The sequence below is a fragment of the Rutidosis leptorrhynchoides genome, chromosome 2, assembly GCF_046630445.1.
Source record: "Rutidosis leptorrhynchoides isolate AG116_Rl617_1_P2 chromosome 2, CSIRO_AGI_Rlap_v1, whole genome shotgun sequence".
NCBI lineage: Eukaryota > Viridiplantae > Streptophyta > Magnoliopsida > Asterales > Asteraceae > Rutidosis > Rutidosis leptorrhynchoides.
In genome coordinates, this window is record NC_092334.1 from 235,497,483 (window position 1) to 235,641,661 (window position 144,179).

Sequence of the window (144,179 nt, forward strand, 5' to 3'; positions counted from 1 at the left end):
TTGACAAATCAAATCGTGCTATTACATTCTTTCTTGTTTAGAACATTAAGTTCATTCGAAACTCCATACTTACAAATTCTGGACCATTACTCGTTCTACTAGAGGTTGAGAAGATAATAAAAAGGCAAAGAGCTCCAAAATATAAGAGAAAATATAAAGCTCAATAACAACACGGAGATTACAAATCATGGATATTAATACGAATAGCAATATAAAGACACGGTAGAATTAAGAATAGTATCATCCCAAGGTAATAGTAGAAGTAACCAAATCTTTCTGGTGGAAGATTGAAAAGAAGGATGACAGAAATGATAATTAGGAAAATATCAAGGATTAGAATGGGATTAAGCATTTTCACGATCTTTTGGATGTATGAACTAAGAAAGAAAGTATAGGAATGGTGAGAATAATGGAACGGAAGAGTTTAATTTATAATGGAAATATCAGACAGGGTAATCGAGGTAGATGATATCGCATATTTCATACGCGTTTTCCTTAGCGATATCGTGCATATTTTGCTCCTTTTGGATACGATTTGGTGTTATTTCGATAAGTGTTGTGAAAGTTCGAGTTCTAAGACCAAGGAGATGAATTTTGAAGATACTTGATGGTTTTAATGATTTTCTATGGAAAAGAGTGAAAGAGGTTGGTTCGATTCAAGTTTGGACGAATATTAGTGAGTTTTTAGCTCGGAATCAGCAAAAGATGAAAGGACCCGTTCATATGCATTATAAACGATTCACAATAATTGATTACATCGCGAGGTATTTGACCTCTATATGATACATTTTACAAACATTGCATTCGTTTTTAAAAGACAAACTTTCTTTACATCTAAAGTTGACGGCATGCATACCATTTCATAATACATCCAACTATAATTGACTTAATAATAATCTTGATGAACTCAATGACTCAAATGCAACGTCTTTCGAAATATGCCATGAATGACTCCAAGTAATATCCTTAAAATGAGCGAATGCACAGCGGAAGATTTCTTTCATACCTGAGAATAAACATGCTTTAAAGTGTCAACCAAAAGGTTGGTGAGTTCATTAGTTTATCATAATCATTCATTTCCATCAATTTAATAGACCACAAGAATTTTATTTCCAGTTCTCATAAATATACGTCCCATGCATAGAGACAAAAATCATTCATATGGTGAACACCTGGTAACCGACATTAACAAGATGCATATAAGAATATCCCCTATCATTTCGGGAAATTTTTCGGACATGATAAAAACAACATCGAAGTACTAAAGCATCCGGTACTTTGAATGGGGTTCATTAGGCCCAATAGATCTATCTTTAGGATTCGCGTCAATTAGTAGATCGGTTTACTAATTCTTAGGTTACCAAGCAAAAGGGGCATATTCGGCTTCGATCATTCACCCATATAATGTAGTTTCAATTACTTGTGTCTATTTCGTAAAATATTTATAAAAATTGCGCATGTTCTCAGCCCAAAAATATAAAGGGTAAAAAGGCAAATGAAACTCACAATACTGTATTTTGTAGTAAAAATACATATGATGTCATTGAACAAGTACAAGGTTGGCCTTGGATTCACGAACCAATATTAATTATATATATTTATATGTTTGATCAATATCTGTCTAACAATTTAGGTTAAGTCGTAGTGTATCACAATCCTAATGCTCGAGACTAAATATGCAAAACTCAACAAAAGTCATATTGACCAAAATGTCTTCCAAAATTTATACATGATTATTATATAGTTTAAATATAGTCGTTTTATATATTTAAATATTTTTAACAGATTTTATTAAAGTAAATAATATAGTTCTTTTATTAATAAATAAAATTTTATATCAAAATTTATATAATACAAATATACTTTTATATATCTTAAGTAATAAAATTTATAAATTTTATTTAATATCATAAAAATAATATGATAGGTATTATTAATGTAATTATATTATACGTAGTAAAATATCTTTGTATCACATATTTATTTGATAAAGTAATATTGATAATAATAATAATAATAAGTAAAAGTTGTATTATTTTGTAATAATTATTATTCTTCTACTAATAAAAAAATAACAATAATTATATTTTCTAAAAATAATAAAATGATAATTTTTATTAATAATAGTACTAAAATGATAATAATAATGATGTTTCATATTAACAATGATATTTTTATTAAAAATAATAATTTTAGTAAAAATGATAGTTTTAATATTAATAATACTTTTAATAATAATAATAGTAAAATAATGAAAAAGATATTTTTCCTTTAAATCAATATCTTACAATATCTTAATTTCATCATGATACGCATACTCATTATTTCCTAATCGCTTCGTTTAATAGCTTTTAGTCGTCTTTTATATCGCGTTCATATTAATAATAATAATAGTAATCATAATAATTAGATGTTACTAATATTAGTTTTAATTATAATAATACTAATAATAATAATATTAATGATAATACTAATAACTATTTGAATGATAATAATAATGATAATAATAATAAGAATAATAATAATAATAATAATAATAATAATAATAATAATAATAATAATAATAATTATTATTATTATTATTATTATTATTATTATTATTATTATTATAACCTTAACGATAATAATGATAATAATAATAATAATAATAATATCTTTTATTAATAACGACAATGATAATAATAATAATAATAATAATAATAATAATAATAATAATAATAATAATAATAATAATAATAATAATAATAATAATAATAATAATAATAATAATAATAATTGGATAATAACGACGATAATAATAATCATTTTTACAAAAATTCAATTGACTATAACTTCTAAACCGTTCATCGAAACCATTCGATATCTAAATGAAAAGTTCTCAATTTTTCGCTAGCTTTCTAATGACATGCTTATCATATACCTTATCTTAATAGCATATGTATTTAATTCAAGATTCTACAACGACAATAACGAACGTATAAGCATGCATAATCCTATATACTCGAGCACTAGTCAGGGATACACTAATAATATATAAAAGTTAAGTTATGAGGGCTCATGTATCGATATTGAGATTCAATATTGCAGGAAAAGTACGTAGACGCAACGTGGATGATAAACACTAGTTTGACTCACGAGCAATACTCCCAAACCATACCCATAACCTCCATAGCTATAACCCATAATTTTCTTAGCTCTATCCCGCTCGAAAAACAATTTCGAAATCACTCGGACAGCACTCCGTCGTAATATTTTATGTATACTAATAATATTTTGAAATAATACGGAGTGTATATATATATATATATATATATATATATATATATATATATATATATATATATATATCGATTGAGAGAGTATAGAGAAAAATATTTTCAAATTTTTATGAAATAATGAAACCTATTGAATTCTATTTATAATAGATTTTTGAATTATGAACGTGAATTATTAAAGTATGAATTATTAAAGTGAATTATTAAAGTATGAATTATTAAAGTGAATTATTAAAGTATGAATTATTAAAGTTAAAGTAAAGTAAAAATAAAGTAAAGGTAAAGTTTAAGTATAGTAAAAGTATAAAACTATGTACGTATAATACGCGTATAAATATATATAATATTAATTTAAATCGTTATATATATTTATTAAAATAAAATATAAATATCGTTATCTTTATCATACTGGTTAAGTAATGAGTTGTCAAAAGTGGTTCTAGATATTTATAAAAGTTATATACGTTTTAATAATAAAGTTCTTTTTTAAACTGAATACGTTTTTGTACGTTTGAAACTAAATCAAATAAATATGATAATTTTGTTTTCCAAAACTAAATATATTTAAGAATCATTTTGTTTAAAGGTTAAAATAATGGAAATTGTTATATCATGTTTAGAAAAGTAGAATCATATATATTCATAATAGGTTTCAAGTTTTTAAATTACAGTCTGTTGATGAAGCATGAGATAAAGTCCAAAGGTTAAATAAACGTATGAAATCATCTTAATGAAAAATGTTGAGTTACTTAACTTGTCGATATCCAACATCTAAGTTATTTACACTCCACGTTCTTACTTATAAATCACTTTAACATTTTCCGAATGTTGTCAAAAAGAATAGATTTCTTAAATCACAGTGGACCTCATAATATGGGCCCGTAATCATATCACAATGTATCTGATAAATCAATCATTTGATATTATCTTCTAATTCCATCGATAAACATATTGAAACAAATACGTTCGTGTAAAGTATTATACGTTTAATACTTTATTAATATTCTCAAGTTATAATATATATATATATATATATATATATATATATATATATATATATATACATATATACATATTAACGGTTCGTGAATCGTCGGAATTTGGTCGAGGTTATAATGAATGTATGAACACAGTTTAAATTCTTGAGAATTAACTTAACAAACTTTGCTTATCGTGTCAGAATAATATAAAGATAAAGTTTAAATTTGGTTGGAAATTTCCGGGTTGTCACAGTACCTACCCGTTAAAGAAATTTCATCTCGAAATTTGAATGGGATGGTCATGGCTGACAATAAGTATGTTTTCATGACGTATATGAGTTTGTTTTCATGACGTATACGAGTTGGAAATTAGAGTTTTATTATCATCAAGTAATATAGATAAAGTAATTTGATTTTTGTGAAGAGTACGAGTGAAGTTATCACAAAAGAATGAAATGAGTAAATACACGTTCTTTTTAACCAATGACATAGTCACGGTTGATTTTCGAAATTCAAGGAATTTAGAGAAAATCTTCGTAATAAGATTTGGTTCTTCGGTAATTAAGGAAGTTAGGATCCGCTTTGATTAAATGCGATAATCTGTTTTGATTGCTCTGTCGGATATTTTACTATGTATCCACCCTCTTCGTTTCCTTATTCTCAAAGCTCACACCTTCTATTCTTCCTTCCTCAATTCTTATTTTAAAACATTCGTTAATATGCTCCATCCCGTTCTGATCCTTGATATACTCCTAATTTTCATATCTGTCATTCTTCTCTTTCATCTACCACCGGAGAATTTTATTTATTTTTACTATTACCTTGGGGTTATAGTAATTTTAATTCTCCCCTGTCTTTACGTGGCGATACGTATTGATATGCACAGTTTGTAATTTATGTATTGTTGTCGAGCTTTATATTTTCTTTTATATTCAAGAGTTATATACTTTTGTCTCCTCTTCCCGACTTCAAGTCAAGCGAATAATGGTCCAGAATTCATAGGTATGGATTTTGAAATAAACATAGTTAATGTTCTAAGAAAGGAATTGTAATGGCACGATCTTGATTTGTCAAATTACCAGAATACCTCGGAAAAGGCCGAATCATCAAGAAAAATATTTTCTTGATATATTTAGAGTTTAAGTAGAATACAAGAGTCGTGTAACATGGCACGTGATGATGTTATGATCTGTGAATCATCACGTTTCATTTAGAAACTCAGCATGACTTACTATAATATAATCACGTTGATCAAGTGTCATTATATTATACTAACTCATGCTTTAGTTCCCAACACTACTTCAAAAACATTCATAATTTAAACTCGAAGGCTTACAGAATATAGAAACTAAACAGTTTCCTTTTTGATGTAATATAGATAGCGCGAATAGATAAATGATTTCAGATAAGAATAGTTATGGAAATATCTTTAGAAATATGGAGGATATTTATAATGAAAGATTAGAATATCTAAGATCAGAGGATGATGAAGAATATTGTCCGCAAGAGTTTTAAAGTAAGGAGTAAGATATTTGCTAAAGACTTCAGTAGACACTTAATCATTTGGATTCTTTGAAGGCAGGTTTAGTCTTTGTGATTTGTCCACAGCCTCCTTCATAGTTTGTTCAATCCGTTTTCCAGTTCCAAACCTTCTCTTTTTCTGAGCTTTTGCCAACACACTACCTTTTATCATCAACTTTTTACTGTTAAGGTCGTTTATAGTTTTTGCTGCTTCATCAGCGTTTCGAGAACTAGTTCGCAGTTCAGGGTGTTTTTCAGAAACTTCACATTTGCAGTATGTAAGTCCAGGAGATAGACGTTATATGTATACCTGTTGCCGTCGACATGCTGTGAGATTTTAAAATATTGATTGCTATTTCCCAATGATTCGTATGGCAATTCTCGTTACAAGATGCAGATAGGTAAATGATGGGGTTTTGATAATTATAATGATTTTTTGGAAAATCAAAAATTAGTGAAGTTGTTGGTAAGTTTATTACTAATGTGATGGAACATAAATGGTTCCCCGGTAACGATGGCGAAAGGGCAACGTATATATCAAGGTTATAATAAGGTTGTTTCGACTGAAAAATCGAAGTAGACTTGCTGGAGCTGTGACAAAACTGACTACTTTGGAATGGAATTGAAAAGTCATTTTAGCTAAGAAATGCCAAAGGATCTGACACGGATAAGTGTTAAACTATGACTTTGGTTTTATAAGTTTTTCAGGTACATAACTGTGGGTAACATGTGGTTCGATCATCATTTCGATTGTTCATTATTTGAAGTGTCTTCAGGAATTTCGGAGGGTTTGAACACAGATTGTAATCGTTAATATACATATGATGTTCTAGCATAGTTTTAAAGTCAAAGTATAACTTGGAAAGATATAGGAATCTAAGAGTGATGATACTAGTTATATTTCGAATTGAATTCTGCGATTTCAAGATCAACATATGTAATTGAATTTGAATGAGTATGGTTGTTTTGATTTTTATAAAAGAATGTGTATTGTTGAGAAAAATAGTGTGTATAGTTGTTGATTGCTGAATCAGATTCGAAGAATGTACCATATTAATTGTGAATTTATATATCTCTCGGGTATTACCTACCCGTTAAAAAAAATTCACAATTAATATTTTGTACAAAAGAATTTTATTACAGTCTTTACGAAAATATATATGTGTATATTTTCTTTAGATGTAACATAGATTTAATGAGTTAATATTAAATTAGACTTATCTGATTTATGGTTGAAACTAGAATTGAGTAATCCCTAAAACTTTAGAAATTTGATAAGTATTTCTTCAATAATATTATGAATCAATACTTCGTTATTTGTTGATACATGATGCTGGTTTTTGTGAAATTCTTGTGAACTTCGCCAGGTACGAATGATGTTATTTGGAAAGTTTTGAGTACATCGATGATGAAAGTGTAAAATCAAACATATATTTAAATAATACACTTGGTTTATTATGAGTTGGAATTTATTAAATTGAGACAGAAATTGTAGCAAACGATGGTTAAGTTGCAGACAAAGGACGTACCTCATTGCATATTAGTAATATGAATTAACCGAGTAGTTAAGATTCACACATAATAACTTAGTATGGGAAGATTTATTTTGATCTCAAAATTTATATATATATAAAATATACATATAATTTCTTCAGAGGGAGTGAGTTAATACTTCATAACTCGTTGATACAATATACACGTTATTGATTCGTAATGATGTCCACAGTGATTCTTGAACTGACGGAGTTTGTGATGTTATAGGTGCTGGTGATTCTGATGATACTGACGGAACTGACTGTGATGGTGATGCTACGGTACTGTTGATGATGTTGGTAAAACAAGTCTATCTTATAAATCACACATCGTTCTTGTCAGGGTTTCTACTCTTCCTTCTATCATTTCGATTCACTCATTTGATTTATGGTTAGGGTTTGAATAGATAATCTCTAAGACTTTAGAGATTACATAATCGCCGCGGAGTGTTTCTCCAATGAAGTTATGAATCAACACTTCATCGTTTGTTGTTGTTGGTATTCCTTGGTATCTACATGACGTATGACATTGGTGCTCGTGGGACAGATTGTAAAGTTGAGGTTTACGACGTGACTGTGGTTGGGGCTGGTAATGGTACTGTTGGCGTTGATGATGGTAGTACTGGTTATGCTGCTGGTGCTGCTGCTGCTGGTGTTTGTAACCTTTGCACCATATTCTCCAAAGCCACTACCCGAGCGCGAAGCTCGTTGACTTCTTCTATTACACCGGGGTGATTGTCGATTCGAATGAGCGGATAAATAAAATCTAGAATTTGATGTAGTATATAATCGTGACGAGATACTCTGGAAATGAGAGAGAAAATGGTGTTTCGGACATGTTCGCCGGTAAGTGCTTCAGGTTTTTCACCAAGAGGGCAATGAGGTGGATGGAAAGGATCGCCTTCTTTTTGTCTCCAATGATTGAGGAGGCTACGAACCCATCCCCAATTCATCCAAAACAGATGATGGCTGATTGGTTGATCCATTCCAGTCACACTGCTTTCGGAGCTTGAGTGGGATTCCATATCGGAATTTGAGGGACTTAAACTAATGATGAATTCCATTTCATTCGATTGAATAAAGGATTTTTCGATATGAAATGATTTTCCAGCTATCGGGTGGTATTCTAATTACATAGAATATCTATATATATAGCGCAAAAGATTTCATAAATTACGGAGGAATTTACGGGATATGTCAGACAAAGTTACAGTAATAGATATGCTAAGATATGAATTTTGTCTATACACTATTCATGCAATCAATGCAGTAAGACTTGTCTAGACTAAGAATGATAAGCAGGCAATTTCCGACAAAAATGATAAGCAAAACTTTTGACATGCAGACACGGTCAAAGTCCGGACTCACTAATGCATCCTAACAACTATCAGTTAGACACACTAATGCAGACCTGGTTCGCTAAGACCACCGCTCTTATACCAATTGAAAGGACCCGTTCATATACATTATAAACGATTCACAATAGTTGATTACATCGCGAGGTATTTGACCTCTATATGATACATTTTACAAACATTGCATTCGTTTTTAAAAGAAAAACTTTCTTTACATCTAAAGTTGACGGCATGCATACCATTTCATAATACATCCAACAATAATTGACTTAATAATAATCTTGATGAACTCAATGACTCGAATGCAACGTCTTTCGAAATATGCCATGAATGACTCCAAGTAATATCCTTAAAATGAGCTAATGCACATCGGAAGATTTCTTTAATACCTGAGAATAAATATGCTTTAAAGTGTCAACCAAAAGATTGGTGAGTTCATTAGTTTATCATAATCATTCATTTCCATCAATTTAATAGACCACAAGAATTTCATTTCCAGTTTTCATAAATATACGTCCCATGCATAGAGACAAAAATCATTCATATGGTGAACACCTGGTAACCGACATTAACAAGATACATATAAGAATATCCCCTATCATTCCGAGAAATCCTTCGGACATGATAAAAACAACATCGAAGTACTAAAGCATCCGGTACTTTGGATGGGGCTCGTTAGGCCTAATAGATCTATCTTTAGGATTCGCGTCAATTAGTAGATCAGTTTATTAATTCTTAGGTTACCAAGCAAAAGGGGCATATTCGGCTTCGATCATTCACCCATATAATGTAGTTTCAATTACTTGTGTCTATTTCGTAAAACATTTATAAAAATTGTGCATGTATTCTCAGCCCAAAAATATAAAGGGTAAAAAGGAAAATGAAACTCACAATACTGTATTTTGTAGTAAAAATACATATGACGTCATTGAACAAGTGCAAGGTTGGCCTTGGATTCACGAACCTATATTAATTATATATATTTATATGTTTGATCAATATCTATCGTAGTGTATCACAATCCTAATGCTCGAGACTAAATATGCAAAAGTCAACAAAAGTCATATTGACCAAAATGTCTTCCAAAATTTATACATGATTATTATATAGTTTAAATATAGTCGTTTTATATATTTAAATATTTTTAACAGATTTTATTAAAGTAAATAATATAGTTCTTTTATTAATAAATAAAATTTTATATCAAAATTTATATAATAAAAATATACTTTTATATATCTTAAGTAATAAAATTTATAAAGTTCATTTAATATCATAAAAATAATATGATAGGTATTATTAATGTAATTATATTATACGTAGTAAAATATCTTTGTATCACATATTTATTTGATAAAATAATATTGATAATAATAATAATAAGTAAAAGTTGTATTATTTTGTAATAATTATTATTCTTCTACTAATAAAAAAAATAACAATAATTATATTTTCTAAAAATGATAAAATGATAATTTTTATTAATAATAGTACTAAAATGATAATAATAATGATGTTTCATATTAACAATGATATTTTTATTAAAAATAATAATTTTAGTAAAAATGATAGTTTTAATATTAATAATACTTTTAATAATAATAATAGTAAAATAATGAAAACGATATTTTTTCTTTAAATCAATATCTTACAATATCTTAATTTCATCATGATACGCATACTCATTATTTCCTAATCGCTTCGTTTAATAGCTTTTAGTCGTCTTTTATATCGCGTTCATATTAATAATAATAATAGTAATCATAATAATTAGATGTTACTAATATTAGTTTTAATTATAATAATACTAATAATAATAATATTAATGATAATACTAATAACTATTTGAATGATAATAATAATAATAATAATAATAATAATAATAATAATAATAATAATAATAATAATAATACTAATTATAACCTTAACGATAATAACGATAATAATAATAGTAAAAATAACAATAATATCTTTTATTAATAAAGACAATGATAATAATAATAATAATAATAATAATAATAATAATAATAATAATAATAATAATAATAATAATAATAATTAGCTTATAACGACGATAAAAATTGACGATAATACTAATCATTTTTACAAAAATTCAATTGACTATAACTTCTAAACCGTTCATCGAAACCATTCTATATCTAAATGAAAAGTTCTCAATTTTTCGCTAGCTTTCCAACGACATGCATATCATATACCTTATCTTAATAGCATATGTATTTAATTCAAGATTTGACATAACCTATCTAACGACAATAATGAACGTATAAGCATGCATAATCCTATATACTCGAGCACTAGTCAGAGATACACTAATAATATATAAAAGTTAAGTTATGAGGGCTCACGTATCAATATTGAGATTCAATATTGCAGGAAAAGTACGTAGACGCAACGGGGATGATAAACACTAGTTTGACTCACGAGCAATACTCCCATACCCATAACCTCCATAGCTATAACCCATAATTTCCTTAGCTCTATCCCGCTCAAAAAACAATTTTGAAATCACTCGGACAGCACTCCGTCGTAATATTTTATGTATACTAATAATATCTTGAAATAATACGGAGTATATATATATATATATATATATATATATATATATATATATATATATATATATATATATATATATATATATATATATATATATATGTAAATCGATTGAGAGAGTTTAAAGAAAAATATTTTCAAGTTTCTATGAAATAATGAAACCTATTGAATTCTATTTATAATAGATTTTTGAATTATTAAAGTGAATTATTATAGTATGAATTATTAAAGTGAATTATTAAAGTATGAATTATTAAAGTGAATTATTAAAGTGAATTATTAAAGTATGAATTATTAAATTGAATTATTAAGGTGAATTATTAAAGTTAAAGTAAAGTAAAAATAAAGTAAATGTAAAGTTTAAGTATAGTAAAAGTACAAAACTATGTACGTATAATACGCGTATAAATATATATAATATTAATTTAAATCGTTATATACATTTAATAAAATAAAATATAAATATCATTATCTTTATCATACCGGTTAAGTAATGAGTTGTCAAAAGTGGTTCTAGATATTTATAAAAGTTATATACGTTTTAATAATAAAGTTCTTTTTAAACTGAAAACGTTTTTGTACGTTTAAAACTAAATCAAATAAATATGATAATTTTGTTTTCCAAAACTAAATATATTTAAGAATCATTTTGTTTAAAGGTTAAAATAATGGAAATTGTTATATCATAAAACGTTTTAGAAAAGTAGAATCATATATATTCATAATAGGTTTCAAGTTTTTAAATTACAGTCTGTTGATGAAGCATGGGATAAAGTCCAAAGGTTAAATAAACGTATGAAATCATCTTAATGAAAAATATCGAGTTACTTAACTTGTCGATATCCAACATCTAAGTTATTTACACTCCATGTTCTTACTTATAAATCACTTTACCATTTTCCGAATGTTGTCAAAAAGAATAGATTTCTTAAATCACAGTGGACCTCATAATATGGCCCCGTAATCATATCATAATGTATCTGATAAATCAATCATTTGATATTATCTTCTAATTCCATCGATAAACATATTGAAACAAATACGTTCGTGTAAAGTATTATACGTTTAATACTTTATTAATATTCTCAAGTTATAATATATATATATATATATATATATATATATATATATATATATATATATACATACATACATACATACATACATATACATATATACATATATACATATCTATTAACGGTTCGTGAATTGTCGGAATTTGGTCGAGGTTATAATGAATGTATGAACACAGTTTAAAATTCTTGAGAATTAACTTAACAAACTTTGCTTATCGTGTCGGAATAATATAAAGATAAAGTTTAAATTTGGTTGGAAATTTCCAGGTTGTCACAAAAGAGAACTGGAGCGCCGCTCAGAAAGGTGGAGCGCCGCTCCAGTAGGCTGGAAAATCAAGTCGAGAGCTTTCAAAAGGCCAGAAATCAGGAGTACATCATATGGAGCGCCGCTCCATATGTGGAGCGCCGCTCCACCTTCAGCCGGGGTCAGATTTTACCTATTTAAAGCCCGAATTTTTACCCTAATTATTCATTATTGCATCCAGACAAATTCCATTAGCTTTTTGACGAAAAAGGGTGATTTTTGGGAACCCCAAGATCATTCTAACACATCAATCATTCCAGAAACGCGTCTCGATCCGTTCATCATTCAAGAACACAATTTTCATTAGGTTTAATTCTTATCATCATTATGAATACTCTTAATTGTTTATTTGTGATTTTGATTTTAGCCATGGTTGGCTAAGCACTTAAATGTTTGTCTAGATTGAATATTCGTATGTGTTTGGATGATACTTTAATGTTTGATTTGATTAATGCATGATAATTAAGAGTTTTGATTAAGAACCATTCTTGTGGTGTTGATTATTGTTACTAGGTTGATTAGTGATCTTGTTTGAACAAAGGAAACCCTGTTTCAATTTAGTATACTAGTTTTCAATTGATTTTTCTTAACCAATTGGGTGCTTACTGGACCAAGGGGGTAAACCGGGTAACATAGATTGAAAAAAATAGGGGTGAACTGTGTGGAGCGAACGCGTAACTAATTCAATCTTAATCTTATAATTAGTTAATTACTAAGTCACGGAAGAAAGAGGTCTTTGGTGAAAGGGAACCCTAAGCCAATAAATCCAAGTTTGACGTGTTTGCTAAAAGAGAACTCTGGGTAAACCGACTCTGTAGTTGTATGTATTGATAAATTGAACTAGAGCTTAATAACAAATCATCCGACACTGCGAATAGGAGATCTAGGCGAACATTCTTTTATCTATTGAATTCAAATATCTTTACTTTTCGTTGAGCCTGCATTTATTTCCTATAAACTTAAAAACACAAAAATATTATTTTTTTACTTTTAATCAATCTTTGATTTGGCTAATCGTTAAACAGCCACAAAACAAATTATCTCGTACTTTCGATTTTCATAGATTAACTTAGTTTATTTATTAGTTGCAATCTTAATTCTCACGTTTAAACTGTCCTTGGAACGATATCGGAATTACCAACTTTATACTATTGCACGATCGGGTACACTGCACGTTAGTATGTAGTAATCTTTAAACTGGCATTTTCCAAGATAAATTATATACTAGATTTCACATGTCAAGTTTTTTGGCACCGCTGCCGGGGACAGTTATGTCAAAAATTAAGATTTTTATCTAATTGTTCTTAGTTTAGTTTAGTTATAGTTTATTATTTCTTTTCGTTTATTCTCAGTTGAATCGGTGCGTTTAATTAGTTGTTAGATGTGATTTCACAGATAACAGGTAGTGCATGCCACATACGCGTTCTTCTAATTCTCCGATTCTTCAACCGTTTGACGAACCCGAAAGAGAGTTATTCAGAGCGTTAAGTCAAGAGCAACAGTCTACAGTGGATTCATCTTTTTCTTTGAGTGCTAATATAATTAATTTGCGTAGTAGTTCTGAGACTGTGGTGCCCGATACACCACCTGAAATTAGAGAAGAAGAAGAAGAATCTTACGTTTCATTTGATCTTTTCGAGACTGAAGAGATGGTTGAACAACCAGAACAACCAAATCATCCTCAGACTATGGCAGAAAAGTTAAAGGCCACCCGAGCTGGCCAAGGCAATTCGATTACTCAACCGAATATCACTCAGCCTTTTCAAATTACAGGTCCGATTCTGATTTTGATTTCTTCTGACTGCCATCTTCATGGCAAGGATAGTGAGGATGCTAACGAGCATATTTGAATTTTCAATGATGTTTGCAACTTGTTCAAGATGCATGAGGTTGCTGATACTTCGATCAAGACAAGGCTTTTTCCCTGGACTCTTAAGGGAGAAGCTAAGAGATGGTTAGATAAGCAGCCAGAGGGAGCGATTACTTCTTGGGATGTTTTGGTGGATATGTTTTTAGCAAAGTTTTTCCCTGCGTCTCGAGCTGCTAGACTTCAAGCAGATATTTCACAATTCAGACAAAAGAGCAGTGAGACGTTGTTTGATGCTTGGGACCGTTATTCTAATTTGTTACGCTTGTGTCCGCAACACGGGTTGAATGATTTACAAAAGGTCCAGATTTTCTATAAGGGGTGTGACATACTAACTCGTCAGAGTATAGATCAAGCAGTAGGTGGAACTTTAATGGATAAGACCGAAGAAGAGGCACTAGAGATTATTGAAAAGCAAGCTGCTTACACTCACGAATGGCATCAAGATTATGAGTCAACTCACTCAGCGTCAGTTAAGAGAACCAAAACCACTGGTATGTATGATGATTATGGGTCTATTAATGCTAAGTTAGACGAATTTGGTAGACACTTGGAGAAGTTGGAGAAGGACATGCATGGTATTAAGGTTGGTTGTGAATTTTGCAGGGGATTACGCTTAGGAAAAGATTGTGATGCGGGTTTGACTATGAACCAGAAAGAAGAGATCGCTTATATTAGTCAACAGAACAACAATCAGTTTCAGGGACGTGTACAGTTTAATAGGAATTTCAACAATCCCTATAATCCTCAAGGTAATCAAGGTTCGAGGTTCCAGCCAGGATCTAGTGGAGGATATCAACAACAAGCTCCCGGGTATTTTCAAAAGCCCCAAGCCGAAGAGAAAAAGTCCAACCTTGAAGCTATGATCGAAAAGCTTGTGATGTTTCAAACTCAGCTTGTTACTACTGTTACTCAAAACAATGAGAAGAATGATTAAATGTTTCGAAATCAACAAGCAGCTATTCAGAATTTGGAGAAACAAATTGGTCAACTTGCTAATCAGAATAATGAGAGGAAACCGGGGGAGTTACCGAGTAAGACAATTTATAACCCGAAGAATGGGCACGTTAATGCTATCACCACCCGAAGTGGTTTAGCATATGATCCACCGAGGAAGCCCGATGAGTATGATTTGCGAGTGTCGTTGGTTAAGGATAGTGAGCCAGTTGTTGTTAGTGAACCGGAGGGGGGAAAGGAGCCAGAACAGGTGATTGAGAAAGTTGTGAGGGTATCGGAAACTGTTACTGCCAAACCGGTAGTTAAAGAGTATCAACCACCGCTCCCATTCCTGAAGAAGTAGAGATTGGAGAAGCTGGAGGCAGATAAGTCCAAGTTCATGGACTTGATTAAAAAAGTTAATATAAATTTGCCTTTTATTGATGTGATTGCAGGTATGCCCAAGTATGCAAGGTTTCTTAAGGACTTGCTAACTAACAGGAAGAAGCTGGAGAACGTGTCTTCAGTCAGGTTGAATGTCGCATGCTCAGCGGTAGTTTCAAACAAGCTTCCCGAGAAGCTTGAGGATCCTGGGAGTTTCACCATCCCTTGTTTACTGGGTAATTTGGATTGTATGAGGGCGTTGGCAGATTTGGGGGCTAGCATAAATTTAATGCCCTATTCTATTTATTTAAAGCTAGACCCCGGGGAGTTGAAACCCACGCGTATGGCTATTCAGCTAGCTGACCGCTCTATTAAATTCCCTCATGGAATTATCGAGAATATGCTAGTTAAGACCGGTTCGTTGGTATTTTCGGCCGATTTCGTGGTTTTGGATATGGAAGTGGATGAGAGGATTCCACTGATTTTGGGTCGACCATTTTTAAATGCGGCTAGATGTATCATTGATGTTTATGGCCAACAGTTGACCCTTAGGATAGATAATTTGCATGCAACTTTCTTAATCGACCATGCTTTAAAATACCCTACCTACACTGATGATACATGTTATTTTCTTAACACTGTGAATGTCTAGTCTGAGTTTTTGCAGGAATTCCCAGAGTTACAGGGTTCAGGAGAATGTTCATTGGTTGAAATTGATGAAGAGTTGCAGGTTGAGGAGGTGGATATTTTGACCACCTTGATGGAAAACGGCTATGAGACGACTGAGGAGGAGTTCAAAGAACTCGAACGTGATGTGGATTACTAGAGTAAGTCTTCAATTGAAGAACCTCCCGAGTTAGAATTGAAGCCACTTTTAGATCATTTGGAATACGCTTATTTGCAGGAGGACTCTAAGCTCCCGATAATTATTTCTTCTTCTCTTACTACAGGTCAGAAAACTGAGCTTGTAACCATGCTGCAGGCCCATAAACCGGCCATTGCATGGAAAATTCACGACATTAAGGGTATTAGTCCCTCCTATTGCACAAACAAAATCTTAATGGAGGATAACTCCAAACCTGTGGTGCAACGACAAAGGAGGTTGAACCCGCACATGCAAGATGTCGTGAAGAAAGAGATCATTAAGCTCCTCAATGCAGGTCTGATTTACCGGATCTCTGACAGTCCTTGGATTAGCCCGGTACACTGTGTACCTAAGAAAGGGGGTATGACCGTTACCACCAATGATAAAAATGAGTTAATTTCCACTCGGACTGTCACGGGGTGGCGTGTTTGTATTGACTACCAGAAGTTGAATGATGCCACACGCAAAGTCCACTTCCCGTTACCTTTCATGGATCAAATTCTAGAGAGGTTAGCGGGAAACAGCTTTTATTGTTTTCTTGATGGTTTTTCGGGCTATTTTTAAATTCCGATCTCGCCCGAGGACCAGGAGAAAACTACTTTCACGTGCCCGTATGGCACATTCTCATACCGACGCATGCCCTTTGGCCTTTGCAATGCTCCGGCCACTTTTTAAAGGTGCATGATGGCCATATTCCATGATATGATAGAGGATTGCATGGAGGTGTTCATGGATGACTTTTCGGTCTTCGGTGACACTTTTGATTCATGCCTTCTTAATTTAGAATGGATGTTGGAAAGGTGTGAGAAGTCTAATCTTGTGCTCAATTGGGAAAAGTGCCATTTCATGGTTCAAGGGGGCATAGTTCTCGGGCACAAGATTTCTAAGAACGGTATTGAGGTAGATCTCGCGAAGGTAACATCTATTAAGAACCTTCCACCTCCCACCGATGTTAAGGGTGTTCGGAGTTTTCTCGGGCACGCTGGTTTTTACCGGCGGTTCATTAAGGATTTTTCTAAAATTGCTAACCCGATGAACAAACTCCTCGAAAAGGACACACCTTGGATTTTCTTCGACGAGTGCCAAAAGGCATTCGATCTTCTTAAGGAGAAACTCATCAATGCACCCATCATAATTGCTCCGAATTGGTCTCTTCCATTCGAGCTTATGTGCGATACGTCTGATTTTGCTGTTGGCTCTGTTTTGGGCCAAAGGGTCGAGAAACATTTCCGACCCATTTACTATGCAAGCAAGACCTTGTAAGGAGCATAATTGAATTATACTACCACTGAAAAAGAGCTCCTGGCGGTGGTCTTTTTATTTGATAAGTTCCGGTCCTAATTAGTCTTATCTAAGACTATTGTTTTTACGGACCATTCTGCTCTTAAGTACCTATTTTCGAAACTGGATGTAAAACCTCGACTGCTTAGATGGATCTTTCTTTTGCAATAATTCGATATCGAGATCCGGGATAAGAATGGTGCTGAAAATCTAGCGGCTGACCATTTGTCTAGACTCGAGAATCCAAATCTCGAAGTCCTTCACGAGTCAAGTATCCATGATGATTTTCTCGATGAATATCTCATGGCGATGGACAAGGTGGACGAGCCATGGTACGTGGACATTGCTAATTATCTCGTTGGGGGATTCTTGTAAAAAGGGTGGTCACATCAAAAGAGGAAAAATTCTTCATTGACCTTAAGTACTATTTCTGGGAGGACCCCTATCTTTTTCTTTGTTGTCCCAATGAGGTTATCCGTCGGTGTGTTTCCGGTGAAGAGTGTATGCGTATTTTGATCGAGTGCCATAGTGGGCCTACCAGTGGGCATTTTGGACCCCAAATCACGAGGCGTAAAGTCTATGCTGCCGAGTTCTTTTGGCCGACAATTTTCAAGGATGCCCACCGGATTTGCAAATCGTGCGATTCTTGTCAAAGGGCCGGTAAAGTCACCAAACGGGACGAGATGCCTCAACAAAGCATCCAAGTTTGCGAAGTATTTGACGTTTGGGGGATTGACTTTATGGGGCCATTTCCGAAATCTCAGAATTATAGTTACATACTCGTTGCCATTGACTACGTGTCTAAATGGGCCGAAGCACAAGCTTTAGCCACAAATGATGCACGAGTTGTGATTTCCTTCCTTCAGCATTTATTCTCTCGATTTGGAACTCCTAAAGCTTTAATTAGCGATAGGGGTACTCATTTTTGTAACGCCCAAATGGAGAAAGTATTGAAGCGATATGGAGTTCTCCATAAAGTTTCTACTTCATACCATTCCCAAACGAGCGGACAAGTTGAGAATACCAATCGAGCTCTTAAAGGAATTCTTGAGAAAACTGTGGGGTCGAATCCGAAGGAGTGGGCAAATAAGCTCGATGAAGCTTTGTGGGCGTTTCGAACCGCCTACAAAACACCGATTGGTACCACTCCTTATCGGTTGGTTTATGGAAAAGCATGCCATCTCCCGTTGGAGATTGAGCATAAAGTGATGTGGGCACTTAAAAAGTGCAATTTAGATTTGAAGGAAGCCAGACGCCTAAGGGCGGGGCAATTGAATGAGCTTGGTGAATTACGCCTTGATGCGTATGAAAATTTGTTGATTTATAAAGAGAAAACCAAGCAATGGCATGATAGAAGGTTAAAGGATCCGAAAGAGTTTAATGAGGGCGATCGAGTGCTCTTGTTTAACTCTAGATTGAAGCTTTTACTGGGAAAACTTAAGTCCCGGTGGATGGGATCATTTGAGGTTGTTAAGGTGTACCCATACGGTGCGATTGAGTTGAAAAATGCGAGTGGTACTACCTTTAAGGTTAACAGACATCGAGTGAAGAAATATTTCGATGGTTCGTTGGAGATTGATGACGGGGTTCACGTTGAACCCGCTCCTAACGTCACTTGAAGTGGTAACGAGTCTTGTGAATGACTCGGTAATAAACTTCACATTGTTGTAGAGTTTGTATGTTTTTGTGCTTGTTTGATGATATGTGCAATATGATCATGCTCGGATTTTTGTTTGGGTTGTTTGTTGGTTTTAGGTTGAGTAAATGGGTTAAAATGGCTTAAAAATGCGAAATTTTGGATTATCAGCACTTGGAGCGCCGCTCCAAACCATTGAGCGCCGCTCAGATGGTACGTACCTGATGTACCAGATGTTTAAAAACCCTCGACATGGATTTCATGCCTACTGGAGCGCCGCGCGAGTTTTTGGAGCGCCGCGTAACTAATCGGAGCGCCGCGCGATTTCTGGAGCGCCGCTCCATTTGACTGTCGGGCAGGGGCTATTTGTTTTTTAATATATAAAAAAAACAAGATTTACAACCCCACAAAGGGGAGACGGGTTTACAGCCTTTTTACACCCAAACAACTATTTCTATTTCACTTTCTTTATCTTTTCTTCACCTACAAACACCAAGATCTAAAAACCCTAAATTCTTAAACTTCAATTTCTTGTCTAATTACTTCCTCATCTTGCAAGAATGGCTCCCACTAAGGTCTGAATTTGTTTTCTATCTTGCTAATTTCATCTAATTGTGTGTATTTACTTGTTTAATCTTTGATTTACATGATGAATTAGTGTAGGGTTTGTTTAATTGGGGTTTTGTGTTCTAATTAGTAATGGGTTTTGTTAGATTATATTGTATGTTTCGAATTCATGATTAATTTTGTGTTTTTAGAAGTTATACTTGAACCTAGGGTTTGTGTGTTTGAGAATCCGAATTTGTATGCGATAAAGGAGTTACTTGCTTGAAATTGTTCTTGTTCTTGAGTTGATGATATGTTTTTGCACTAGTGTGGGGTTGTGTTCATATGGGCGGGTCATGTTGGTTTGATTGACTTGTGCTATATTGGGTTTGATTATTTATGATGCCATGCTAGAAGAGACATAACTTGTGTTTTGTGATGAGATGAGTAGTTTGATAGTAGTTATTTGAATTGGTAAAAAGTTAGCAAACATGATGAACTGTATTGGATTTGAGAAAGTTAAAAGTGTTATGAGTAGTCATGTTTGACATGTTTTGGTATGGTTGTTGTGTGATATGTTTTAAGAGATAATTTGATATGCATAGATTTGAGCTCTTGGCATGTTTACATGTGTTACTCGGTTAACTTGGTGATTGTCTTTAAAGTGACTTAGCATGTAACATGTTTTGGTTGTGCTGGAACTTTGGTGCTTATTATTTTGACTAACACTAACTTTTGAGTTTGGTGTTTTGGTTTCTTTATTTGTTTCATGTGTGTAGAGATCGCGAGACAACACCGAACAACCAAGACAACCACCAAATAATCCGGAGCTATGGTTGTCACAAATCTATAATGATGAGGATTTGGAAGAACGATTCACGATTAATAGCGCCCGTCCGATCGAACGAACTTATTATTTAGATTGGACGCAACTCATAGCTTTGGGTAACAATATTGTTAGGAGATTGCGTGGGTTTTTGTGGGTAACATATGCGGGTGAAGAATTGAGGCCATACGAATGGTTATTTGAAATTAATGAGGATATCTTTGAGCCATTAACTATAGAGTTCTTTTCCATTGTTAGTTGTAGACCGCGAGCCTCTCCGACTGAGGCAGATTTCTTGACATTCAGGTTAGGAGGGTTGGAGCGCAGTTCGAGTAAGATTGGGGTAGCTCGGGCGTTGGATTTATATCCCGAGTTAAATGACAACGGTTTAAAGTGGTTCTTGGTACAGGGGAAGGTGTTTGGGCAGGAACCGTTTAGTGAAAGTGATTATTGGCCAACAGTGGCGAAAGGTGATGCGGGTCCTTTTAGTTCAAGTAGGAGTGTTTAGTCAATGCTTCGACTTCCGGAGGACCGGATGATATTTAAGATGATTGCTCACATGTTTATGGCTAGAGGAAATGCGAATAAGATTCAGCGAAGAGATCTTTGGATTCTTCAACAGATTAAATTGCGAGAGCGGATTGACGTCCCTTGTATGTTAGGAGCATGGTTTCAAGAGATTGGAACAGATAAACGTACAGAACGCCCATTGTTAAGTGGGCACTTGGTGACTAGATTTTCTCGGGTGTTTTCAGTCTCGACTAATAGGTGTAGTATGTTGGGGGTTGAGGCGATGCCCACTAATATTCTGTTTTTCTCAAAAGCTGAGTTTATCCGAAGAGGTCCACAAGGTTGGGTTTTGGTGGGTGATGAGCAATAACAACCAGGAGACGGGGCTGGACGTGGTCGTGGACGTGGTGTTAGTCGATCCACGTTTGAGGCAGGTAGCTCGAGTGCTGCGAACGTACAGGTTGGTGAAGAGAGTTGGAATTCGTTGGTTAACAGTGTAGACAGTTGATGATGTAGCGTGAGGGTACGAAATAGTATTATTTTTAATACAAAATACTACAAAATATGACACAAGTTTTATTAATTTACGGATGGGATATACCTAAACCTTGCTACAACATTATAGGCAGTGTACCTAATTGTAGAGTAGTGTAGTTTTTAGTAAGTCCGGTTCGTTCCACAGGGAGCTAGTGATTACGTACTATATTTTTATAAAACTATATTTATATATATATATATATATATATATATATATATATATATATATATATATATATATATATATATATATATATATATATATATATATATATATATATAAGTAGTAATATTATTATAAAAGGGGGTTTTTTACCGTTTAATGACCGGATTGTCGATTTTATATTTTTAAGCGTAAAGATAAATGACAATAATTAAAGTGCGTAAAATATATAAATGACGATAAATAAAATAACAATAAATAAAATTGCGATAGAATATGAAATAAAAAGATTATGCTTATTTAAACTTCCGTAATCATGATGTTTAACGTTTTGATTTTAATTAATTGTTACTCGGGTTAATTGTCCTTTGTCATGGTTTATTTCATACCTATCTGGTTTTTATCCATAATAGTCCATCGGTCATAAATATATAGTGCGAGTGTCCTCGTCAAATTACCCTTATACCCGAAGTCAAATATTCCAACTAATTAAGGATTTAAACTGTGACGCAGTTATCACTTCTGTCAACAATTACACCAGTTATCACTGTATGTAATCTACCCCTGTTTTGATTAGATATGAATATTAATTTACCCACTTGATCAGTTTGAATAATCAATTACCCAACCCGAATAATTAATTAAATGATTATAATATATTCCATATGAACGTCACTAAATAGGAAAACCATAATCATTATTAATTATTAGGATAATTAATTTGAAGATAGGTTCGACATACTCCAATGAGTTGTCACTCAATTAGACAATACCCCCCATCTATTAATAGTCAATAGTCCAATTTCCACAAGTGTCGGTCTTTTGCCCAAACCTTAATTATGGTACAAAATCCAATAACCCCGTCTTAATATTTAGTCAAACATCACGATTACTTCGGCTTAAATAAGCATAATAATAACTTAGTTACGAGACATTAATTTAAAAAGGAAGAACATAACTTACAGTGATTATTAATCGTGTAGCGTTACACGGACAGAGTTTCGACTTTAAAACCCGTAAAACATTCCTTACAATAACCCAATTATTATTAAACTTAAACTAAAATTAAAATTATAATTATAAATATATATATTACATGTAAAGAGAAAGAAAGAAGAAAAGGTGTACATAAATCGATCAAATGAATTGCCTTTTATAGGCAAATATTGAATTGAAATTTTCACTTATGACCCCTTAACTATGCTCAATTAACAACTTTTTATTATTTATTATTTTTCTTATTATGAATTATTTAAATATTATATTATATTCTTGTGCATATTTGACTTGTACTTTCAGCTCCGTTGCGTCGAGCGTTGATAGTTGGCTAGGGTACCGGTTCCGGATTTTCGAACGTCCTTTCGTATAATTTAATATCTTGTACTTTGCGTTTTGTAACTTGTACTCTTGTCATTTTTAGACGTTTCTCATCAATAAATTGAACCTTTTGAATTGTATCTTGTACATTTGAGCTTTTTGGACGTTTGTGTCTTCAAATCTTCGTTTTCACCTTTTATCTTCGCACTTATTTATTTAAACAATTACAATGAAAATATAATACAATTACATATGAAAACCTATTATTTAGAAGGGATATTGCTATGAAATATATGTTCCTTTTTAGCCTTATCAAATATCCCCACACTTGAGCATTGCTTGTCCTCAAGCAATACAGAACTTGAAATAAAAACATACATGAATCACTTTTTTATTCATCACACTTTGTACATTAGTGATTTTGATATGGTGGTATAAACAATGATAGTAACGATAGAACCATGGTTAAAGGTGGGTGTGTCATCCACAGTTGCCTCGGGTTTAGGTCAACGACACTTGCAATCAAATAGCTGATTTACTTTCGGTTTCCAAAGCAAAGTGCACATTTGAAAGGTGGTTTACAGTCCCACATGACTATGAAAATGTAGATCCTTAAGGAAATTGGATCTTTATGAAAACATTTGATCTTTTTGAAAATTTAATCTAGCTTTTACCCTAGATAAGTTTTTCGGAATAACCCTTCACCGGTGTTTGCAAAATATTTTTGTGTGTTGTGTGGGTTTCAGATTTGAAAATTTTAGCTCAACACTTGTGGTTTTGTGTTACCCACTTGCTAACCTTGTATTGGGAAAGCAACACGTCCAGTTTACTTGTTCCGTATATTACCTTTCGGTAAACTACCGTCCGGTTGTAAAGGAAAGCGATGAACAAGAAACTGTTAAGGCAATGTCTAATGACATGCATATGATTATGGTCTTAAAACGTGTCGGATGCTAGTACTATCCTTTGTAGGAGCAATAGTAAAGATCATCCTATAATTTTTTGGTCTGGCACAAGGTCCTGTCTCCGACCATGCTATGCAACCACCGTTTCTTATGGTTGACACTCGATTTGGTTCAGGTGACCTAATGAATTCTGATGAATTCTCAGGATTTTACGTTCAATGGTAATGAACGCATTGAAAATAGGTTTTCAGAAAACAAATCGGTTTTATTTTTGATCAAAATATTTTCTCGTTCAAGCTCGAGTTTAGATATCATTGAATTCCATGAGTTTGTAATTCTCAATCTTTAAGGTCAATCTCTAGGATTGAGTAATATCAGTCTTAAAAGCTGATTTTTGATCTTTAAGGAGATTATCCTTTCTGGGGATTTGATTCATTAGTCTTATCAAGCTAATTTGCACGGTGCCCCCCATTGTGCGAGATAAATCCTTCTCATGGTTAGGATAAATCTTAACACATGGCGACCCTGTTTGATGCTGAGGTCCGTGGATTTCCTGCTGATTTTAGAGATGACTTTTCTAGATTTTTTGTCAACCTACAGCTGGTCTGGACGACAACTTCATGACCTAAATCAAGAAGCGCGTTTCTTTTTCGGAAGACTTTACTTCCTTTTAATGATTGAATTGATTCATCGTGTAGATCCATCTTTCTTACAGTAAATCGGGTAAACCAGTTAATTTAGTCCAAAGTAAAAGCACCTGCAATAACTTTACAAAAACATGTGATAGATAGTTTTTAATTGAATAACTTGGTACATTCTCCCCACACTTGGCTTTTTTCATGCGTCTTTTTATATCTTAATAAATAAATTCAAGCGTTTTAGTTGTTTCTCAATTTATGTCCTTTTCGAGGTAACAATAATTTCGGCATTAACACCTAGTTTTATCATTCATAAATATGTATAAACATGATTTTGAATTCATTTAGTTAAAAAATTTTAAAATTTTCATAATATTTAGAAAATAAGCCAAGTATAAACCCGAGAGAATTTATAACCCTTCCCCACACTTGAGATCATGCAATGCCCTCATTTGCATGAAATCAGACTATAATTATAAATTCATGAGGGTGATTAGTGTAGGAAAGTGATTAAAAATACCCAGTTTGTAATTACAAAGCTCGTCAAATGATAGATGGCGCGCCTCATCGTTCATTCCTTCATTTATTATATCACATTTGTTGTTTTGCATCTTGTCGTCAAAATCAGTAGCTTTTGCTGAACTTAATGTTAGTCTTTGAAAGTGCGTTATTTTACCCTGTTGTTTACATGATAAAATACAAACATATATACATATTTTTAAAGTTGGGTATATTACCCCACGTTCAAAAATTTATAAAATCAAAATTTTTTTTTTTTTTTGCATACTTTAAATCAATAAAATTAAAAATAATGATGACAAAATTTTTCGCCCCGTCCTCAGGTAAAGTAATTTCGGCTCAACGACCTAGTCTTCAACTCACGACGAATTTTAGAAATCATTTTTTTTAAACTTAATGAAATAAAGTAAATTTTTGTTTTTAAATTCACACAAAACTTAAAAAGAAAACATATTAATTTCATATAAAACCTAAAAAACAAAAAAATTCAGAATGGGGGGAGAAAACTAGTTCTTTAGTGTCTGCTAGTGAAAAAGACCAATCGGATTCCATTCTCGGAACTACACGAGAACAGAACAACTAACTCCAAACAGCATTTTCTTCTTAGAATATTTGAATCTCCTCACACTTAGGTAGATGTGGTGTCGAAATTGTGATTAACTTCATCGTCAATTTCTCTTGGACCATAATCAACTTGCATATCTGTGACTTTTGCTTTAAGCCAGTGACCAGCTTTTTCCGTATTATCCACAAATTCAACTAGCTTCGCCTTTTCTTTAGGCGACAGATTGGATACAAACCGGTTATATAACTTAAAGTTCCCCTTACTTTTAGCATCAATAACCCGTTTAAAAAGTTTCTTCATTGAACTGTTAATAACGGAGTCATTTAATTTCGTATCAACTATGGGGTTCTTTATTATCAAGTCATCATTAGGTGTTACTTCATTTTCCCCACACTTAGGCGTTCTATTATTGTTAAGCATTACCGTTGGAGTTGGTAAAACAACATGGTTCTTACCAATCGTTTTTGTCGGTTCAACGGTTTTGGTTTTTGGATATTTAGACTTTCGAATCATAAAGGTGATCGATTTCTCATCATTACTAAGTGTCATTCTACCCTTTCTTACATCAAATAACGCCCCGGTAGACGCTAAGAATGGTTAACCTAAAATTAGAGGAACGTTTGAGTCCTCTTCTATGTCAATGACAATGAATTCGACTAGAAAGGTTAAATTACCTACTTGAACGGGTAGGTTGCCAGCAATTCCAACTGGGTGCTTAATGGTTTGATCAAGGAGTCGAACACTCATATCCGTTGGAGTTAACTCACCTACACCTAATCTCTTATATAATGAAAGAGGCATAACACTCACACTTGAACCTAAATCTGCTAGTGCATCATACATGACACAGTCACTAAGTAGACAAGGAACAATAAATTCACCCGGATCACCTACCCTAGGTGGAGGATTTGGTGGAACTGTCTTCACCGGGTTTACTTCTACTGTTTTTGTTTCTTGCACTTTTTTATTCTTCTTGTTCTTCTTTCCAGAGGTATCACAAACTTTATTACCTATTACTTGCTCATACTCAACTCCTTTTCTTGGAAACGGGATGGGTGGTCTGTATGGTGCCACCACTGGCTTTACATACTCGGGTGGTGGTGGTGGTGTAACTTCTTCATTGTTACTTACATCTAAAACCTCCCCATCTTCTGATGATGGTTTTTCAGAATTTGTTGAAACCATATTAACATTTTCATTCCGAGGATTTACTTCAGTATTACTCGGTAGCTTTCCTTGTTTCCTTTCACTCATCAATCTAACAAGAGTACCTACTTGTTTTTCTAGATTCAAAATAGAAGCTTGTTGAATTCTAAATGACTGATCAAACCTCTCATTCGTTTGAGTTTGAGTTTCAATAAATTGTGTTTGAGATTCAACTAGCTTAAATACCACTTCTTCCAGATTTGACTTTTTTTCTTCGGTTTGTTGTGGTGGTTTATACAAGCCAGGTCTTTGTTGATTGAAAGTGTTGTTTTGAGTTGGTTGGTTATTCGGACCTTGTTGGTTATACGAGTTATTGTCGGGTCCTTTTGGATTGTAAAGAATGTTTTGATTTCGATTGAAGTTTGGCCTTGGCGGTTGATAATTATTCTGATAACTATTTTCCAGCCTTTGGTTCATGTAGACAACATTCTCACGTTGTTCCATCGTTTGTTCAATGTGACAGTCTTTCATTAAGTGTGGTCCACCGCATTGCTCACAACTGATTCGTATTGCGTGAATATCTTTATTCATCTTTTCCATTCGTCTCTCGAAAGCATCTATTTTTGCGGAAACGGAATCAAAGTTATGGCTAGAATCGGCTCTAGCCGCTTTAGATGAACGATATATATCTTTCTCTTGGTGCCACTCATGAGAGTGGGAGGCTGTGTTATCAATAATTTTGTAAGCTTCAGTTGCGGTTTTCTTCATAATGGAACCACCAGCTGTTATGTCGATGTCTTTTCGTGTAGCAACGTTGACACATTGGTAGAATATTTGTACTATTTGATAAGTGTCTAAACCGTGTTGAGGACATCCTCTCAACAACTTTCCAAATCTTGTCCAAGCCTCATATAGAGTTTCATTTGACTTTTGTGTAAACGTAACAATTTCTCCTTGAAGTCTCACGGCTTTAGATGCCGGAAAGAATCTTTTAAGAAATTTCTCAACTAAAACATCCCATGTGTCAATCGCCCCTTCAGGTAACGATTCTAACCAATCTTTGGCTTCTCCCTTTAAAGTCCAGGGAAACAACATGAGATAGATCTGTTCATCCTCAACTTCTCGGATTTTGAATAGTGTACAGATCCTATTAAACGTACGAAGATGTTCGTTTGGATCTTCCTTCGGCGCACCACTATATTGGCACTGATTAGTTACCATGTGTAGGATTTGTCCTTTGATTTCATAATCTGGCGCATTAATGTCTGGCTTAATAACGGCGTGACCTTGGCCCGTGCGTGTGGCTCTCATTCGGCCTTCCATACTTAGAGGTTCCAGATTTTCCATAATTGAATTTGTTGAATACGAATCACTAGAAGATTCTGATTTAATGGTTTGTGGTTCAGGAGGAATGATTAGTGGTTCTGGATCTTGGAATTGTCCCTGAATATTCTCCGGATTCTCAATTGTGAGGTCGGGTTCAAAAGATGGATTATCGGAAATTTGAGTTGGAGTTCTTGGTCGACTAGATGATGATTCTAAAGAAAAATCAACGGCGACAATATTGGCTAGATGTCTTGATCGAGTTATAGGTGGTGAACGTATGAAAGGTGGTGAACGTTTTACTCGGTGCATTCACTGAATATCCTATTAGTTTTTAAAAGGAAAGAAAAATTATATAAGTTATCCAATTAATAGACTTTTCTGTTTTTGCCCACGTTTCGAATAGCCAAAAGATGCAGCAGAGGGGCAGGATTCATTTGGTCTCAATATAATTGAGTATTGTTTGGCTCCAATAACCCGGTCTACGTACAAATCCAACTATTACTACGAACCAGAAAATTTTGATGTCTATCAATTTAACCACTTAAAATAAATTTTCGTAATTTTAAGAAATTTAGATAAGAAGTAGAATAAAAGTCTTATCCTAAAACTAGAATAGCGAGAAATAAGAAAGAAAAAAAAACGCGTCGAAAAAGGTCGAAAAATAAAAGGTCGAAAAATAGGCGTCGAAAAATAAAAAAAAGAAAGTAGCGCGAAAAACGGCGTCGCAAAATTCTAAAGCACATAAATCTTAGTCTAAGAAATAAGCACTTAAGGGATTTTACGGCAAACCTAAAAATTCTAGAAATAAAAATAACTATGGCAAAACTAAACTTAATACTAAAAATTGTAACTAGAGTCTAAAAATCTAAAGGTAATAAAAAAAAGCTTTTTTTTTTAATTTTTTTTATATTTCATTTTTTAAGGATTTTAAAATTTTTTTTTATAAATTTTTTATATATATATATTTTTTTTTAAACTTTTTTTTTTAAAAAAAAATTTCTTTAAAAAAAACGATTTTTTTTACAATTTTTTTTTAAAACGAATTTTTTTTCTTTAAAAAAAACAATTTTTTTTACACAATTTTTTTTAAAAAGGATTAATAATTTTTTTATTATTATTGTTTTTTTCAAAACTTTTTTTTAACTCATTTACTATTCATGAATAGTAAATGAAAAGAAATTAATTAATTTACTATTCACATGAAAGTGACATGATAGAAATTATTAATTGCAAGTTATATAATATACCCCTGAAATATTTAATAAATACGACTTTTTAAAACTTTTAAAACTTTTACGATTCAAAATAGTAAAGGAAAGAAATTAATTAATTTACTATTCACATGAAAGCGACATTATAGAAATTATTAATTATAAGTTACATAATATACCCCTGAAATATTTAATAAATACGAATTTTTAAAACTTTTACGTATCAAATTTGATTCTAAAATATTATTATATTATTATATTTTATTTCAATATTATTATATTATTATATTTATTAAATTATTATATTTAAATTAATATATCTTTAATCAATCAAAAAAAAAACTTAAATACCCCGTGAAAACACAAAAAGTGTCCCCGAAATTACTTTTTTTTATAACTATATTTTTACAGATATAAATTAAAAATATAGCGTTTTAACGCTCCCCGGCAGCGGCGCCAAAAACTTGATGATGTAGCGTGAGGGTACGAAATAGTATTATTTTTAATACAAAATACTACAAAATATGACACAAGTTTTATTAATTTACGGATGGGATATACCTAAACCTTGCTACAACATTATAGGCAGTGTACCTAATCGTAGAGTAGTGTAGTTTTTAGTAAGTCCGGTTCGTTCCACAGGGAGCTAGTGATTACGTACCCCTGTTTTGATTCGATATGAATATTAATTTACCCACTTGATCAGTTTGAATAATCAATTACCCAACCCGAATAATTAATTAAATGATTATAATAGATTTCATATGAACGTCACTAAATAGGACAACCATAATCATTATTAATTATTGTAGTGACCCGAACTTTTCCATGTTTATATATATTAATTGAGATTGATATTTACATGATTAAATGTTTCCAACATGTTAAGCAATCAAACTTGTTAAGGCTTGATTAATTGAAATATGTTTCATATAGACAATTGACCACCCAAGTTGACTAGTGATTCACGAACGTTAAAACTTGTAAAAACTATATGATGACATATATATATATATATATATATATATATATATATATATATATATATATATATATATATATATATATATATATATATATATATATATATATATATATATATATATATATATAGTTAACATGATACTATGATAAGTAAACATATCATTAAGTATATTAACAATGAACTACATATGTAAAAACAAGACTACTAACTTAATGATTTTTAAACGAGACATATATGTAACGATTATCGTTGTAAAGACATTTAATGTATATATATCATATTAAGAGATATTCATACATGATAATATCATGATAATATAATAATTTAAAATCTCATTTGATATTATAAACATTGGGTTAACAACATTTAACAAGATCGTTAACCTAAAGGTTTCAAAACAACGCTTACATGTAACGACTAACGATGACTTAACGACTCAGTTAAAATGTATATACATGTAGTGTTTTAATATGTATTTATACACTTTTGAAAGACTTCAATACACTTATCAAAATACTTCTACTTAACAAAAATGCTTACAATTACATCCTCGTTCAGTTTCATCAACAATTCTACTCGTATACACCCGTATTCGTACTCGTACAATACACAGCTTTTAGATGCATGTACTATTGGTATATACACTCCAATGATCAGCTCTTAGTAGCCCATGTGAGTCACCTAACACATGTGGGAACCATCATTTGGCAACTAGCATGAAATATCTCATAAAATTACAAAAATATGTGTAATCATTCATGACTTATTTACATGAAAACAAAATTACATATCATTTATATCTAATCCATACACCAACGACCAAAAACACCTACAAACACTTTCATTCTTCAATTTTCTTCATCTAATTGATCTCTCTCAAGTTCTATCTTCAAGTTCTAAGTGTTCTTCATATATTCTACAAGTTCTAGTTACATAAAATCAAGAATACTTTCAAGTTTGCTAGCTCACTTCCAATCTTGTAAGGTGATCATCCAACCTCAAGAAATCTTTGTTTCTTACAGTAGGTTATCATTCTAATACAAGGTAATAATCATATTCAAACTTTGGTTCAATTTCTATAACTATAACAATCTTATTTCAAGTGATGATCTTACTTGAACTTGTTTTCGTGTCATGATTCTGCTTCAAGAACTTCGAGCCATCCAAGGATCCGTTGAAGCTAGATCCATTATTCTCTTTTCTAGTAGGTTTATCCAAGGAACTTAAGGTAGTAATGATGTTCATAACATCATTCGATTCATATATATAAAGCTATCTTATTCGAAGGTTTAAACTTGTAATCACTAGAACATAGTTTAGTTAATTCTAAACTTGTTCGCAAACAAAAGTTAATCCTTCTAACTTGACTTTTAAAATCAACTAAACACATGTTCTATATCTATATGATATGCTAACTTAATGATTTAAAACCTGGAAACATGAAAAACACCGTAAAACCGGATTTACGCCGTCGTAGTAACACCGCGGGCTGTTTTGGGTTAGTTAATTAAAAACTATGATAAACTTTGATTTAAAATTTGTTATTCTGAGAAAATGATTTTTATTATGAACATGAAACTATATCTAAAAATTATGGTTAAACTCAAAGTGGAAGTATGTTTTCTAAAATGGTCATCTAGACGTCGTTCTTTCGACTGAAATGACTACCTTTACAAAAACGACTTGTAACTTATTTTTTCCGACTATAAACCTATTCTTTTTCTATTTAGATTCATAAAATAGAGTTCAATATGAAACCATAGCAATTTGATTAACTCAAAACGGATTTAAAATGAAGAAGTTATGGGTAAAACAATATTGGATAATTTTTCTCATTTTAGCTACGTGAAAATTGGTAACAAATCTATTCCAACCATAACTTAATCAACTTATATTGTATATTATGTAATCTTGAGATACCATAGACACGTATACAATGTTTCGACCTATCATGTCGACACATCTATATATATTTCGGAACAACCATAGACACTATATATGTGAATGTTGGAGTTAGCTATACAGGGTTGAGGTTGATTCCAAAATATATATAGTTTGAGTTGTGATCAATACTGAGATACGTATACACTGGGTTGTGAATTTATTCAAGATAATATTTATCGATTTATTTCTGTACATCTAACTGTGGACAACTAGTTGTAGGTTACTAACGAGGACAGCTGACTTAATAAACTTAAAACATCAAAATATATTAAAAGTGTTGTAAATATATTTTGAACATACTTTGATATATATGTATATATTGTTATAGGTTCGTGAATCAACCAGTGGCCAAGTCTTACTTCCCGACGAAGTAAAAATCTGTGAAAGTGAGTTATAGTCCCACTTTTAAAATCTAATATTTTTGGGATGAGAATACATGCAGGTTTTATAAATGATTTACAAAATAGACACAAGTACGTGAAACTACATTCCATGGTTGAATTATCGAAATCGAATATGCCCCTTTTTATTAAGTCTGGTAATCTAAGAATTAGGGAACAGACACCCTAATTGACGCGAATCCTAAAGATAGATCTATTGGGCCTAACAAACCCCATCCAAAGTACCGGATGCTTTAGTACTTCGAAATTTATATCATATCCGAAGGGTGTCCCGGAATGATGGGGATATTCTTATATATGCATCTTGTTAATGTCGATTACCAGGTGTTCACCATATGAATGATTTTTATCTCTATGTATGGGATGTATTGAAATATGACATCTTGTGGTCTATTATTATGATTTGATATATATAGGTTAAACCTATAACTCACCAACATTTTTGTTGACGTTTTAAGCATGTTTATTCTCAGGTGATTATTAAGAGCTTCCGCTGTCGCATACTTAAATAAGGACGAGATTTGGAGTCCATGCTTGTATGATATTGTGTAAAAACTGCATTCAAGAAACTTATTTTGTTGTAACATATTTGTATCGTAAACCATTATGTAATGGTCGTGTGTAAACAGGATATTTTAGATTATCATTATTTGATAATCTACGTAAAGCTTTTTAAACCTTTATTGATGAAATAAAGGTTATGGTTTGTTTTAAAATGAATGTAGTCTTTTAAAAACGTCTCATATAGAGGTCAAAACCTCGCAACGAAATCAATTAATATGGAACGTTTTTAATCAATAAGAACGGGACATTTCAGTTGGTATCTGAGCGTTGGTCTTAGAGAACCAGAATTTTGCATTAGTGTGTCTTATCGATTTTGTTAGGATGCATTAGTGAGTCTGGACTTCGACCGTGTTTACTTGAAAAATGATTGCTTAACAAATTTTGTTGGAAACTATATATTTTTAACATGTGAATATTATGTGATATATTAATCTCTTAACGCGTTTGATATTATGTGATAGATGTCTACCTCTAGAACAAGTCCCATTGACTCACCTAATAATAATGAAGAGTCAAATGTAAATTGGAATGATTCGTGGACTGATTCACAAGTTCCCGAAGAGGAACCGGAAGAAGAGTCGGAACCGGAAGAAGAATCGGAACCGGAAGAAGAATCGGAACCGGATGAAGAAATAGAACCGGTGGGGGAAATAATAAAACGGTTAAGTAAAAGAAAATCCTCAACCAACCGACCAAGGTTAATTATGGTCAATGGTGTTTCCGCCAAGGAAGCAAAATATTGGGAGGATTACCAATTCTCCGATGAATCGGATTCCGACGAGAATTCCGATGATGTTATAGAAATTACCCCAACTGAATTTAAAAAGTGAAAAGAAAATAGTAAGGGAAAGGGCATAAAAATAGAGAAATCTAATTCCAACCCCGATGAACTTTATATGTATCGTCAACCCCCGAAGTCCTTAAGTTGTAACAATGACCCGGGAACCTCTAAACCACCAGGTTTTTCTAAACCAATGTGGAAAACGACGGCTCGTATTAGGGGAACATCATATATCCCTAGAAACTTGGCAAAACGAACCAAAACCGAAGAAGAAGAAACAAGCGAGTCGGAATAAGATAGTTGTATTCGTGTGGTGTAATATATGTAATATAGTGTGCTTATGCTTTATGATATATGTAAAAGTTGCTTGTATTAATAAGTATTTTTTTTATGAATCTAACTCTTGTCTATTTTACAGTATAAAAACACAAAATGGATAGACAACCCAATATTTTAAGAGACCTACCCGGAGACATGATTGATGAAATCTTGTCTAGAGTCGGTCAGAATTCTTCGGCACAACTATTTAAGGCGAGATCAGTTTGTAAGACATTCGAAGAACGTTCCAAGAATGCCTTGGTTTATAAAAGGCTTTCGTTCGAAAGATGGGGGATATCACATTGGGAAATCCATAAGTTACGATGTGTTTACTTTGACGCATATATTGCGGGGAACCCAAATGCTATTTTACGCAATGGGTTAAGAAATTATTTTGACTCAATATATCTGAATATTGGACTTCGTGATTTAGAAAAAGCGGCTAACATGCAACATAAAGAAGCATGTTATGCTCACGGATTAGTAATGTTCGTTTCTCACCAAAGTGAGAACAAGAACATCGGGCTACAACTATTAAACAAAACGTTCCCACAAGTGACGGAGTCGGTAATTGGGGTAAGAAATGAGGTTTTTAGATTGTTACGGGACTGTTGGACATTACGTAACCCTCATCCCTTTGACGACGTTACAACACGCTGTCTTATCAACGGCCATAACGGTTATGTTCCACAAGACCAAGGATGGGAAGTAATCCTAGTAAAACCAGAATGCATGACTTGTTTCTGGACGTATGAATTACGTGTCTTTATTGCCTTTGCTGAACGACTTGTGTACTAGCTAGAATTATCTTCACAACCATCTTGTATCAAATTTATTGTGTGCTATATTTCATGCTATATGTAAAAAAAAGCGGTATTGTAAGTTTGTAAAATATTGTGTAAAAGTTTGAACGCGAAATATTATTATAATCAGTTTTTCATATAGAATTGTAGTAGTTGAATTGTATATTAGCTACTAAGTATGAACTTAACGGGTAGGTACTACTCGAATTTAAACTTATAAAACGCTAATATGAAGAAAAAGCTTTTATAAATGAGTTCATATTATGCTACGAAATACTATTAACTACTCTTAATATTCTGTATGATTAACTTATTCCATTTGACTATTTTGAAGGAAATGGCACCGACTACTCGACACACCGTGAATATGAATGAAGAGGAATTCCGTACTTTTCTAGCTTCAAACATAGCCGCAGTACAGGCTGCGCTACATACCAACAATAACCTTGGATCTAGCACTACAGGAAATCGTGTAGGATGCACCTACAAAGAATTCACTGCCAGCAAACCTTTGGAATTTGATGGAACCGAAGGACCGGTCGGATTGAAACGGTAGACTGAGAAGGTCGAATCGGTGTTTGCCATAAGTAAGTGTACTGAAGAGGACAAAGTGAAGTACGCTACGCATACCTTCACAGGTTCTGCGTTAACATGGTGGAATACCTATCTAGAGCAAGTGGGATAAGACGATGCGTACGCACTACCGTGGTCAGCATGCAAGCACTTGATGAATGAGAAGTACCGTCCCAGAACCGAGGTCAATAAGCTCAAGACAGAACTTAGAGGGTTACAAACCCAAGGATTTGATATTACCACGTACGAAAGACGATTCACAGAATTGTGACTATTGTGTCCGGGAGCATTCGAAGATGAGGAAGAGAAGATCGACGCGTTTGTGAAAGGATTACCGGAAAGAATCCAAGAAGATATAAGTTCACACGAGCCCGCCTCCATACAACAGGCATGTAGAATGGCTCACAAACTAGTGAACCAGATTGAAGAAAGAATTAAAGAACAGACTGCTGAAGAGGCCAATGTGAAGCAAGTCAAAAGAAAGTGGGAGGAAAACGGTGATAAGAATCACCAATACAACAACAACAGCAATTACAATAATAATCGCAACAATTATCCCAACAATCGCAACATCAATCGCAACTACAAAAAACGGCCCAACAACAACACCAACAACAACAACAACAACAACAACAACAGCAGTAACTACAACAATCATCCCAACAATAATAATAACCGAAACAACAACAACAATCAGAAGCAGCTATGCCAAAGGTGTGAAAAGTATCACTCGGGGTTCTGCACCAAATTTTGCAACAAGTGTAAAAGAAATGGTCATAGCGCAGCGAAGTGTGAGGTCTACGGACCAGGGGTTAATAGAACGAAAGGAACAAATGGTGTCGGAACGAGTAATGGCGGAGCAAGTAGTGTCGGAGCAAGTTATGCCAATGTAGTTTGTTATAAATGTGGAAAACCGGGCCACATTATTAGAAATTGCCCGAACCAGGAGAACACGAATGGACAAGGCCGCGGAAGAGTTTTCAATATTAATGCGGCAGAGGCACAGGAAGACCCGGAGCTTGTTACGGGTACGTTTCTTATTGACAATAAATCTGCTTACGTTTTATTTGATTCGGGTGCGGATAGAAGCTATATGAGTAGAGATTTTTGTGCTAAATTAAGTTGTTCATTGACGCCTTTGGATAGTAAATTTTTACTCGAATTAGCAAATAGTAAATTAATTTTAGCAGATAATATATGTCGGAATCGAGAAATTAAACTGGTTAGCGAAACATTTAAGATTGATTTGATACCAGTAGAGTTAGGGAGTTTTGATGTGATAATCGGTATGGACTGGTTGAAAGAAGTGAAAGCAGAGATCGTTTGTTACAAAAATGCAATTCGCATTATACGAGAAAAAGGAAAACCCTTAATGGTGTACGGAGAAAAGGGCAACACGAAGCTACATCTTATTAGTAATTTGAAGGCACAAAAACTAATAAGAAAAGGTTGCTATGCTGTTCTAGCACACGTCGAGAAAGTACAAACTGAAGAAAAGAGCATCAATGATGTTCCCATTGCAAAAGAATTTCCCGATGTATTTCTGAAAGAATTACCGGGATTACCCCCACATCGATCCATTGAATTTCAAATAGATCTTGTACCAGGAGCTGCACCAATAGCTCGTGCTCCTTATAGACTCGCACCCAGTGAGATGAAAGAATTGCAAAGCCAATTACAAGAACTTTTAGAGCGTGGTTTCATTCGACCAAGCACATCACCGTGGGGAGCTCCTGTTTTGTTTGTCAAGAAGAAAGATGGTACATTCAGGTTGTGTATCGACTACCGAGAGTTGAACAAACTTACCATCAAGAACCGCTACCCACTACCGAGAATCGATGACTTATTTGATCAACTACAAGGCTCGTCTGTTTATTCAAAGATTGACTTACGTTCCGGGTATCATCAAATGCGGGTGAAAGAAGATGATATTCCAAAGACTGCTTTCAGAACACGTTACGGTCATTACGAGTTTATGGTCATGCCGTTTGGTTTAACTAATGCACCAGCTATGTTCATGGACCTTATGAACCGAGTGTGTGGACCATACCTTGACAAGTTTGTCATTGTTTTCATTGATGACATACTTATTTACGCAAAGAATGACCAAGAACACGGTGAACATTTGAGAAAGGTGTTAGAAGTATTGAGGAAGGAAGAATTGTACGCTAAGTTTTCAAAGTGTGCATTTTGGTTGGAAGAAGTTCAATTCCTCGGTCACATAGTGAACAAAGAAGGTATTAAGGTGGATCCGGCAAATATAGAAACTGTTGAAAAATGGGAAACCCCGAAAACTCCGAAACACATACGCCAGTTTTTAGGACTAGCTGGTTACTACAGAAGGTTCATCCAAGACTTTTCCAGAATAGCAAAACCCTAGACTGCATTAACGCATAAAGGGAAGAAATTTGAATGGAATGATGAACAAGAGAAAGCGTTTCAGTTATTGAAGAAAAAGCTAACTACGGCACCTATATTATCATTGCCTGAAGGGAATGATGATTTTGTGATTTATTGTGATGCATCAAAGCAAGGTCTCGGTTGTGTATTAATGCAACGAACGAAGGTGATTGCTTATGCGTCTAGACAATTGAAGATTCACGAACAAAATTATACGACGCATGATTTGGAATTAGGCGCGGTTGTTTTTGCATTAAAGACTTGGAGGCACTACTTATATGGGGTCAAAAGTATTATATATACCGACCACAAAAGTCTTCAACACATATTTAATCAGAAACAACTGAATATGAGGCAGCGTAGGTGGATTGAATTGTTGAATGATTACGACTTTGAGATTCGTTACCACCCGGGGAAGGCAAATGTGGTAGCCGATGCCTTGAGCAGGAAAGACAGAGAACCCATTCGAGTAAAATCTATGAATATAATGATTCATAATAACCTTACTACTCAAATAAAGGAGGCGCAACAAGGAGTTTTAAAAGAGGGAAATTTAAAGGATGAAATACCCAAAGGATCGGAGAAGCATCTTAATATTCGGGAAGACGGAACCCGGTATAGGGCTGAAAGGATTTGGGTACCAAAATTTGGAGATATGAGAGAAATGGTACTTAGAGAAGCTCATAAAACCAGATACTCAATACATCCTGGAACGGGGAAGATGTACAAGGATCTCAAGAAACATTTTTGGTGGCCGGGTATGAAAGTCGATGTTGCTAAATACGTAGGAGAATGTTTGACATGTTCTAAGGTCAAAGCTGAGCATCAGAAACCATCAGGTCTACTTCAACAACCCGAAATCCCGGAATGGAAATGGGAAAACATTACCATGGATTTCATCACTAAATTGCCAAGGACTGCAAGTGGTTTTGATACTATTTGGGTAATAGTTGATCGTCTCACCAAATCAGCACACTTCCTGCCAATAAGAGAAGATGACAAGATGGAGAAGTTAGCACGACTGTATTTGAAGGAAGTAGTCTCCAGACATGGAATACCAATCTCTATTATCTCTGATAGGGATGGCAGATTTATTTCAAGATTCTGGCAGACATTACAGCAAGCATTAGGAACTCGTCTAGACATGAGTACTGCCTATCATCCACAAACTGATGGGCAGAGTGAAAGGACGATACAAACGCTTGAAGACATTCTACGAGCATGTGTTATTGATTTCGGAAACAGTTGGGATCGACATCTACCGTTAGCAAAATTTTCCTACAACAACAGCTACCATTCAAGCATTGAGATGGCGCCGTTTGAAGCACTTTATGGTAGAAAGTGCAGGTCTCCGATTTATTGGAGTGAAGTGGGGGATAGACAGATTACGGGTCCGGAGATTATACAAGAAACTACCGAGAAGATCATCCAAATTCAACAACGGTTGAAAACCGCCCAAAGTCGACAAAAGAGCTACGCTGACATTAAAAGAAAAGATATAGAATTTGAAATTGTAGAGATGGTCATGCTTAAAGTTGCACCTTGGAAAGGCGTTGTTCGATTTGGTAAACGAGGGAAATTAAATCCAAGGTATATTGGACCATTCAAGATTATTGATCGTGTCGGACCAGTAGCTTACCGACTTGAGTTACCTCAACAACTCGCGGCTGTACATAACACTTTCCACGTCTCGAATTTGAAGAAATGTTTTGCTAAATAAGATCTCACTATTCCGTTAGATGAAATCCAAATCAACGAAAAACTTCAATTCATCGAAGAACCCGTCTAAATAATGGATCGTGAGGTTAAAAGACTTAAGCAAAACAAGATACCAATTGTTAAGGTTCGATGGAATGCTCGTAGAGGACCCGAGTTCACCTGGGAGTGTGAAGATCAGATGAAAAAGAAATACCCGCATCTATTTCCAGAAGATTCGTCAACACCTTCAACAGCTTAAAATTTCGGGCCGAAATTTATTTAACGGGTAGGTACTGTAGTGACCCGAAATTTTCCATGTTTATATATATTAATTGAGATTGATATTTACATGATTAAATGTTTCCAACATGTTAAGCAATCAAACTTGTTAAGACTTGATTAATTGAAATATGTTTCATATAGACAATTGACCACCCAAGTTGACCGGTGATTCACGAACGTTAAAACTTGTAAAAACTATATGATGACATATATATGGATATATATATATATATAGTTAACATGATACTATGATAAGTAAACATATCATTAAGTATATTAACAATGAACTATATATGTAAAAACAAGACTACTAACTTAATGATTTTTAAACGAGACATATATGTAACGATTATCGTTGTAAAGACATTTAATGTATATATATCATATTAAGAGATATTCATACAAGATAATATCATGATAATATAATAATTTAAAATCTCATTTGATATTATAAACATTGGGTTAACAACATTTAACAAGATCGTTAACCTAAAGGTTTCAAAACAACACTTACATGTAACGACTAAAGATGACTTAACGACTCAGTTAAAATGTATATACATGTAGTGTTTTAATATGTATTTATACACTTTTGAAAGACTTCAATACACTTATCAAAATACTTCTACTTAACAAAAATGCTTACAATTACATCCTCGTTCAGTTTCATCAACAATTCTACTCGTATGCACCCGTATTCGTACTCGTACAATACACAGCTTTTAGATGTATGTACTATTGGTATATACACTCCAATGATCAGCTCTTAGCAGCCCATGTGAGTCACCTAACACATTTGGGAACCATCATTTGGCAACTAGCATGAAGTATCTCATAAAATTACAAAAATATGAGTAATCATTCATGACTTATTTACATGAAAATAAAATTACATATCCTTTATATCTAATCCATACACCAACGACCAAAAACACCTACAAACACTTTCATTCTTCAATTTTCTTCATCTAATTGATCTCTCTCAAGTTCTATCTTCAAGTTCTAAGTGTTCTTCATATATTCTACAAGTTCTAGTTACATAAAATTAAGAATACTTTCAAGTTTGCTAGCTCACTTCCAATCTTGTAAGGTGATCATCCAACCTCAAGAAATCTTTGTTTCTTACAGTAGGTTATCATTCTAATACAAGGTAATAATCATATTCAAACTTTGGTTCAATTTCTATAACTATAACAATCTTATTTCAAGTGATGATCTTACTTGAACTTGTTTTCGTGTCATGATTCTGCTTCAAGAACTTCGAGCCATCCAAGGATCCGTTGAAGCTAGATCCATTCTTCTCTTTTCTAGTAGGTTTATCCAAGGAACTTAAGGTAGTAATGATGTTCATAACATCATTCAATTCATACATATAAAGCTATCTTATTCGAAGGTTTAAACTTGTAATCACTAGAACATAGTTTAGTTAATTCTAAACTTGTTCGCAAACAAAAGTTAATCCTTCTAAACTGACTTTTAAAATCAACTAAATACATGTTCTATATCTATATGATATGCTAACTTAATGATTTAAAACCTGGAAACACGAAAAACACCGTAAAACCGGATTTACGCCGTCGTAGTAACACCGCGGGCTGTTTTGGGTTAGTTAATTAAAAACTATGATAAACTTTGATTTAAAAGTTGTTATTCTGAGAAAATGATTTTTATTATGAACATGAAACTATATCTAAAAATTATGGTTAAACTCAAAGTGGAAGTATGTTTTCTAAAATGGTCATCTAGACGTCGTTCTTTCGACTGAAATGACTACCTTTACAAAAATGACTTGTAACTTATTTTTTCCGACTATAAACCTATACTTTTTCTGTTTAGATTCATAAAATAGAGTTCAATATGAAACCATAGCAATTTGATTCACTCAAAACGGATTTAAAATGAAGAAGTTATGGGTAAAACAAGATTGGATAATTTTTCTCATTTTAGCTACGTGAAAATTGGTAACAAATCTATTCCAACCATAACTTAATCAACTTGTATTGTATATTATGTAATCTTGAGATACCATAGACACGTATACAATATTTCGACCTATCATGTCGACACATCTATATATATTTCGGAACAACCATAGACACTATATATGTGAATGTTGGAGTTAGCTATACAGGGTTGAGGTTGATTCCAAAATATATATAGTTTGAGTTGTGATCAATACTGAGATACGTATACACTGGGTCGTGGATTGATTCAAGATAATATTTATCGATTTATTTCTGTACATCTAACTGTGGACAACTAGTTGTAGGTTACTAACGAGGACAGCTGACTTAATAAACTTAAAACATCAAAATATATTAAAAGTGTTGTAAATATATTTTGTACATACTTTGATATATATGTATATATTGTTATAGGTTCGTGAATCAACCAGTGGCCAAGTCTTACTTCCCGACGAAGTAAAAATCTGTGAAAGTAAGTTATAGTCCCACTTTTAAAATCTAATATTTTTGGGATGAGAATACATGCAGGTTTTATAAATGATTACAAAATAGACACAAGTACGTGAAACTACATTCTATGGTTGAATTATCGAAATCAAATATGCCCCTTTTTATTAAGTCTGGTAATCTAAGAATTAGGGAACAGACACCCTAATTGACGCGAATCCTAAAGATAGATCTATTGGGCCTAACAAACCCCATCCAAAGTACCGGATGCTTTAGTACTTCGAAATTTATATCATATCCGAAGGGTGTCCCAGAATGATGGGGATATTCTTATATATGCATCTTGTTAATGTCGGTTACCAGGTGTTCACCATATGAATGATTTTTATCTCTATGTATGGGATGTGTATTGAAATATGAAATCTTGTGGTCTATTATTATGATTTGATATATATAGGTTAAACCTATAACTCACCAACATTTTTGTTGACGTTTTAAGCATGTTTATTCTCAGGTGATTATTAAGAGCTTCCGCTGTCGCATACTTAAATAAGGATGAGATTTGGAGTCCATGCTTGTATGATATTGTGTAAAAACTGCATTCAAGAAACTTATTTTGTTGTAACATATTTGTATCGTAAACCATTATGTAATGGTCGTGTGTAAACAGGATATTTTAGATTATCATTATTTGATAATCTACGTAAAGATTTTTAAACCTTTATTGATGAAATAAAGGTTATGGTTTGTTTTAAAATGAATGTAGTCTTTGAAAAACGTCTCATATAGAGGTCAAAACCTCGCAACGAAATCAATTAATATGGAACGTTTTTAATCAATAAGAACGGGACATTTCAATTATTAGGATAATTAATTTGAAGATAGGTTCGACAGACTCCAATGAGTTGTCACTCAATTAGACAATACCCCCCATCTATTAATAGTCAATAGTCCAATTTCCACAAGTGTCGGTCTTTTGCCCAAACCTTAATTATGGTACAAAATCCAATAACCCCGTCTTAATATTTAGTCAAACATCACGATTACTTCGGCTTAAATAAGCATAATAATAACTTAGTTACGAGACATTAATTTAAAAAGGAAGAACATAACTTACAGTGATTATTAATCGTGTAGCGTTACACGGACAGGGTTTCGACTTTAAAACCCGTAAAACATTCCTTACAATAACCCAATTATTATTAAACTTAAACTAAAATTAAAATTAAAATTATAAATATATATATTACATGTAAAGAGAAAGAAAGAAGAAAAGGTGTACATATATCGATCAAATGAATTGCCTTTTATAGGCAAATATTGAATTGAAATTTTCACTTATGACCCCTTAACTATGCTCAATTACCAACTTTTTATTATTTATTATTATTTATTATTATTCTTATTATGAATTATTTAAATATTATATTATATTCTTGTGCATAGTTGACTTGTACTTTCAGCTCCGTTGCGTCGAGCGTTGATAGTTGGCTCGGGTACCGGTTCTGGATTTTCGAACGTCCTTTCGTATAATTTAATATCTTGTACTTTGCGTTTTGTAACTTGTACTCTTGTCATTTTTAGACGCTTCTCATCAATAAATTGAACCTTTTGAATTGTATCTTGTACATTTGAGCTTTTTGGACGTTTGTGTCTTCAAATCTTCGTTTTCGCCTTTTGTCTTCGCACTTATTTATTTAAACAATTACAATGAAAATATAATACAATTACATATGAAAACCTATTATTTAGAAGGGATATTGCTATGAAATATATGTTCCTTTTTAGCCTTATCAACGGTATTCTTCTGGAGTATCGGGACAGCAGGTCAGCGTATGATGCTCAGGTTGAGCATAATCAGAGGATGTTAGAGGAGCAGCGCAGGCATAATGAGGATATGAGGGTTTGGCACCAGAATAGTTATGGTGCGATTAACACAGCGCTGGGACAGTTCAGAATGGAGATGGGTCATTTTGGTGAGCGAGTTGACAGGGTAGAGTATGATGTGAGGGGAATTCGGGCCCACAATCAGTGGGAGGTTCATCAGAGACAAATTCAGAGACATATGCATCAGAACCCGGAGGCTTATATTCCGACGCGGACTACCATTCCTGATTATACATCCATTACTCCTCCGAGGCCAGATCCATCATATGACCCGTACCAGGCTTGTCATGATACTTATGGTGTGGATTGGGACCCGTTCAGAGACTTGTGGCTGAGGAATGATTGATTGTTGAGCATGTCATGTTGTATTTGTTTGAAACTATTTCCTTTTCATTTGGTATGTACTTGAATAATTATATTCTCTGATTGTGTACTTTGAAACTTATTTGAGGGACAAGGCGTTTCGGCATCGGGTGGTGCCACCTTGTCATGTTATGTAGTTCGTTTGTTTTTCTTTTCTTAGATTTGTTGGTGAAACGATTTTTCAAGTCTGGCATTAAGTTCAGCAAAACTCCATGATTGATGATATTGGTGTGATGATCGGGAATGGACGATGTTCTTATGCTGGCAGTCAGTTCAGCGCCATCTGTCACTGGCATTCCGCGATCAGTGGTTAAGCTCGATAAATTTTTATATTTTCTTTCTCACATAACCCTTACGATTTTTATCTAATTTTGATCTCAAGTGATGGGGACATTACTTGATCTCAAGTGTGGGGTGGGGGATGTAAAATCTCTCGGGTTGGTTGTTAATGGAATCATCATCATATTAGTTTTGATTTAAAAAGACTTGACGTTTCACGGGTTTTGGTCGTAAATAAAATGAAAAAATTAGGGGTAAAATAAAAAAATAGAAAAGTTAGTTTAAAAATAAATAAAAAAGTAGAAAAAACAATTGAAAATTCGGCCAAAACCTTTATTGTGAAAATTGGCTTGGTATTTTATGGCATATTTCGTGATTTCAAAGAAGCCAAAATTGTCCCACATGTTCATTATCTTAGACATGAAATCCTACGAATTCGGAGAACTCAATAGTAGGCCACCTGTACCAAAACAGGTGTAAACCATGAGAGAGTGGTGATTGCATAGCGTGATTGTGACCGAATCACGTGCCAGATCACAAACTTTTGGTTACTTGGTATAGCAGACTTCCGAAACTATATCATTTTATTATTACATCATTTAATGGTGTGATACTGTGGGAAGAGGAGCCTAGAGCTTCACCAGTGTTGTCCTTTTTAGGAACAATAGCTATGTGCTTGTGTTTGCTTAGACAACACAACCCATAGCCAAAAGCTATGGCACCCAAAGGTTTTTGGGATTTAAACCGAATGTCAATTGAAATAGATTGGCATTCCTGAGTGAGTCAGATCCACTCATTAAGGAAGTAAAGTCTTCCGACCATTTCACTTGGTACGTATACCTCTTAAGCTGTACCATTTCATTACCCATCATTTCACGATGAGGTACTGTTAGAGGTGAAAGTCTTGAACTTTCAAAACATGTTCATTATTTTGAATGTGAAATCCTAAATGAACATAAAAATTCATATGTAGGTCATCTGCACCAAGGCGATTGTCAACCGTATGAACGGTGATTGGTCGTGTGGTCGAAACCGGGCCATGCGCTAGATCGAAAACTTTAACAGGGCGATCCTCATTGTTTCTCCTAACAAGGACAATGTTGCACCCGACCACTTTATTTAACCACACAGGATGTATCCATTCCATCCTAAAGGGAGTCAAGTCTCCCGAACGACACACTTGCTGATTTGTTTCAGAAGTTGTAGTCCAGACCAGTTGTAGGGTGAAGAAAAATCTTGAAAAGTCATTGCTAAAATCGACTGGAAATATACCAGGCCTCAACGTCAAACAGGGAAACTGGTAGTCAAAGCTTATCTCAATGAGGGAGATTTGATAGCCAAATGGGAAGCACACCATGATACACAAAATGTCAGTGATTGATCAGATTTCCAGTGGATAACCTCCGAAAAGGTAAGATATCAGCTTTTAAGCCTGATGAACTTCAATCTCTATGATTGACTTAACGGATTAGATGATTACTTCATGACTATCGATGATATCTGGACGTAATGTGTACCCTCCTAAGCACATTATTTTCTTACCAACATCTCACAATGTTAGGTACCGTGGGAGACATTGGCTTGACCAATTGCGGGGTAGCCCGTGCGTTCTTTTTGGCACATGCGTTCGATTCTCATATCTTTGGTGTTTGACTCCCACTTGATTCCCAGTTCCTTTAAAGACTTACATTATGGTTCGAGATTCTCTGCCTCATTTTATTTGGTACGCTATTCAAGACTTTAATTAGCTACTTTGTTCATATTTGATTGCTTGAGGATTGGGAAGTTAATTTCGGGGGAATGCAAGTGGGAGGTATGGTTGCTATTTACTCCAAATCGTGCCCATGCTAGACGATGATTTGTTGATTGTTCGTTTGGTTCTACATATACTTTTGAAGATGTTACTTTATGGTAGAAGATTATTATCGAGTTTAATTGCTTGAGGACAAGCAAAACTCTAGTGTGGGGTTGTTTGATATCGCATATTTCATACGCGTTTTCCTTAGCGATATCGGACATATTTTGGTCCTTTTGGATACGATTTGGTGTTATTTCGATAAGTGTTGTGAAAGTTCGAGTTCTAAGACCAAGGAGATGAATTTTGAAGATATTTGATGGTTTTAATGATTTTTTATGGAAACGAGTGAAAGAGGTTGGTTCGATTCAAGTTTGGACGAATATTAGTGAGTTTTTAGCTCGAAATCAGCAAAAGAGACCTGGAGCGGCGCTCAGAAAGGTGGAGCGCCGCTCCAGTAGGCTGGAAAATCAAGTCGAGAGCTTTCAAAAGGCCAGAAATCAGGAGTACAGCATATCGAGCGCCGCTCCACCTTCAGCCGGGGTCAGATTTTACCTATTTAAAGCCCGAATTTTTACCCTAATTATTCATTATTGAATCCAGACGAATTCCAGCAGCTTTTTGACGAAAAAGGGTGATTTTTAGGAACCCCGAGATCATTCTAACACATCAATCATTTCGGAAACGCGTCTCGATCCGTTCATCATTCAAGAACACAATTTTCATTAGGTTTAATTCGTATCATCATTATGAATACTCTTAATTGTTTATTTATTGATTTTGGTTTTAGCCATGGTTGGCTAAGCACTTAAATTTTTGTCTAGATTGAATATTCGTATGTGTTTGGATGATACTTTAATGTTTGATTTGATTAATGCATGATAATTATGAGTTTTGATTAAGAACCATTCTTGTGGGTGTTGATTATTTTTACTAGGTTGATTAGTGATCTTGTTTGAACAAAGGGAACCCTGTTTCAATTTAGTACACTAGTTTTCAATTGATTTGTCTTAACCAATTGGGTGCTTACTGGACCAAGGGGGTAAACCGGTTAACATAGATTGAACAAAATAGGGGTGAATTGTGTGGAGCGAACGCGTAACCAATTGAATCTTAATCTTATAATTAGTTAATTACTAAGTCACAAACGAAAGAGGTCTTTGGTGAAAGGGAACCCTAAGCCAATAAATCCAAGTTTGACGTGTTTGCTAAAAGAGAACTCTGGGTAAACTGACTCTGTAGTTGCATGTATTGATAAATTGAACTAGAGCTTAATAACAAATCATCTGACACTGCGAATAGGAAATCTAGGCGAACATTCTTTTATCTATTGAATTCAAATATCTTTACTTTTCGTTGAGTCTGCATTTATTTCCTATAAACTTAAAAACACAAAAATATTGTTTTTTTTACTTTTAATCAATCTTTGATTTGGCTAATCGTTAAATAGCCACAAAATAAATTATCTCGTACTTTCGATTTTCATAGATTAACTTAGCTTATTTTATTAGTTGCAATCTTAATTCTCGCGTTTAAACTGTCCTTGGAACAATTTCGGAATTACCAACTTTATACTATTGCACGATCGGGTACACTGCCCGTTAGTGTGTAGTAATCTTTAAACCGGCATTTTCCAAGATAAATTATACACTAGATTTCACACATCAGCAGATCATCGTATTTAATTATAGAGATCTTAATTTCTTTACTCGCCGAAGAATCAAATCTTTTAGATTTCGAAGATTTTTCTTAAATCCCTTGAATTCCGGAATTCAACCGAGACAACGTCAAAAATTAAGACGAACCTTATTTTCTGAATTCAATCGTGACTACGTCAAAATTTAAATCTCTATCTCAATCTTTGGTGACAGCTTCACTCATACGCTTCGAGTAATCGAATCATTTTATCCACATTACTCTATGGTAATAAAAATTCCATTTTATCAACTCATATTTGTCATGAAGACATTCTTATTGTTAACCATGACAACCACGTTCAAATTTCGGGACGAAATTTCATTAACGGGTAGGTACTGTGACGACCCAAAAATTTCTGACCAAAATTAAACTTGATCTTTATATGATTTCGACATGATAAGCAAAGTCCATAATGTTGAGTCTTAAAATCGTTGAACTATCTACATTGATACACTTCAACCTTTGACCATCATTGACGATTCACGAACTTTTAACTGTAAACAGAAATGTATATATAAATAAATATATATGAAAATAATTATATAAAATAAGTTAAATATATTAATGAACTATTATGCGATTTAGTCCTTATGAAAGATAATTTAAAATAACTAAAACTTGTTATGTTGAATATATAGAGTATATTGAATATAAATGATTTCGAACATAATTTGTCATCGTTAGCAAAGTATTAAATGTATAATATTATACTTTGAGTTTACTTGTTTCGATATATATAATTAACATATTTATCTAAGTAATAAAACTTGATATTTAAAACCTAAGTATATATATATATATATATATATATATATATATATATATATATATATATATATATATATATATATATATATATATATATATATATATATATATATATATATATATATATATAGCAGTTTGAATTTCTATACATAACTAATAAAGATAAATAGTATTACTTTCTTTATGATTAAAGATAAATGTTAATATTAAAAATTATTGATACCATTATTAGTATCATTATAAATTTAATTACTATTAGGGTTATTAAAAGTATTATTAACTTGATTACTAAAATTATCAATTTTTTATTATTTTTATGATATTTACATCATTAATATTATTATTTTCTCTATTATTATTATTATTATTATTATTATTATTATTATTATTATTATTATTATTATTAGTTTTGTTATTATTATTAATATTAATAATAATGTTAAATATTAAAGTTGTATTATAAATAATATTATGCTTCCTTAATATGTAAAATACAAGTATAATTAAATAACCAGATATATAGATATATCATTCAGGTATATATACAGATTTTATATATACAAATGCATAAAATAGATATATAAACTATATAAATAAATACGGATAAATATAAATACAATTATATAATTATATATATATATATACAGATATATTATCAGTTATATAAAAAAAATCAGATATATATAAATATATATAAATTGCAGTTATATATTTATATATATAAATACCTATACAGTTATATATAATTACTAATACATAAATATAACTGAATAAATATGTATTAACACAAAAGTTACGTAATTCTGTTTCCAATCGTTTTCCAAACTGTCTCCTAATTGGTTTTATGTCTCCTAGCTAGTACCAATTGATTCCAAACATTTCTATAATAAACAAGAACAGATTGAAGTCGATTTTATTTTTAATATTTCTTTCTCTGACAGAATATTTTTGTGTTGAGTAATTGAACTACAAAATAATTGGTAATTGAATCAATTTGGTTGTAGCAACGTCATTGGCCCTTTATGTAACTCTCTACTAGTACAATTCAAAAGAAGAACATAGAAATCAATGGTAACTTCGAAGAAACCGTCAAACTGCTCTGTTTCTCTTCCATTATTCAATCAAAACGATTTTGTAAACATTTTTAAAATGTGTTAATGTGGTTTTGTTAGGAATGTTTTAAATGATCTTTCTGCAAAGTTTCAGTTATCAATCCGCGAAATCAAAGAGTAATTTTTGAGTCAAAGTTAATGTTCAAAAAGTCAACTAATCTGTTCATGGTAAAATTCGATAGTTCTATTACGTTTTAGGTTAATTGAGGAGTCAGATAGATTGTAGGAATCAAAAGAAAACTTTTTCATGTTGAAATCATGCTTTGTAACAGTCTCTAGATGCGAGTTTGATTTTGAGTTTCATCGTGTTCTTTCTTTAAATAGCTCGATTTTATTTTTATTTTCTGTTTTAAATCAATTCAGTCACTTATTAAAGGATGTTTCTGTTTCAAATTTTTAATACAAATCGAACTTCAAAGCTAGTTAATACGTTGATTTGAACTTGGGTCGAGTTTGAATGAAGAAGAAGGAACAGAAATATAGGTTAAAAAATAAATGGTTTGAGAGTATAATCAGAAAAACCTGAATGGATGAGTGGTATTGGGGGTTTGTATCTGAGCGAGTGGTCACGGGTTCGAGCCGTGCTGGGACGATTTTTTTTTTAAACAGCCTATTTATTAAGGTAGTTATTTAATTATTCATTATTATTATCATTATATTTATTATTATGATTGTTATATTATTATTGTTATTATTATTATTAATGATTGTTACTAATACAAGTATTAGTATTATTATTATTATTATTATTATTATTATTATTATTATTATTATTATTATTATTATTACTAAAATATGTATTAGTAACCATTTACAATCTATCATAATTAAAATTGCAAATATGATTATTAATTATTGTTATTGTTATGTTAATATTAATATTATGATTGTTATTATTATTATCATTTTAGTTATTATTATGTAATATCACTAAGTATTAATAGTATTATTATTATTATCATGGATAAATGTATGATTATCATTATTATTATAAATATGATTATTAGTATTATTATTGTTATTACTAAAATAACACAAACTATTATTATTATCATTAATATTAGTTTTAATATCTTTTTATAAATAATAGAAGTGTTAATAGTGACCTAAGTAATATTATTATCCCGAATATTATTATTATGTAAATACTAAAATCTGTACCATGACTATCATTAACAGAAAAATCAATATTTTTACAAGTATTATTATTAATGTCACTATTATTATTATTACTATGATTCTTATCATAATTATTATTATAAGTAATGTTATTATTAATATTATCATTATAATCAAATACAACTTTTAATTACTATATTATTATGTATATAAAAATATACTCATAAGTAATATTACATATAAGTATGAATATATTATATTAACAAATTTTATATAAATATTCATATAAAAAATTAGGTATTTTAATATATATATATATATATATATATATATATATATATATATATATATATATATATATATATATATATATATATATATATATATATATATATATATATATATATATATATATATATATATATATATATATATATATATATATATATATATATGTGTGTGTGTGTGTGTGTGTGTATATATAACTATATAAATAATAATAATCATTTTCAAATATATATACAAATTAAATAAATAATATATAAAGTTATAATATATGAAATTGTTCGATTACGATTATATGTATTAATGAATACACAAATGATATAGGTTCGTGAATCTAAGGCCAACCCTGCATTGTTCAGTTGTTCAATATCGTCGTATGTATTTTTACTACAAAATACAGTATAGGGAGTTTCATTTGCTCCCTTTTTAAATGCTTTTGCAATATATATTTTTGGGACTGAGAATACATGCGCTGTTTTTTTATAAATATTTGACGAAATAGACATAAGTAATTGAAACTACATTCTATGGTTGAATGATTGAATCCGAATATGCCATTTTTTGCTTGGTAGCCCAAGAATTAGTAAACCGATCTACTAATTGACGCGAATCCTAAAGATAGATCTATTGAGCCTAACAAACCCCATCCGTTGTAGCGGAAGCTTTAGTACTTCGATGTTGTTTTATCATGTCCGATGGATGTCCCAGAATGATAGGGGATATTCTTATATGCATCTTGTTAATGTCGGTTACTAGGTGTTCAATCCATATGAATGATTTTTGTCTCTATGCATGGGACGTATACTTATGAGAAATGGAAATGGAAATCTTGTGGTCTATTAAAATGATGAAAATGATCGATTATGATAAACTAATGAACTCACCAACCTTTTGGTTGACACTTTAAAGCATGTTTATTCTCAGGTGTCAAAGAAATCTTCCACTGTGCATTTGCTCATATTAGAGATATTACTTAGAGTCATTCATGACATATTTCAAAAGACGTTGCATTCAAGTTGTCGAGTTCATCAAGATTATTACTAAGTCAATTATAGTTGAATATATTATGAAATGGTATGCATGCGGTCAACTGTCGATGTAATGAAAGTTTGTCTTTTAAAAACGAATGCAATGTTTGTAAAATGTATCATATAGAGGTCAAGTACCTCGCGATGTAACCAAATGTAATGTATTCGTCTAGATGGATTAGGACGGGTCGTCTCATATTGAGTTTCTCGTGGTTCAACATTAGTCACGGGGCTTGGTTCATTTTCCATGACGTTATTTGGATGATCATTAGAAGTTAAGTGATCATTCGAGTTGTCAAGTGGCGTATTAATCGGGATGGGCACATGAATTATTGGTGTCTCATTTCGAGCCTCTTGAAGCTCAATTCTTCTATATGAACAGCTCCCACTTTTGTTAGCATTATCAAGAAACTTAATATGGCATGTCTCAACAATTCTGCTACTGTGAGACGGGCAATAAAATCGGTAACCCTTTGATCGTTCTGGGTACCCAATGAAGAAACAACTAATGGTTTTCAAGTCCAGTTTTCGTGATTGAGGATTGTGTATTTTTGCTTCGGCTGGACATCCCAAAACCCGTAAATATCGTAAGCTAGGTTTCCTTCCTGTCCAAATTTCATATGGTGTTTTTGGGACAGACTTTGAAGGAACTCTATTAAGGATGTGAACAGCCGTTTTCAATGCCTCAGTCCAAAGAAATTCAGGAAGGCTAGAATTTGCTAACATACTTCGAACCATCTCCATAAGAGTGCGATTTATCCTCTCAGCTACACCATTTTGCTGAGGGGTACCCGACATGGTATATTGGTTAATAATCCCATGATCTTTACAAAAGTCAAAAAAAGATCCAGGAGCTTGACCAACATCAGTATGTCTACCATAATATTCACCTCCCCTATCCGATCTCACCACTTTAATTTTTCGTTCAAGCTGATTATAAACTTTAGTTTTAAAAGTTTTTAACATTTCAAGTGATTCAGATTTTTCATTAATTAAGAACAAGTACATGTAACGTGAGTAATCGTCAATGAAGGGAATGAATGATTTATGACCACCAATCCCCGAAGGAAAAGGTCCACATATGTCAGTATGTACTAGTTCTAATAATCCGGTATTTCGTGTGGCATCTTTCTTATTTCCTTTGGTCATTTTCCCCTTTATACATTCTACACATTTGCCAAAATCAGAGAAATCAAGATGAGGTAGAACTACATCTTTCACGAGTCTATTCATTCTTTCTCGTGAAATATGGCCTAAACGTTGATGCCATAACTTTGATGAAGTTTCGAGATCCTGTTTTCCCTTATCTTGACTTACGTTCTCATTAACGTTAAATGATAATAAAGATTCCGAAAATTGATTGTCTAAGCATAACTTAAAGAGGTTTCCCTCAAGACAACCAGTTCCAACAACACGGGAATTTAAACTAATATACACTTTATTGTATCCAAACGTAAATATAAAGTCATCAATAATTAGTTTAGATATAGATATTAAGTTTCGAGTCACGCTCGGTACATAAAGAGTTCCATGAAGATTTAAACAAAATCCACCTTCCAAAATTAATGAAAGGGTTCCTACAGCTTCAACATTTAAATCAACTCCATTCCTGACTTTACCGTTCGTTTGTTTCTTTCCAATCTCCAGATTGTACGGAATCCCTGTAAAGAATTAGCAATGTGTACCATGGATCCAGAGTCAATCCACCATGAATTAATAAGGACATTAACATTAACAGTTTCATTAAACATAAAAGATTCAAATACACCTTTTTTTGCTAACCAGTCCTTGAATTTCGGACAGTCCCTTTGAAGATGCCCAATCTTATGGTAAAATTTGCATTTTGGACCGCCTCGGAATGAGCTAGTACTTGCATCCATTTTCTGGACTTTTTTTGGAGTACGATTATCTCCAGTTGAACCCTTGCCCTTCCATGAGCCCTTTCTCGTTTTGGAGTTTGTAGTAGTAATGTGAGCAACATCAGGTTTTTCTACATTAAGTTCCTCTTGCACACACATGGCAATTAGTTCACTCATTTTTCATTTATCCTTTTACGTATTATAGTTGATCTTGAAAGGACCAAATTGCATCGGGAGAGATGTCACTATGAAATGAACTAAAAAACCTTCACTAATTTCCATGTCCATGCCTTTCAATTTATTCGCCATATCACTCATCATCATAATATGCTTACGTACACCACTAACTCCATCATACTTGGTAGTCAACATTTTGAGAATCAAAGTACTTGCATGGGTTTTTGAAGTCCCCTTAAATTGTTCATCTACGAAGCTTAAGTATTCCTTTGCATTCTCGGAGTCAGGAATGGCTCCTCGAATAGCAATGGATATGGAGTTCTTAATGATCATGAGAGACATACGGTTAGATCGCTCCCACTGTTCATAAGCACGTTTCTGATCTGATGTACTAGCATCAATAAGTGCAGCAGGAGGATCAGTACGAAGTGCATTATCGAGATCCATAACTCCGAGAGTAAGTTTCACTTGATCTCTCCATGTTGAGAAGTTTTTTTTGAAGTTGAGGTATATGCTGAAATAGATTGAAAATTAAATGTATGTTCAAGTAAAGCTAATAAACATTAATGGGATATAAATTAGTAAAGTCAAGCATATTAGTAAAACATTAAACATATTATTAACACCAAAATAATAGGCATATAAGATGTCATGCTCAATTATCAACCTCACGTTGGTTTAGTTAATAATAGATTAATTAGACACCTTTAACTACACTAAGCATTAATGCATATTACATATCACCGTTGGACAGAAACGTAACATACATGCTAAATTATGCTTATAATATATAATATATTTCATTGTTCAAGTTATCATACAATTAGCCGTTGGGTTCATTGTATAATAGCACTTAAACAATTATATAGCATGTTATTTCTTGAACTTCTACATCAATTTAAACAACCATTCGCTGGTCCGGTTATTAAAACTAATATAAAAGTTACCATTAATTAGTTAATCAGTCATAACTTAACTGACTGACTGATTCATTTTAATGATAATATCTTGAATTCATATTCAATTAATAATAGTAGTGATTGACTTACACACTTAATATGGTGGTTAAGAAATTATATATAACCACCATATTATAATCAAGTATTTTTAAAATAATGGATGCATCACACGAATATTAAAGAGTAAATTTCAAGATCAAATATTTCATTAGTTACACAGTTTACAATCATCAATTAAAGCAACCATTAATTAATTATGTAAACTAAAATCATGTGTGAATCAAAGGCGGTGTCACATGAATCAAATTAACTCTAACCATTAATATCACTCGGTTTTCTTTGTACATGCGGAGTAAATTATATTAGTCTATAACCATACAAAAAAAAAACGTAAATCACATAACTATCTACAGAGTAATTAATTAATTCATAATTTATATAGGAAAAGGTCAAATTTGATTTGTAAATTCTTTACTTGTATCCAGAAATTTCATAAACCCTTTCTTCACTTGAACCAATAAATTCAATTTGAATAAAGATCAAGTCTTTCATAAATAAAGAATCAAAACCCACAAGAAGATGCAAACCAATTATGACCTGTTGAGAAACACCACCACTTTCCTTTCTCTTATTTTGGGCTTCAAATACTACCCTCAAACTATTATTGTTGCATACTACTACCCTCTTTTATTCATCTTTTAAAACAAACCCAAACAATGAACACCCCATATTGCCGCCATCCTTTCTGTTTTTCAGCCGAACAAAAACCAAGCTCTAAACTTGAGTTACTACAAACGCTACGATTCTAATTTTTTCCTAGATCCTATCTTCATTTCTTGTTCCTGCTTAAACGATTAATATAAATAGAGGATGAATGACGATAATACCATGTTTATATACTAACAAATGATTAAAGTGAATTGCTAGTGGAAGCCTAGATAGTGCTATATCACGATCCCTTTGCTTTTCTATCTTTTTCCTTGTCGTTACTACAGCTAAGCTGTGTTTCTTTCGGTTTCTAATCTATTCTAAAAATATCAGATACCCACAAGTGATTATTTTAATGAGTTGTTAATTTTTGTCTTGGATCCACTTGCTTTATTTAATTGCAAATGACCCAAACGATATTTTCTGGATCCCTTCTTGTTTGGACTACTTTTGGGCCGATATGATCATGCTGTGGGACGTATAGTGACCAAAACCAATCCACCAAACACTCTTTTGCACGACTCTTAAATTCTATTTTGTTTCCATGACTAAACTTCCACCATCAAACCTTTGTTACTACTTCTACTCGAGTGATCCTTTTTGTTGATACTATTTTTGTTTAAACACGATAATAATAAATGGTGACGGTTTATAGTTAATGAAGATGATTTAGTGTTGATGAATCACACGAACATGATGATAAAGGTGGGTCTGGGATGATAATAAATACGATGATGTTATAAATGATGATGATGATAAAAAGCTTAGATGATGATGATCATGATCATTATGAAGGATGATTATGATGGTGAATAGTATTACGTGGTTATTGTATGATTATGAAAATGATACCACGATAGATTAAGATAGATTAGGTTAATTGGGTTTAAAAAGAAAGAAGATAAGATATTATACGGGTTATATAGAATTAAACTAGGAAATAAATCAGAAAATAGAAGACGGTTCAGTGGTTGGTGTTGTTGTGCTTGACCGAAAGGTCGAGAGTTCGAGCCCGGGCAAGGGTATTTTTTTGGAATTTATCCTTGAGGTAGTTTTTCTATTATTATTATTATTATTATTATTATTATTATTATTATTATTATTATTATTATTATTATTATTATTATTATTATTATTATTGTTGTTATTATTATTATTATCATTAATAAAAATTATTAATATTATTATCATTATTATCGTTAGTAGAAAAATTATTATTATAGTTATTATTATTACCAGTAGTATTATTATTATGATCCATATTATTAAAGGTATATTCCTTTATTCATTTTTATTTGTATTATTATTGAAATTAACATTTTATTTAAACTAATTTCTTTTTATTTAAAGGTATCACTTTTATTATTATTAGACTTATCATAATTCTTATCACAATTAGTATTATTTTTATCATTATTATTATTAGTATTATTAATATATCAAATAAAGATATTCTACATAAAAATATATTTATGTTTATAAAACCTAGCCATATTAATACTTTAATAATAAATGTTAATTATCTATATAAAAATAAACCTATCTAATTATGTTATTAATAAAACACATGATATAAAAATAACAATTAAAATCACTAATAACTCATATATTTTCGATTACCATTATATGTGTTAATATACATAAATGAATATAGGTTCGTGAATACAAGGCCAACCCTGCATTGTTCAATGTCGTCATATGTATTTTTACTACAAAATACAGTATTGTAAGTTTCATTTGCTCCCTTTTTAAATGCTTTTGCAATATATATTTTTGGGACTGAGAATACATGCATTTTTATAAATGTTTTATGAAATAGACACAAGTAATCAAAACTACATTCTATGGATGAATTGTTATATCAGATATCGCCCTTGTTGAACTTGGTAGCCTAAGAATTGGTGTTTATTATAATTGCCACCAATTGACGCGAATCCTAAAGATAGATCTATGGGCTTTGACACGCCCCAGTCAGAGAATTTGAACTGCTTTAGTACTTCGATGTTTATATGTTTGGGGATATTCTAGATGCATTTTGTTAATGTCGATTACCAGATGTTCAATCTATATGAATGATTTATATGCAGATGCATGATATTTATGAGAAATGAAATGAAAATCTTGTGGTCTATTAAATTAATGAAAATGATTATTTATGATAAACTAATGAACTCACCAACCTTTTGGTTGACACTTGAAAGTATGCTTATTCTCAGGTATGAAAGAAATCTTTCGCTGTGCATTTTCTCATTTTAGAGATATTACTTGGAGTCATTCATGACATATTTCAAAAGACATTGCATTCGAGTCGTGAGTTCAGCAAGATTATTATTAGGTCAATTATAGATGGATATATTATGAAATGGTATGCATGCCGTCAACTTTCGATGTGATGAAAGTTTGTCTTTCGAAAAACGAATGCAATGTTTGTAAAATGTATCATATAGAGGTCAAATACCTCACAATGAAATCAACTATTGTGAATCGTTTATAATCGGTATGAACGGGTCATTAAGTTATAATGTTATTTAAAGTCATATATGTATAATTATGTCATAACATAAGTTTAATTAAATTAAATTGAATTATTAAAGTTAACATAAGTTTAAATGATATTCTTAATATAACATAAGTATTTAATTAATTAATTAAATATTAGTCATTACATAAGTATTATTAATTAATAATAAATTTTTAATCATATCATAAGTATTATTAATTAATAATGAATTATTAATCATATCATAAGTATTTAATTATAATTATTAAATCATAAGTATTTAATAATTAAATTATAATTAAATAATAACTAAGTCTTATAATAATTAAATAATTAATTAATTCTTATTATAAGTCTTATTATAAAAATCTCATATTATAAGTTTAATACTTACCATAAGTATTTTTCATTAATTATTAAAAAATTATTAATCATAAGTTTAATTAGTTTAATTAATCAAAATGTAATTAATAAATGATATAATAAATATATATATATCATAAGTTAATTTAAAATAATTACTTTTATATCATAAGTAATTTGATAATAATGAAAATCATTATTTATATCATAAGTTCCATTTTATAACCATAAGTTTTAATTAAAAGTTCATCGGGTCATAACTTAAGTCCCGGGTGTCAGTTTTCGGCGAGTATTATATATATCTTCGCCTAGCCAAATCACCCAACACATTAGTACACTCAAGAACATCCCAAGAAAAGCCCCCAAGTCGTGACCAACAGCCATATATCAACTTGGAGCTTTAATCCTTTAAAAATATGTTTTAGTCATAACGGGTGATCCGTGGCTCGGATTTCGATGACCCGAACATGAAAGTTCATCCAATCATCAATCCTAACACACTAGTACACCCTAGAGACTCCAAAAATGGTCACAAAGTCGGACCAAACCTGAACACATTCGTTTTTATATTTTGATTTCATGAAAACACCATTTTAATCATAACTTAAGTTCCGGGAATCGAAATACCATGAATCCGGAGTCTAAAATTAATGTCTTGATGAGAGGAACACATCTAAACACTTTAATTTAACAAATACATCAGTTTAGTTTACATAAAAGATCAAACACTCCGCTGTCCAAATCCAATCAAACCGAAATCATGAATTAACGAGTGATTCTACGCATACAATCAATAATCCAACAACATACAAGCACTGTACTATCATATTAAACATCAAAAACAGAAAAATTAAAGAAAAATCAAAAAGTTAGGGTTAGGGTTTATACCATAATCAACAATCAAGTGTTATGAACTCGTAGAGATCGATGTGTAGAATCCGATTATGTTGAAAGCTTCTTGAAATGATCAATAAATTTTGTGAGATGATGATGTTTATGGTGGTGAATGGCGATGGCAATAAAGGAGGGAGGAGAGGAGATGAGAGCAAAATAGAATTAGGTTTAATAGTGTAAAATGATGAAATGAAAAATGAAATGTAAAGGAAAAACAAAAGGGGGTACACCCCTCCCCTTTGGTTCAGCCGAATGGGGTGTGTGGGGGTGGGCCCCATGGCCCAATTTTTTTAATGTGTAATTGCTTTTAGCCCGAACACCCGATCGAAGCCCGAAACGCGAAAACGCTACTACGCGATTAATAGTTCGGAGAGATAACAAATACGCGATGAATAAAATATATAAATACTATAAATAATCATATGACATTAAAATATCATATTTAAAATAATTTGGATTTAAAAATCCCAAAAGTTTGACCGTTGGTTTGAAAACCGAAAAGATTCGCCGGATAGAAATCCACGACACGTAGAAACGTACATTTTAAAATATGAATACAAATATTCACATAACACATAATAATTAATATATTATTACTAAAATAATAATATAGGTCATAGAAATGATGTGGCACGAATACCAATTAACGGACGTTAAATAATAAACGGTAAAAGATAACGGAAAAAGTAGGGTCGTGACAGTAGTCTCCATGTAAACGTTCGGTTATCATAACGGTTCCAATCCTTTATGGGTTTAAACAAACACTTCCAATTACTAAAGAATCCCTCAGATGGGGTGCAATGTCTGAGACCGCGTTATGGTGCAATGTACTCGTCAACAGTGAGGTCGTTTCCATGGCCATACATAGCAGAGGTATAGAGTAATACAACCGTTGTGCCTCCTCGATATACGTAGTATGTTTACATGCGTAGTAACTACTCTAGCATAGCCTGAGGCCAGCCTTATACTCCTAGTATCAATTAGGGTTTCTATTACAAAAGAACCTCTGTCGAAATCCGTAGGGTAGGTTGCCTTACTACAACTGTTGTACCTCTGACAAACGCCCTATGTATCCGGCAAAAGTGTCTTACCAAGGGGTGACATAGATAGTGTACTCTCAATCGAGGTTCGCGACTTCCCAGTCACAGAGCCGATAACCACGTTTTATTGGTCGGAAAAGCGATTGAGTTTAATTATATTCAGAAAGAATCTCAACAATATCTCATTATACAATTTGTATATTCAGACATCGTAACAACTACATCACAGCATGCACAAATTTTAACTACTCGCTAATCATGGCAATAATATCATCTATAAAAATAATAAAAGATATTATAACAAGATAGAGTCAAGATAAAAGTACTAGTATATTAATCGAGTTCCAAAAGTATAAAAGTGACAACTCCGACTCTAGACAGCTTCTTAGTACAATCGTCGGTGTTCGTCTCCGGGTACGTAATTTCCCGCTCGAAGGTGAGATGGCCTCGAAAGACTATTCTCGAACTAGACTAGAAAACTAACTAAATTTGAGAGTGAATTGAAGAGTGGAGAGTGGAGAGTGTGTTGAAAATGGATACAAATGAGCCTATTTATACTAAAATATAGCCTGGCAGGCCGTCCAAAATCATGGCAGGCCATTTAATTATGTGATGACCCGGGAATTTTCGACCAAATTTAAACTTTAATCTTTATATGAAATCGACACGATAAGCAGAATCTGTAATGTGAGTCTCAAAAACTTTGAACTGGGTTCATATATACATTTGACCTTTGACTATCCCGACGATTCACGAACAATTGTGTGTAAATAAAAATATAAATATAAGTATATACAATAATGTGAAATAATAGAAAACAATTTAATCATTTGAATTGAAAATGTAAAATAATATGTAAAATAATAAAATTGTGATTTAGAATAAAGCTATATGTAAATCTATATGATTTTTATACATAATTAATGTTTTATGTATATTGTAATATACATAAATATTAAATGTTACATATATGTTATTATATATGTGTCATAATTAATAATATGTAATATTAAGATTGATTAGGAATTAAAAATATAATTAAATATAATTGTTATAATTACTTTTAATATTTTGTTAATGTCGGTATTATTATTAATATTATATTCATATGAAATTTAACACATTTGATTTGTTATATCATTATTAATGTCGCTACTATTACAACTAATAGGAAAATTATAATTATTATAATTAATATTAATATTATTATTGTAGCATTAATAGAATAAGGATTATTTTTACTAGTATTACCATAACTGTATTATTATTATTATTATCTATTTTGATATTATTATTAGTATTACTAATATAACTATTAGTATTATTATTTGTATCTCGATATTATTAACAATAATTTTATTAATTTATTAATAGTATTAATATTTGATTATTAAAAACATTATCAAAATCAAAATTTATGAATTATAGATATATATAAATAACTATATATACAGATATATATATATAAATACATATATATAAAATATATATATATATATATATATATATATATATATATATATATATATATATATATATATATATATATATATACAGATTAGATATACAGGTAGATACATGTGTACAATTAAATAATTAAATAAATAAATAATGATATAAATATATATATAAATCTAAATACAGAAAAATTACGAAATTCAGTTTCAAAGTAATATTAATCTGTAGTTGATTGGCTTCTCTGTTTCAAATTGGTATGAATCACTATATAACCAAAAGAGTAAATCCAAAATCAGTTAACTTTTGCAATTGAGTTATATTTTTCTTATTTTCTTTATTTCACGGATCAAATCTTTTGTCCCAAAATTGGTTGCACGTCAAAATCTGATTTATAATACAAACAATTGAATTTACTACAGCAAATATTTGAATTATATCTATATATCATCTTGTCCTCATAATGTAAATCGGGATAAAAAAAAAAGAAAGAAAACCGGTTGTATAACTCTGTTACCAAACTCAAACTACAAACCCTTGAATCCGAATTTTTTTACAAATTGTGTTAATGCAGTTAGATTAGGAATTAGCTAGTTAATCTTTCTTCAAAATCCCATCTTCCAATTCTTTAAAACGAGTGAGAATTCTCGAGTCAAAGTTTAATATCAAAAAGTCAAATATGTTGTTCTTCGCAAAATTCAAACTCGTTTTGATTGTTTTCTGTTAAATTGTTGATTTGGAAAGATTATATGAAGGATATACAACCTAGTTCATGTTGGAAGAATTGTATAAAACGTTTTCAAAATTGAAATCAATATTTTTTTTCTTTTTGATAAATCGCGACAACAGTTTTCTGTTCTTCTTTTATATATTTTTTTTTCTCAATCCAATTGGTCATAAATACTTGTTTCTGTGTTGTTATGGAAACCTAGAATTTGTATTAGTTGTTAGAGGGATTTAATCCCTGGATCGATTAAGTTATGAAAAGAAGAAGGAAGGAGAAGATGAAATATTTACAAGTTAAATAAAAAGCTGTATGAGTATTAATCAGAAAAACAAAATGGAGCAGCGGGTTAGGGGTTATGTTGGATTAACGAGAGGTCGCGGGTTCGAGTCCAGGCTTGGGCGTGTTGCTATATTTTTGAGCCTTTAATTCCTTTAAGGTAGTAATCAATTTTTTTTATTAATATTATTATTATTATTATCATTATTATTATTATTATTATTATTATTATTATTATTATTATTATTATTATTATTATAATAATATTATTATTATTATTATTATTGCTATGGTTATCAATATTGTTGTTGTAATTATTATTGTCATTGTTATTGTTATTAATAATGTTAGTGTTACAAATATTATTATTATTATTATTACTAATAAGTATTAGTTATCATTTATCTCTATTATTATTACAATTAAAGTTATAACTAAAAATGTTGTTATTACTACTATTAATATTATAGTTATTAACTACTAATAGATGTAGTATTATTATTATCATTACGTTAACGTAAATACTATGACTAATATTGTTATCACTTTGATTAAGTAATGTCATTAAGTATTATTAACAATACTATTAGTAATCTTCATATCAATTTAATTAAATACAACTTTTTATATATAGCAAACATTATTATCTATGTAAAATATACTTATAAGTGTATTATATAAAAGTATAAATTAATTAGATTAATAATCTTTATATAAATATCCATATATAATAAATTAAGTATTTTTAATATATATATATATATATATATATATATATATATATATATATATATATATATATATATATATATATATATATATATATATATATATATATATATATATATATATATATATATATATATATATATATATATATATATATATATATATATATATATATATATATATATATATATATATATATATATATATATATAAATAATAATCATTATCAGATATATATATATACAAATTAATTACATAAAGTTATAATTATTCGATTATGAATATACGTTTAAATATATATAAAAATGATATAGGTTCGTGAATCCGAGGCCAACCCTGCATTGTTCAATGTCGTCATATGTATTTTTTACTACAAAATACAGTACTGTGAGTTTCATTACTCCCTTTTTAAATGCTTTTGCAATATATATTTTTTGGACTGAGAATACATGCGCTGCTTTTATAACTGTTTTACGAAATAGACACGAGTAAATGAAACTACATTCTATGGCTGGATTATTAAACCGAATATGCCCCTTTTTAGTCTGGTAATCTAAGAATTAGGGAACAGACACCCTAATTGACGCGAATCCTAAAGATAGATCTATTGGGCCCAACAAGCCCCATCCAAAGTACCAGATGCTTTAGTACTTCGAAATTTATATCATGTCCGAAGGAGGATCCCGGAATGATGGGGATATTCTTATATGCATATTGTGAATGTCAGTTACCAGGTGTTCAATCCATATGAATGATATTTTTGTCTCTATACATGGGACGTATGTTTATGAGAAATGGAAATATGAAATCTTGTGGTCTATTAAAATTATGAAATGATTATTTATGTTAAACTAATGAACTCACCAACCTTTTGGTTGACACTTTAAAGCATGTTTATTCTCAGGTACGAAAGAAATCTTCCGCTGTGCAATTGCTCATTTTAAAGATATTACTTGGAGTCGTTCATGGCATATAGAAGTCAGTTCATCGCGATGGTACCATATGTTATTGTATTCGTTCGGAAGATTTTGGACGGGGTATGACATGTGGTATCAGAGCGGTGGTCTTAGCGAACCAGGTCTGCATTAGTGTGTCTAACAGGTAGTTGTTAGGATGCATTAGTGAGTCTGCATTAGTGTGTCTAACAGTTAGTTGTTAGGATGCATTAGTGAATTCTGGACTTCGACCTAGTAGTTGTTAGGTTATATTAATGAGTCTGGACTTGAACCTGGTCTGCATGTCAAAAGTTTTGCTTATCAATTCTTGTCAAAAATTACCTGCTTATCATCTTAAGTCTAAACACATCTTACTGCATTGACTGCATGAATAGTGTATAGACAAAATTCATATCTTAGCGTATCTGCTAATCCATATCTTAGCGTATATGTTACCATAAACTATGCCTGTTATATTTCGTAAATTCCTCCGTAATCTACGAAATCTTTTGTTCTATATATATAGATATTCTATGTAACTAGAATATCATCCGATATCCAAAAATCATTTCATATCGAAAACTCCTTTATTCAATCGTACGCAATGGAACTCACCACTAGTTCAAGCCCCTCGAATTCCGATATGGAGTCCCACTCCAGCTCTGAAAGCAGCGTCACCAGAATGAATCAATCAATCAGCCATCCCCAATTCATCTGATGGGTTCGTAATCTACTCAATCATTGGAGACAAGAAGAAGGTGATCCTTTCCACCCACCGAATTTCCCTCTTGGTGATGAACCTGAAGCACTCACTGGCGAACCAATCTGAAACACCATTTTCACTCTCATTACCCAAATATCTCGCCATGATTATATTCTAGTTAAAATTCTAAACCTTATTCATCCACTCGTTCTGACCGACAATCATCCCGGAATAATAGAAGAATTCAACGAGCTTCGCACCCGAGTTGTAGCCTTGAAAAATATGGTGCAAAATGTACCAGCTTCAGCAACATTACCGAAACCAACAGTACCACCAACAACAACATCCACATCCCACACCTCAACATCACAACCTGTTCCACGAACATCAACATCATACGCACCATAGATACCAAGGAGTACCAACAGCAATTAACAATGAAGTATTGAACCATAACTTCATTAATATTCTGCGAAGAATATGTGGATCCTAATAATTAACAATTAAGTATTGATCCATAACTTCATTAATATTCTGCGAAGAATATGTGAATCCTAATAGTTTTAGAGATTACTTATTCTAGCTCAAATCGAAAATTAAATGAGTCTAATATTATATTGACTCATTAAAACCATAATTACATCTGAAGAAAATATATATGTATATATATTTTCATAAAGATTGTAATTAAAAATTCTTTCGTACAAACTGTTAATGGTGAAAATATTTTAACGGGTAGGTAATACCCGAGGAATATTTAAATTTCACATTAATAAGTTATACTGTACATTCTTCGAATCTGATTCAATAGTCATTTACTATCTTACTTACAACCACCGATATACGTATCCGTTCACCGCAGAATAACCATTTTTATTCAATTTCATTTTCGGATTTTGACCTATCAGAATCCAACAAGTGGCATAATGAAGAAAACATATGACAAAATAAAATTTGTTAGAAACAGACAAATTAACTATGATAAATTTTGTTAAGAATCCACGCTAACTGTTCCTAGCTAACTGTTCCTAGCTAACTGTTAATTCCGTTCGCAATTTATTTATTGCATTTTATTTATCGCAATTTTAATTCTCGCAATTTTATTTATCGTCATTTAATTTCTGTTATTTACTTTACGCACTTTATTTATCATCATTTAATTTCTGTTATTTATTCTACGCACTTTAAATATCGGGACACGTATACAAGGTTTTGACATATCATATCGACGCATATATATATATTATTTGGAATCACCATAGACACTCTATATGCAGTAATGATCGAGTTCTCTATACAGGGTTGAGGTTGATTCTACAATAATATATATAGTTTGAGTTGCGATCGAGTCTGAGACGTATACGGGTCACGATACTTATTAATTAATTCGAATATTATATATTAAACTATATATGAAGTATTGGACTGTTACCGTGGACTATCGACTGTGGACTAATAACATTGGACAATTAAAATGAATTAAAATATTGATTATAACATATGAAACTAAACAATTCTTCAAGTTTGCCACTTGATTTCATCTCAAACCTCATTTGTATCTTGACGATTACAATCTGCGTTCAAACCTTTCATGATTCTTGAAAACACATCAATCGAGAGGATAAACCAACTGCACTTCATCTACGAAAAAAAAGATTTATGCATATAGTTATGCACCTGAAAAGACTCGGAACCTGGGTAAACTTTTAACACGTATCTGTGCTAATTCTTTTAGTGTTATTATTACCCAAAATAACTTGGTAATTCCTTTCAAAGTAGCAAATTTTGTCATAGCTCCAGCAAGTCAACTTCAACTTTTCGTTCGAAACAACCTTATTATAACCTTGATTTATACGTGTACTCTTTTATTGTTATCGGGAAACCTTTTATTTTCCATCATATTACCAGCAGACGTACCAACAACCTCATTGCTCCTTGGTTTAAATCTCTCCGACAAATCACTATATATATCTGTTGAAGTCTCATCATGTACTCATCCGCATCTTGTAACGAGAACTGACATACCAATTACCGGGAATCAGCAATCAGTACTTTGAAAACTCACAGCATATCTACATCAACAGTTATATGTATAACATTCATCTCTTAGAATTATGATCTTTCATTCTGAAATTCTGAAAAGCACTCAGTCTACAAATTAATACTCTGAATGTTGAAAAAGCTGAATGAAGCAGCAGAAACCGTAGACAACCATAAACGACCTTACACGTCGAAAGTATGATGATAAAGAATGGATTGTTGGAAACGCTAAATAGAAAATTTAGTACTGAAAAGCGAATTATGCGAAACTATGAAGGAAATCGTGGACAAATCACAAAGAATAAGTTTGACTTCAAAGAATCCAAATAATTCAATGCCTGCTGAAGTCTTTAGCGAATATCTTGCTCCTTACCCTAGACCCTTGCGGACAATAGTCTACATCATCCTCTGATCTTAGATATTCAAAGATATTACCGTATCTTTCATTATAAATATCCTCCATATTTCTGAAGATATTTTCATAACTATTCTTATCTGAAATCATTAATCTCTTCGTAATATCAGTGTTACATCATATAGAAACTGTTAGTTTCTATATTCTGTAAACTTTCGAGCTTAAAATATGAATGTTATTGAAGTAATGTTGGGAACTGATGCATGAGTTAGTATAATATAATGACACTTGATCAACGTGATTATATTACAGTAAGTCATGCTGAGTTTTTAATGAAACATGATGATTCACAGATCATAACGTCATCATGTGCCATGTTACACGACTCTTACATTTTATCTGATATATAAATATATCAAGAATATATTTTCTTGATAGTTCTATCTTTCCCGGATATTCTGGTAATTTGACGAATCAAGATCGTGTTATTACCATTTCTTTCTTAGAACATTAACCACGTTCATTTCGAAATTCATATCTATGAATTCTGGACCGTTGCTCGCTTTAATAGAGGTCGAGAGGATAATAAAAAGACAAAGAGATCCAAAATATAATAGAAAATATAAAGTCCAATGATAACACCGAAATTATAAATCGTGGATATCAGTACGTATAGCAATATAAAGACATGGGAGGATTATAAATACAATAATCCCTAGAGCATAATAGAAATAAACAGATTCTTCAGGTGGGAGTTGGAAAAGAAGAACGATCATTGCAATAGTTAGAATAAGAACAAGGATCAGAACAGGGTTAAGCATTTTCATAAATCTTTTGAATTTGGAATTGAGTATAGAAGTGGTGAAAATAAATGGAAACGAAAAGGTAAATTTATAATGGAAATATCAGACAGAGTAATCGAGGCAGATCACCGTATTTAATTATAGAGATCTTAATTTCCTTACTTTCCGAAGAATCAAATCTTTTAGATTTCGAAGATTTTCTCTAAATTCAACCAAGGCGACGTCAAAAGTCAAGATGCACCTTATTTTCTAAATTCAACCAAGACAACGTCAAAAGTTAAAATAAAACTTTATTTTTTTCATTTCACTCTTTTGTGATAGCTTCCCTCGTACGCTTCGTATAATCGAATTATTTTGCTTATCCATATTACTCAATGATGATAAAACTCATTTTATCAACTCATATTCGTCATGAAAACATTTTTATTGTTAACCATGACCACCTCACTCAAATTTCGGGACGCAATTTTTTTTTAACTGGTAGGTCCCAAATCTTCTGAACGAATACAATAACATATGGTACCATCGCGATGAACTGACTTCTATATGCCATGAACGACTCCAAGTAATATCTTTAAAATGAGCAATTACACTGCGAAAGATTTCTTTCGTACCTGAGAATAAACATGCTTTAAAGTGTCAACCAAAAGGTTGGTGAGTTCATTAGTTTAACATAAATAATCATTTCATAATTTTAATAGACCACAAGATTTCATATTTCCATTTCTCATAAACATACGTCCCATGCATAGAGACAAAAATATCATTCATATGGATTGAACACCTGGTAACCGACATTCACAATATGCATATAAGAATATCCCCATCATTCCGGGATCCTCCTTCGGACATAATATAAATTTCGAAGTACTAAAGCATCCGGTACTTTGGATGGGGCTTGTTGGGCCCGATAGATCTATCTTTAGGATTCACGTCAATTAGGGTGTCTGTTCCCTAATTCTTAGATTACCAGACTAAAAAGGGGTATATTCGGTTTAATAATCCAGCCATAGAATGTAGTTTCATTTATTCGTGTCTATTTCGTAAAACAGTTATAAAAGCAGCGCATGTATTCTCAGTCCCAAAAATATATATTGCAAAAGCATTTAAAAAGGGAGTAATGAAACTCACAGTACTGTATTTTGTAGTAAAAAATACATATGACGACATTGAACAATGCAGGGTTGGCCTCGAATTCACGAACCTATATCATTTGTATATATATTAAAACGTATATTCATAATCGAATAATTATAACTTTATGTAATTAATTTGTATATATATATCTGATAATGATTATTATCTATTTATATATATATATATATATATATATATATATATATATATATATATATATATATATATATATATATATATATTAAAAATATTTAATTTATTATATATGGATATTTATATAAAGATTATTATTCTAATTAATTTATACTTTTATATAATACACTTATAAGTATATATTACATAGATAATAATGTTTGCTATATATAAAAAGTTGTATTTAATTAAATTGATATGAAGATTACTAATAGTATTGTTAATAATACTTAATGACATTACTTAATCAAAGTGATAACAATATTAGTCATAGTATTTACGTTAACGTAATGATAATAATAATAATACATCTATTAGTAGTTAATAACTATAATATTAATAGTAGTAATAACAATATTTTTAGTTATAACTTTAATTGTAATAATAATAGTGATAAATGATAACTAATACTTATTAGTAACTATAATAATAATAATAATGATAACTAACATTATTAATAACAATAACAATGATAATAATAATTACAACAACAATATCGATAACCATAGCAATAATAATAATAATATAATAATAATAATAATAATAATAATAATAATAATAATAATAATAATAATAATAATAATAATAATAATAATAATAATAATAATAATATTAATAAAAAAAAATTGATTACTACCTTAAAGGCATTAAAGGCTCAAAAATATAGCAACACGCCCAAGCCTGGACTCGAACCCGCGACCTCTCGTTAATCCAACATAACCCCTAACTAGCTGCTCCATTTTGTTTTTCTGATTAATACTCATATAGCTTTTTATTTAACTTGTAAATATTTCATCTTCTCCTTCCTTCTTCTTTTCATAACTTAATCGATCCAGGGATTAAATCCCTCTAACAACTAATACAGATTCTAGGTTTCCATATACAACACAGAAACAAGTATTTATGACCAATTGGATTGAGAAAAAAAATATATAAAAGAAGAACAGAAAACTGTTGTCGCGGTTTAAAAAAAAGAAAAAAATATTGATTTCAATTTTGAAAACGTTTTATACAATTCTTCCAACATGAACTAGGTTGTATATCCTTCATATAATCTTTCCAAATCAACAATTTAATAGAAAACAATCAAAACGAGTTTGAATTTTGCGAAGAACAACATATTTGACTTTTTGATATTAAACTTTGACTCGAGAATTCTCACTCGTTTTAAAGAATTGGAAGATGGGATTTTGAAGAAAGATTAACTAGCTAATTCCTAATCTAACTGCATTAACATAATTTGTAAAAATTTTAAGATTCAAGGGTTTGTAGTTTGAGTTTAGTAACAGAGTTATACAACCGGTTTTCTTTCTTTTTTTTTATCCCGATTTACATTATGAGGACAAGATGATATATAGATATAATTCGAATATTTGCTGTAGTAAATTAAATTGTTTGTATTATAAATCAGATTTTGACGTAAAACTAATTTTGGGACAAAAGATTTGATCCGTGAAATAAAGAAAATAAGAAAAATATAACTCAATTGCAAAAGTTAACTGATTTTGGATTTACTCTTTTGGTTATATAGTGATTCGTACCAATTTGAAATAGAGAAGCCAATCAACTACAGATTAAGATTACTTTGAAACTGAATTTCATAATTTTTCTGTATTTAGATTTATATATATTTATATCATTATTTATTTATTTAATTATTTAATTGTACACATGTATCTACCTGTATATCTAATCTGTATATATATATTTCTATATATATATATATATATATATATATATATATATATATATATATATATATATATATATATATATATATATATATATATTTATATATATGTATTTATATATATATATATCTGTTTATATAGTTATTTATATATATCTATAATTCATAAATTTTGATTTTGATAATGTTTTTAATAATCAATTATTAATACTATTAATAAATTAATAAAATTATTGTTAATAATATCGAGATACAAATAATAATACTAATAGTTATATTAGTAATAATAATAATAATATCAAAATAGATAATAATAATAATAATACAGATATAGTAATACTAGTAAAAATAATCCTTATTCTATTAATGCTACAATAATAATATTAATATTAATTATAATAATTATAATTTTCCTATTAGTTGTAATAGTAGTGACATTAATAATGATATAACAAATCAAATGTGTTAAATTTCATATGAATATAATATTAATAATAATACCGACATTAATAAAATATTAAAAGTAATTATAACAATTATATTTAATTATATTTTTAATTCGTAATCAATCTTAATATTACATATTATTAATTATGACACATATATAATAACATACATGTAACATGTAACATTTAATATTTATGTATATTACAATATACATATAACATTAATTATGTATAAAAATCATATAGATTTACATATAGCTTTATTCTAAATCACAATTTTATTATTTTACATATTATTTTACATTTTCAATTCAAATGATTAAATTGTTTTCTATTATTTCACATTATTGTATATACTTATATTTATATTTTTCTTTACACACAATTGTTCGTGAATCGTCGGGATAGTCAAAGGTCAAATGTATATATTAACCCAGTTCAAAGTTTTTGAGACTCACATTACAGATTCTGCTTATCGTGTCGATTTCATATAAAGATTAAAGTTTAAATTTGGTCGGAAATTCCCGGGTCGTCATAAATTAGGCCGTCCAATTGACTGTTGGGCCGTTTGATTTGGTGGTGGCATGTTTAATTGGACCGTTTATATGGCAGGCCGTTTATTTAATGATAGGCCGTCCACATAGTGTGGCAGGCCATTTTTTTGGGCTGCTGGAAGGCCGTTTGATTTTAGGGTTTTTCCAGGTTTTTGCCGTTTTCACTCTAGATTCTTCGTTTAAAGTTCGTTTTCATTGATTCTTTTTGTATTATTATCGTAATTACCAGATGTACCAATCTAAGCAAATAGATGCGTATTTTGGCAATAAAGTTTTGTCAAATTTGGGCCTGATATCGGGGGTAAAAACATGACGTTTTAGACGATATCAGTTACCTACTAATGTGGTTGACTTATGTTGACCATGTTGACGGTGGTTGACCATCAGTTGACTTTCTTTGATGTTTGTTGACTTTTGTTGAAACTGTGAGTCGGACTTGAGCAATAGGACTATGTGCACTCAGTGGACCGACCTAGATTATTAGACATATATTGACCAACTTATTTCTTTAGGTGGAGTCTAGGGGTCAAGGACCTACGTCTTGTTTATCTATTGTGCTACTTGTAGTTGCGCTAAAGGTGAGTTATAGCCCCTTTTTTCTCTATTGTTTGTTGGGTGAGAATACATGCTTACTGGTTTTCCAAAAGTTTATTATACGAGAGTTCACAGTCCTACTTTCTTTTAAACTTCTATTGTTTATACTTGGGATGTGGTTACATACTGTTTGGAACATGTTTTACAACTAGACATGATGGTTTAAAAACAATCTACGTACTGCATGAGTATAGACTAAAAACCCCTTAGCTCGAATATGTTAATTACTTTATGTAAGCGCGAACCATATGGACATATTTTTTGGCTTTGTCGAACCCCACCCTGCATACTACGGTGCATGTTACTTCATAAGCTGTACGCTTGGTCAGTGTATACGAAGTATATCGTAAAGGAAATCATGTAGGAAACTATTCGTACGAATTAAAGTTTCATAATTCGAGTGCTCGGGAAATGTATACACTTTAGAAACTATTATTTCGAAATATCATGGTTTACAAACTTGGAACTTGATATTTTGTGGTTACAAACATCTGAAACAAGACACGGTTTTGTCTGGTTTATTGTTGTTCGATTGTGTTGCTCTCGATTGTAACAATAGCAACAAGTAATAAGCAGCACTCCACACAGTTTCGGTTGATTAGACAACAAGCTAAACATAAGAGTTTGTTGTTTGTGTTGGTTGAAGCATAAGAAAAGAAGAAAAAGGAAAAAAAATTAGTAGATGTTAGCGGTGATCGAATAGTAGTGTAGTAGTTAAAGTTTGGTGATTTAATGAAGATGGTGGGTTGTGATTATCCATGGTGACTAAGCTTTGATGATGGTTGAAGTAGCAACAAATAAAGAAGAAGATGTGGGTTTAAGATGTGGTTTCCTGGTTACAAGAGAAATAATGAAGAAGAAAAATGACAATGTTTTCAATTAGTATTTGTATATGTATATACATTTGATATTGTAAGGAAAGAATCAAGAAGAGAACATAGATAGAGATGGTGATATAGTAAAACCAAAAGCAGTTCCAATCACACAACAATTATCTACAGTGATGAATAATGAAGTGATTATGATGTTCAACAGATTTTGTTTGATTCCATTGATTGAAATCCTAATTGGTACGACCTTAGAGACAGAAACAAAATCAACTGTAGCCTTGAGAACGATTGAAAACAGAATACGCAACTTTCTGTAATTATTTACATATTTAATCGTATTTATAATTTTATATATATTTATAATCCGTATAAGTATTTATTTATATATGTATATATCTAAATTTAGTATATGTGTACGTATTTACTTATGAATTGTATATATCAGTATTCATATTTTTTTGTTTTTATATACATAATTGTATATATCTCATAATGTTATATAATTATATGTATAAATTATAATTATTCTTATTAATAATTGTAAATGTAATAATAATACTTTTTAATATTATAAATAATAGTAATAAAAATATAATGGTAATATTAATAATATTATTACCAATGATATTGCTAATAATTATTATGAAATATATAACAATAATATTATTAATATTCATAATACTAATTATACTAATATTATTTATAGTAACAATAATATTAATAATAATATATCAGTTTATATATATCAACTTTCATATTTATAGATTATATCTTGATTTTTCATAATGCATCTAATACTGATTATAATAATGATACTAAAAAATATTATTAATGGTACTAATAATATTATAAAAATATTAATTTTATTGGTAATAATAATATTAATAATAATAATATTATAATAATTTATACTTATCCAATTTCATATATATTAAGATTAATAATATTAATAATACAAATATTAATATTAATTTAAGCGTTAATGAAAGTAATGATCACAATATAACATTTATACTATGACTTGTAAGTACATATAATACATAAATTTTATTTTTTCATTACTTATGTAATAATAACACATGTGGATATTTAACATTTATATACTTTATATATATTACTACATAATAATTATTGATAGCAATTTATATATATATGTATACATATAAATTCATTTTAAATTATACTTAATTATTTTGTATCTTATTTAACATTTTTAATTATACACAATTGTTCGTGAATCGTCGTGAATAGTCAAAGGTCAACTGATTTCATGAAACAGTTCAAAAATTTTGAGATTTCAACATTACAGACTTTGCTTATCGTGTCGGAAACATATAAAGATTAAGTTTAAATCTGGTAGGAAATTCTCGGGTCGTCACAAGGTTGACTTTTGAGTTGACTTTGGTTTACTTTGACTTTCAGTTGACTTTTGTTGACTTTCTAATTAAGGAAACTTTCCTAACTTATAAACTTTCCAAAAATAGCAACTTTCTAAATATGGAAACTTTTCAAAAATAAGAACTTTCTAAAAATAGAAACTTTCCTAAAATAGAAACTTTCCTAAAATAGAAACTTTCTAAAAATAGAAAGTACGTGTTCTTACGCTGTTATGATCAAACCGAAGCATATCGAGTGTTGTTCTATGTTTACTTGCAACAAGTACTATAGATATCATACTAAGACTTGACCTAAGTTAGTTATTTATATCGACCTGCTTTATTTATAGGCCGGTATTGTGATCATTCTTGATCACTTTACTTCGTTTGCTGTTCGCTTTTTGTGTGGTTACCATATTTGCTTTAAGGTGAGTTATAGTCCCGTTTTTCCATACTTTTAAAGTATTTTTGGGATATGATTACATGCATTTTGTTTTACGTTTAGACACAAGTGGCAATTAAATTTAAATTATTCATTATGAGTTGAACGAAAATATTTCCTAGTCTGGTAACTATAATCACTGATTTCTACTGGTGAACGCGAATCCTATGGATAGATCTATCGGGCTTGACAGCCCCATTTCGAGCTAGTGGCGCTAGCAATTTATAATCGAAATGTATTAGTACTTCGTATTTATGTGAAGATACACTTGTTCAGTGTATATATATATATATATATATATATATATATATATATATATATATATATATATATATATATATATATATATATATATATTGTGTTTAGTAAGGGTATGGAAATAGTTAAGTGGTTACTAGGTGACTCATGGTTAATGGAATAATATTTTAATGTTTTCTAACATTTTAAATCTTGTGGTCTAAAGTTTATTCATTTATTTAAACCTATACTTCACTCAACATTTTTGTTGACAGTTTACTCGCATGTTTTCACAGGTACTTGAGTTGTTTGGTGGTTCGGCTGTGTTAGAAATGTCTGCATTCATTTGGGGAGATTTTTTTCAACGTTTTATGAAACATTGAACTTGTATTCTCTTTTGGATTATTAAATTGTGGGTATTTGGTTGACAGTATTTTATATCAACTTTCGTTATTTAATACGTTGGGTTTGTTTAAACTACATATTTTAGTAAATTTCCTTTTTGGGAAACTTTTTTGAATAAAAGAATGCAATGTTTTTTATTAAATTCATTTAAAGTTCGATCAAGCTGTGCGACCAAGTGACGGGGCCGTTAAGTGTACTTTACGGGGACATCACAGTTGCTATCAGAGCTCTGGTTGGAGGGAACTAGGCGGTCATAATGTGGTCAACCCGTGGTTCTTAGGGTGCATTAGAGTCTAGTCTACAGCCCGGCCTTTCTTGATATAGCATTATTATGCATTTCATTTCATATGAGGAATAATCATAGGTTATTGCTTATGTTATTTCTATTTTGTATGTGGTTTGTGGTTTTACTGTTTGCAGATGTCGGCTTCAAGCAACAATTCTGTTCCTGCTCCCGTTTCCCCGTCTGCCACCCGTCGTCGTGCACAACAACCTTGCCTGAGGGACCCTTTTAACTACTACATGGCTACCATCACTCATATGACTAGGGCATATACGCCCGAGACTCGCATTGATGCTCTTAGCAACTGTATGCGTGTCTTGTCGCATACGGAGGTGATGGATGAGATTAGAGCTGATATGGATACGTTTGTTAGCTTCAAGCATGGGATTGAGTTCGAGACTAGGAAGCGTAACCGATAGGTGGACGCTAGGTTCGAGGCTCTTGAGAGTGTGGTTCGTGGTCTTAAGACGGAGTTGGAGGAGGTGAAAGGAAAGTTGAGGAAGTATGAGACTCCTGAAGAGCCTCATACCAGCCCAGCTTATCACACCCGCTCCAAGCATATGTGATGTGATGTTCATGAGTGATTATTTTATCTCATAGACTATTTGTCCTTTTATACATTCATTTTTGGGTGATGTACGGCTTTTTTGCCGAGGATTTTGTTATGGGATATTTTCATTTATGTATGGATGGTTATTTCTTTTATAACATCTATTTATCACTATCATGTTTTTATTGTGGTGTTGTGACTCTTGGCATGTTATATTATGCGTAATATAGTTCATGTATGTTAGGTGCTATGTATGTTGTATGATTTTTATCATAAACTATGTATGCATGTGGTGTCTATTTCTATAACTATTATAACAATCATGTTATTACTCATAGTGTTCATTGACTATACTTTTAATGGTTAATCTTTTTGTGTCCGATCTATTCCTTTATAACACTGGTATTATTCTTAGTACTAACGGTTGTGTTATTCTGTTTTGAAGATCATGCCTCCCCGTGAGTCCAACGAAGCTCGTATGCAGTGCCTAATTTCTGAAGGGATAGCAGCTGCTATGGCAGCTAATGCTAATGCCAATGACAACAACCAGGTGGGATGCTCCCACAAGACTTTTATGGCTAGTCGTCCACAAGAATTTAGTGGCACCGAAGGACCCATTGGACTTACTCGTTGGTTTGATATGGTTGAGTCTATTTTTTGGGTTAGTAGAGTCCGAGATGAGGACAAGGTCAGTTTCACCAGCTGCACTCTTAAAGACAGTGCTTTAACTTGGTGGAATAATTTGGTTAGCAGTTTGGGTAATGATGCTGCTTATGGGTTATCTTGGAGTGATTTTAAAGAGAGGATGATCACCCGTTATCGTCCCAGGGGTGAACTTAAGAAGTTGGAGACTGAGCTTAAGAAGCTAAATATGAAAGGCATCGATCTAGCTACCTATGAGCAAAGGTTCTTTGAATTGACGTTGTTGTGTCCAAATGCTTATCCTGATGAGGACCGTAAGATTGAAGCTTATATTGATGGGTTATCTGAGCAGATTGAGCATGTGATTGAGATTAGTGAGCCCCATACTATTGAAGCTTCCATGTCTATAGCACATAAGCTTAATGATAAGATTTTGAGAAGAAGTAAGAAAGCTGCGACTGAAGCCAGCGAGGAAGTTGTTAAAAAGGCTGATGATGGGAAAAGAAAGTGGGATAACACCCGCAACTAGAACCAAAATCAGCAGAAGAAACAAAATATTTCTGGTTCGAATAACCGGAATCAGCGTGTTTGTTCACGATGTTATAAGGCTCATGATGGTTACTGTACGGTTACTTGTAAAAGCTGTTCCAAGTAGGGACACAATGCTAAAAATTGTACGGTGATCATGCCGGATACTGCTACTCCTGCTGCAAGTGGTGGTAACAATGGTGGTAACAATGGTGGTAATGGTAATGGGAAGTCGAGAAATGGTGGAAATCAGAAAGTTTGTTATGAATGTGGTAAGCCGGGGCATTTCCGTGATGCCTGCCCTAACAAGAAGACTACTGAGAATGCACATGGAAGGGCGTTCAACATTACTGTCAGGGATGCTGAGGAAGATGCAAAACTTGTTACGAGTACATTCTCAGTCAACGATTTATCAGTTTATGTACTATTTGATTCAGGGACTGATTTGAGTTTTGTGTCGAGTAAATTAAGTCCAAAAATCAAAACACCGTTAACACCTTTAGACAGAACTTATGTTGTAGAGGTAGAGATTTTGAGGTAGATTTAATACCGATTGACCTAGGCAGTACGAAGGTTCCTCCTGTCGACCATCAAATTACTATTGTGTCCCTACTGCCTAGTAGAGGTAGAGATTTTGAGGTAGATTTAATACCGATTTTGAGGAACCTTCGTACAGTTTATTTATTTATTTGCTGTACAAAGGTTCCTCCTGTCGACCATCAAATTACTATAAAACAAAGGATTATGCTGAGAGGTTATCACATTCAATTAACCTTACATACTCGCTCTCAATTATCGATTTTTTTAGCTTTAATTGTTGAATTTAATAAAAAAAAATTATATATAAACTCTGTACATGCTCTGTTCGTTTAACTTTATCTCTAAAACTCGAATTCAAATCGTTTTTCAAAATTTATCAATGTAATCGTGTTTGAAGTCTTCTTCTAAAACTTTCTGCAAAGTCTCAATTGTTAATTTGCAAAATCAAGCAAGAATTTTGAGGTCAAAAATTTGGTTTTCAAAAGTCAAACATATGTTCTTCGATTGAATTGAAGTTTTAGAGGATATTTTAGTTGAAATTAACAATTCATAAAGTTTCTATGAATGATTTGAAACATATTTCGTTTTGTAATTATAGTCTAAACGTGTCTGAATTTCAAAAATCAAGTTTTGAGTTTTATGGGTGTTCTTGACGGGTCTGTTTCAATTTTTGATTTATATTTTTTTCTGTTTTAATTAATCCATTCACTCACTTATGGTTCCTGTTTCCAGTTAGAATTTAAAACAAACTAATAGTCGTTGTTTGAATATAAACTATCCCTAGTCGAATTGATTTTGAAGAAGATGAAGGAGAAAATGGAACTGTGTTAATTACGGGTTATATAGGTTAGGCTGTAGAATTAAAATAGAAAAACAGTTTGGTTCAATTGGTTAAGGGTGTTAGCGGGTGTGCGAGAGGTCACGGGTTCGAGCCCGGGCGTGGGCTGTTATATTTTTGGGAGCCAATTCTTTTGAGGTAGTTTTTTTTTTATTTCTTTTATTATTATTATTATTATTATTATTATTATTATTATTATTATTATTATTATTATTATTATTATTATTATTATTATCATCATCATTATTATTATTATTATTATTATTGTTGTTGTTGTTGTTGTTGTATTTATGATTAAACTTATAAGTAAGTGTAGATACAAAGATGAAATATTATTATCATTAACATCATTAAATTATTATTATTACTATTATCATTAATATTATTACTATTATTATTAATATAAATTTTAGAATACAAAAGATAATGAATAAAATTAAAGTGAATATATGTAAATGCTAGTAATTTTAATATTAGAAATTTTGATGAGATTAGGAGTATGAATATTATTATTATGATTTCCAAGAATATAGAACACGTTATTAACGAAAATATATAGTAAAAGATGATATGATAAAGATTGTGAAATTGGTTATAATTATATGAATATATGTACAATCATGAACTTGACTAAGAAATTAAGTTATAGAAATTATAGTAATAAATTGAGAAGTTAAAAACGAAGTTACGATAAATCTGATTACTTTTATTACCACTGATATTATTATTATTATTATAATATTAAAGTGAAGTGTCATTTTATTATTATTATTAGAATTAGTAATATTACTATTATTATTATTATCATTATTTTCACCATTAAAATTAAAATTTACAAAATTATTATTTTCTTAAGACTTAACATTACTAGTAAAGTTGTTACTTTTATTAAAGTTATTATTATCAAAATTACATTATTATTATTAATATTATCTTTATTATTATTGTTATCCTTAATTTAGTATATTTACAACTATTAATAAATGATCTTTACATAAAAATAAATTTAAATTACATAACTTAACTATATTAATATTTCTATATATATAAAATGAAAATATATAAATAAATAATGAAACTTATAAATTATTAATATAACAAATACATTACTAATAATAAATAGTTTTATCCGATTACGAGTATATGACTTAATATATATACAAATGATATAGTTTCGTGAATCCAAGGCCAACCCTGCATTGTTCAGTATCGTCATATGTATTTTTACTACAAAATACAGCATAGTGAGTTTCATTTGCTCCTTTTTTAAATGCTTTTGTAATATTTATTTTTGGGACTGAGAATACATGCGTAACTTTTATAAATGTTTGACGGAATAGACACAAGTATTCAAAAATTACATTCTATGGTTGAATTATCGAATCGGTTATGCCCCTTTTTAGCTTGGTAGCCTAAGAATTAGGAAAATGGCCCCTAATTGACGCGAATCCTAAAGATAGATCTATAGACCTTGACATGTCCCATTCGGGTTACGAATGCTTTAGTACTTCGATTATCATGTCCGATGAGAGTCCCAGAATGATGGGGATATTCTATATGCATCCTGTTAGTTCGGTTATCAAGCGTTCACCATATGAATGATTGTTATCTCTATGCAGTTTGCGAAATGCCTGATATGAGATGTATATTTATGGAAAAATTGAAATCTTGTGGTCTATTAAAATTATGAAAATGATCGATTATGATAAACTAATGAACTCACCAACCTTTTGGTTGACACTTGAAAGCATTTTTATTCTCAGGTATTAAAGAAATCTTTCGCTGTGCATTTCCTCATTTTAGAGATATTACTTGGAGTCATTCATGGCATATTTCAAAAGACGTTGCATTCGAGTCGTCGAGTTCATCAAGAATACTATTAAGTCAGTTATAGTTGGATATGTTATGAAATGGTACGCATGCCATCAACGTTCGATGTAATGAAAGTTTGTCTTTTAAAAACGAATGAAATGTTTGTAAAATGTATCATATAGAGGTCAAGTACCTCGCGATGTAACCAAATGTAATGTATTCGTCCAGATGGATTAGGACGGGTCACGACATGTGGTATCAGAGCGGTGGTCTTAGCGAACCAGGTCTTGCATTAGTGTGTCTAACTGATAGTTGTTTAGATGCATTAGTGAGTCTGGACTTCGACCGTGTCTGCATGTCAAAAGTTTTACTTATCATTTAGTGTCGAAAATTATTTATTTATCATCCTTAAAGTCTAGACACATATTACTGCCTCTATTGCATAGACAGTGTATAGATAAATTCATATCTTAGCGTATCTGTTATTGTTATCTTTGCCTGACAGCTTCCGTAGATTCCTCCGTAACTTATGGGATTTTAGTATTATATATGCATATGTAAATTATGTATTGCAGGGTACTAATCTACATCCTATAATCTAATTCTTATCGAAAATCCTTCATCTGATCGTACGAGATGAATCCCTCAACCAGTTCGAGTCCCTCAGATTTCGATAGCTATTCCGATAGTTATTCCGACAGCTATTCCGACATGGATATTCACCTAAGCTCCGAAAGCGGTGTCTCCAGAATGAATCAATCAATCAGCCATCCCCAATTCATCTGATGGGTTCGTAGTCTACTTAATCATTGGAGAAAAGAAGAAGCGATCCCTTCCATCCACCACATTGCCCTCTTGGCGAAGAACCTGAAATACCTACCGGCGAATCAGTCTGAAACACCATTTTCACCCTCATTTCCATAGTAGCTCAACACGATTAAATTCTATCCACAATTCTAAACCTTATTCATCCGCTCGTTCCGACCGACAAATCATTCCGGAATAATAGAAGAAGTCAACGAACTTCGCGCTCGAGTAATCAATTTGGAGAATATGGTGCAAAATTTACCAGCTTCAGCAACATCACCAGCACCAACAGTACCATCAGTAACAGCACCTGTACTATCAACAATCCATGCATCAACATCTCATTCTGTACTCGAACATAATCATCGTTCTACATCATTTATCTTCGTTCGACATGGCGATTATGTAATCTCTAATATTTCAGAGATTATATATTCATGTTCTAACGGTAAATCAGATGAGTTTAATATCATATTGACTCATTAAATCCATGGTTACAATCTGATGAAAATATATATGTAAATATATTTTCATAAAGATTGTAATTAAAAATTCCTTTGTACAAACTGTTAATGGTGAAAATATTTTAACGGGTAGGTAATACTCGAGGAATATTTAGATTTCACCTTAATAAGTTACACTGTACATTCGTTGAAGCTGATTCAACCGTCATTTACTATCCTACTTACAACCACCGATATACGTATCCGTTCACCACAGAATAACCATTTTCATTCAATTTCATAATTGGATTTTGACTTATCAGAATCCAACAAGTGGCATAATGAAGAAAACATATGACAAAACAAAATTTGTTAGAAACAGACAAATTAACTATGAGAAATTTTGTTAAGAATCCATGCTAACTGTTCCTAGCTAACTGATTACATTTTATTTATAGCAATTTAATTATCGCAGTTTATATTCTCGCAATTTTATTTATCATCATTTAATTTCTGTTATTTATTTTACACACTTTAAATATCGGGACACGTATACAAGGTTTTGACATATCATATCGACGCATCTATATATATTATTTGGAATAACCATAGACACTCTATATGCAGTAATGCTGGAGTTAGCTATACATGGTTGAGGTTAATTCTACAATAATATATATACTTTAAGTTGTGATCGAGTCTGAGACATGTACACGGGCCACGATACGTATTAATTAATTCGAATATTATATATTAAACTATATACGAATTATTGGACTGTTAACTGTGGACTATCGACTGTGGACTAATAACATTGGATAATTAAAATGAATTAAAATATTGATTATAACATATGAAACTAAACAATTCTTCAAGTTTGCCACTTGATTTCATCTTAAACCTCATTTGTATCTTGACGATTCCAATCTGCGTTCAAACATTTCATAATTCTTGAAAACACTTCAATCGAGAGGATGAACCAACCGCACTTCGTCTACGGAAGGAAAGATTTATGCATATAGTTATGCACCTGAAAACTCTCGGAACCTGAGTAAATGTTTAACACATATCTGTGCTAATTCCTTTAGTGTTTCACCCAAAATAACTTGGTGATTCCTTTCAAAGTAGCAAATTTTGTCACAGCTCCAGCAAGTCAACTTTGACTATTCGTTCGAAACAACCTTATTAACACCTTGATATATACGTGTGCTCTTTTATTGTTACCGGAGAACCGTTTATATTCCACCACATTAGCAGTAAACTTACCAGCAACCTCGTTGCTCCTTGGCTTAAATCTTTCTGACAAATCACTATATTTATCTATTGAAGTCTTATCATGAACTCATCGGCATCTTGTAACGATAATTACCATACCAAATACCGGGAAGCATTAATCATTATTTCTCAAATTTCGCAGCGTTCCTACGTCAACAGTTATATATCTATATATAACGTATATCTTCTGGACTGATGAATTTCAATTCGGAATCTCTGAATTCCTAAAAAGCACTCTAGCTTACGAACCAGATCTCTGAGTTCTGAAAAAGCTGATGAAGCAGTGAAAACTGGAGATTGCTTTAACAGTCAAAAGTTGATAATAAAGAATTGAGCAAACCAAGAAGGAAGCTGTAGACAAATCACAGAGAATAAATCTGCCTTCAAAGAATCCTGATGATTCTGTTTCTGATGTAATCTTTAGCGAATACCTTACTAATTAATTGTTCTAAATCATTGTGAATGAATTTCTTCATCACAATTTGATTCTAAAATTTTAAGATATTATCGTATCTTTCATTATAAATATCCTCCATATTTCTGAAGATATATTCATAACTATTCTTATCTGAGATCATTAATCTCTTCACGCTATCAGTGTTACATCATATAAGAAACTGTTAGTTTCTATATTCTGTAAACTTTCGAGTTTAAACTATGAATGTTATTGAAGTAGCGTTGGGAACTGAAGCATGAGTTAGTATAATATAATGACACTTGATCAACGTGATTATATTACAGAAAGTCATGCCGAGTTTCTAATGGAACGTGATGATTCACAGACCCTAATGTCATCATGTGCCATGTTACATGACTCTTACATTCTATCTAATCTATAAACATATCAAGAACATATTTTCTTGATAGTTCTATCTTTTCTCTTGAATTCTGGTAAATTGACAAATTAAATCGTGCTACTACTTTTCCTTTCTACTATTATATTATGATAATTCGAAACTCCATACCTATAAATTCTGGACCATTACTTCCAAAAAGAAAACAAAAGCATGAGGCTCCGAAATAGAAAGGGGGTATAAATCGCAGCAAATAATAGAGAGCATTAACTGTGAATGACAATAATTATAGAAGACGGAAGCAGGGACTCCGAAATATAAGGGAAAATATAAAGCCCAATAACAACATATAAATTACAAACCTTGTATGTCAATGTTTATCGCAACATAAAGACACGGGAGAATTAAAAACACTATAACCCCAAGGGCGAAGTAGAAGAAAACAGATTCCTCCGGTGGAAGTTGGAAAAGGAGGATGACTGTTGCGATAGTAAGGATAAGGACAAGGATCAGAACGGGATTAAGTATTTTCACAACCTTTTGAATTTGGGAATTGGGTATAGGAGAGGTAAAAGTTATGGAACGGAAAAAGTTTAATTTATAATGAAAATATCGGACAGAGTAATCGAGGCAGATCATCATATTTAATTATTGAGATCTTAATTTCCTTATTCGTCGAAGAATCAAATCTTTTAGATTTCGAAGATTTCCTCTAAATCCCTTGAATTCCGAAAAATCACCGTGACTACTTCAAAAGTTAAATCTCTATCTCAATCTTTTGTGATAACTTCACTCATACGCTTCGAATAATCGAATTGTTTTATCCATATTACTCAATGACGATAAAACTCTATTTATCAACTCATATTCATCATGAAAACATTTTTATTGTTAGCCATGACCACCTCCACTCAAATTTCGGGACGAAATTTCTTTAACGGGTAGGTACTGCGACGACCCGGAAATTTTCTGTGACGACCCGGAAATTTTCGAACAAATTTAAACTTTAATCTTTATAAGTTTTCCTCCACGATAAGCAAAGTTTGTTAAAATGAAATTCAAGAATCTTAAACTGTGTTCATACATTCATTTAACCTCGACCAAACTTCGACGATTTACGAACCATTAGATAAACGGACATGAATATATATGTATATGTATATATATATTATAACTTGAAAACGTTAACAAAGTATTAGATGTATAATACTTTACATAAACGTATTTGATTCAAAACATATTTAATATGATTATCTATGGAATTAGAAGATAATATCAAATGATTGATTTATCAGATACATTGAATGATGATTACGATTCCCTATTGAAAGGTCCACTTTGATTTAGAAAAACTTTTCCTTTTTAACGGTATTCGGAAAAACGGTATAGTGATCTGCATGTGAGAAAAAAGTGTCACTTAACTAGAGTTAGACCAAAATTAGTGGAGACTCTTGTTTGATTTCCAATACATGCATTACAATATTTCACTCATGACTTTCGATAAGGTAACAATTTAGTTTTCATATTATTTAAAGCGATAGTGAAATTAGGGAATATAGATACCTAAGATGTTGTATATTGACAAGTTAAGTAAATTGACGTTTTACATTAAAAAGATTCCGTACCTTTAATTATCCATTGGACTTTACCCATCGAATTACGAACAATTATTTGTAAATGAATATGTATATATAAATAATTATATATAAATGTTAAACCTATTAATAAACTATTTTCTGCATTTGATGTAATAGATAAATATGTAAAATACTATACGTTGTAATGAAAACTATTTCGATATTTTTATAATTATATATGTATATATATATATATATACATATATATATATATATATATATATATATATAACTTCTATATGTAATGATTTAAATGGATATGGTAATATAAGTAGTTATAAATATTATATATAAAAAAATTTATAATATATCATAATTATGTAATAATAGTAATCTATGATAACAATACTAAATTTTATTATTATTATTATTTATTAACTGAATTATTATTGTGATATTTATTAATCACAGTATTATGAGTAACAATATTAAGATATTTTTATTATTAATAATTGTATTATATTAATTATTAATATAAATATATAAAAGCAGATCTTTACGCTATCTCTATCTGTACTATATTTTTTTTCTGCTCCTAATTCCCTTTTCTTTTTTCTCTTTACTCTGCTCGTGATACTTGGTCGGACTCATCATTCTACAAAACCGATCCAGATTAAATTTTGTTACTGCATTAATTCGTCGATTTCATATTTAAAGTGTCTAATGATATTCTGTAAATCAAACATAAATTTAAGAAAACAAAACTGTTACCTCTGTTCACGTCTATATTAAAAATCAAAGGCTAAATTTCTAGTCAATCCTCAAAATCCAAAAACGCAGAAGTGATCTAAATCATGTCGTGATCCTATCTGCAAAGTTTCAACTCTTAATTTACAAAATCGAAGGTGAATTTTGGAGTCAAAGTAGATTTTCAAAAAGTCAACGAAATCGTTCATAAAGAAATTCGAACTTGTTTTTATGTTTTAAGGTAAACTGATTATCCCAAAAGTTTCTTAAAACGATTTGGAAGGTATTTCATGAAGATTCTGAGGTCTCAAAACATCTCGTTGTTGAAATTCGAAATTGGTGTTCTTCATATATATATATATATATATATATATATATATATATATATATATATATATATATATATATATATATATATATATATATATATATATATTCTTCCTATTTCAGCGACTGCTGAAAGTTATATATATAATCCCTATCCACCTTGTTCTAATTGTTGATATTTAAGTTACAAAAATTATAAACATAATCGTTATCTTGCTATTATGATTGGGGTAATATTTCGATCGGGTTGAGTAATGAAGAAGATGTTGAAATCGAAAATAAGTTAATTAAATTGAGAATAAGAGTTAAAACAGCAAGAATAGCAGAGCAGAGGGTTTATAGGAGTGTAGGGTTAGCGATGGGTCTCAGGTTCGAGCCCAGCTGCTGGCGTTTTTTTTTTAACCTAATCCTTTTGAGGTAGAATTCCTTTTATTATTATTATTATTATTATTATTATTATTATTATTATTATTATTATTATTATTATTATTATTATTATTATTATTATTATTATTATTATTATTATTATTATTATTATTATTATTGTTTTTGTTTTTGTTTTTGTTTTTGTTATTTTTGTTATTATTATTAGTAATATAATTATTAGTATTATTATCATTATTATTATTGTTACTAATATTAGAATATGGTTAATAGTATAATTAGTATTATTATTATTGATATTATCCCTAAGTATTAATATTAAGTATTATATTACTAGTTTTAATATTACTATCATAATGAAATTTAATACATTTATCATTAACATTAGTGATATCATCACATTTGTAATTATCATTATCATAGTTATAAGTATTCTAACAATTATTAATATTATTATAAGTATAATTAATGTTATTATTATTATTAATTTATCATTTTATTATTATTATCATTATTACGATTATGGTTATTATTATTATTATTATTATTATTATTATTATTATTATTATTATTTTCATAAACATTAGTATTAGTATCATTATATAAATATTAGAGTTATTATAATTATTAACATATATATTATTATGAATATTATCATTATTATTAATATGATTACAATTATTAGTATTGTTATTATTAAAAATTACCATTATTATTATTACCATTTTTACAAAATTAATATTTTAATATCACTAAAACTATCATTATTATTGTTATCAGCATTATCTATATCATTATTATTAATAATCATAATTATGAAAAATAAAAGTTTTAATGACATTGTTAAGGTTATAAGTATAAAAATATAGATTATTTATATAAAAATATATTAAATACACATAACTTAACTATATTAATAATTCTATATATATAAAATGAAAATATATAATTAAATAATAAAACTTATAAATTATTAAATATAACAACTACATCACTAATAAGAACATATAAATTTATTCGATTACGATTACATGTATTAATAAATATACAATTGATATAGGTTCATGAATTCGAGGCCAACCCTGCGTTGTTCAATGTCGTCATATGTATTTTTACTACAAAATACAATATTGTGAGTTTCATTATTCCCTTTTTAATGCTTTTGCAATATATATTTTTGGGACTGAGAATACATGTGCTACTTTTATAAATGTTTTATGAAATAGACACAAGTAATCGAAACTACAATATATGGTTGAATGATCGAAGCCGAATATGCCCCTTTTTACTTGGTAACCTAAGAATTAGTAAACCAGTATACTAATTGACGCGAATCCTAAAGATAGATCTATTGGGCCTAACGAACCCCATCCGTTGGAGCGGATGCTTTAGTACTTCGATGTTGTTTTTATCATGTTCGAAGGATTTCCCGAAATGATAGGGGATATTCTTATATGCATCTTGTTAATGTCGGTTATCAGGTGTTCAATCCATATGAATGATTATTTTTGTCTCTATGCGTGGGACGTATATTTATGAGAAATGGAAATGAAAATCTTGTGGTCTATTAAAATGATGAAAATGATCGATTATGATAAACTAATGAACTCACCAACCTTTTGGTTGACACTTGAAAGCATGTTTATTCTCAGGTACGAAAGAAATCTTCCGCTGTGCATTTGCTCGTATTAGAGATATTATTTGGAGTCATTCATGAAATATTTCAAAAGACGTTGCATTCAAGTCATCGAGTTCATCAAGATTATTACTAAGTCAATTATAGTTGGATATATTATGAAATGGTATGCATGCCGTCAAGTTTCGATGTAATGAAAGTTTGTCTTTTAAAAACGAATGCAATGTTTGTAAAATTGTATCATATAGAGGTCAAGTACCTCGCGATGTAACCAACTATTGTGAATCGTTGTAATCGATATGGACGTCGTCCGGATGGATTAGGACGGGTCGCTTCATTTTCGACCAAATTTAAACTTGATCTTTATATATTTTCGACACGATAAGCAAAGTCTGTAATGTTGAAATCTCAAAATCTTTGAACTGTGTTCCTATATTCATTTACCCTTTGACTACTCTTGGCGATTCACGAACAATTGTGTGTAAATAAATATGTAAATATATATGTATAAATAAATTCTATAAATAAGTAGTATTATATATATTGTACATTATAAATATTAAAGAGTCAATAAGTTATATAATTGATAGTATTATATTTGTAATATTAATATTATTACCATTGATTTCACTATTATTATTCAATATTAGTATCATTAATATTATTATATAATGTACATATATGAAATTTGATATGTACAAATATTAGTATTAATATTAGTATCATTATCATTATTAATTCTATTGTTATTATTATTATCTGTTTCATTAATATTAGATGTTAAAATTGTATAATTAATGTTATTATGATTCTTTATATATTTAATATACAGATATATAGATATATATATATGAAATTTGATATAAGTTATTATATTATCAAAATTACTAACATTATTATTATCAATAATATTATGATAAGTATTATTATTATTAATATTAATAAACATATTATTGTTATCTTTTTATTATGATTGTTATTAGATATTATTATTAAGAATTATTATTATTATAAATTATTATCATTATCATTATTTTTGTTATTATTAAAAAATAATACAAACTATTGTTTTTATCATTTATAAAATTAGTACTTCTATTATTATTAGAGTTTCTATTTTATTAATCTGTATTATTAATATAATTATTAATAATTAGTATTAATTTTATTATTATTATTATTATTATTATTATGAATATTATTTATATATTTATTATTAGTATTAATGATACTAATAATACATGTATATGTTTATTAGATTATAATCAGATGTATATATGCATAATACAGTACGTATATATATATCAAATACATATACATGTACATATTTATAAAAATACTGTATATACACATACAGATATAGGTGAATACGTATCCAAACAAAAGAAATCAAAATCAGTTGCCCATTCCTATCAATTCTATTCCAGTTTTTGTTTTTGGTCTCCTAAATTGTTAGACATTCGTACCAGGTAGTTTAGAAGTCGTGTTCATCATATTTTTTTTTATTTATTTGCTATACAAAGGTTCCTCCTGTCGACCATCAAATTACTACAAAATAAAGGATTATGCTGAGAGGTTATCACATTCAATTAACCTTACATACTCGCTCTCAATTATCGATTTTTTAGCTTTAATTGTTGAATTTAATAAAAAAAATTATATATAAACTCAGTACCTGCTCTGTTCGTTTAACTTTATTTCTAAAACTCGAATTCAAATCGTTTTTCAAAATTTATCAATGCAATCGTGTTTGAAGTCTTCTTCTAAAACTGTCTGTAAAGTCTCAATTGTTAATTTACAAAATCAAGCAAGAATTTTGAGGTCAAAGATTTGGTTTTCAAAAGTTAAACATATGTTCTTCGATTGAATTAAAGTTTTAGAGGATATTTTAGTTGAAATTAACAATTCATAAAGTTTCTATGAATGATTTGAAACATATTTCGTTTTGTAATTATAGTCTAAACTTGTCTGAATTTCAAAAAATAAGTTTTGAGTTTTATGGGTGTTCTTGACGGGTTTGTTTCAATTTTTGATTTATATTTTTTTCTGTTTTAATTAATCCATTCACACACTTATGGTTTCTGTTTCCAGTTGTAATTTAAAACAAACTAATAGTCGTTGTTTGAATATAAACTAACCCTAGTCGAATTGATTTTGAAGAAGATGAAGGAGAAAATGGAACTGTGTTAATTACGGGTTATATAGGTTAGGCTGTAGAATTAAAATAGAAAGACAGTTTGGCTCAATTGGTTAAGGGTGTTAGCGGGTGTGCGGGAGGTCACGGGTTCGAGCCCGGGCGTGGGCTGTTATCTTTTTGGGATCCAATTCTTTTGAGGTAGTTTTTTTATTTCTTTTATTATTATTATTATTATTATTATTATTATTATTATTATTATTATTATTATTATTATTATTATTATTATTATTATTATTGTTGTTGTTGTTGTTGTTGTTGTTGTATTTATGATTAAACTTATAAGTAAGTGTAGATACAAAGATGAAATATTATTATCATTAACATTATTAAATTATTATTATTATTATTATTACTATTATTATTAATATAAATTTTAGAATACAAAAGATAATGAATAAAATTAAAGTGAATATATGTAAATGCTAGTAATTGTAATATTAGAAATTTTGATGAGATTAGGATTATGAATATTATTATTATGATTTCCAAGAATATAGAACACATTATTAACGAAAATATATAGTAAAAGATGATATGATAAAGATTGTGAAATTGGTTATAATTATATGAATATATGTACAATCATGAACTTGACTAAGAAATTAAGTTATAGAAATTATAGTTATAAATTGAGAAGTTAAAAACGAAGTTACGATAAATCTGATTACTTTTATTACCACTGATATTATTATTATTATTATTATTATTATATTAAAGCGAAGTGTCATTTTATTATTATTATTAGAATTAGTAATATTACTATTATTATTATTATCATTATTTTCACCATTAAAATTAAAATTTACAAAATTATTATTTTCTTAAGACTTAACATTACTAGTAAAGTTGTTATTGTTATTAAAGTTATCATTATCAAAATTAACATTATTATTATTAATATTATCTTTATTATTATTGTTATCCTTAATTTAGTATATTTACAACTATTAATAAATGATCTTTACATAAAAATATATTTAAATTACATAACTTAACTATATTAATATTTCTATATATATAAAATGAAAATATATAAATAAATAATGAAACTTATAAATTATTAATATAACAAATACATTACTAATAATAAATAGTTTTATCCGTTTACGAGTATATGACTTAATATATATACAAATGATAAAGGTTCGTGAATCCAAGGCCAACCCTGCATTGTTCAGTAACGTCATATGTATTTTTACTACAAAATACAGTATAGTGAGTTTCATTTGCTCCCTTTTTAAATGCTTTTGCAATATTTATTTTTGGGACTGAGAATACATGCACAACTTTTATAAATGTTTGACGGAATAGACACAAGTATTCAAAAATTACATTCTATGGTTGGATTATCGAATCGAATATGCCCCTTTTTAGCTTGGTAGCCTAAGAATTAGGGAAATGGCCCCTAATTGACGCGAATCCTAAAGATAGATCTATGGACCTTGACATGTCCCATTCGGGTTACGAATGCTTTAGTACTTCGATTATCGTGTTCGATGAGAGTCCCAGAATGATGGGGATATTCTATATGCATCCTGTTAGTTCGGTTATCAAGCGTTCACCATATGAATGATTTTTATCTCTATGCAGTTTGCGAAATGCCTGATATGAGATGTATATTTATGGAAAAATTGAAATCTTGTGGTCTATTAAAATTATGGAAATGATCGATTATGATAAACTAATGAACTCACCAACCTTTTGGTTGAAACTTGAAAGCATGTTTATTCTCAGGTATTAAAGAAATCTTCCCCTGTACATTTGCTCATTTTAGAGATATTACTTGGAGTCATTAATGGCATATTTCAAAAGACATTTCATTCGAGTCGTCGAGTTCATCAAGAATATTATTAAGTCAGTTATAGTTGGATATGTTATGAAATGGTATGCATGCCATCAACGTTCGATGTAATGAAAGTTTGTCTTTTAAGAATGAATGCAATGTTTGTAAAATGTATCATATAGAGGTCAAGTACCTCGCGATGTAACCAAATGTAATGTATTCGTCCAGATAGATTAGGACGGGTCACGAAATTTGGGTTCCAAAATTTGGTGATCTGCGATAACTTGTTTTAGATGAGGCTCATAAATCTTGGTACTCTATTCATCCTGGTTCAGGAAAGATGTATCATGATCTTAAGAAGCTATATTGGTGGCCTAATTTGAAAACTGATGTGGCTACTGTAGTGACCTGAACTTTTCCATGTTTATATATATTAAATGAAATTTTTATTTACATGATTAAGTGTTTCCAACATTTTAAGCAATCAAACTTGTTAAGACTTGATTAATTGAAATAGGTTTCATATAGACAATTGACCACCCAAGTTGACCGGTGATTCACGAACGTTAAAACTTGTAAAAACTATATGACGACATATATATGGATATATATATATATATATATATATATATATATATATATATATATATATATATATATATATATATATATATATATATATATATATATATATATATATATATATATATATATATATATATATATATATATATATATATATAGTTAACATGATATTATGATAAGTAAGTATCTCATTAGGTATTTTAACAATGAGTTATATACATAAAAATGAGACTATTGAATTAAGAAACTCGAAAACGGTATATATAACGATTATCATTATAACAACGTCTTACTAAATACATATGAATCATATTAATATATTGATACACTATTTTTAATCATGATAAATGATAAGTAAACATGTCATTAAGTGTATTACCAATGAACTACATATGTAAAAATAAGACTACTAACTTAATGATTTCGAAATGAGACATATATGTAACGATTATCATTGTAATAACATTTAACTGTATATATATCATACTAAGAAATATTAATATATCATAATATCATGATAATATAATACTTTAACATCTCTTTAGATATAATAAACAATGAGTTAACATGAAACTATATCTAAAAATCATGAAACTATATCCAAAAGTTATTCTTCTGGGAAAATGATTTTTCTTATGAACATGAAACTATATCCAAAAATTATGGTTAAACTCAAAGTGAAAGTATGTTTTTCAAAATGGTCATCAAGACGTCGTTCTTTCGACTGAAATGACTACCTTTACAAAAATACTTGTAATCTGTATTTCTGACTATAAACTTATACTTTTTCTGTTTAGATTCATAAAAGTAAGTTCAATATGAAACCATAGCAACTTGAATCACTCAAAACTGATTTAAAACGAAGAAGTTATGGGTAAAACAAGATTGGATAATTTTGCTTGTTGTGGCTACGTGAAAATTGGTAACAAATCTATATTAATCATATCCTAGCTAACTTATATTGTATTATACATGTATTAAAATATACTATGTAATCTTGGGATACCATAGACACGTATGCAAATGTTTTGACATATAATATAAACCCATGTATATATATTATTTGGAACAACCATAGACACTCTATATGCAGTAATGTTTGAGTTAGCTATACAGGGTTGAGATTGATTCCAAAAATATATATACTTTGAGTTGTGATCTAGCCTGAGACGTGTATACACTGGGTCGTGGATTGATTCAAGATAAAATATATCGATTTTATTTCTGTACATCTAACTGTGGATAACTAGTTGTAGGTTACTAACGAGGACAGCTGACTAAATAAACTTAAAACATTAAAACGTATTAAAAATGTTGTAAATATATTTTGAACATACTTTGATATATATGTACATATTTGTTATAGGTTCGTGAATCGACCAGTGGCCAAGTCTTACTTCCTGACGAAGTAAAAATCTGAGAAAGTGAGTTATAGTCCCACTTTTAAAATCTAACATTTTGGGATGAGAATACATGCAGTTTTATAAATGTTTTACGAAATAGACACAAGTAAATAAAACTACATTATATGGGTGAATGATCGAAGCCGAATATGCCCCTTTTACTTGGTAGCCTAAGAATTAGTAAACCGATCTACTAATTGACGCGAATTCTAAAGATAGATCTATTGGGCCTAACGAACCCCATCCAAAGTACCGGATGCTTTAGTACTTCGAATTCGTTATTATCATGCCCGAAGAATTTCCCGGAATGATAGGAGATATTCTTATATGCATCTTGTTAATGTCGGTTACCAGGTGTTCACCATATGAATGATTTTTATCTCTATGTATGGGATGTATATTGAAATATGAAATCTTGTGTTCTATTATTACGATTTGATAAATATATAGGTTAAACCTATAACTCACCAACATTTTTGTTGACGTTTAAAGCATGTTTATTCTCAGGTGATTATTAATAGCTTCCGTTGTTGCATGCTAAAATATGGACAAGATTTGGTGTCAGCATGCTTGTATAATATTGTTTAAAACTGCATTCGAGATTTACTTTGTTGTAACATATTAATATTGTAAACCAATATGTATTGGTAGTGTGTAAGTATGATATTTTTAGATTATCATTTCTGGATAATCTAGGTGGTGTCTCTTTAACCTTGTCGATAAAATAAAGGTTATGGTTTGTTTTAAAAACGAATGCAGTCTTTAAAAAACGTCTCATATAGAGGTCAAAACCTCGCAACGAAATCAATTAATATGGAACGTTTATATTCAATATGAACGGGACATTTCAGTTGGTATCCGAGCGTTGGTCTTAGAGAACCAGAAATTTGCATTAGTTTGTCTTATCGAGTTTGTTAGGATACATTAGTGAGTCTGGACTTCGACCGTGTTTTCTTTAAAAACGATTGCTTAACACTTTTGTTGGAAACTATATATTATTAACATGTAAATATTATGTGATATATTAACCTCTTAATGTGTTTGATATTGTGTGATAGATGTCTACCACTAGTACAAATTCCATCGACTCACCTAATAATAATGAAGAGTCGAATATATTTTGGAAAGATTCAAAAATTCCCGAAGAGCAACCGGAAGAGGAAGAACCGGAAGAAGAGGAACCGGAAGAGGAGGAACCGGAAGAGGAGGAACCGGAAGAGGAGGAACCGGAAGAAGAAATATTGATACCTACAGTAAATCAATTAAATAAAAGAAAATCCTCAACCAACGGACCAAAGTTAATAATGGTCAATGGTGTTTTCGCTGAGGAAGCAAAATATTGAGAAGATTACCAATTTTCCAATGAATCGGATCCCGATGAGGATTCCGATGATGTTATAGAAATTACCTCGACCCAAATTAATAAAGCAAAATAAAATAATAAGGGCAAAGGTATAAAAATAGAGAAACCTGATTTCAACCCCGGTGAACTTTATATGTATCGGCAACATCCGTATTTCCTAAAATGTAACAATAACCCGAGAACCTCTAAACCACCAGGTTTTTCTAAACCATTGTGGAAAACGATGGCTCCTATTATAGGAACACCATATATCCCTAGAAAATTAGGAAAACGAACCAAGTCCGAAGAAGAAGAAGAAACTAGTGATTCAGATTAGAGGGTTGTAATCATGTTGTGTATTATATGTAATATAGTGTGCTTATGCTTTTATGATAAATGTAAAAATTTCTTGTATTGTTTGTTAATTATCTTTTACGAATCTAATCCTTGTCTATTTTACAGTATAAAAACACAAAATGGACGTTAAGGGTAGACAACCGAATATTTTAGAAGACCTACCAGAGGATATGATTGATGAAATCTTGTCAAGAGTCGGTCAGAATTCATCAGCACAATTAGTTATGGCGAAATTAACTTGTCAAACATTTGAAAGACTTTCCAAAAATGCCTTAGTTTATAAAAGGCTTTCCATTGATAGGTGGGGTATATCACATTGGGGAGACCGTAAGTTACGCCGTGTTTTCTTTAAAGCGTTAAATGTGGGGAACCCAGATGCAATTTTACGCTATGGGTTAAGAACCTAATTTGACTCAACATATCCCAACATAGGATTTCGTGAGTTAGAAAGAGCTTCTAACATGCAACATAAAGAAGCATGTTATGCTTACGGGTTAGTGATATTCGCTTCTTACCAAAATGAGAAAAAGAACATCGGATTACAACTTTTAAATAAAACCTTCCCACAAGTAATGGATTCAGTAGTTGGGGTGAGAAACAAGGTTTTTAGATTATTACGGGGTTGTTGGAAATTACGAAACCCTCATCCTTTTGATGACATTACAACATGCTGCCTAGCCAATGGTCATAACGGTTACTTTCCACAATACCAAGGATGGGAAGTCATCTTAGTAAAACCAGAATGCATGACTTGTTTCTGGACTTATAAATTACGTGTCTTTATTTCTTTTGCTGAACGACTTACGTATTAATTAGAGTTGCCTTTATAGCTGCCGAGTAGCAAAGTTATTATGTGCTATATTTCATCCTATATGTATAATAGCGGTATTGTAAGTTTGTAAAATATTGTATAAAATTTGAACGTGAAATATTATTATAATCGGTTTTTTCATATAGAATTGTAGTAGTTGAATTATATATTAGCTACTAAGTATGAACTTAATGGGTAGGTACTGTAACATCCCGCATTTTTCCGTTAAATTATTTTAACGCCCGTCTTTTTCTTTTTAAATAATACCCTTCGTATCTAGATTCGTATCCTTTGTTGAGTAACATTTTAAATATTCTCGTTATCGGATTTTAATATCTCCCGTACTCCCGTGAAATTTAAAATAATTCGTTCGGTCAATTCCCGCACCCGATTCATAGTTAAGGGACCAAACTTGCCAAGGGTTCAAACCTTTGACTAGGTCAAAGGGTCAAACCCTTTCCACCCTTTCATTTTCACCTCCTCCATTTTATTACTTCCTCCATTTTCTCTCTAACTCCAAACACAAAGATTCATCATCCATTTATGATCTAGCGGGTATTTTGCAAAACAAATTACATATTTGAGCTCCTTGCAATTTCCTCTTCGTTTTGGTACCAACTTCATCTCATTTGGGTAACATTTCTAAAACACTAGATTTCTTTAAATTCGTGTTCTTGACTTATAAAGTTGTTAATTAGCGTCTATGGCTCATTGTGATGTCGTGTATATAATTTGTATGCTCGATTCGTTGTTTTTGGTGTAACTAGTTCAATATGAAAATTTCTTGCTAAATCCTTGATTTTGGATGGTCAAATGTTGTTAGATTGTTAAAGTGCATGTTTTAAAAGTGTTACTAGTATCATTAGCTTCGTTTTGATGTATATGTTGATTTAGGAAACTCCAAGAACATGATTAGTGATTTTGTGAACTTGGATTAGGGTTTGATAAGCTTTACATGAACTTTTGATGCGTCAAATGCTATGAGATATTGTTGTTAAGTGTTTTGTTGCAATGTGTGTTTGATTACCTTCGAAACGGCATAACATACATGTAAATTGGTTGCCCGAATCATAAAATGCGTTTTTGGAACTTGAACTTTGATTATGAATGTTTAATTGTGGTTTTTGGTTGTTATAAGTGGAAGTTTGATTGATGATATGTGTTTAGTTGCATTCCTCGTCAAAATACCTTTCCGACAATGTATGATAGGCGTTATAAGTGTTTGCGGGTCAAGAGTTGTGTTAGAATTGGTTTTGGCTCGTGCATAGTTTGAAGGACAGAAAAATAGCTGAACTACAGATCGCGCGGCGCGCACCCTACCCCGCGCGGCGCGCCAAATGGCCTGGACAGATTCTGACCTCCATGTCCCTTTTAACGTGAAATGTTTGACTAGCTACCGACCTCCGATTCACATGAAACTTGTTTTAATATACTTGTATATGAATAATTAGCATGGAAAATTTGTCCGGGACCCGACCCGAACATGTTGACTTTTTCGTTGACTTTGACCCGACCAAGTTTGACTTTTTGTCAAACTTAACCAATTAATTATGCAATCTTCCTAACATGCTTTTATACTTGTATCTTGCATGAAACTTGACAATTTGCTTCACATGCTATATTAATCGAGTCGTATTGAGCCATAGGACTAATTGAACATCTTTGACCCTTCGTGACTATCGTTATTGATACAACCTAATTGTTTAGGTCGAGACTAGCATTGTTCTTTGCACGTTTACTTGTTGAAGTACTATTTCACTCTTGCAATCAAAGGTGAGATCATAGTCCCACTTTTACTCTTTTTGAACTTATATTTGGGATGAGAAAACATAAACGATTCTTTTGAACTAAGTGAACACAAGAACGGGAAAAACAAACATTCTACATACGAGTTTAGAACAAAAATCCTCAATTCGATTATCATTAGTTACACTTGCCGGGTGTAAGCGAGAACTTATGTTATATGGCCATATGGGTTGACAACCCTCATCTTTGACGGTTCGCTACCGTCTACGGATGAAATATATTTTCGAGAATCAGTGTTTGTTCTAGCACTAAGTGATGGGGTATACAATGGAAGGAATGTTAAGCTTTGATAATTGGGTGCTCGTGAAACAAACTTTTGGAATGTATTACTATTATTTCATTGATGCAAATCTTGTGGTTCACTTGTACTTACTTACTTAAACCTATGATTTCACCAACGTTTTCGTTGACAGATTTCTATGTTTTTCTCAGGTCTTGCACGATATGTGAAACATGCTTCCGCTTACTATTTGATACTTGCATCCGATGTCGAGTATACATGCATTTCATGGAGCGTCTTTTGACTTTACTTTAAACCGTGTCGCCTAGATTTCAATCGTACTTATAACGTTGTAACTTAACTTTTGGTTGAACAATTCTTGTAAACTTTGAAACAATCCTTATTTTGAAATGAAGGCGACATATTTTGGTCAAACGTTATCTTAAAGACTTATAATCAGGTAATGGGACCCACGTAGCCGACGCCGTCACTTGACGATATTGTCGGGGTCGCTACAAGTGGTATCAGAGCCTTGGTTGTAGGGATTTAGAGTTCATTTGTGTCCACCCCGATTCATAGGGTACATAGGTGAATCTAGACTACAACCGGCATATAGACTGAAGTAGGAATTACTTGACTATTTGTGCATTTATACTCGAACTCTTCTATCATATCTAACTCGTATTCGATCTTGATCTTACGTTGATAAATTTTGTTGATGCGCCACCTTGACTTTATGAAGTAATGTTAAATGCACATGAGAATCAGGGTAATATAATTTCCGGGATTATATTACGGTGATTCACATGGACGTTCCGACATTATGACATAAAGAATTTAAGGCGAGTCAAGGAAAATTTTCTCTCTATCCTTATTCCATGCCACGGTTAGTATTGTTGAAAATACTAACCAACGATATTCTTGTCTCATGAAGGAACAATGGCTCACCAAGGTCAACACAACACTCCTCTCGAAACTCTAGAACAAGCTCTTCAACGAATGATAACCACCGCCGTGGGTACGGCCGTGGCCAATCACTTTTCTAACAACAACAATCATGGAGCCGGTAATTCAATCGAAGGTTGCTCCTACAAGAACTTCATGAAGTACAATCCTCCCACTTTCGATGGAACCGGAGGACCGGTTACTCTCACCCGATGGTTTGAACAAATGGAGACAGTTTTTAACACAAGCGGTTGTCGAGACCAAGATAAGGTCAAGTTTTTCACCCTCACCTTCACCGGCATTGATCTCTCGTGGTGGAACACGTATGTACAATTGGTGGGAAGCGATGAAGCCCTTACACTCTCTTGGACCGAATTAAGAGAAAGAATGATCACCGAATACTTCCCGCGCGACGAAACTCGAAGGCTCGAGCAGGGTCTAAGGAATTTAAAAACGGTCGGGAATGACCTCGAGGCTTATAATCAACGGTTTACCGAACTAGTCTCGATGTGTCCAAATCTCATGACTCCCGAATCCCTAAGAGTCGAACTTTACATGGATGGCCTCCCTAAGAAAATTCAACACAAGGTAATGACATCTCAACCCACTAACCTACAAGAGGCTTTAACAATGGCCCGCCAAGCCTTAGAAACGGTGAATGAAATGGAAGCACCGGCACCAATGGTCGAGAACCACCTGAGTAACAACAAAAGAACATGGGAAGCCTCTCAATCAAGCAACCACAACAATAACAACAACCCCGCCAAGAAGCCTTTTACCTCCAACGACAAGAAAGGCTATACCGGAAAACTACCTTTTTGTAACGAATGCCACAAGCATCACTTTGAAGGATGCGGCAGGTTTCGCCACCGGCGCCAAGGACCCGTCGCTCGAAAGATGCCCAATGCACACAGAACGGGTGCTTGCTTCGAATGTGGCCAACTGGGTCATTTTAGAAATGTGTGCCCAAATAAGAAAATCAACCCCAACGCACGCCGTTGAACCTTCAACATCGACACCTAGGATGCCCGGAACGACGATGGACTAGTAACGGGTACGTTTCTTCACAACAAACCGTATACTTCATACTTATTCGATTTCATTACCGTTAGACGTTTTATAACCAAGTCTTTGACTCGTGCTCTTTGCACTCCACTTTTTCCCTAGATACTACTTAGGCAATTTAAGCGACCAACGGAAAGATATTGTGTGTCTATAAATTCTATCGGAGGATATACGTTAAGAATATTGACTTGACACCTATAGAACTAGGGAGCTCAGAACCTATTCGTTAAGGAGAAATTGTGTCCCTACAACTAGGTATAGATTATTGTGAACTAAATAATTTTCGGTTGAAAACCGATACCCTCTTCTTCGTATCCATGACCACCTGATTACTTGCATGAATCCCGTGTGCATTCCAAAACGACCTCCGTTCCGGTTATCACCAATTGGGGGTTAAGGGAGACGATGTCTCCTAAGCCATTTCCGAACTCGCAACGTTAGTTGTAAATCTCTCTTAGTACCGTTTGATTTATTTAAGACTCCGTCCGTATTCATGAACCTCCTAAACCACGTATGCAACTTATCTAGACAAAGCTGTTATCGTATTTATGGATGACATCTTAACTTATTTAAGTAAAGAAGGAAAACGAACAACATCACCATCTTACGCTCGAACTTTTGAGAAAAGAGCAACTCTATACCAAATTCTCCGAGTGAGAATTTCTGTTGAACGAAGTCCAATTTTCTAGACCATGATGTTAATGGTCAAGGCATTACAATCAATCTCGAAATCAAGCCACATGTAATCAGGAAACTCTACCAACTCGGACTTGTATTCGTAAAAATCTTAGATCTCGTCTGTTATTACCGAAGATTCATTTCTGACTTTTCTCGTGTTACACTACTTTTAAACTCGTTAACTCACTAAGGAAAACTCTAAACCTCTCCGTGTTCGAACCTTGAGCGTGATTCTTCACACCAACATTCCTAGTTAAAATCGTATAGCAACAGATGGAACTCGAACATGGAAATATTTCTATTTGAACGCCGAAAGGCATACTCTATTTTGTTATTTTACACGAAGAATTCGAATACTAAATTGTGGATCCGATCAAACTTCTCGTCATCACGTACCACACTACATACCTCTGTTATTTCACCGTCACCGTCTGATATTACTGGAATTTAAGATAACACACAATCCAACGATACTTCACTCTTCCTTGACTTAACGCCCTTGTGTTTCTGATAATCGGTCAACTATTATTCAACCCCGAACTATACAACTACGTGTACTACCTCGTTTCTCTTTCAGACTTCAACTTTTGACAACTAGAGGCACGTTATGGCAACCTCGAGATGCAAGCTCATCCTATTCTAAGTCCTCATTTCACTCCTATCTTTATCGCTCGCATTTCCGTTTAAAGAAACTCCTTGTAATATTTCTCCATGGATAGAGAAATTCCTCATATTACATTAGTATTCGCCACGAGGGTGAATAGTCCTAACGAACATTTTTCGAACCCTAACTGACTTGTTCAAACGTATCTTAATAGATTCTATTCCAACACGGTGTATCTTTGTCAATTATTCCGTATCGAAATACTCGTTTCACTTCTAGTTTTACAAGAAACCTTGGAGACCCGCTTAGACACATGTACCGCGTATCTCCCACAAACTGACGAACCGAGCAAACGAACGATTTACGTCTTGGAAAGACATGTCACAAACTCGTATTGTCACCTTTAGTAGATCACTCTTACAACAGTAGTTACCACTCGTGTGTTCACGCGCACTTTCCGAAACCCTATATGACCGCTAATGTCATACCCCTGTTCATTTAACCAAAGCATCAACCACCGAAATCTGAACTCCATCAAGAAACAACAATTGAAATCATTCAAATCCGAGGAGGGCTCGAGACGATCCGTAGTCGCCAAAAGAGTTATACCAAACTTAGATGAAAACCTCACAAATCCTAGTGTGTAACCGCGTAATATTGAGAAACCGCACCTTGGGAAGGTGTAATTCATTTTGGGAAATCGAGGAAGGTTATATCCGCAATATTGAACCTTTTGAAACCTTGGGGCGTATTGGAGCCGCTTCCTACCATTTAGAACGGCCGACTCAATTAAGTTTCCGTTTACCCTACATTTCGTGTAACAAACTTAGAAACGTGTCCTGCGGAACAGGAACGTGCAATCCTTCTAGATGCACCAACTATTAATGACAAACTCCTCCTCATAGGAAAAACCGGCTGAACTCGTGGATCGTAAAACCAAGCCCTAATACAACGTAACACCCCGACTATCCGGATTCGTGGAATGTCTAAAAAAGTACCTTCAATCATTCGTAGAGTTACTACACTAGGTCCCGAGTAAGGGATACCGATTAGTACTTCCAACTAAATTTCGGGACGAAATTTCTTTTGAGGTTTGGATAATGTAACATCCCGCATTTTTCCGTTAAATTATTTTAACGCCCGTCTTTTTCTTTTTAAATAATACCCTTCGTATCTAGATTCGTATCCTTTGTTGAGTAACATTTTAAATATTCTCGTTATCGGATTTTAATATCTCCCGTACTCCCGTGAAATTTAAAATAATTCGTTCGGTCAATTCCCGCACCCGATTCATAGTTGAGGGACCAAACTTGCCAAGGGTTCAAACCTTTGACTAGGTCAAAGGGTCAAACCCTTTCCACCCTTTCATTTTCACCTCCTCCATTTTATTACTTCCTCCATTTTCTCTCTAACTTCAAACACAAAGATTCATCATCCATTTATGATCTAGCGGGTATTTTGCAAAACAAATTACATATTTGAGCTCCTTGCAATTTCCTCTTCGTTTTGGTGCCAACTTCATCTCATTTGGGTAACATTTCTAAAACACTAGATTTCTTTAAATTCGTGTTCTTGACTTATAAAGTTGTTAATTAGCGTCTATGGCTCATTGTGATGTCGTGTATATAATTTGTATGCTCGATTCGTTGTTTTTGGTGTAACTAGTTCAATATGAAAATTTCTTGCTAAATCCTTGATTTTGGATGGTCAAATGTTGTTAGATTGTTAAAGTGCATGTTTTAAAAGTGTTACTAGTATCATTAGCTTCGTTTTGATGTATATGTTGATTTAGGAAACTCCAAGAACATGATTAGTGATTTTGTGAACTTGGATTAGGGTTTGATAAGCTTTACATGAACTTTTGATGCGTCAAATGCTATGAGATATTGTTGTTAAGTGTTTTGTTGCAATGTGTGTTTGATTACCTTCGAAACGGCATAACATACATGTAAATTGGTTGCCCGAATCATAAAATGCGTTTTTGGAACTTGAACTTTGATTATGAATGTTTAATTGTGGTTTTTGGTTGTTATAAGTGGAAGTTTGATTGATGATATGTGTTTAGTTGCATTCCTCGTCAAAATACCTTTCCGACGATGTATGATAGGCGTTATAAGTGTTTGCGGGTCAAGAGTTGTGTTAGAATTGGTTTTGGCTCGTGCATAGTTTGAAGGACAGAAAAATAGCTGAACTACAGATCGCGCGGCGCGCACCCTACCCCGCGCGGCGCGCCAAATGGCCTGGACAGATTCTGACCTCCATGTCCCTTTTAACGTGAAATGTTTGACTAGCTACCGACCTCCGATTCACATGAAACTTGTTTTAATATACTTGTATATGAATAATTAGCATGGAAAATTTGTCCGGGACCCGACCCGAACATGTTGACTTTTTCGTTGACTTTGACCCGACCAAGTTTGACTTTTTGTCAAACTTAACCAATTAATTATGCAATCTTCCTAACATGCTTTTATACTTGTATCTTGCATGAAACTTGACAATTTGCTTCACATGCTATATTAATCGAGTCGTATTGAGCAATAGGACTAATTGAACATCTTTGACCCTTCGTGACTATCGTTATTGATACAACCTAATTGTTTAGGTCGAGACTAGCATTGTTCTTTGCACGTTTACTTGTTGAAGTACTATTTCACTCTTGCAATCAAAGGTGAGATCATAGTCCCACTTTTACTCTTTTTGAACTTATATTTGGGATGAGAAAACATAAACGATTCTTTTGAACTAAGTGAACACAAGAACGGGAAAAACAAACATTCTACATACGAGTTTAGAACAAAAATCCTCAATTCGATTATCATTAGTTACACTTGCCGGGTGTAAGCGAGAACTTATGTTATATGGCCATATGGGTTGACAACCCTCATCTTTGACGGTTCGCTACCGTCTACGGATGAAATATATTTTCGAGAATCAGTGTTTGTTCTAGCACTAAGTGATGGGGTATACAATGGAAGGAATGTTAAGCTTTGATAATTGGGTGCTCGTGAAACAAACTTTTGGAATGTATTACTATTATTTCATTGATGCAAATCTTGTGGTTCACTTGTACTTACTTACTTAAACCTATGATTTCACCAACGTTTTCGTTGACAGATTTCTATGTTTTTCTCAGGTCTTGCACGATATGTGAAACATGCTTCCGCTTACTATTTGATACTTGCATCCGATGTCGAGTATACATGCATTTCATGGAGCGTCTTTTGACTTTACTTTAAACCGTGTCGCCTAGATTTCAATCGTACTTATAACGTTGTAACTTAACTTTTGGTTGAACAATTCTTGTAAACTTTGAAACAATCCTTATTTTGAAATGAAGGCGACATATTTTGGTCAAACGTTATCTTAAAGACTTATAATCAGGTAATGGGACCCACGTAGCCGACGCCGTCACTTGACGATATTGTCGGGGTCGCTACAGGTACTACCTGAATTAAAACTATAAAACGCTAATATGAAGAAAAAGCTTTTATAAATGAGTTCATACTATGCTACGAAATACTATTGACTACTCTTAAAATTGTATATGATTAACTTAATTCTTTTGGGCTATTTTTGAAGGAAATGGCACCGACGACTCGTCAGAATTTGAACATGAGTGAGGAAGACTTCCGTGTTTTCCTTGCAGCAAACATAGCCGCAGTACAGGCTGCGATGCAAAATAACAATAACTCTGGATCTAGCAGTGGAACTAATTTCACAAGAAATTGTGTAGGATGCTCCTACAAAGAATTCACTGCCTGCACACCTTTGGAATTTGATGGAACCGAAGGACCAATTGGATTGAAACGGTGGACCGAGAAGGTCGAATCGGTGTTTGCCATAAGTAAGTGTACTGAAGAGGACAAAGTTAAGTACTCTACGCATACCTTCACAGGTACTGCATTAACGTGGTGGAACACCTATCTTGAACAGGTAGGACAAAATGCTGTTTACGCACTACCGTGGTCGGTATTCAAGCAATTGATGAACGAGCAGTACCGTCCTAGAAACGAAGTCAATAAGCTCAAGGTAGAGCTTAGAGAGTTACGAACACAAGGGTTCGACATTACCACATATGAACGACGATTCACAGAGTTGTGCCTATTGTGTCTGGGAACGTTCGAAGATGAAGAAGAGAAGATCGACGCATTTATAAAAGGGTTACCAGTAAGGATTCAAGAAGATGTGAGTTCACATGAGCCCACTTCCATACAAAAGGCAAGTCGAATGGCTCATAAACTCATAAATCAGATTGAGGGAAGAATTAAAGAGCAGGCGGCCGAAGAAGCCAACATGAAACAACTCAAGAGGAAGTGGGAGGAAAACGGTGACAAGAATCACCAGTACAACAACAATAACAATTACAACCACAATCGCAACAACTATCCCAACAACCGCAACCACAATCTCAACATAACCGTAATCCTAACAATAACTACAACAAACGTCCTAACAACAACAACCTCAATAACAACAACGGCAACAAAAACCAAAATCAGCCATGTCATAGGTGTGAAGAAAATCACCCGAGATTTTGCACGACATTTTGCAACAGGTGTAAAAGAAATGGTCATAGCGCGACAAAGTGTGAGTTTTACGGACCAAGGTTTTACAGAACTAAAGGAACAAATAGTGTCGGAACAAGTAATGCCGGAACGAATAGTTTCGGAGCAAGTAATACCAACGCTGTTTGTTATAAATGTGGAAAACCATGCCTCATTATTAGAAATTTCCCGAATCAAGGAAATACTAATGGGCAGGGCCGCAGAAGAGTTTTCAATATTAATGCGGCAGAAGCACAGGAAGACCCGGAGCTTGTTACGGGAACGTTTCTTATTGACGATAAATCTGCTTATGTTTTATTTAATTTGGGTGCAGATAGAAGCTATATGAGTAGAGCTTTTTGTGCTAAATTAAGTTGCCCATTGACGCCTTTGGATAGTAAATTTTTACTCGAATTAGCAAACGATAAATTAATTACAGCAGATAATATATGTCGGGATAGAGAAATTAAACTAGGGGATGAAACGTTTAAAATTGATTTAATACCAGTCGAGTTAGGGAGTTTTGATGTAATAATTGGCATGGAATGGTTGAAAAAGGTGAGAGCAGAGGTTGTTTGTTACAAAAATGCGATTCGCATTATGCGTGAAAAAGGAAAACCTTTAATGGTGTACGGAGAAAAGAACAACGCGAAGTTAAATTTTATTAGTAGTTCGAAGGCGCAAAAACTAATAAGAAAAGGTTGTTACGTCATTCTAGCACACATCGAGGAAGTAAAACCTGAAGAAAAGAACATCAGTGATGTTCTCATCGCAAAAGAATTTCCCGATGTATTTCCGAAAGAATTACCGGGATTACCCCCACATCGATCCGTTGAATTTCAAATAGACCTTGTACCAGGAGCTGCACCAATAGCTCGTGCTCTATACAGACTCGCACCCAGCGAAATGAAAGAATTACAAAGTCAGTTACAGGAACTTTTAGAGCGTGGTTTCATTCGACTAAGCACATCACCGTGGGGAGCTCCTGTTTTGTTTGTCAAGAAGAAGGATGGTACATTTAGGTTGTGTATCGACTACCGAGAGTTGAACAAACTTACCATCAAGAACCGCTACCCACTACCGAGAATCGACGACTTATTTGATCAACTACAAGGCTCGTCGATTTATTCGAAGATTGATTTACGTTCTGGGTATCATCAAATGCGGGTGAAGGAGGATGATATTCCAAAGACTGCTTTTAGGACGCGTTATGGTCATTACGAGTTTATGGTTATGCCGTTTGGGTTGACTAACGCACCAGCTGTATTCATGGATCTCATGAACCGAGTGTGTGGACCATACCTTGACAAGTTTGTCATTGTTTTCATCGATGACATACTTATTTACTCAAAGAATGACCAAGAGCACGAAGAACATTTGAGAAAAGTGCTAGAGTTGTTAAAGAAAGAAAAACTGTACGCTATGTTTTCAAAGTGTGCATTTTGGTTGGAAGAAGTTCAATTCCTCGATCATATAGTGAACAAAGAAGGTATTCAGGTGGATCCAGCAAAGATTGAAACCGTTGAAAAGTGGGAAACCCCGAAAACTCCAAAACATATACGTTAATTTTTAGGACTAGCTGGTTACTACAGAAGATTCATCTAATATTTTTCCAAAATAGCAAAACCCTTGACTGCATTAACGCATAAAGGGAAGAAAATTTGAATGGAAAGATGAACAAGAGAAAGCGTTTCAATTGTTGAAGAAAAAGTTAACTACGTCACCTATATTGTCATTACCTGAAGGGAATGATGATTTTGTGATATATTTTGACGCCTCAAAGTAAGGTCTAGGTTGTGTATTAATACAACGAACGAAAGTAATTGCTTATGCGTCTAGACAATTGAAGATTCACGAGCAGAATTATACGACGCATGATTTGGAATTAGGCGCGGTTGTTTTTGCATTAAAGACTTGGAGGCACTATTTATATGGGGTCAAAAGTATTATATATACCGACCACAAAAGTCTTCAACACATATTTAATCAGAAATAACTGAACATGAGGCAGCGCAGGTGGATTGAATTGTTGAATGATTACGACTTTGAGATTCGTTACCACCCGGGGAAGGCAAATGTGGTAGCTGATGCCTTGAGCAGAAAGGACAGAGAACCCATTCGAGTAAAAGCTATGAATATAATGATTCGCACTAACCTTACTACTCAAATAAAGGAGGCGCAACAAGGAGTTTTAAAAGAGGGAAATTTAAAGGATGAAATACCCAAAGGATCGGAGAAGCATCTTAATATTCGGGAAGACGGAACCCGGTATAGGGCTGAAAGGATTTGGGTACCAAAATTTGGAGATATGAGAGAAATGGTACTTCGAGAAGCTCATAAAACCAGATACTCAATACATCCTGGAACGGGGAATATGTACAAGGATCTCAAGAAACATTTTTGGTGGCCAGGTATGAAATCCGATGTTGCTAAATACATAAGAGAATGTTTGACGTGTTCTAAGGTCAAAACAGAGCATCAGAAACCATCAGGTCTACTTAAACAACCCAAAATCCGGGAATGGAAATGGGAAAACATTACCATGGATTTCATTACTAAATTGCCAAGGACTGCAAGTGGTTTTGATACTATTTGGGTAATAGTTGATCATCTCACCAAATCAGCATACTTCCTGCCAATAAGAGAAGATGACAAGATGGAGAAGTTAGCACGACTGTATTTGAAGGAAGTCATCTCCAGACATGGAATACCAATCTCTATTATCTCTTATAGGGATGGCAGATTTATTTCAAGATTCTGGCAGACATTACAGTAAGCATTAGGAACTCGTCTAAACATGAGTACTGCCTATCATCCACAAACTGATGGGCAGAGCGAAAGGACGATACAATTGCTTGAATACATGCTACGAGCATGTGTTATTGATTTCAGAAATAGTTGGGATCGACACCTACCGTTAGCAGAATTTTCCTACAACAACAGCTACCATTCAAGCATTGAGATGGCACCGTTTGAAGCACTTTATGGTAGAAAATGTAGGTCTCTGATTTATCGGAGTGAAGTGGGGGATAGATAGATTACGGGTCCGAAGATAATACAAGAAACTACCGAGAAGATCATCCAAATTCAACAACGGTTGAAAACCACCCAAAGTCGACAAAAGAGCTACGCTGACATTAAAAGAAAAGATATAGAATTTGAAATTGGAGAGATGGTCATGCTTAAAGTTGCACCTTGGAAAGGCGTTGTTCGATTTGGTAAATGGGGGAAATTAAATCAAGGTATATTGGACCATTCAAGATTATTGATCGTGTCGGACCAGTTGCTTACCGACTTGAATTACCTAAACAACTCGTGGCTGTACATAACACTTTCCACGTCTCGAATTTAAAGAACTGTTTTACTAAAGAAGATCTCACTATTCCGTTAGACGAAATCCAAATCAGCGAAAAACTTCAATTCATCGAAGAACCCGTTAAAATAATGGATCGTGAGGTTAAAAGACTTAAGCAAAACAAGATACCAATTGTTAAGGTTTAATGGAATGCTCGCAGAGGACCTGAGTTCACCTGGGAATGAGAAGATTAGATGAAGAAGAAGTACCCGTACTTATTTCCAGAAGATACGTCAACACCTCCAACTGCTTAAAATTTCGGGACGAAATTTATTTAATGGGTAGGTACTGTAGTGACCCGAACTTTTCCATGTTTATATATATTAAATGAAATTGTTATTTATATGATTAATTGTTTCCAACATGTTAAGCAATCAAACTTGTTAAGACTTGATTAATTGAAATAGGTTTCATATAGACAATTGACCACCCAAGTTGACCGGTGATTCACGAACGTTAAAACTTGTAAAAACTATATGATGACATATATATGGATATATATATATAGTTAACATGATATTATGATAAATAAGCATCTCATTAGGTATTTTAACAATGAGTTATATACATAAAAATGAGACTATTGAATTAAGAAACTCGGAAACGGTATATATAACGATTATCGTTATAACAACGTCTTACTAAATACATATGAATCATATTAAGATATTGATGCACTATGTTTAATCATGATAAATGATAAGTAAACATGTCATTAAGTGTATTAACAATGAACTACATATGTAAAAACATGACTACTAACTTAATGATTTCGAAACGAGACATATATGTAACGATTATCGTTGTAACAACATTTAACTGTATATATATCATACTAAGATATATTAATATATCATAATATCATGATAATATAATAATTTAACATCTCTTTAGATATAATAAACAATGAGTTAACAACATTTAATAAGATCGTTAACCTAAAGGTTTCAAAACAACACTTACATGTAACGACTAACGATGACTTAACGACTCAGTTAAAATGTATATACATGTAGTGTTTTAATATGTATTCATACACTTTTGAAAGACTTCAAGACACTTATCAATGTACTTCTACTTAACAAAAATGCTTACAATTACATCCTCGTTCATTTTCATCAACAATTCTACTCGTATGCACCCGTATTCATACTCGTACAATACCCAGCTTCTAAATGTATTTACTATTGGTATATACACTTCAATGATCAGATTTTAGCAGCCCATGTGAGTCACATAACATATGTAGGAACCATCATTTAACATCTAGCAAGAAATATCTAACAAAACAACAAACTAATGGAGCCTATATGGGATGCTTAAGTTCACGTAAAGATGGGAGCTCACAAACACATTTACTTTGCAATTTTCTTGAATCAAATTACTCTCTTAGTGAAGTGTTCTTAATCATCTTCATCAAAATCTAGCTCAATGTAGTTCATAAATCCATACATAAACCAAGATACAAAACAACTACTCAAGAACACACCAACAACACTTCCAAGTTTGCTAGCTTACTTTCAATCTTGCAAATCCATTTCAAGTGATCATCCAACCTCAAGAAATCTTTCTTATTTACAGTAAGATATCTCTCTAATACAAGGTAGTACTCATATTCAAACTTTGATTCAATTTCTATAACTATAACAATCTTATTTCGAGTGGAAATCTTACTTGAACTTGTTTTCGTGTCATGATTTTGCTTCAAGAACTTTCAAGCCATCCAAGGATCCTTTGAAGCTAGATCTATTTTTTTCATTTCCAGTAGGTTTATCTACAAAAATTGAGGTAGTAATGATGTTCATAACATTATTCGAATCATATATATAAAACTATCTTATTCGAAGGTTTAAACTTGTAATCACTAGAACATAGTTTAGTTACTTCTAAACTTGTTCGCAAACAAAAGTTAATCCTTCTAACTTGACTTTTAAAATCAACTAGACACATGTTCTATATATATATGATATGCTAACTTAATGATTTAAAACCTGAAAACATGAAAAACACCGTAAGACCGGATATACGCCGTCGTAGTAACACCGCGGGCTGTTTTGGGTTAGTTAATTAAAAACTATGATAAACTTTGATTTAAAAGTTATTCTTCTGGGAAAATGATTTTTCTTATGAACATGAAACTATATCCAAAAATCATGGTTAAACTCAAAGTGAAAGTATGTTTTTCAAAATGGTCATCAAGACGTCGTTCTTTCGACTGAAATGACTACCTTTACAAAAACGACTTGTAATATGTATTTCGACTATAAACTTATACTTTTTCTGTTTAGATTCATAAACTTAAGTTCAATATGAAACCATAGCAACTTCAATCACTCAAAACGGATTTAAAACGAAGAAGTTATGGGTAAAACAAGATTGGATAATTTTCCTTATTGTAGCTACGTGAAAATTGGTAACAAATCTATATTAATCATATCCTAGCTAACTTATATTGTATTATACATGTATTCTAATATATTATGTAATCTTGGGATACCATAGACACGTATGCAAATGTTTTGACATATTATATATATTATTTTGAACAACCATAGACACTCTATATGCAGTAATGTTTGAGTTAGCTATACAGGGTTGAGGTTGATTCCAAAAATATATATACTTTGAGTTGTGATCTAGCCTGAGACGTGTATACACTGGGTCGTGGATTAATTCAAGATAAAATATATCGATTTATTTCTATACATCTAACTGTGGACAACTAGTTGTAGGTTACTAACGAGGACAGCTGACTAAATAAACTTAAAACATTAAAACGTATTAAAAATGTTGTAAATATATTTTGAACATACGTTGATATATATGTACATATTTGTTATAGGTTCGTGAATCGACCAGTGGCCAAGTCTTACTTCCCGACGAAGTAAAAATCTGAGAAAGTGAGTTATAGTCCCACTTTTAAAATCTAACATTTTGGGATGAGAATACATGCAGTTTTATAAATGTTTTACGAAATAGACACAAGTAAATGAAACTACATTATATGGGTGAATGATCGAAGCCGAATATGCCCCTTTTGCTTGGTAGCCTAAGAATTAGTAAACTGATCTACTAATTGACGCGAATCCTAAAGATAGATCTATTGGCATAACGAACCCCATCCAAAGTACCGGATGCTTTAGTACTTCGAATTCGTTATTATCATGTCCGAAGGATTTCCCAGAATGATAGGGGATATTCTTATATGCATCTTGTTAATGTCGGTTACCAGGTGTTCACCATATGAATGATTTTTATCTCTATGTATGGGATGTATATTAAAATATGAAATCTTGTGGTCTATTATTTCGATTTGATAAATATATAGGTTAAACCTATAACTCACCAACATTTTTTTGACGTTTAAAGCATGTTTATTCTCAGGTGATTATTAAGAGCTTCCGCTGTTGCATGCTAAAATATGGACAAGATTTGGTGTCAGCATGCTTGTATAATATTGTTTAAAACTGCATTCGAGATTTACTTTGTTGTAACATATTAATATTGTAAACCAATATGTATTGGTAGTGTGTAAGTATGATATTTTTAGATTATCATTTCTGGATAATCTAGGTGGTGTCTTTTTAACCTTGTCGATAAAATAAAGGTTATGGTTTGTTTTAAAAACGAATGCAGTCTTTGAAAAACGTCTCATATAGAGGTCAAAACCTCGCAACGAAATCAATTAATATGGAACGTTTATAATCAATATGAACGGGACATTTCAGTTACTTACGTGGCTAAGTGTTTGACCTGTGCTAAGGTTAAAGCTGAACATCAGAAACCGTCTGGACTTTTGGTGCAACCTGAGATTCTCGAGTGGAAGTGGGAAGGTATTACAATGGATTTTATTATGAATTTACCGAGAGTTGTGGGTGGTTATGATACCATTTGGGTGATTGTTGACCGACTCATAAAGTCAGCTCATTTCTTACCGACTAAGGAAACGGATTCGATGGAGAAGCTTACTCATTTGTATTTGAAGGAGATTATTTCTAGACATGGTATTCATGTATCTATTATTTCAGACCGAGACAGTCGATTTATATCGAGGTTTTGGCAATCCTTACAGGAAGCTTTGGGAACTAAGTTGGATATGAGCACCGCTTATCATCCACAGTCAGATGGTCAGAGTGAAAGGACCATTCAAATGTTAGAAGACATGTTACAAGCGTGCATTATTGATTTTGGTAATGGGTGGGATAGATATTTACCACTAGCTGAATTTTCTTATAATAACAGCTATCATGCAAGTATTAAAGCCGCACCGTTTGAAGCTCTGCATGGTAGAAAGTGTAGGTCTCCTATCTGTTGGAATGAAGTTGGGGATGCTCAACTCACAGGCTCCGAAATTATTCATGAGACTACCGAGAAGATCGTACAGATTAAAAAAAGATTGAGAATCGCTAGAAGTTGGCAAAAGAGTTATGCCGATAAGAGAAGGAAAGATATAGAATTTCAAGTTGGTGACCGTGTTATGTTAAAGGTATCACCTTGGAAAGGGGTGGTATGATTTGGTAAAAGGGGAAAGTTGAATCCTTGTTTTGTTGGACCATTTGAGATTACCGAGAGAGTTGGACCCGTGGCTTATCGTTTGAAATTGCCACAAGAACTTAGTGCTGTTCATGACGTTTTTCATGTATCGAATTTGAAGAAGTGTTTGGCCGAGGCCGATGAAACCATTCCTCTAAATGAGCTTCATGTTGATAAACAACTCCATTTATTGAGGAACCTGTTGAAATTATGGATCGAGAATTTAAGACGCTCAAGCAAAGTAGAATTCCTATCTTCCGAGTGAGATGGAATGCCAGACGCGAACCCGAGTTCACTTGGGAACGTGAAGATCAGATGAGGCAGAAGTACCCGCATTTGTTCTCAGATTCCGAGTCAACCCCTGCACCTGCTTAAATTTTGGGACGAAATTTCCGTAACGGGAAGGTACTGTCACGACCCTACTTTTTCCGTTATCTTTTACCGTTTATTATTTAACGTCCGTTAATTGGTATTCATGCCACGTCATTTCTATGACCTATATTATTATTTTAGTAATAATATATTAATTATTATGTGTTATGTGAAAATTTGTATTCATATTTTAAAATGTACGTTTCTACGTGTCGTGGATTTCTATCCGGCGAATCTTTTCGGTTTTCAAACCAATGGTCAAACTTTTAGGATTTTTAAATCCAAATTATTTTAAATATGATATTTTAATATCATATGATTATTTACAGTATTTATATATTTATTCATCGCGTATTTGTTATCTCTCCGAACTATTAATCGCGTAGTTGCGTTTTCGCGTTTTGGACTTTGATCGGGCGTTCGAGCTAAAAGAAATTACACATTAAACAAAATTGGTCCATGGGGCCCACACCCACACACCCCATTCTGCCGAAACAAAGGGGAGGGGTGTACCCCCTTTTGTTTTTCCTTTTACATTTCATTTTTCATTTCACCATTTTACACTACTAAACCTAATTCTATTTTTCTCTCATCTCCTCTCCTCCCTCCCTTATTGCCATCGCCATTCACCACCATAAACATCATCATCTCACAAAATTTATGGATCATTTCAAGAAGCTTTCAACATAATCGGATTCTACACATCGATCTCTACACGTTCATAACACTTGATTGTTGATTAGGGTATAAACCCTAACCCTAAATTTTTGATTTTTCTTTAATTTTTCTATTTTTAATGTTTAATACGATAGTACAGTGCTTGTATGTTATTGGATTATTGATTGTATGCGTAGAATCACTCGTTAATTCATGATTTCGGTTTGATTGGATTTGGACAGCGGATTATTTGATCTTTTCTGTAAACTAAAATGATGTATTTGTTAAATTAAAGTGTTTATATGTGTTCCCCTCATCAAGACATTAATTTTAGACTCCGAATTCATGTTATTTCGATTCCCGGAACTTAAGTTATGATTAAAATGGTGTTTTCATGAAATCAAAATATAAAAACGAATGTTTTCAGATTTGGTCCGACTTTGTGACCATTTTTGGAGTCTCTAGGGTGTACTAGTGTGTTAGAATTGATGATTGGATGAACTTTCATGTTCGGGTCATCAAAATCCGAGCCACGGATCACCCGTTATGACTAAAACATGTTTTTGAACGGATTAAAGCTCCAAGTTGATATATGGCTGTTGGTCACAACTTGGGGGCTGTTCTTGGGATGTTCTTTAGTGTACTAATGTGTCGGGTGGTTTGGCTAGGTGAAGATATATATATAAGACTCGCCAAAAACTGACACCCGGAACTCAAGTTATGACCCGATGAACTTTTAATTAAAACCTATGGTTATAAAATGGAACTTATGATATAAATAATGATTTTCATTATTATTAAATTACTTATGATATAAAAGTAATTATTTTAAATTAAGACTTATGATATATATATATATATATATATATATATATATATTATATCATTTATTAATTACATTTTGATTAATTAAACATTTAATTAAACTTATGATTAATAATACTTTTATTATTAATGAAAAATACTTATGGTAAGTATTAAACTTATAATATGAGATTTTTATAATAATACTTACAATAAGGATTAATTAATTATTTAATTATTATAAGACTTAGTTATTATTTAATTATAATTTAATTATTAAATACTTATGATTTAATAATTATAATTAAATACTTATGATATGATTAGTAATTCATTATTAATTAATAATACTTATGATATGATTAAAAATTTATTATTAATTAATAATACTTATGTTATGACTAATATTTAATTAACTAATTAAATACTTATGTTATATTAAGTATATCATTTAAACTTATGTTAACTTTAATAATTCAATTTAATTTAATTAAACTTATGTTATGACATAATTATACATATATGACTTTAAATAACATTATAACTTATATTATTATTATAACTTATGCTTTAAAAATTAATGTTGACTATGTTTGACCAAGGTTGACTTCTGAGTTGACTTTCAGTTGACTTTGAATTTCAGTTGACTTTTGTTTACTTTCTAATTAAGGAAACTTTCCTAACTTATAAACTTTTCAAAAATAGCAACTTTCTAAATATGGAAACTTTCCAAAATTAGAAACTTTCTAAAAATAGAAACTTTTCTAAAATAGAAACTTTCCTAAAACAGAAACTTTCCTAAAATAGAAACTTTCCTAAAATAGAAACTTTCTAAAAATAGAAAGTACGTGTCCTTACGCTGTTCTGATCAAACCGAAGCATATCGAGTGTTGTTCTATGTTTACTTGCAACAAGTACTATAGCTATCATACTAAGACTTGACCTAAGTTAGTTATTTATATCGACCTGCTTTATTTATAGGTCGGCATTGTGATCTTTCTTGATCACTTTACTTCGTTTGATGTTCGCTTTTTGTGTGGTTACTTCAATTGCTTTAAGGTGAGTTATAGTCCCCTTTTTCATACTTTTAAAGTATTTTTGAGATGTGATTACATGCATTTTGTTTTACGTTTAGACACAAGTGGTAATTAAATTTAAATTATTCATTATGAGTTGAACGAAAATATTCCCTAGTCTTGTAATTGTAATCACTGGTTTCTACTATGAACGCGAATCCTATGGATAGATCTATCGGGCTTGACAGCCCCATTTCGAGCTAGTCGCGCTAACAATTTATAATCGGAATGTATTAGTACTTCGTATTTATTTGAAGATACACTTGTTCAGTGTATATATATTGTGTTTGGTAAGGGTATGTAAATGGTTCAGTGGTTACCAGGTGACTCATGGTTAATGGAATAATATTTTAATATTTTCTAACATTTTAAATCTTGTGGTCTAAAATTTATTCGTTTATTTAAACCTATAATTCACTCAACATTTTTGTTGACAGTTTACTCGCATGTTTTCACAGGTACTTGAGTTGTTTGGTGCTTCCGCTGTGTTAGAAGTGTCTGCATGCATTTGGGCAGATTTTGTTAAACGTTTTATGAAACATTGAACTTGCATTCTCTTTTGGATTATTAAATTGTGGGTATTTGGTTGACAGTGTTTTATGTCAACTTTGGTTATTTAATATGTTGGGTTTGTTTAAACTACATATTTTAGTAAATTTCCTTTTTGGGAAACTTTTTGAACAAAAAAATGCAATGTTGTTTATTAATTCATTTAAAGTTCGACCAAGCTGTGGGACTAAGTGACGGAGCCGTTAAGTGTACTTGACGGGGCCATCACAACTACTGTCTGGCCATGACGTTCCTTTATAGCTGATTTCTTTTAATTAAGGACCTAACTGATCTTTATAAACCAATCGTTAACGAAAGCATCGGAAACATATCATGTCTCTCGGATAAGGGATACCCTCTACTTTAGCTTATTTTTAAGAAAGTTTGGCCAAATGGATAGATTAATATGCTGTTTTATCGGGTCGCTCATAATAAAAGAGCCGTCTAGTGTTAACAAGTAGATGCGTTACTCTGGCGTCGAGGGAAGAGGCGTTGCTACTCATTTAGAATCTTCAAGCCTATCGCATACATTATGCCCAGTGACATGTCAGTCCTCTAACAGGGGTGGTAGGACCAATATAACGGGTAAAGGGTTATCAACTATTCATGAGCCATTATTACACAACGTAGCAATGTAACCAATGAAATCATAGCATGTGCATCTTTAACCTTATCTGAAATACAAATTTTACCTATCTGTATTTACTTTATCCTTTAGAAAATTAGAAAATCTCAAAATAGAAACACAACTACTCCTTGTTAGTTATTTTTGTTAGGTTTTAGGTTCTATTCTGTAGACTTACTTAAAAAATGACCCTAGGTCATACTTCCCTTACTCTCCATAAGGAATAGTAGATTTAGGCCTCGACCTTATATGAAAGGACCCGTTCATATACATTATAAACGATTCACAATAGTTGATTACATCGCGAGGTATTTGACCTCTATATGATACATTTTACAAACATTGCATTCGTTTTTAAAAGATAAACTTTCTTTACATCGAAAATTGACAGGCATGCATACCACTTCATAATATCCACTATCCAACTATAAATTGACTTAATAGTAATCTTTGATGAATTCAATGACTCGAATGCAACGTTCTTCGAAATATGCCATGAAAAACTCCAAGTAATATCATTAAAATGAGCAAATGCACAGCGGAAGATTTCTTTAATACCTGAGAATAAACATGCTTTAAAGTGTCAACCAAAATGTTGGTGAGTTCATTAGTTTATCATAATCGATCATTTTCATCATTTTAATAGACCACAAGAATTTCATTTCCAGTTCTCATAAATATACGTCCCATGCATAGAGACAAAAATCATTCATATGGTGAACACCTGGTAACCGACATTAACAAGATGCATATAGAATATCCCCATCATTCTGGGACATCCATCGGACATGATAATTTCGAAGTACTAAAGCATTGCAAATTCCATAATGGGGCTTGTTGGGCCCGATAGATCTATCTTTAGGATTCGCGTCAATTTGGGGGTCTGTTCCCAAATTCTTAGGCTACCAAGCTAAAAAGGGGCATATTCGGCTTCGATCATTCACCCATATAATGTAGTTTCATTTACTTGTGTCTATTTCGTAAAACATTTATAAAATTTACGGATGTATTCTCAGCCCAAAAATATAAAGGGTAAAAAGGTAAATGAAAATCACCTATTGTATTTCGTAGTAAAAATACATATAACGTCATTGAACAAGTGCAAAGTTGGCCTCGGATTCACGAACCTAAATTAATTAATTAATTAATTTTATATATATATATATATATATATATATATATATATATATATATATATATATATATATATGTTGGTCAATATTTGTCTAACTTTAGGTCAGGTCATAGTGTACCACAATCCTAATGCTCGAGACTAATATGCAAAAGTCAACAAAAGTCAATTTGACTCAAAATGATTTCCAAAAATCTATACATGATTAATATATAGTTTAAATATCGTCGTTTTATATTTTTAAATATTTTTAAAAGATTTAGAGTAAATAATATAATTCATTTATTAATAAATAAAATTTTATATTAAAATTTATATAATAAAATATACTTTTTTATATATATTAAGTAATAAAATTTATAGAGTTCATTTAATATCATAAATATAATATGATAGGTATTATTAAAGTAATTTATTACACGTAGTAAAATATGTTTGTATCATATATTTATTTGATAGAATAATATCTATAATAATAGTAAGTAAAAGTTGTATTATCTTGTAATAATAATTATTATTATAAAAATATCAATATTTATATTTACTAAGATGACATTATGATAAAACGATAATTCTAATTATGATAACATTAATATTTACGATACTTTTTAATATTATCTTTAAAATTATAATTCTATTTAAAATGATAATAATAATGATATTTTATAGTAACAATGACATTTCTATTAAAATGATAATTTTTGTTAAAATGATAGTTTTAATACTAACGATACTTTTAATAATAATAGTAATGAATAAAAATAATAAGAACGATAATTTTATCTAAATCAATATCTTATAATATTTTAATTTCATCATGATGCTCTTACTCATTATTTCCTAATCGTTTCGTTTAATAGCTTTTAATCGTCTTTTATATCGTGTTCATAATAATGATAATAATAGTAATCAAAATAATTAGGTGTTACTAATATTAGTTTTAATTGCAATAAAACTAATAATGATAATTACTATGACATTATTAACGATAATACTAATAATTATTTTAATGATAATATAATAATAATAATAATAACAATAACAATAACCATTTTTAAATAATGATATATATATTAATAATGATAATAATAATAATAATAATAATAATAATAATAATTAGATAATAATAATAATACTAATTATAACTTTAACGATAATAACGATAGTAACAATAAATATAACAATTTTTAATGATAAAACCTTTTATTGATAAAGATAATAATAATAATAATAATAATAATAATAATAATAATAATAATAATAATAATAATAATAATAAGATAAAACTAGAACGATGATAATAACGACGATAATAATAATCATTTTTAATAATTATACAAAAATTCGATTGACAATAACTTCTAATCCGTTCTTCGAAACCATTCGATATCTAAATGAAAAGTTCTTAATTTTTTGCTAGCTTTCCAACGATATGTATATCTTATACCTTATCTTCACCGCATATGTGACTAATTCAGGATTCAACATAACTTATCTAATGGCAATATCAAAAGTACAAGCATGCATAATCCTATATACTCGAGCACTAGTCAGAGATACACTATTAATAAATAAAAGTTAAGTTATGAGTGCTCACGTATCAATATTGAGATTCAATATTGCAGGAAAGGTATGTTGACGCAATAGTGATGATAAACACTAGATTGACCTCACGAGCATACCCAGGAACCATACCCATCACCTCCATAGCTATAACCCATAATTTTCTTAGCCCTATCCTACTCATAAAATCCATTTTTTTTTAAAACCCGTTTTAGATCATTCGAGCAGCATTCCGTCGTAGTATTTTATGTATATACTAAAATATTACTACTAGTTTAATATCATAAAATAAATAATAATCTTTGATAATAATATTAGTAAATAATAAAATAAATAAATAAATAAAGTAAATAATACGGAGTAATATATAGAGATAGGTAGATGAAAATGAATCACAATACAGAGAACGCTCGAACTTATAAGAGTTGGCCACCAAAACCACCACATGCAATCGCATGGGGTTTCTCCCTTATAGCCATGCGATCACATGGCAACACCCTACAGCTCATCTTTGGCCAATGCTAGTTGCCGACACTTTTATTTATTATTATATATAATTAATTAATTAATTTATATAATTAATTATATATTATATTATATTTACGTGCCTAGTAAAAATGTAATTTTTGTTCAAATGACACGGACGTTGTCACTCAACTCACGTCTCGCTTCCGGTTTCTCGAACGCATTTTCGTACGTGTAGAAAACTGATACTTTGTGTTTTATGTAACGTACCTTTATATATGACAAGACTCAAATCAATGAAAAACTATCTTGTTCAAAGTGTAAATTAATCATTCGAGTGTTGTGGTCATTTGCTTCTATAAAACAAAGTCTCATTTGTTTATTAAAATTCGTTTAAAAATATTGAAACGTTTTAAATTATATATTAATGCGTTTATAATATATATATATATATATATATATATATATATATATATATATATATATATATATATATATATTCTTACTTAAGAATATAATTTTGTATATCTTATATATAATTGAAATATCTATCTAATTATATTTCAAAGTTCAACACGTTTAAGTAATAGAAAATATTATATCGTATCACGTTTTACGTTTTTGAAACAATATATATATATATATATATATATATATATATATATATATATATATATATATATATATATATATATATATATATATATATATATATATAATTTATGATGCAAAGCTTTAATTAAGTTTCTTAAAACTTATGAACAATTTATCTTATAAAACGTTTCACTAATAAAATTCTTTAAAAATTATTTTTGTACGTTTGAAACAATATTAAATAAATATGAAAACTTTGTTTTCCATACTAAGTATATTTAAGAATCATTTTACTAAAAATATTATATTAGTAGAAGTTGTTATATCGTAAAACATTTTAAAGAAGTAAGATTAAATATACTTATCATGGGTTTCAAGTTTTTAACGTTTGTTGGTGCAACGTGATATAAAGTCTAAAGGTTAGGTAAACGTATAAAATCATCTTAATGCAAGACGTTAATTTACTCAACTTGTCGATATCCATCTTCTAAGTTATCGATATTCTACAATTTTACTTCCACGTTAAATAATATACAAGTTTAATAGTTTATCTTATCAAAAGTCACGAGACAATTATTGTAAAGCATAAATTGAAAATCAAACGGGAATCTCCACTAACCCTTGTCTAGTTCTCTTTAATTGACACTTTTGTTCTTTCTAATAAATCACTTTACCAATTATTCCGAATACCGTTAAAAAGAAATGTTTTTCAAATCAAAGTGGACCTCCTAACAGAGACTCGTAATCGTAATTCAATGTGTCTAATAATTCAATCATTTGATATTATCTTCTAATCCCATTGATAACTATTAGAATATATTTTGAAACAAATACGTTTATATAAAGTATTATACGTCTAATACTTTGTTGACATTTTCAAGTTATAATATATATATACACATATACATACCTAATCATATATGTTCTTTTAATGGTTCGTGAATCATTGGAATTTGGTCGAGGTTAAATGAATGTATGAACATAGTTTAAAATTCATGAGATTCAACTTACAAACTTTGCTTATCGTGTCGGGAATATATAAAGATTAAAGTTTAAATTTGGTCGGAAATTTCCGGGTTGTCACAGTACCTACCCATTAAAGAAATTTCGCCCTGAAATTTGATTGGGATGGTCATGGCTGACAATAAGTATGTTTTCATGACGCATATAAGCTGAAGATTCGGGTTTTATCATTATTAAGTAATATGGATAAAATCATTTGATTTTGTGAAGAGTACGAGTGAAGTTATCACCAAAAGAGTGAAATGAGTAGGTATAGATTCGTCATATCTTTTGACGTAGATAGGATTAATTTCTAAGTTCAAGAGATTTGGAGAAAAATTTTCGTAGTAGGATTTGATTCTTCGATAATCAAGGGAATTAGGATCTGCTTTAAATGCGATCATCTGTTTTGATTTCTCTGTCAGATATTTTACTATAAATCCACCTCCTTCATTTCCTTTTAACTCACACCTTCCATTATTTCTAACTCATACTTTAAAGCATTCATCAATATGCTCCATCCAGTTCTGCTTTTTGATATATTCCTAACCTTCATATCGGTCATTCTTCTTTTTCATCTACCGCCGGAAGAATCTATTTACTTCTACTATACACTTGGTTTTTATAGTGTTTTTAGTTCTCCCGTGTCTTTATATTGCTATATGTATTAATATATACGGTTTATAATTTTTTTGGGTGGTTGTTGGGTTTTATATTTTTTCTTATATTTCGATGTCCCTGCTTCTGTCTCCTATAATCATTGCCATCTCCAGTTAATGCTTTCTTTTATTTGCTGCGATTTATACCCCAATTTCTGTTTCGGTGTTTTGTACTTTCGTTTCTTCTTCTTGCGATTAAGCACCGCTTGAAATGGTACAGAATTCGCAGATATAAATTTCGGAATGAACATTGTTAATGTTCTAGGAAGGAAATTGTACTTGTACGATCTTGACTTGTCAAATTATCAGAATACCTCGGAAAAGATAGAATCATCAAGAAAATATTTTCTTGATATTTTTAAAGATTTAGTAGAATATAAGAGTCGTGTAACATGGCACATGATGACGGTATGGTCTGTGAATCATCACGTTCCATTTAGAAACTCAGCATGAATTATTGTAATATAATCACGTTGATCAAGTGTCATTATATTATACTAACTCATGCTTCAGTTCCCAACACTACTTCAAAAATATTCCTATTTTAAACTCGAATATTTCAGAATTTAGAAACTAAAATAGTTTCTTTTATGATGTAATACAGATAGCGCGAAGAGGTAAATGATTTCAGATAAGAATAATTAAGAAAATATCTTCAGAAATATGGAGGATATTTATAATGAAAGATACGATGATATCTTAGAATTTCTAATATCAGAGGATGATGAAGAATATTGTCCGCAGGGGTTTAGAGTCAAGAGCAAGGTATTCGTTAATGACTTCAGCAGGTACTGAATCATTTGGATCCTTTGAAGTCAGGTTCAGTCTTTGTGATTTGTCCACAGCCTCCTTCATACTTTGCTCAATCCGATTTCCTATTCCAAGACTTCTCTTTTTCTACGCTTTGCCAGCACACTTCTTCATTATCATCAAACTTTTACTGTTAAAGTCGTTTATAGTTTTTGCTGCTTCATCAGCATTTTTCCATTTTCGAATAACCAATTCGTAGTTCGGAGTGTTTTTCAGAAACTTCACATTCAAATTAAGTCCAGAAGATAGACGTTATATATACACATATAACTGTTAACGTAGACATGTTGCGAGATTTCAAAATACTGATTGCTGATTCCCGATGATTCGTATGGTAATTTTTGTTACAAGATGCGAATGAGTACATAATGGGGTTTCGATAAATATAATGATTCTTCGGAAGGTCAAAGATCAGTGAAGTTGTGAATAAGTTTATTGCTAATGTGGTGGAGTATGAAAGGTTCTCCGGTAACAAAAGGGTAATCATATATATCAAGATTATGATAAGGCTACTCCGAATGAAAAATCGAAGTTGTCTTGCTGGAGCTGTGATAAAATTTGCTACTTTGAAAAGGAATTGCAAAGTTATTTTTGCTAATAAATGCCAAAGGATCTGACACAGATATGTGTTGAATTATGTCTTTGGTTTCGAGAGCTTTTTAAGTACATAGCTGTGGTTAATATGTGGTTGGATCATTATCTCGATTGCTCATTATTTGAAGTGTCTTCAGAAATTTTCGAAGGGTTTGAACACAGATTGTAATCGTTAGTATACATTTGATGTTCTAACACAGTTTTGAAGTCAAAGTATAGCTTTGAAAGATGTAGGAATCTAAATGTGATGGTACTGGTTATATCTAGAATTGAATTCTGAGATTTCAAAATCAGAATATGTAATTGGGTTTGAATGAGTATTGTTGTTTTGATTGCTATGAAGGAAATGTATATTATTGTGAAAGTAGGAAGTATAGGTGATAATTTGCTTAATCAAATTCGAAGAATGTAACATATTAATTGTGAATATATATATATATATATATATATATATATATATATATATATATATATATATATATATATATATATATATATATATATATCGGGTATTACCTACCCGTTAAAAAAAATTTCACAATTAATATTTTGTACATAATAATTTTATTACAATCTTTATGAAAATATATATGTATATATTCTCCTCATACGTAACATAGATTTTAATGAGTTAATACTAAATTAAACTCATTCGATTTACGGTTGGAACTAGAATTGAATAATCTCTTGAAGGATTTAGAGATTACATAAGTATTTCTTTAATAATATTGAAATTATGAATCAATACTTCGTTATTTGTTGAGGCGTGATGTTTGTTTTTTTTTACTTCTTGTGAACTTCGCAAAGTACGAATGATGGTATCTGAAAAGTTTTGGGTACATCGATGATGAAAGTGTAAAATCAAATATATACTTGATTTATTATGAATTGATATTTGTTGAATTGAGACAGAGATTTTAGTTAACGATGGTTAAATTGCGGGCGAAGGAACATACATTATTGCATATTTGTAGTATGAATTAACCGAGTAGTTAAGATTCACACACGATAGCTTAGCACGGAAAGATTTATGTATATATGTATGTATATATATATATATATATATATATATATATATATATATATATATATACATATAATTTCTTCAGAGAGAATGAGTTAATTCTTCATAACTCGTTGATACAATATACGCGTTATTGATTCGTAATGATGTCCACAGTGATTCTTGAACTGGCAGAGTTTGTGATGTTATACATGTTGTTGATTCTGATGCTGACTGTACTGGCGATGCTGGTGACGCTAACGGTACTAATGATGCTGTTGGTAAAACAAGTTTAGCTTGTTAATCACACACCATTTTTGTCAGGGTTTCTACTCTTCCTTCTATCATTTTGGTTCGCTTAACTGATTTATGGTTAGGGCTAGATTAGATAATCTCTAAGACTTTAGAGATTACATAATTATCGCGGAATGTTTCTCCAATGAAGTTATGAATTAATACTTCGTCAGTTATTGTTGTTGGTATTCCTTGGTATCCATGGTGCGTATGACGTTGATGCTCATGGGATAGATTGTGAAGTTGAGGTTTACGACGCGGTTATGGTTGGAGGTGGTAATGGTACTGTTGGCGTTGATGATGGTGGTACTGGTTATGCTGCTGGTGCTACTGCTGGTGTTTGTAATCTCTGCACCATATTCTCCAAAGCCACTACTCAAGCGCGAAGCTCGTTGATTCTTCTATTACATCGGGGTGATTGTCGGTTCGGATGAGCGGATAAATAAAATCTAAAATTTGATGTAATATATAATTGTGACGAGATACTCAGGAAATGAGAGAGAAAATGGTGTCTCGAACAGGTTCGCCGGTAAGTGCTTCAGGTTCTTCGCCAAGAGGGCAATGTGGTGGATGAAAAGGATCGCCTTCTTCTTGTTTCCAATGATTGAGGAGGCTACGAACCCATCCCCAATTCATCCAGAATAGGTGATGACTGATTGGTTGATCCATTATGGTCACACTCCTTTCGGAGCTTGAGTGAGATTCCATTTCAGAATCCGAGTGACTTGTACTGATGATAAATTCCATTTCGTACGATTGTATAAAGGATTTTTAGATATAAAATGATTTTCCGGCTATCGGGTGGTATTCTATTTACATAGGATATCTATATATATATAGATCGAAAGATTTCGTAGATTACGGAGGAATTTGCGGGATATGTCAGGCAAAGTTTAAAGTAACAGATACGATAAGATATGATTTAGCAGATATGCTAAGATATGAATTTTTGTCTATACACTACTCATGCAATTAATGTAGTAAGACGTGTCTAGACTAATAATGATAAGCAGGTAATTTTCTAAGGATGATAAGCAGATGATTTCCGACTAGAAATGATAAGCAAAACTTTTGACATGCAGACACGGTCGAAGTCCAGACTCAATAATGCATCCTAACGACTTATCAGTTAGACACACTAATGTAGACCTGGTTCGCTAAGACCACCGCTCTGATACCAACTGAAAGGACCCGTTCATATACATTATAAACTATTCAAAATAGTTGATTACATCGCGAGGTATTTGACCTCTATATGATACATTTTACAAACATTGCATTCGTTTTTAAAAGACAAACTTTCTTTACATCGAAAATTGACAGACATGCATACCATTTCATAATATCCACTATCCAACTATAAATTGACTTAATAGTAATCTTTGATGAATTCAATGACTCGAATGCAACGTTCTTCGAAATATGTCATGAAAAACTCCAAGTAATATCTTTAAAATGAGCAAATGCACAGCGGAAGATTTCTTTAATACATGAGAATAAACATGCTTTAAAGTGTCAACCAAAAGGTTGTTGAGTTCATTAGTTTATCATAATCGATCATTTTCATCATTTTAATAGACTACAAGAATTTCATTTCCAGTTCTCATAAATATACGTCCCATGCATAGAGACAAAAATCATTCATATGGTGAACACCTGGTAACCGACATTAACAAGATGCATATAGAATATCCCCATCATTCCGGAACACCCATCGGACATGATAATTTTGAAGTACTAAAGCATTCCAAATTCCATAATCGGATTTTTAGGCTCGATAGATCTATCTTTAGGATTCGCATCAATTTGGGGGTCTGTTCCCAAATTCTTAGGCTACCAAGCTAAAAAAGGGCATATTCGGCTTCGATCATTCACCCATATAATGTAGTTTCATTTACTTGTGTCTATTTCGTAAAACATTTATAAAATTTACGCATGTATTCTCAGCCCAAAAATATAAAGGGTAAAAAGGCAAATGAAACTCACCTATTGTATTTCGTAGTAAAAATACATATAACGTCATTGAACAAGTGCAAAGTTGGCCTCGGATTCACGAACCTAAATTAATTATATATATTTATATATGTTGGTCAATATTTGTCTAACAATTAGGTCAGGTCATAGTGTACCACAATCCTAATGCTCGAGACTAATATGCAAAAGTCAACAAAAGTCAATTTGACTCAAAATGATTTCCAAAAATCTATACATGATTAATATATAGTTTAAATATCGTCGTTTTATATTTTTAAATATTTTTAAAAGATTTAGAGTAAATAATATAATTCATTTATTAATAAATAAAATGTTATATTAAAATTTATATAATAAAATATACTTTTATATATATATATATATATATATATATATATATATATATATATATATATATATATATATATATATATATATATATATATATATATATATTAAGTAATAAAATTTATAGAGTTCATTTAATATCATAAATATAATATGATAGGTATTATTAAAGTAATTTATTACACGTAGTAAAATATGTTTGTATCACATATTTATTTGATAGAATAATATCTATAATAATAGTAAGTAAAAGTTGTATTATCTTGTAATAATAATTATTATTATAAAAATATCAATATTTATAATTACTAAGATGACATTATGATAAAACGATAATTCTAATTATGATAACATTAATATTTACGATACTTTTTAATATTATCTTTAAAATTATAATTCTATTTAAAATGATAATAATAATGATATTTTATAGTAACAATGACATTTCTATTAAAATGATAATTTTTGTTAAAATGATAGTTTTAATACTAACGATACTTTTAATAATAATAGTAATGAATAAAAATAATAAGAACGATAATTTTATCTAAATCAATATCTTATAATATTTTAATTTCATCATGATGCTCTTACTCATTATTTCCTAATCGTTTCGTTTAATAGCTTTTAATCGTCTTTTATATCGTGTTCATAATAATGATAAAAATAGTAATCAAAATAATTAGGTGTTACTAATATTAGTTTTAATTGCAATAATACTAATAATGATAATTACTATGACATTATTAACGATAATACTAATAATTATTTTAATGATAATATAATAATAATAACAATAACAATAACCACTTTTAAATAATGATAATATATTAATAATGATAATAATAATAATGATGATGATAATAATAATAATAATAATAATAATAATAATAATAATAATAATAATAATAATAATAATAATAATTAGATAATAATAATAATAATAATACTAATTATAACTTTAACGATAGTAACGATAGTAACAATAAAAATAACAATTTTTAATGATAAAACCTTTTATTGATAAAGATAATAATAATAATAATAATAATAATAATAATAATAATAATAATAATAATAATAATAATAATAATAATAATAATAATAATAATAATAATAATAATAATAATAATAATAATAATAATAATAATAAGATAAAACTAGAACGACGATAATAACGACGATAATAATAATCATTTTTAATAATAATACAAAAATTCGATTGACTATAACTTCTAATCCGTTCATTGAAACCATTCGATATCTAAATGAAAAGTTCTTAATTTTTCGCTAGCTTTCCAACGACATGCATATCTTATACCTTATCTCAACCGCATATGTGACTAATTCAGGATTCAACATAACTTATCTAATGGCAATATCAAAAGTACAAGCATGCATAATCCTATATACTCGAGCACTAGTTAGGGATACACTATTAATAAATAAAAGTTAAGTTATGAGTGCTCACGTATCAATATTGAGATTCAATACTGCAGGAAAAGTATGTAGACGCAACGGAGATGATAAACACTAGATTGACCTCATGAGCATACCCATGAACCATACCCATCACCTCCATAGCTATAACCCATAATTTCCTTAGCCCTATCCTACTCATAAAATCCATTTTTTTTTTTTGAAAACCGGTTTTAGATCATTCGAGCAGCATTCCGTCGTAGTATTTTATGTATATACTAAAATATTACTACTAATTTAATATCATAAGATAAATAATAATCTTTGATAATAATATTAGTAAATAATAAAATAAATAAATAAATAAATAAATAAATAAAGTAAATAATACGGAGTAATATATAGAGATAGGTAAATGAAAATGAATCACAATTCAGAGAACGCTCGAACTTATAAGAGTTGGCCACCAAAACCACCCCATGCGATCGCATGGGGTTTCTCCCTTATAGCCATGCGATTGCATGGCAACACCCTACAGCTCATCTTTGGCCAATGCTAGTTGCCGACACTTTTATTTATTATTATATATAATTAATTAATTTATATAATTAATTATATATTATATTTACGTGCGTAGTAAAAATGTAATTTTTGTTCAAATGACACAAACTTTGTCACTCGACTCATGTCTCGCTTCCGGTTTCTCAAACGCATTTTCGTACGTGTAGAAAACTGATACTTTGTGTTTTGTGTAACGTACCTTTATATATGACAAGACTCAAATCAAGGAAAAACTATCCTGTTCAAAGTGTAAATTAATCATTCGAGTGTTGTGGTCATTTGCTTCTATAAAACAAAGTCTCGTTTGTTTATTAAAATACGTTTAAAAATATTGAAACGTTTTAAATTATATATTAACACGTTTGTAAAATATATATATATTCTTACTTAAGAATATAATTTTGTATATCTTATATATAATTGAAATATCTATCTAATTATATTTCAAAGTTCAACACGTTTAAGTAATAGAAAATATTATATCGTATCACGTTTTATGTTTTTGAAACAATATATATATATATATATGTAATTTCTGAAACAAAGCTTTAATTAAGTTTCTTAAAACTTATGAACAACTTATCTTATAAAACGTTTCACTAAAAAAGTTCTTTAAAAATTGTTTTTGTACGTTTGAAATAATATTAAATAAATATGAAAACTTTGTTTCCAAACTAAGTATATTTAAGAATCATTTTACTAAAAATATTATATTAGTAGAAGTTGTTATATCGTAAAATATTTTAAAGAAGTAAGATTAAATATACTTTTCATGGGTTTCAAGTTTTTAACGTTTGTTGGTGCAACGTGATATAAAGTCTAAAGGTTAGGTAAACGTATAAAATTATCTTAATGTAAAACGTTAATTTACTTAACTTGTCGATATCCATCTTCTAAGTTATCTATATTCTACAATTTTACTTCCACGTTAAATAATATACAAGTTTAATAGTTTATCTTATCAAAAGTCAAGAGACAATTATTGTAAAGCATAAATTGAAAATCAAATGGGAATCTCCACTAACCCTTGTCTAGTTCTTGTTAATTGACACTTTTGTTCTTTTTGATAAATCACTTTACCAATTATTCTGAATACTATTAAAAAGAAATGTTTTCCAAATCAAAGTAGACCTCATAACAGAGACTCGTAATCGTAATTCAATGTGTCTAATAATTCAATCATTTGATATTATCTTCTAATTCCATTGATAACTATTAGAATATATTTTGAAACAAATACGTTTATATAAAGTATTATACCTCTAATACTTTGTTGACATTTTCAAGTTATAATATATATATATATACACATATACATACCTAATCATATATGTTCTTTTAATGGTTCGTGAATCGTTGAAATTTGGTCGAGGTTAAATGAATGTATGAACATAGTTTAAAATTCTTGAGATTCAACTTACAAACTTTGCTTATCGTGTCGAGAATATATAAAGATTAAAGTTTAAATTTGGTCGGAAATTTCCGAGTTGTCACATTATAAATTTAAAACATGGGTACATCCCCGCTGGGCGACCTCGACTGAAAATGTGCAGCCGGACGACACTGCACACTAAAATATAACATCCGTTTTGGCCATATCAGTAACTAGTGTTGGTCAAACACATGTCAATCGGTAAAGTTTTAGTTGCATATTAGCGTTTTAAAAATTCGACTAAGTGTTCGTGTCAACGGCACTCAAACAAATGAGCATAAATCACAAAACACATAACATGACAAAATGATTCTTTTCAAATCCGTAGATTAACTTATTAACTTTCTAAAAAGTTCAATCATGCTATCATACGATTTCCAGAATCAAGAAACATGCAATTTTTACCACTTCAGTTTCTGCACGCGCAGCCAGAGCAAAAAGCCTATAAGTTGAGCATAAAAATTCAAAACACTACTAGGCCAATTAGAGAATTTTTAAAAAAAGTTCATATACATACTGTAGAAAAATGATAATTTTTAGTTTAGCCAATTGGTGCAATTTATTCGAGCAATTCATACCATCAGTTTTCAAAGAATTTTCAGGAACATGTTATCTTGTTAGGCATTACCGCCACATAACACAACCAATTAACATACCGCCAATTAGAAAGTCTTCCAAATCATGTTTTAGTTCAAATTCCAGAAAATCATGGAAATTCATCTTACCAATTAGGCAATTAGTCACAATCACATAATGTTCAGGCAAACGTCGAATAAATTTTACAAAACGTTGTCTTGATCATAACTTGAGTTTTACAAATCAAAATCACGCAATATCTAGATGCAAACTTATCATAAGAAATTCATTTATTAATATTTCATGAATTAATTCACAAGCATGTGTTTACAGAAAATCAGATTCATACACAATTCATACCAAAATCTTTTTAATCCTAACTTTCGATCCGTAAATCGAAAACATACGATATCTAAACGCAAAATTAATAATCTTTTAAAAGATATTCAATTAAGAATATTTTAAAATCAGTAACATAACATAACATTCTAGAAAAATTAGATTCAAGAACGAATTTGCATTAAAACCCTAATTGTACGTATCTTGTTAAAAGTAGCGTTTACGATCATTTATATTTAAAATTACGTATACACAAATCAAGACTTGAGCACTAAACACTATTACAACCCTATACACATCAAAATAGATGGAAAATGAGAAATTATAGTTTTAGAATTTTACTCTAATCGATTAATAAGTGGTATGGATGTGTAGAGTTTGTCGAGAGGATCACGAATATATAAACGATCAATTAAGCAAGCAATCAAACGATAGTGTTCTTGAGCTTGGAAAGTGGTTAATTTTTCATGATGGAGGGAGGGTTTGGGTATGCTAATCGTGGAATTAGGAGGGGTAGGGAATGACCTGAGTTTCTAATTTGTTAAATGTGGGTCTTAGCTAGGTTTAGGTTTGGATTAAATACGCAAAAGGCCAAAACTTGGATCATATGGTTGCCCACTAAGGGGTTCGGCCGAATGGGTTATAGGGACGGATTCCATGGACTCTTTGGCTAGCTAGATTAATTCATAAGCTCGTTCCCATAAATCGTTAATCGAAAACGCGAACCGAATCGCAAATTTGGTAATTCTTTCAGATTCTTAAATTAAATGAATTTCTATTAATTAATAAAAGAATTTTAATTTTAATAAAATACATGAAATAATTATTTTACTTAATAATTATGTATTACGTTGCTGAGTGTCGTTAACCGAAGCCGTAAAGTTGGAACGTTAACCGAACAGTTAGCCTAATTCTTCGCACTTTTAATTTATAAAATCTCTAATAAATCAAAAGTATTTTTAAAACTTAATAATTATATAAAATAATTATTAAAAATAAATTATCATATGTTACTTTGTCTTAAAAGACGTTTTTCGCGGTTTCACTAACCGTACGTTTTTCTTGCGTCTTCTAAGTTTCTCGCATCTAAACCAAGAATGAAATTTTGAAATATGTAGCACATATAAAATAGTATATTATTAGATGTAAATAAAAATAATTCTTACATGTAAATTCTTAGAATTTAAGTAAAGGTCATTAAGTATTTAACGAAAAGTTAACGATTATTAACCAAAAAATTCGGGTCGTTAAGTATCACAAAGTGTCTTTTTTAATGTTCATATTTTTACGTGATCTTAATGTTTGTAAAAACATTTACTTCCCCTTCCTCCAAAAAAGTGCTTCCCAATTGATTAAAGACAAAATTGCGCGGATGGTCCATCATGTTTGAATCAAAATGCACGGTTAACCTTTATCTTTTCCTTGACCTAGATGACCCTGAACTATCGCTTTTTGGCATCGATGACCCCAACCATTAAACCCCATTAGTTTTTGAACGTTAAGTCCGCTCACATGACAAGCATGAGGGATATATTGTCCACACAAGTTTTATTTGCTGCACAAAAAAACATAATCTTTTTTACATCACCACTCTTTCTCTGATTCTTTACTTCATCACTTAAAAACACCATTTCCCAAACGCTCTTTCTTCATCCTCTTCCTTTTTAACTCCTATTTTTCACTACAATAAATGAGATCTACTTTCTTGTTCAGCATATTATATACAGTCTTTCCGTAAATACAACCAACAATAGCACCAAAAAAGTAAACTTCATATACACCCTTAAAAATTCAGATGTGTTTACAAACCACAATCAACATCATACCCAAATCTGTTTTTTGTTTATAAACTGGAGGAAGATTTTTCAGATAAACTGGGTGGTGACTCCGGTAAGATTTTTCAGACCATCGTAGCTGTTAGGACCCCGAAGTTGTATAGTGTTAATGTGAAATAAGCTTAAATGATGGTTCCTTAAAAGAGGGATATATAAGGAACCTAAGTAGTCCTAATTAGATAGCCATTGTATTGTAATTGAGTTCTAGAAGCTGTGGAATGTAAATCTTATTAATTCTCTCTCATACCGAGTCTCCTTCACACTTACCGAATCTCATTCTAACTTGTCTTTTCTTCTAATCTCAACATGATCTGACTTATCATTTGGTATCAGAGCCAAAAATCGTGGTAAGCATGTGTTCAGTCCCCATGGAAAGAATAACCGGTAAGTTCAAAAGTTTAAATGAAAAAATTGCTAATTTTAGCATTATACCGAATCTAACAACCAATAGTACAGATTCGGTAAGTTCAAAAGTTTCAAATATTGTCTCAGAAATGTTTTTCATCAAAAATGTGATAGTCTTGAATGATTTTTGATAAAGATTTGTCAAAATTTGAAGTGAATATGTTTGAATTTAAAAATTGGACTGCATTCGGTATTTAAGGCCCATTCGGTAAAGCCCATGTCTTTAAAATATTTGGTATCTATAAATAGCAGGGTCAAAGTCAAACTTTCTCTCACTTTACTCTAATTGCATACCGAATCTGAACTAATCTACCGTGTCTACCTTATCTACCGAATCCGTCTCTCTCTATCTTCAAATCTTTGGTATATTCTTTTTTTAATCGAATTTAAGCATTACATATTGTAGATCTGAGATAATTGAATACTTATAAACCAGAAAATAATGCAAATAACATGATTGTGACACGTAATTTTAAAAAAGTGTTGATTATACCGAATCTGAGTCGAGTCTTTTAAATCTTAGATTAAACTCATCTGATTTGGTTAATTAACATGAAATCTTGTCAAAACTATGTTAGAATAGTTGATCTATCAATTGACCGAGTCTGATTACATGTTTAATTGAGTATTTGATAGATTCTGTACATACCGAATGTGTTCTTGCTATATTACCGAGTGTGTTCAAGTCATTAACATGTTTTTCTGATTTGTTTGAGTTGTTAATTGATTATGACTATGTTTTTGCATGATATAAGACTGAATATGCATGTTTGGGTGATTATGTGTGATTTTTGAAGATACCGAATCTGTTCTTGGCATTTTACCGAGTCTGTGATTTGGTACTTTAAAAATAATGTGTTTTTCAACTTGATAAATCTTACATGCTTTATTTAAGTTTTTGGTATGAAAACTCAAGCTTATTTGGTTACAGAATCTCAAGTTTTCATGACTACCGAATCTGCTTGATTTGTGCTTAAAATTGATTAAGTGTTATTCTGATTCCTTGTGTTATATAATTGACTTTGCATGATGATTTTGTATTGTAATGAATATCATATGAATGTCATGTTTGTCAATTACTTGTTCATATTTGAAATAAATGATTTTTATAACTTAGAAAAACCATAAAAATTATAAAACTTGAAAAATACAAAGGATTTCAAAGGCAAATAAGAATAGAGATATATGCTTTATGTTAAACATCTTGTGGTCTTCTATTTCTTATTTATACAGCTAAATGGCGAACAATCACTTTATCAACTCTGAAACCAACATTCCCTGTAACTACTGGACTGCAATACTAGAGAGGCATACACTGTGGCCTGCTCTAAGCTCAACTGCCAGTGTGCCTGTGACAGATCTGGAGTTACTGAACAGAACTATTAGGTTTGTGGAAGCTACACAACCTACCGCTGCAAATCCAGAGAGTACACAAGCTCGATTTGAATTTAAGCTAAGAGGAGTTCAAGGGATGAGGAGTATCACAAAGGCTGACTTCAGGAGGATCTTTCAGCTTCCTCTTGTTCAAAATGCTCCTGCTTTCCCTGCTACTCAGCAGATGATGTCTTCAATTTTTGATCTTGGTTATGTTGGAGCTACCAATGTTCCACCAGCTAGGTTTTAGAAGAAATACCTGCACTCAAGGTGGTATGTAATCTTCTCAATCATCAACAGATGCTTGCTGATGACAAGGAGTAGATCCGACAGCTTGACTGTGCCAATGCTGAAATTATTCTACTCTTTCACAAGAGTAGAGACTCCTGACTATGCAGAGCTTCTATGGGATTTGGTTCAAGCCCAAGTTAATAAGCCAAGGGGTTCATACATCCCTTGTGAAAGGTTTTTCTGTATCTTTATCCATGATGCTATAAATGCTTACAGAAATGCAAATATATTTGTACCAGGTACACATGGATTACTGATTAAAAGATTTGGGGAGCTGAAGATGAATACCCTGATGGTATCTGATAACCAGTTCACTGCGCCAATTCCAAATTGGCTAGTGGGGCTAGCTGCACCACAAGACGCTCGAATGCGTTCGTATTTTGAGGCTGTAGGATTACCTCTTCCGAACCCGGTACAACAAGAATAAGTTAAAACCGCCGCGGTTCCAGCCCCAGAGGTTGTAGAGGAACTTGTAGTACAACCACCCGGGCCAGCTAATCCTCCACTTAAGGTGAACCTCAAATGTTCTAGGGCAGCACACCAAGCTTAACCCGTGAGGATCAGGGAACCTAGTTCACCTAGGATTGAACCAACCCTTTCAACGATACCTGAAGTGATCAGTGACACTGATTCTTCAACAACTGAATCATCTCCTGAACATTCTCCTAAGAGAACTCGATTTAAGCCCGATGAGATGATTCAGACTCCGCCAACCCAACGAGTAACTAGATCTAGGACTTCGACACCTATCGTCCGCCAAACAGTTACTCCAACCGTTGGTGATATGGACTAAGACCTAGAGCCGATTAGGTCACCTTCACCCATCTCCGTATCACATCTAATAATAAAAGTAAGCCCTACACTAAATGAAGTGCAAGCTTCGGTAGGCAAGAGAGCTAAATGCACGGATGGTAAAAAGACCAATAAGCCCATCCAATCTAAACAGGTCTTAATAATAAATCCTACACAGCAAGATGCTTCGGCATCTAAGGAAGTAAAGTCTTCCTCTGCAGTAAAGTCTGCGTTGACTCAATCGATTGAGGAAACTCAATCATTGAAGTCCAGAACGGCCGAAGGGGAGCCGAAAAATCTTGAAAAGACACCCTGCATATCAGCTGGAAATCCTCCTGTGCCTCAACGTACAATAGGGTCTGGAGGTCTGGCTTATCTTGATGAGGGAGATCTGACGCGTCCCATGGAAACGAGCCAACATGACAATCCTTCGGGATATTTATCAGACTTCCAGCAGAATGATCCCTTGGTTCATGAAAGTGATCCATTGGATTAAGATATCTCTCTGACAATGAGGTGGAGGAACTATATCTTGCTGAGTTTGCTAAACGAACTGATCTTGATGAAGTTCGCGAGACTATGATGATTTATATTGAGCAAGCAAGATTAGTATATCCTTTATCTCCATGCAAATCACATGGACCAATTCACATGCCTGATCATGATGATTTCGATCCCGACAATCTTCATGAGGGGGAGAATAGACAAGGTGGTTTTTGGTTCAGTGGTTTTCAAAGATCAACTTATGAAGTTGGTGCATCTAGTCAACATAAGGATCAAGATGTTGTTGATATATCTGATTCTGAAAGCGATGAAATTGAGGAAATCCAGTGTGAAAGTTTTCTAGATGAATCGGAAGGTCAGAGAGAGGGAGACTCAGGGATGCTTATGATTATGGATTCAGCTGATCAATTAGAGAATAAGTCAGCTTAAGAGGACAATCAAAACTTTGATAATATAAAAGATATTTTGAAGGGGTCGTCGAGTGTCGTCAATGAATTCAATGATCATCAACTTTGTTAACTTGTCATCTCCAACTGATGAATTTGGGATACACTTTGAAAAGGAGATTTTCTCTAATGGCAAGGAAGATACTACGACTCCTCCTTATCTGAATGTTCCATTTCAAATTGCAGAGATTGTTCTTGAGCGTGATGCTGATTTCCAACTGAGTGAGGAAGAAGAGAAGATGATTCTTCGTTCACCATTCATTGAAAAACAAGCGTATAGGATTTATGGTGATTCTGATCTCATCCTTTCTGCATCAATGAGTATTCTGGGTGCATGGAAATATCATAAGAAACCAGAATATCTCAAAGCTTATCTGAGTGTTCGCGACAAATATAAATTGAAGAATGAAGAGAAACTTCAAGTTCAACGAATTTTAGAGATTAAAAGCATAAATAAGATTTTGATGATTAATAAGGATGGAGTGAAGATGCCATTGTTACAGGTAACAAGAATGGATGATGAGGATTATCAGTTCTCTGAAGCAGATTTTGATAAACTGAAGATGGGCGACATTATTTTCATTTACAACTACTTGATTAACTTGAACGAATATGAAATAACTTATCATGCTACTGCGATGAAGGCAGTCTACAGATTTATTCTTGACTCGATGAGATGGATGTCCGTTCACGATTTTCAGATGGGGTTAGAATCTGGACACAAAAAGCTCGGAATCAAACCGCCAAATCAAGTAATCGAAGAGCTAAGATATATGTCCTTACTTGAAGTGAGTGACTATCCTTATGGGTTTGTGTTTGTCAATTCTCACTATAAAAAAATCTTCATCAGAGTCTCAGATTTCAGAAGATACTCAGACGGGACGTTGATGTATGCTTTCAAATACTTGAGATGGAGACTGATCAATAACTGCTATTCAACTGAAGATAATGAGATTGTCAAATACATTCTCACAAGATTGAAAAGTCATCTAAAGACAAGAGCGAACATACAAAGATATGAGAATCTCAAGGGATTCAAATCCAAAGTTCACTTTAGAGGAACAAAGTTCCTTTAGATGTTTTAAATAGGATTATATTGTAAAGTTCACATTTAGCACTAAGGGGGAGATTGTTAGGACCCCGAAGTTGTATAGTGTTAATGTGAAATAAGCTTAAATGATGGTTCCTTAGAAGAGGGCTATATAAGGAAAGTCCTAATTAGATAGTCATTGCATTGTAATTGAGTTCTAGAAGCTGTGGAATGTAAATCTTATTGATTCTCTCTCATACCGAGTCTCCTTCACACTTACCGAATCTCATTATAACTTGTCTTTTCTTCTAATCTCAACATGATCTGATCTATCAGTAGCCACCACTGCCAAGTTACCGGAACACCATTTTTGGCCACCACCACTGTTCAGCTCCCTCTGTTCCTGTTCACCACTGCCATTTTTCTGACCAATGGAACACCACTATGTACTTGTACCATCGATATTTAGGTGTGCTTGTACAATGAAGAATGTTAATGTTAATGTTACTGTACTTGTAAATATATTAATGAGAATAAGCTTTTAATGGATTTGGACAATTGATTTGTAACTTGGAGTTAGGGCTTTATTATGTGCTTAAGGTGAGGAAGATAATGATGAGAGTGATGGATTTGATGATGATGATGACGTAAACGATGACGACTTGAAATTCATTGAAAATTTAGTTGATTTAAAGATCTGCAGCAAAAAAACTTGTGTGGACAAAATTGCCTTCACATGTTTGGCATGTGAGCGGACTTAACGTCTAAAAACTAATGGAGTTTAATGGTTGGGTCATCTATGCTGAAAAGTGATAGTTCAGGGTCATCTAAGTCGGAAAACAAGATAAAGGTTAACCGTGCATTTTGATACAAACATGATGGACCATCCGCACAATTTTGTCCTATTGAGTTTAAGAGCTTGTGGTGTTGACAAATTTTAAAAGTGATTTTGGGTGGTGTTAGTAACTTAATGTCTACAATTTTTTTTTCTCACCAGTGATATATAAATTATATACTACGTACTATTTGGAGTACATTGAAAATTTGTCATGGAACGTAACATTAGTAAAATATAAGTTATATTATTTTAGAAATATTATACACAATTATTTTTTGAATAAAGTGTAACCCGCAAGTTTAATTTTTGAAAAGTTGTTAGTCATTTCAGCAAAATAATGGTACTTGAGGGAGTCGTCATGCATAATTAATATTATAATAGTTATATTTGTGTGTTCATAAATATTTTAAGTACTTAAATTGTAAATTCAAATCACTTCCAAATTTATTGCTAAAAAGAAATGCTTAGTTGGTAGTGAATCGAAGCTCCGTTTCGAATATAATTTATTGCGTTTTGTTCATAAAATTATTTCGAGTTGAACGGGGATGGCGGTGGAACCTAACTCGCGACGAATAGAAAGATAAATCCATTAAAAAAATTTGGTGGATTTTGTTTGGTAAGTTTATATTAAAGAGTGAATTTAACTTTTATACTCCTGAAATTATCTTTTATACCCCTAATAAATTA